Raw genomic sequence first — 144,179 nt, forward strand, 5'->3', positions numbered from 1 at the left:
GAACTCTATTCCATATCAAGTAACTGATGCAAGCAGTAAAATTACATTTAAAAACAGATTAAAAAAACACCTTATGAAGCAGCGGGGACTGTGAAGCAGCACAACCATTGGCACAGACACACACACACACACACACACACACACACACACACACACACACACACACACACACACACACACACACACACACACACACACACACACACACACACACACACACACACACACACACACACACGATAACATACGCATTGTACATACACATGGATTTAGTACTGTAGATATGTGGTAGTGGTGGAGTAGGGTACAGAGGGCACACAGTGTGTTGGGAAATCTATGAATGTATTGTAACATTTTAAAAATTGTATAAACTGCCTTAATTATGCTGGACCCCAGGAAGAGTAGCTGCTGCTTTGGCAATGTCTTACAAAGACACAGCGGTTCAAACCAAAATTCTCAAATTTGGACTCATCAGACCAAAGGACAGATTTCCATTGTCCGTGTTTCTTGGCCCAAGCAAGTCTCTTCTTCTTATTGATGTCCTTTAGTAGTGGTTTCTTTGCAGCAATTCAACCATGAAGGCTTGATTCACACAGTCTCCTCTGAACAGTTGATGTTGAAATGTGTCTGTTACTTGAACTCTGTGACGCATTTATTTGGCCTGCAATTTCTGAGGCTGGTAACTCTAATGAACCGATCCTCTGCAGCAAAGCTAACTCTGGGTATCCTTTCCTGTGGCGGTCCTCATGAGAGCCAGTTTCATCATAGCAATTGACATTTTTTTGCTACTGCACTTGAAGAAACGTTCAAAGTTCTTAAAATGTTCCAGATTAAATTACCTAAATTTCTTAAAGTAATGATGGACTGTCGTTTCTCTTTGCTTATTTGAGCTGTTCTTGCCATTATATGGACTTGGTCTTTTACCAAATAGGACTATATTCTGTATACCACCCCTACCATGTCAAAACACAACTGATTGTCTCAAACGCATAAAGAAGGAAAGAAATTCCACAAATTAACTTTTAAGAAGGCACACCTGGTAATTGAAATGCATTCCAGGTGAGCACCTCATGAAGCTGGTTGAGAGAATGCCAAGAGTGTGCAAAGCTGTCATCAAGGCAAAGGGTGGCTACTTTGAAGAACATCAAATATAAAATATATTTTGATTTGTTTAACACTTTTTGGTTACTATATGATTCCATGTGTTATTTCATAAATGTGATGTCTTCACTATTAATCTACACTACAGTTCAAAATGTTGGGGTCACTTAGAAATGTCCTTGTTTTTAAAAGAAATGCACATTTTTTGTCCATTAAAATAACATCAAATTGATCAGAAATACAGTGTAGACATTGTTAATGTTGTAAATTACTATTGTTGCTGGAAACGGCTGATTCCCATCTGGTCCCGCGGCCTTACGAGTGTTAATCTTTTAAAAAATCTCACGTCAGCCACAGAGAACGATATCACACAGTGATCGGGAACATCGAAAGCCCTCATGCATGGCTTGGTGTTGTTTACAAGCAAGCCTAACAAGCTCCTCTGGGAGGGAGACATCATTGGGCAACTCATGACATACTGTATATCGTGCCTTCGGAAAGTATTCAGACCCCTTGACTTTTTCCACATTTTGTTATGTTACAGTCTTATTCCAAAATGTATTAAATAGGTTTTCTTCCACATCATCAACACACAATACCCCATAATGACAAAGCAAAAAACGTTTTTTAGACATTTTTGCAAAAAACTGAAATATCATATTTACATAAATGTTCAGATAATTGACTCATTACTTTGTTGAAGAACATTTGGCAGCGATTATAACAATGAGTGTTCTTGGGTATGACGCTACACGCTTGTCACACCTGTATTTGGGGAGTTGCTCCCATTATTCTCTGAAGATTATCTCAGTCTCTGTCAGGTTGGATGGGAAGTGTTGCTGCACAGCTATTTTCAGGTCTCTCCAGAGATGTTTGATCAGCTTCAAGTCCGGACTCTGGCTGGGCCATTCAAGGACATTCAAAGACTTGTCCCGATTTCACTCCTGCGTTGTCTTGGCTGTGTGCTTAGGGTTGTTGCCCTGTTGGAAGGTGAACCTTCGCCCCAGTCTGAGGTCCTGAGCTCTCTGGAGCAGGTTTTCATCAAGGATCTTTCTTTACTTTGCTCCATTAATCTTTCTCTCAATCCTGACTAGTCTCCCAGTCCCTGCTGCTAAAAAACATCCCCACAGCATGATGCTGCCACCACCATGCTTCACCATAGGGATAATGCCAGATTTCCTCCAAACGTGACACTTTTTATTAAGGCCAAAGAATTCAATCTTGGTTTCATCAGACCACAGAATATTGTTGGTCTGAGAGTCTTTAGGTGCCTTTTGGCAAACTCCAAGTGGGCTGTCATGTGCCTTTTACTGAGGAGTGGCTTCCGTCTGGCCACTCTACCATAAAGGCCTGATTGGTGGACTGCTACAGAGATGGTTGTCCTTCTGAAAGGTTCTTCCATCTCCACAGAGGAACTCATGAGCTCTGTCAGAGTGACCATTGGGTTCTTGGTCAACTCCCTGACCAAGGACCTTCTCCCCCGATCGCTGAGTTTGGCCAGGCAGCCAGCTCTAGGAAGAGTCTTGGTGGTTCCAAACTTCTTCCATTTAGAATGATGAAGGCCACTGTGTTCTTGGGGATCTTCAATGCTGCAGACATTTTTTGCTACCCTTCTCCAGATCTGTGCCTCGACACAATCCTGTCTCAGACCTCTACGGACAATTCCTTCGACCTCATAGCTTGGTTTTTGCTCTGACACGCACTGTCAACTTTGGGACCTTATGTGTGCCTTTCCAAATCATGTCCAATTAATTGAATTTACCACAGGTGGACTCCAATCAAGTTGTAGAAACATCTCAAGAATGATCTTGGTTTTAGTTCTGACATGCACTGTAGACTGTGAGACCTTTCCAAATCATGTCTAATCAATTTAATGTACCACAGGTGGACTCCAATCAAGTTGTAGAAACATCTCAAAGATGATCAATGGAAACAGGATTCACCTGAGCTCAATTTTGAGTCTCATAGCAAAGGGCCTGAATACTTACAGTGGGGAGAACAAGTATTTGAAACACTGCCGATTTTGCAGGTTTTCCTACTTACAAAGCATGTAGAGGTCTGTCATTTTTATCATAGGTACACTTCAACTGTGAGAGACGGAATCTAAAAAAAATCCTGAAAATCACATTATATGAATTTTAAGTAATTAATTTGCATTTTATTGCATGACATAAGTATTTGATCACCTACCAACCAGTAAGAATTCCGGCTCTCACAGACCTGTTAGTTTTTCTTTAAGAAGCCCTCCTGTTCTCCACTCATTATCTGTATTAACTGCACCTATTTGAACTCCTTACCTGTATAAAAGACACCTGTCCACACACTCAACCAAACAGACTCCAACCTCTCCACAATGGCCAAGACCAGAGAGCTGTGTAAGGACATCAGGGATAACATTTTAGACCTGCAGAAGTCTGGAATGGGCTACAGGACAATAGGCAAGCAGCTTGGTGAGAAGGCAACAACTGTTGGCACAATTCTAAAAAAAATGGAAGAAGTTCAAGATGACGGTCAATCACCCTCGGGTCTGGGGCTCAATGCAAGATCTCACCTCGTGGGGCATCAATGATCATGAGGAAGGTGAGGGATCAGCCCAGAACTACATGGCGGGACCTGGTCAATGACCTGAAGAGAGCTGGGACCACAGTCTCAAAGAAAACCATTAGAAACACACTACGCCGTCATGGATTAAAACCCTGCAGCGCAAGCAAGGTCCCCCTGCTCAAGCCAGCGCATGTCCAGGCCCGTCTGAAGATTGCCAATGACCATCTGGATGATCCAGAGGAGGAATGAGAGAAGGTCATGTGGTCTGATGAGACAAAAATAGAGCTTTTTGGTCTAAACTCCACTCGCTGTGTTTGGAAGAAGAAGAAGGATGAGTACAACCCCAAGAACACCATCCCAACGGTGAAGCATGGAGGTGGAAACATCATTCTTTGTGGATACTTTTCTGTAAAGGGGACAGGACAACTGCACCATATTGAGGGGAGGATGGATGGGGCCATGTATCGCGAGATCTTGGCCAACAACCTCCTTCCCTCAGTAAGTGCATTGAAGATGGGCCGTGGCTGGGTCTTCCAGCATGACAACGACCCCAAACACACAGCCAGGGCAACTAAGGAGTCGCTCCGTAAGAAGCATCTCAAGGTCCTGGAGTGGCCTAGCCAGTCTCCAGACCTGAACCCAATAGAAAATCTTTTGGAGGGAGCTGAAAGTCCGTATTGCCCAGCGACAGCTAGGAACAAAAATATTGAATCCATTTCATCAGTAGAACATAACAGAATTTGGAAAAAATGAAGGGGTCTGAATACTTTCCAAATGCACTGTATACTACTCCCACACTTGATTGTATTGGATATTTGAAATATTTACCTGAATTCCTTCCACCCCACTAAATGTGTCACTACTGGAATATGGTGAAAAAGTTACAATAAAGGAAGAACCATGCACAGTGATCATTTTGAGCCCTTTCCTGCAGTCAAATGACCTAGTGGCCTCATGGGTGGAATGTTATTAATCTTTTCATAATTTCATCATTAATAAACATTATTTTAAAAAGGGAGCTGAAAATCTGGTGTTTCTATGTCAACCGGTTTTGTTATATTTCAGTCTTCTGTGATGTATATAAAGTGTATGTCACATCTGCACCCGCTCTCCCCATCCCCCGGCGCTTGAGGGAGCCAGGTTGCCCTGCATCACGAACTCCGATCATCCATTACGCACACCTGCCTTCCCTCGTCACATGAATCAGCGATATTGGACTCACCTGGACTCACTAATCACCTGTTATTACCTCCCCTATATTTGTCAGTTCCCCAGCTCTGCATTAGTTGTCTTTTGTTTGTATTACTACTTTGCTGACGCTGGTCCTGTCTCGTTCTATGTCCGTTCTTTATTAAGTGTTTGACTCCCCGTACGTGCTTCGTCTCTCCAGCGTCATCTCATGTGACAGTGTATATCTGACATTCTACAGGTGTCTTCTTTTTTTAAGCGCACTGTGAGACAGTGCTTAATTTGTAAATCGGGAAGTGCCTGAGCAAAATGTAAGTGGGAGAGGGTGGTGACTTGGGAGCTCTGAGGTACCTGAACGTGTGAGAAACAAAATCACCTCTACAGTAAAGCATTCCATGTATATCATTACATTTGCGTAGTGGCATTGAGCAGTAGACTGCCCTACAAAGCAAAAGAGCAGTAAATGCACATTTGGTCAAACATTTGTTAATTACATTTTTGATACATTAGATACATGCTTTGTCATGTGGACAAATATCTTGCCTCCATTGCGTTGTGTTATGGATCAAATGTGAAGTCATGTTTTCAGTAACTGCAAAAAGTTACAGTGAAACCAAGGAGCAGTCACTGCCGTCACTCACGTCAGTTACTGCCTTTTACGTTGGTTTCACAAAGATTTGGACTGCAGTGTCTATGGGTTACCTTAGTATTATTGACTGTTCTTTGCTGATACAAGCCTCAAATATGAAACTGACAGCCACGTACAAAAATATTTATGATCATAAGTTTGTGTAAAAGAAAATCATCATGGAAACATTTTCCAGTGGGTGTACCAAGCAAGAAGGCAGGAAATTAAAGTTCTAAAAATGCTTTCCAGTTTCACTGACTCACCCAATGATGCGCCGCTTACTCGCTGGTGATGGCCGATGCGCTCGTGCCAAAAGCCTCTCTCTCTTTTGTTTTACATTGTAAAACAATTAGCCTACTTGGAAGTTGATCAAATCTTTTAGTAGCCTACAGCAGAAAGATTAGAGTCTTCTCTTTTCAGCAGGACCTACAGTGGGCTCCAAAATTATTGGCACCCCTGACTGGCAATGCACAAACAATACTTACAAAAAAATAGAAACAATATAATTATAGAGATGAACTCAAAATACCAACATGTGAAAAATAGCGTACTTTATTAATGTTTCAATGGAACCCACCAAAATCATTTATTGATTTAATTAAAAATCAATGTCCTCCAAGTCAAGGTTTCACAATGAATGGTAACCTTAAATATTATTGTAAATAACATCTACCTAAATTAAACCAGGAATTATATTCCACTTATTTAAGTATATCTAAGTGTTAAGGAACTATATTGAGCCATTACATCACTAGGGTATAAAAATGAGGTAACATGCATGCAACATCCCTTTGTCATCCAACACCATGAAGAAAAGAAAAGAACTGGCAGTTCAAAAGAAACAGATGGTCGTAGACCTTCATAAATCTGCTAATGGCTAAAAGAAGATCCACAAACGATTGAATATATGACTGAGCACTGTCATCGCAATTATTTAAAAATTCAAAAGATATGGAACAGTTGAAATCCTCACGAGTAGAGGACGCAAATGCATGTTGCCCCCCAGGATAGGGAGGAGGATCGTGAGAGAAGCAACAAAATTCCCAAGAATCACTGTGAAAGAATTGCAGGACTTGGTGGAGTCTTGGGGTCACCAGGTTTAAAAAGCACCATCAGACGCCACCTCCACAACCACAGACTCTTTGGAAGGGTTGCCAGAAGAAAGACCTTAATGACCCCAAGACACAGACGCAAGCGCTTGGAGTTTGCCAAACGTCATTTAAATTAGGATTGGAAGACGGTACTCTGGTCAGATGAGACCAAAATTGAACGTTTTGGTCAGAAACAGCAGATGCATACAAGGAAAGGCACCTCATACCCATGGTGATATATGGTGGTGGGTCAGTGATGTTTTGGGGCTGTTTTAATTCCAGAGTTCCAGAGGCACCGGTTAAGTATCAGGCAATTTTGGCTGACAATCTGGTGGCCTCTGCCAGACGGTTGGGACTTGGCCGTATGTGGACTTTCCAACAAGACAATGACCCAAAACAGACCTCAAGATCCGCACAGAAATGGTTCTGTGACAACAAAATCAATGTTCTGCCGTGGCCATCTCAGTCGCCGGTCCTCAATCCAATTGAAAACCTGTGGGCTGAGTTGAAGAGGGCAGTTGATAAGCACAAACCCAAGAATGTGAAGGACCTTGAAAGGATCTGGAGGAATGGTCCAAAATCCCTCCAAATGTGTTCCTTAACCTTGTCAAACATTACAGGAAAAGACCATGCTGTCACATCCTGACCTTAGTGCCTTTTTTATGTCTCTATTTTAGTTTGGTCAGGGTGTGAGTTGGGGTGGGCATTCTATGTGTTGTTCTATGTTTTTGTATTTCTGTGTGTGGTCTGGTATGGTTCCCAATCAGAGGCAGCTGTTTATCATTGTATCTGATTGAGAACCATACTTCGGCAGCCTGTTTTCCCACTATGGGTTGTGGGTAGTTGTTTCCTGTTTTGTATTGCTGCACCTTACAGGACTGTTTTGTTTTCGTTTCACTCTCTTTGTTATTTTGTTTAGTGTTTCTGTTCCAAATAAATATAACATGAACACTTACCACGCTGCGCATTGGTCCGATCCTTCATACTCCTCGTCAGAAGAGGAGGAAAACCGTTACAGAACTATCCACCACCAACAGACCAAGCAGCGTGGTAACAAGGAGCAGAGGGTTCTGGACTCCTGGACTTGGAAGGAGATACTAGACGGTAAGGGACCCTGGGCACAGGCTGGGGAATATCGCCGCCCTAAGGAAGAACTGGAGGCAGTGAAAGCTGAGCGGCGGCGATATGAGGTAAGGCAGAGCAACAGGCACGAGAGGCAGCCCCCCCCCCCCAAAAAAAAATGTTTTGGGGGCACATGGGGAGATTGGCGGAGTCAGGCGATAGACTTAAGCCAACTCCCCGTGCTTACCGGGAGAGGTGTAGTACTGGTCAGGCACCATATTATGCGGTAAAGTGCACGGTGTCGCCAGTGCGCGGTCATAGCCCGGAGCGCTATAGGCCAGCCCCCTGCAAGTGCCATGCGAGAGTGGGCATCCAGCCATGGCGTGTTGTGCCAGCTCAGCGTGTTTGGTCTCCGGTACGCCGTTTCGGCCCAGGGTATCCTGTGCCAGCGCTGCGTGCTGTGTCTCCAGGGCGCTGGGAGGGTGCAGTTCGCCCTATGCATGCACTCCGCCCGTGCCGGGCGAATGTGGGCATTGAGCCTAAGGGAGAGGTGGGAGTGGTATGCACCAGATCTCCAGTGCTCCCCCACAGCCCGGTTCAACCTGTGCCTGCACTCTGGAGGGTCCGGGCTAAAGTGGTCATCCAGCCTGGAGGAGTGGTGCCAAGGCTGCGCACCAGAGCTCCAGTGCTCCCCCACAGCCCGGTCCATCCGGTGCCTCCTCCATGCACCAGGCCTCTTGTAGGTCTCCCCAGCCTGGTGGGTCCTGTGGCAGCCCCACGCACCAGGCTGTCTCTCCGTCTCCTCCCTCCTGGTTCTCTCGCCTGCCCGGCGCTTCCAGAGTCTTCCTCCTGTCCGGAGCCGCCAGAGTCTCTATCCTGTCCGGAGCCACCCTTCAGGCAGGAGCCGCCAGAGCCGCCCGTCAGTCAGGAGCAGCCAGAACCGCCCATCAGTCAGGAGTTGCCAGAGCCGCCAATCAGTCAGGAGCTGCCAGAGCCACCCGTTACTCCGGCGCTGCCAGAGCCGCCCTTCACTCCGACTCTGCCGGAGTCCCCCGCCTGTCCGGCGCTGCCGGAGTCTCCCCTCTATTCGGGCCCGCTGCAAGGGTCCCCAGTCCGGGGTCGGCGGCGAGGGTCGCCTCTCCTAAGGCACCACCTAAGTGGGCCAAGACTAAGGTGTAGTGAGGTCCACGTCCCGCGCCAGAGCCGCCACCGCGGACAGATGCCCACCCAGACCCTCCCCTATGGGTTTAGGTTTTGCGGCCGGAGTCCGCACCTTTGTGGTCCTGACCTTAGTTCTTTTTTTATGTCTCTATTTTAGTTTGGTCAGGGCATGAGTTGGGGTGGGCATTCTATGTGTTGTTCTATGTTTTTGTGTTTCTGTGTGTGGCCTGGTATGGTTCCCAATCAGAGGCAGCTGTTTATCGTTGTCTCTGATTGAGAACCATACTTAGGCAGCCTGTTTTCCCACTATGGGTTGTGGATAGTTGTTTCCTGTTTTGTATTGCTGCACCTTACAGGACTGTTTTGTTTTCGTTTCACTCTCTTTGTTATTTTGTTTAGTGTTTCTGTTCCAAATAAATATAACATGAACACTTACCACGCTGCGCATTGGTCCGATCCTTCATACTCCTCGTCAGAAGAGGAGGAAAACCGTTACACATGCTGTTATCCCTGCCAGAGGTGGTGGCACTAAGTACTAAATGAGGAGTGCCAATAATTATGAAACCTTGATTTTGGTGAAATGTATTTTGTATTAAATAGTTGTATGATTTTGGTGAGTTCCATTGAAACATTAATAAAGTACAGTATTTCTCACATGTTGGTATTTTGAGTTTCTCTATAATTATATGGTTTCAATTTTTTAAAAGTATTGTTTGTGCATTGCCAATCAGGGGTGCCAGTAATTTTGGAGCCCACCGTATTTGCTTTTCAACCTGTTTTCCAGCTATTTATTTTGAAGCATTGTGAAAGGGCCTGTTTTGTCTGCATGCTGTTTGTTCACTGATAGATTTGTAACGTGTTCCTGACTGTAGGCTATGCCTTGTTACTGGACTACACTCCTAGACAGCTAGGCATTTTTTTTAAAGAAGCTTTTGATCCTCTGTAACTAATTGTATGCTTTTTCATGGTGTACTAGACTATTCTGAATTATTTCATTTCTTTCTGAATAGACAGCAGTAACTCTATAACTTTGGCAAATGTATTTCAATTTATCAGGGGGGCTGCAGCTCCTCCAGGATAAGAGGCAAGACCAATATTTATACCAGGATATTGGTCCCAAGATCCAGACCCAGTGAGTTGAGATCATGACAAGTTAAAACTTGAATTAATGTGGTGATCTCAAGACCAAGACCGCTAGATCAACAGTCCATGGGCCCTTTCTTGAATTGTAAGAAACACAAGTAAACGTGAGTACAGTACAGTACAGTAGAGCACAGTAAAGTAGAATACAGTAGATTACTGTAGAGTAGGGTAAAGTACAGTATAGTACAGTAGAGCACAGTACAGTAGAGTAGGGTACAGTACAGTAGAGTACAGTACAGTAGAGCACAGTACAGTAGAGTACAGTACAATACATTACGGTACAGTACAGTACATTATAGCACATTATAGATGTCTATGTTTTGGCCAAGTAGATGTCAATGTTTGTGTTCTTGGAGGTTTGGAGCCTCCCTGCTGGCTATGCATCTCAATACTCTTTTTCGTGAAGTGTGCTCTTGTCCGCTACCCACATGGTGGTTCTCGGTAGCTCAGTTGGTAGAGCATGTGGAATGCAACTTTAAAATGGAGATAGCCTCAATGGCACTGCCCGTGCTGTCACAGATGCCACAATGGCACAGATTCAAAGATGAGATCTCTGTATATCTCTATGGTGTCAATTGTTTCGGTTGTGACCGTTTCGGTTTGGACAATTTTATAATTATTTTGGACACGTACACAGGCAAAGAATCCCCATAGCTAACATATGGCTGGCTATTTTTCATTTGGACATACAGTATGTACATCCCAGCAAACATTTCCAGTGGGTCAGAAGATTACGTACACTCAATTAGTATTTGGTAGCATTGCTTTTAAATTGTTGAACCTTTTTGGGATAGGGGGCAGCATTTTCACTTTTGGATGAATAGTGTGCCCAGACTGAACTGCCTCCTACTCTGTCCCAGATGCTGATATGTGCATATTAGTATTATTATTGGATAGAAAACACTCTGACATTTCTTAAACTGTTTGAATCATGCCTGTGAGTATAACAGAACTCATATGGCAGGCAAAAACCTTAGAAGAAATCCAAACAGGAAGTGAGAAATCGATATTCAAAAGAGTGCCTATTGAAATCCCAGTGAGATATGAATGAGGATGCACTTCCTAGGGTTTCCACTAGATGTCACCGTCTTTAGAAACTGGTTTGAGGATTCTACTATAAAGGAGGGGCTCATAATAGGTCTTTGAGTGAGTGGTCTGGCAGAGAGCCTCGGTCTCATGACGCACGCTCCCGACAGAGTTTGCTCGTTCCAATGCTTTTCTTCAGACAATGAAATTCTCCGGTTGGAACCTTATTGATGATTTATGTTAAAAACATCCTAAAGATTGATTGCATACATCATTTGACTTGTTTCTACGGACTGTAACGGAACTTTTCGAGTTTTTGTCTGGAGGAAGTGTTCACGCCTCATGAAGATGGATTACTGGGCTGAACACGCTAACAACAAGTGGCTAAATGATGGGCTTTATGGAACTTTATGGAACAAATCAGTCATTTATTGTCGAACTAGGATTCCTGGGAGTGCCTTCTGATGAAGATCATCAAAGGTAAGTGAATATTTAGTGTTTTTTTCTAGCTTCTGTTGACACCAAAATGGCGGATATTCCTCTGGCTGTTTTGGGTTCTGAGCGCCGTTCTCAGATTTGGCTTTTTCTGTAAAGTTTTTTTGAAATCTGACACGTCGGTTGAATAGAGGATAAGTCTATCTTTAATTCTGTGAATAACACTTACATCTTTTATCAATGTTTATTATGAGTATTTCTGAAAAATCACAGGATGTTTTGGAATCAAAACATTACTGCACATGACGCGCCAATGTAAACTGAGATTTTTGGACATAAATATGCACATTATCGAACAAAACATATATGTATTGTGTAACATGATGTCCTATGAGTGTCATCTCATGTTTATCCTTCATTTGCTGTATTGGACTTGTTAATGTGTGAAAGTTACATATTTCTAAAGAATATTTTTGAATTTCGCACACTGCCTTTTCCGCTAGCGGAACCCCAGCCCTAGAAAGGTTAACTTGGGTCAAAGGTAGCCTTCCACAAGCTTCCCATAGTAAATTGGGTGAATTTTGGCCCATTTCTCCTGACAATGCTGGTGTAACTGAGTCAGGTTTGTAGGATCCTTGCTCGCACACGCTTTTTCAGTTCTGCCCACACATTTTCTATAGGATTGAGGTCATGGCTTTGTGATGGCCACTCCAATACCTTGACTTTGTTGTCCTTAAGCCATGTTGCCACAACTTTGGAAGTATGCTTGGGGTCATTGTCCATTTGGAAGACCCATTTGCGACCAAAGCTTTACTTCCTGACTGATGTCTTGAGATTTTGCTTCAATATATCCACATAATTTTCTTTCCTCATGGTGCCAACTATTTTGTGAACTGCACCAGTCCCTCCTGCAGCAAAGCACCCCCACAACATGATGCTGCCACCCCTGTGCTTCACGGTTGGGATGTTGTTCTTCGGCTTGCAAGTGTCATGACGTTGCCCTCTTTGGACACCGTGAGCACCATCTCTCTCTGTCTCCTACAACCAGGCTGCTGTGGTCAGAGAGGTCAGAAATTCCTGGAGGAGATTATCTCCTCATGGCCACAGTATATAGAGAGAGTGAGTTTCATAGAACAAAGACATTTCTTCCACCTCACATAACTGGAGAACCGAACGACATTTATGTTCTGGGGAAGGTATAAAAGATCGGTGAAGAATCCAGCTACGAACTGGTCCGTTTGGTACAATTTTGTGAAACTAATGGGAGACAATACGGCCACATTACCATAACGCTGTTTATACAATAGCCTCAGTTATGAGGTTTACATCTAATTGTTGTATAAGATGAATGAGTGAGGATGATACTTTTTGTGAAATTGTGTAATGTGATTTTGGACTGTTTAATGAAGGAAACTCCAATTCCCTTTTGAGTTTAACCGCCCATGAGCACAGTTATGGTCTGGCGTCATGGGACAGGCCCTTTTCTGCTCTTCCGAATAAAACCCCCACCCGGGTTTTCTATCACCAGACCAGCTTACCTCGATAACGAGAGTGGAGACCGAGAGGAGACCGAGCTTACCTCAATTACGAGATGGCTAAAGGTTGCAGACCAGCTTACCACGAGAGGGCTAAGGTTTGAGAAGAGACCATAAACCTGAGTATAAGCTAAGGTTTGAGTAGAGGGTTGAATCTTTTAACCCTGTTCCGCTAGCGGAACCCCTCGCCAACAGCCAATGAAATTGCAGGGCGCCAAATACAAATCAACAGAAATTCTAACCACGACAGAGAGAGAGTGCGGACAAATTCCAACAGAAACAAACTTTTCAACAGAGATCCCGACGACACACTGAGCGTAAATATATATATTGATTGCAATTATTCCCGAATGAGTGAGCGTTCAAGAGCAAAGGATTAGCATTTCAATTGTTATAATTATCACTCTGTCTAACAAGCCGACATGCCGGTTTAGACCACTAGGGCACATCCCCCATCCCCCAACTGATTAATCAGTTTAATCACATAATAATAATTGCAGAGAGTTATTTGATAAATAAGTATTCTGTTTAATGATGCCAAAGAGACGATACAAGCCTCCCCCTTTTTCCTCCAAACATAATGATGGTCGTTATGACCAAACAGTTCTATTTTTGTTTCACATTTTTGTTTAAGCCTTTCAGGTTATGTCAATATAGGACACGTTTTACTGTGGATATAGATACTTTTGTGCCTGTTTCCTCCAGCATCTTCACAAGGTCCTTTGCTGTTGTTCTGGGATAGATTTTCACTTTTCGCACTAAAGTACGTTCATCTCTAGGAGACAGAATGCATCTCCTTCCTGAGCGGTATGACGGCGACGTGGTCCCATGGTGTTTATACTTGCGTGTTGAATGTGGTTCCTTCAGGCATTTGGAAATTGCTCCCAAGGATGAACCAGACTTGTGGAGGTCTACAATTTCTTTTCTGAGGTCTTGACCTTGAAATACATCCACAGGTACACCTCCAATTGACTCAAATGATGTAAATTAGCCTATCAGAAGCTTCTAAAGCCATGACATAATATTCTGGAATTTTCCAAGCTGTTTAAAGGCAGAGTCAACTTAGTGTATGTAAACCTCAGACCCAAAACTATGGTTTGTTAACAAGAATTTTGTGGAGTGGTTGAAAAACAAGTTTTAATGACACCTACCTAAGTGTATGCAAACTTCCGACTTCAACAGTAGGTGTATGAACAATTACTTTGTACAATATTAATTAAACAACATGTTTGCCTTGGATTGAATTAGAACATATCATGATGTAAATAAATGTTGTTTTGTGTGGGAGTTAAACTTCTGTAGAATCACCCATATAAGGAGAAAACGAACCAAACAGTACACATACATGCGTCTCAGGAGTGAGACTGATCTAAACAAACACATGCAGCTGGCCACCTCCCTGTTGTGTGTGTCGTGTGTGTTTGCTTGTGTGTGTAAATATTCACTGTGCCAGATGCACAGCTTGTTGGAGCCCAGCTGCACAGCTTGTTGGAGCCCAGCTGCACAGACATGATCAAAATGATCAAACACGCACAGGCACAGACACATGCACACATGCACACACGCACACACACACACACACACACACACACACACACACACACACACACACACACACACACACACACACACACACACCAAACGGATTTGTTGCGGATATAAATAATTGTTGCGGGTAAAAAAAATCAGTGTGTGATAACGTAATACACACAAAATGTACTTTTTTGCGTACGTTTTCATGTACCGAATAAAATTCTAAAGTTAAATGTGTTTCCAACGCATTTTCAACTCTACCGATAGTTTTGTGACAAAACCTGTTGAGTTAAATAGCAAATGTGCCTACTCTGGTCTTGGCGCATGTGCACTAGCCAACAGCTCACAGACACTGTGTGTGTAGGCTAGTCTACATGATGAGATTATTATGGATAAGAGAAAAATATTATTTGCCAAACGGCAGTCAAGCATCGATAATCAAGTCACCAGAATCAGACCCTTGACATGTATTAGAAAGGAGCATCAAGATCACTGTGCACTTATTGGAAAGGAGCATCGAGTTCACCCTGTGAAGTTAATCATAAATTATTTAATCTGTAGCCTAATAAACTGCATGATTTCCTGAGTCGTAGTGGGAGGACTTCACACCATATCATTGCATGATTCAGTTTACTTCGATATGATGGTTATTAAGGCATTTTCACTGCCATTTCTCGTATAATTCATTTTACCGACACAAAAAGATCCTACCATGTCTAATGAACAATGCAAATAGTCCGGGTAGCCATTTCATTAGCTGTTCAGGAGTCTCATGGCTTGGGGATAAAAGCTGATAAGAAGCCTTTTGGACCTAGTCTTGGCGGTTCGGTACCGCTTGCCGTGTGGTAGCAGAAAGAACAGTCTATGACTGTGGTGGCTGGAGTCTTCGGCAATTTTTAGGGCCTTCCCCTGACATAGAGGAAGGCCCTATAGAGGTCCTGGATGGCAGGAAGCTTGGCCCCAGTGATGTACTTGGCCATATGCACTACCCTCTGTAGTGCCTTGCGATCAGAGGCCGAGCAGTTGCCAAACCAGGCGGTGATGCAACCAGTCAGGATGCTCTCGATGGTGCAGCTGTAGGACTTTTTGAGGATCTGAGGACCCATGCCAAATCATTTCAGTGTCCTGAGGGGGAATAAGCGTTGTCTTGCCCTCTTCACGACTGTTTTGGTGTGTTTGGACCATGATAGTTCGTTGGTGATGTGGACACCAAGGAACTTGAAGCTCTCAACCTGCTCCACTGCAGCCCCATCTATGATAATCTCCTTTGTCTTGATCGCATTGAGGGAGAGGTTGATATCCTGGCACCACACTGCCAGGTCTCTGACCTCCTCCCTATAGGCTGTCTCATCGTTGTCGGTTATCAGGCCTACCACTGTTGTGAAGTCGGCAAACTTAATGATGGTGTTGGAGTCGTGCTTGGCCATCCAGTCATGGGTGAACAGGGAGTATAGGAGCGGACTGAGCACGCACCTCTGAGGGGCCCCTGTGTTGAGGATCAGCGTGGCAGATGTGTTGTTGCATACCCTTACCACCTCGTGGTGGCCCGTCAGGAAGTCCAGGATCCAGTTGCAGAGGGAGGTGTTTAGTCCCAGGTTTCTTAGCTTAGTGATGAGCTTGAGGGCACTGTGGTGTTGAACGCTGAGCTTGAGTCAATGAATAGCATTCTCACATAGGTGTTCCTTTTGTCCAGGTGTAAAAGGGCAGTGTTGAGTGCAATAGAGATTGCATCATCTGTGGATCTGTTGGGGCGACATGCAAAACGAAGTGGGTCTAAGGTTTCTGGGATAATGGTGTTGATGTGAGCCATGACCAGCCTTTCAAAGCACTTCATGGCTACAGACGTGAGTGCTACAGTTCGGTAGTCATTTAGGCAGGTTTACCTTCATGTTCTTGGGCCCAGGCACTATGGTGGTCTTCTTGAAAAATTTTGGTATTACAGACTCGGTCAGGGACAGGTTGAACATGTCAATGAAGATTCTTGCCAGTTGGTCAGCGCATGCTCGGAGTCCTGGCAATCCGTCTGGCCCTGCGGCCTTGTGAATGTTGAAATGTTTAAAACTGTGGATGGAAATGTGGTTAGTGTCTGATATAGATGCGTAAATCAAGTGCTTTTGTCCCCCCAATATTCACTTTGATTTTTGTTGTGTCTTCAAAGTAAGTAGGTGGAAGAATCCCAGCTGTCGAAGAATCCACTACATCTGCTCCTCTTCCTCACTGGTTTGTTTGAGTGACACTTCATAGTCAGTGAGGTGTTTGTCAGAATTCTCCTCAAAGAGCTGTGGGCCAACGTTCAGACTAGACACCATCAACACAACAACAGCTGTCCTACATGGATCCAGGTGGACCACAATGAATGTCTGCTAACATTGTGTTTCTGCAATCAGGCTCATGCAGCTCTGGAGTATCTGTGTCCTAGATTCAAAGCACTGCCATGCTCCCTCCCTCCCTCCTCCTCCTCCCCCTCTTCCTCTCCTCCCTCGCTTCCCTCACCTCTGACCATCTTTCAGTCCCTCCCCTTGTCTCTTCACACCCTCATCCCTTTTCCTTTAGTCTGGTTGGTTAAATATTCCATACCTCTCTCCTTCTCCCTCCTCCCAGTTACTCTATCCCACCTTTCTGTTGTCCTCTCCTTCTCTCCTCCCTCATTGTCTCACTCTCTCCGATTGGCTTGGACACTGACACTGATTCACCACATCCTCCTCCCCACTGCACAATGGAGCCTGAATCAGCACTATCGCTGCGTGTGTGTGTGAGAGAGAGAGACAGAGACAGAGGATAATTAAGAAGGAGGCTGAGAAAGACAGTGAGGGAGAGAGAGTAAGGGAGAGAGAGAGGGAGAGAGAGGGCAGTTGTTGGCTGCCAACAGTATCATAAGTCAGAGATTTATGGCAGAAACAGATTACAAATTCCGCACTTTGAGTCCACCAGCCTGTCTGTCTCCTGCTGCCAGAGTCGCCTCACCCCCACACATACAGTGCATTTGGAAATTATTCAGGCCCCTTAACTTTTTCCACATTTTGTTATGTTACAGCCTTATTCTGAAATTGATTAAATAAAACATTTTCCTAATCAATCTACACACAATACCCCATAAAAAAGTGAACATTTTAGAAATGTTTGCAAATGTATTAAAAATAAAAAACAGAAATACCTTACTTACATAAGTATTCAGACCCTTCGCTATGAGACTCGAAATCGAGCTCAGGTTCATACTGTTTCCAATGATTATCCTTGAGATTTTTCTACAACATGATTGGAGTCCACCTGTGGTAAATTCAATCGATTGGACATGATTTGGAAAGGCACACACCTGTCTATATAAGATCCCAAAGTTGACAGTGCATGTCAGAGCAAAAACCAAGACATGAGGTCGAAGGAATTGTCCGTAGAGTTCTTAGACAGGGTTGTGTCGAGGCACAGATCTGGGGAAGGTTAGCAAAAAAAAATCTGCAGCATTGAAGATCCCCAAGAACACAGTGGCCTCCATCATTCTAAATGGAAGAAGTTTGGAACCACCAAGACTCTTCCTAGAGCTGGCTGCCCGGTCAAACTCAGCGATCGGGGGATAAGGGCCTTGGTCAGGGAGTTGACCAAGTAGCCAATGGTCACTCTGACAGAACTCTAGTATTCCTCTGTGCAGATGGGAGAACCTTCCAGAAGGACAACAATCTCTGCAGCACTCCACCAATCAGGCCTTTATGGTAGAGTGGCCAAACTTCAGCCACTCTCTGTAAAATGCACTTGACAGCTTGCTTGGAGTTTGCCAAAAGGCACCTAAAGACTCTCAGACCATGAGAAACAAGATTTTCTGGTCTGATGAAACCAAGATTGACCTCTTTAGCCTGAATGCCAAGTGTCACGTCTGGAGGAAACATGGCACCATCCCTACGGTGAAGCATGGTGGTGACAGCATCATGCTGTGAGGATGTTTTTCAGCGGCAGGGACTGGGAGGCTTGAGGCAAAGATGAACGGAGCAAAGTACAGAGAGATCAGACCGAGGCGAAGGTTCACCTTCCAACAGGAGAACAACCCTAAGGACACAGCCAAAACAACACAGGAGTGGCTTTGGGACAATGTCCTTCAGTGGCCCAGCCAGAGCCCGGACTTGAACCCGATCGAACATCTCTGGAGAGACCTGAAAATAGCTGTGCATCAATGCTCCCCATCCAACCTGACAGAGCTTGAGATCTGCAGAGAAGAATGGGAAAAACTCCCCAAATACAGGTTTGACAAGCTTGTAGCGTCATACCCAAGAAGACTCAATGCTGTACTCGCTACCAAAGGTGCTTCAACAAAGTACTGAGTAAAGGGTCTGCATGCTTATGTAAATGTTATATTTCTTATTTTTTTAAATAAATTAGCAAACATTTCTAAAAACCTGTTTTTGTTTTGTCATTATAGGGTATTGTGTGTAGATTGATGAGGGAAAAAAAACTATTTAATAAATTTTAGAATAAGACTGTAATGCAACAAAATGTGGAAAAAGTCAAGGAGTCTGAATACTTTCCGAAGGCACTGTATACATGCAAACACACACAGACTCAGAGGAGAGGAGGCACTCTAAATCAAAAACCCTTTCCACCATCTACCCTCTCCTTCATTCACACCACCTCTTTCTCACCCTCTCCTTTAATCTGTCTGCCCTCACTGGCCCCTTTCCTCACTTTCTATCTCTTCTACTCTGTTCTTCAGCAGATGTTTCTTCCTCTCCCACTCTCTGTCCTTCATCATTATCCACCTGCTTTAGCTCATACTCTCCCTGTCTGGCCTCGTCTCTTTATCCTTCCTGCTCAGCTCTCCCACCAGCAGCGTTAGTGTCACCATCACAACTCTGGATACTGTGATAGTTCAATGGCATCTCCTGTAGCGCTGCAATTCTTGTATAAAATCCATAGGAGACAGATTCTGCCTTGCCAGATGGGGACAGAGGAGGGTCTTACTCAATAAATCACGCAGGCACGCATGCATGCAAACACACATACACATGCGCACAAACAGAATTTACAAAATTGATGCTCCAGCCCTGCTAATCTTTGGCTATTTATCTGCGAGTCTAGGATTACATGTGTTATTAAATACAGAATTCCAAATGAGCCTTGTTAAATAAGAAAGTACTCCCCTTTTAATGAAGCTAATTTATATGGAAATTACACATACGCACAATTCAGAAAAAGATTGATCCTCATTGGATGATAGGGAGGAATTAGAGGAAAAGAGCATGAGAGTGATTACTCCTGTGTTTTTAGGGCTGTAATGTTCAGGCAGAAAATGTTTTGAGGTATACACAGGCATAAAGGCACGCAGACAGACACAGACAAACACTCACACACACACCAGGTTTGGGGGCCATGCTAAGAGCTGTTATACTTCAGCCTGGCGTGTTTGATGGAGAGTGTATGTGTGAACTGGTGTCCTCCTGACGACCCTGCAGAGCTCCAGTCTGATTGTCTGGTTCCCACTGATCCATCATGCTGTCTGATCACTGAGAAAATCCCCTTCACTCTGAAACAAAGCACCATACTGAGACGATTTAAAACTGAGGTAGAGGTGTGTTTCTGCTCTCTCTCCTTCCCACTCCTTTCTCCACTCTCTTTTCCCCTCCCTCTTTCCATTTCTGCCCTGCACAGATGTGTAGTGTTGGTTTAACTCTACTCAGATAGCCTCTATGTCTGTCTGAGAGTGTGTGTGCTTCTGTGTGTGTGTGTGTGCTTCTGCGTTTCTGTGGTTGACTGTGCGTGAGTGCGTATGCTACTGTGTGTATGTGGTTGACTCTGTATATGTCTCTCTCTCTTTGAGTGGTGATTTATTAATGCAGGTCTAGCTGCCTGCAGATATCCCCTCATAGACTGCTTCGGCCTCTCAGGTGAGAAACTCATCATTGCCCTCTGGTGGGCTAAAGGGTGTAGAAGACATCCAGTCAATGGTAGAAGAAGATGCTTATTGCAGTCCTGTTTTTTCACATTGTCTTGAGGATTGTACCATTCCTCTTTTTTACTTTAAGACAGAAAGACTTTAAATATCTGAGGGAAATGAGGGAGGATTCTAGGAGAGGAAACAAGGATCTGAGGAAGCACACGCTTGTTTCACAAGTGCATCATCACACACCAACCTGTTGCGCCATTATACACACACTCACAAGCGTACACACACTGAAGACTTCATATGGATTCACAATGAAAAATTGTTAAGCGCAAAGGACCCAAGCTAGTTAGCTTGAATAAATAAAACCAAATGTATTAATTGAAATACAGGCCATAATTCCTTAGTTGTGCTTAATTTTGAATGTGTCTCTCGTGTTCTGTGTTTGTGTGTGTGGCATCCACTCATACATATCCTGGCCCCAAATCCTCCAAATCAAAAGTTTAATCTGAGTTTAGTCAACAGCTTTATTTGTAAGTACACATTCCAGAACAGAGCAACAACAGATATGATAAAGGCTGGTGTTTCTTTAACTCTCAACTCAGTTGTTACAAATAGAGAGCTATAAGTCATGTACGCACATAAATGATTCCTGCAGCTGCCTACTGTACATCCTCCCCACCCCAGAGCTATAGCTCCTTCTCCGCTAACTGCTGCAGTTCCTAACACGGCCACTAATTTCACTGCGGCTTGTTATGACCTGCGGGCATTTGTGGTGGTCTGCATCAGGCCCCATCACCAACCCTGCAATCCCTTCTTACAGCCCCTCCTACTACTACACCACACAGCTTTACATGTGAATGCCCCCACAACTATAGGCCCAGCAACAGCTCCTACTGCTGCCCATACAAATAATGGCACCACCCACTTATTCATTTCTGCCAGGACCTCAAGGCAGTTGATGGCCATCATTCAGAGGTGGGAGACTTCAATGTTTGCTTAATTATGATCACCTTCCTGATGATAAGCTCCTTTGCCTTTCTCAACATTTTATTGGTATAGCACCCTCCTCCGTTCCCCTCCACCATCCTCTCTACCTTTTCTAGCAGCCCTTTCACCTGTTCTCGGTTGGCGAGGTCTTGGTGAGGTCCTTGTTGTTGAAGACATGGTATCTGTTCTGGCACCTCTTCAGCAGAGCCTTGAGTGCCTTTGGGGACTCTATTGTATTCTTCTATCTGCATGCCATCCAGAATCTCCTTGTGGTGAAAAGAACCAACCCGTAGTTCTGCTCCGCTTTCTCCCTAAAAATCGTAGTAATTTGCCCCACAACCATCTCATCTTCTTCAGTGAAGCGGCTGTGCGGGATGACTACAAGGAAGGCATGGGGGCCAGGGACACACATCTGGCAATCTCAGTGTGGAGGTAATCTGGAGCAACAAAAAAAATACACATGTCAAATGGTAATATTGGAAGCAACACCTGACACAAACCAGAAGGTAGGGCTAGTTTAATAGGTTTTCTTCAATGGTTGAGTTATGACAATTTTTCCCCAATGGAATTATGGATTCAGTCAAAGTCCTGTGACAATATTGAAACAAAGGAAATATATGTAGTTATACCTACTTGAAATGACATATTTGTCTGATTTAAATGTCCTTAACTATTAGCTATTGGTTAACCATTCTCTGCTTTTGCAAACTATTTTGTGGCTTTTTGTTCCATCAATGATGCAATGAGTAGAGCCTGTAAAGGATTGTTACAATAACTAACAGTTACAATACACACATTTAACACTATTTTCAAGATACAGAAACATTTAGGCCAAAGTAGCTTTGAATCTTGATTGAACCTTTAAAAGCAGTAATGCAATATAGTTTCACTGTTTAAAGTGAAGCCCGTCCAGATGGTCAGCTTTAGACTTCATAGATCGTTTTTAAGTCATTCACATAACGAAAACAAATGGCTTATATTCATATATATTTTTCTAGTGTTCTCTGCTCACCATTTACAAATCATCAGTTATTTGCCCTCAATTAAGGTTGTTACATTAGAGCTACCTATTCTTTAAGAACATACATGTAAAACATGAACAACGTGAACCATTGCCAAAATAATGTTGCATTTGGTTGCATAGGACAATATATTACAAAGTGCAGACAGGCATGCATACTTACTTTATCCAAATTATGATAAGCAGAAGTATTTAAAAAAATATGGACCTAAGGAAATCCTTAGGTTCGAAATTTCCTTAGGTTCGAAGACCTCCTCGAAACTTGAACCTCGTCTGCAATTCTCATAAATAAACAGAAAAATAAGTTAGGGATTCATGAAGTAGAATGTGATGGTAGGCCTACTTTCATCTGAAATTGAACATAAGAAATCAGTGGGAAGGCAGTCATAGCCATATCAACATCAGTTAAATGTTTTGCATAAACCCCTGCTGTATGACTGACTATACATTTCCTCTGATATCTTTCGTGTGGGATCATCATTCTAACACTGTCAAGACTGGAATTACACAGTTCTCTCTCACATTATCTTCAGTTTCAACAGAAATAGAAACAATTCAACTCCTCGACCTTTAAGCAACAAATCACACTGAAGGTGACAGCATCACTCAGGATAGTCAACAAAGGCTTTATTCAAACATTAAATAAAAAAAATGCTAACAAATAAACAAAAATCACAAGGTTTCGGATAAATACATACGGTCCAGAGCATATCGGAGACGACACATTTAAAAAAGGATTATACAACATTTAGACGCAAGCAGCAAAATAACCCAACAAAACAATCTGAAATAATGTAGTGTTCTCTGTTCCTGGCTGTTATGAAGCATGTATGCAGCTCATCTCAAATGCATTAATGGTAGTTGCCACTCAAAAGGTTAATATGAAACTAATAAACTATTAGCATGGGTCTTTGCATTGTGTGGATAAATTGCCACCTTACCAGAGATCAAATGGTCATTGCAGTCAAGAGCTAGGTTATAGACATCAGTGCTACAACCCAAAATGCTGACAGTACAGACCGTGGCATCCATTGGTGTCATGCTTCACTATGCTGAATATTTCAATAGTGTGCGTGGTGGTACGAGTGAGAAGACAACTCAGAGGGGAATATCATGTCTCCTAACCTGGATGAAGGAGGCTCATGTTACTCAGCCCTTGCATCATGACGAACTATGATATCAAATCAATCAGTAAAGGAATGGATGAAGGGCAAATGCTCAAGTTAAATACTAGGGCCGGGACGATACCAATACCGCAATACTCGTTAGTATCGTGGCAAGGAAACAAAGCAGGTTTAACTTCTTTAAGAAAACAGCCCTAATGTTAGAAACAAACCTCATTATGTTGTCACATTTATTTTCCAAGCTATAGCACACAATATGTGTCATACAGCAGGTTTTTAAAAGAGCAAAGACTTGATCAGCTTCGTGTTTTCATTATTGCCATGGAAAAAAAAACATTGAGATACTGGTATCATTCCGGCCCAATTAAATACCCCTGCAGGACACACCTTAGAACAATAAAACACAAAGAAACATAACAGGATCCTTGCTGATCAAACATTGCTATCTAATTACATGGATAGCAGATCGTTTTATAGTATTCTACTGTAATTACTGCAGAAGACACAATTTCAGTATAGTGCTTTCAGAGCATTGTCCTATGGCAGAGTGGTTCTTATTTACTCTAATTCAATACAGGGCCAAATCTATGAAATAGAGTATAAGATGGTGAAACTATGAAATAGGACTAGTTCTCTCACACTGAAATGTGCACCCTGACTTAAAGGGGAGCAAGCTTTGTCTTTTGATGTATAAAAACAACTCATACCAATAAGGATGCAAAATGCTATTCATATATATTTCTGTGTGTGTGGTGAATATTAGTGAACTTTAACAGTTTTTTCAACTATAAAAATAGCTAAAAAAATCTGACAGGTATTTAGTACAGAGTAGCGTTAAATTCATATAGATTATTTTAAATATCAGATACATTAAAGTAAAAGGCTGGTATAAAAGTAATCTGCTCCTCCTTTCCTCCTAAGACATTGCCATGTAACAGACTCAAAACAGAACACCTGTCCTCCACACTTTCAACTTCCGCTTTAGATAGAGCAGCATGACTAAACTCAAGTCATCTATTTCCTGCCGAAGCAATACTACTACTCAACCTACCAAACAAGCAGCCTGGTCCCAGATCAGTATATGCTTCAGCCAAATATAATGCTAGTCAGAGAAGTTGGCGAATCACAAACAGATCTGAGCTCAGGCTAGGAATGGTAACTCGTCCCATTTGTGACAACAGCATTGGGTCTCTACAGGACATAACATAAGTGTCCAATTGCAATGTCCAAATCACTGGACTGGTGGAGCAAGAAGGCCCCTTCAGCCCAAATGTGGCAAACAGAAGTCACAGAATCTATTTCACACAGGACAGGGGTTAAGGAAGGGTCAGGGGTTGTAAGCAAACATCCAATAAGACTTTATATCAAATATAACTCAGTTACCACTCATTGTCTTCATTACAAAAGCCTTTTTTTGTAAATGAACAAAAAGGTGAAATGAAAACAAGGTAAAGGATTTAAAAGGAAACAAGGGGAGTTAAACTGTCTGTCAAGCTCCATGAAGCCACAAGGGCAACAACTTTTTTTAAAGTGAAAATGCAAAGACACTAAAAGCATGAATCATGCAGAGCCTTCACTTCCTCACGGGCACACACAGTAGACATAACCACAGGTAGAACTAGACACGGGCATGCACGCACACACACACACACACGTCCCATCTGAGAATTAGTCTCTTATAGCCAGACCTTGGGCAACGGCACATTCAAAGATTGCGGAAGTAAGCCGTCTGGCAAGAGACTATCTGAGAATGGGATGTACAGTATAATAAGTGGGTGTCTATGGAGGCAGCTGCCTGCCAACATACACCACAGGCGGCCGGTGACACCTTAATTGGGGAGGACGGGCTCATAGTAATGGCTGGAACGGATTGATGGAATGGTATTGAACACACCAAATACATATTTTCCATGCGTTTGATACCATTCCATTCTAGCCATTATTATGAGCCGTCCTCCCCTCAGCCTCCTGTGCCATACACCCAGATATAAAAAAGGCAAAAAAAGAAAAGGAAACCCGAGGAGAACTCCATGGCTCACGCCACTGACATTTTAAGGACACTTAAAAGGAGGATTGTATCGTTTGGGTTGAGACTGAAAGCGTTTCGCTTTGTACCTCGTCTATGTTGGTTAGAGTTGCCAAAGCATGATAAAAAATAAAAAAGATACGACTGAAATAAATAACTCAACTCTTCCAGTGGATGTGAAAAAAAGGCCACTGAATGCTTCTGAGATGCAAACTCAACGGCTTGTCAAAACCTAACCATGACCCTTTAGGCTTAACTCTATAACTTGAGGCATTAATTATTGGCATTGTTCAGTAATGAATATAATCTTATCGGAGGTTGAAATCCTGAACCGAAACACAAAAAACCTCACCTGAACTCCTGCACAAATCCTCCACATACAGTATCAGTCAAAAAATTTGGACACCTACTCATTCAAGGGTTTTTCTTTATGTGTACCATTTTCTACATTGTACAATAATAGTGAAGAATAGTGAAAACTATGAAATAACATAAATGGAATCATGTAGTAACCAAAGAAATATATAAATATATTTTATATTTAAGATTCTTCAAAGTGGCCACCCTTTGCCTTGACAGGTTTGCACACTCTTGGCATTCTCTCAACCACCTTCACCTGGAATGCTTTTCCATGTCTTGAAGGAGTTACCACATACTCATTGGCTGCTTCTCCTTCACTCCGTGGTCCAACTCATCCCAAACCATCTCATTTGGGTTGAGGTCGGATGATTGTGGAGGCCAGGTCATCTGATGCAGCACTCCATCACTCTCCTTCTTGGTCAAATAGCCTTTACGCAGCCTGGAGGTGTGTTGGGTCATTGTCCTGTTGAAAAACAAATGATAGTCCCACTAAGCGCAAACTAGATGGGATGGCGTCTCGCTGCACAATGCTGTGGTAGCCATGCTGGTTAAGTGTGACTTGAATTCTAAATAAATCAAAGACAGTGTGACCAGCAAAGCACTCCCACATGATCACACCTCCTCCTCCATGCTTCACACACCTACTCTGCATCTCACAAAGACACAGCGGTTGGAACCAAAAATCTCAAATTTAGACTCATCAGACCAAAGAACAGATTTTCACCGGTCAAATGTCCATTGCTCGTGTTTCTTGGCCCAAGCAAGTCTCTTCTTCTTATTGCCTTCCTTGAGTAGTGGTTTCTTTGCAGCAATAAGACCACGAAGGCCTGATTCACACAGTCTCCTCTGAACAGTTGGTGTTGAGATGTGTCTGTTACTTGAACTCTGAAGCATTTATTTGGTCTGCAATTTCTGAAGCTGGTAACTCTAATGAACATCCTCTGCAGCAGAGGTAACTCTGGGTCTTCCATTCCTGTGGTGGTCCTCAAGAGAGACAGTTATCATAGTGCTTAATGGTTTCTGAAACTGCACTTGAATAAACTTTAAAAGTTCTTGACATTTTCCAGATTGATTGACCTTCACATCTTAAAGTAATGACGGACTGTCGTTTCTCTTTACTTATTTGAGCTGTTCTTGCCATTATATGGACTTCGTCTTTTACCAAATAGGGCTATCTTCTGTATACCACCACTACCATGTCAAAACACAACTGACTGGCTCAAACGTATTAAGGAAAGAAATTCCACAAATTAACAAGGCACATCTGTTAATTGAAATGCATTCCAGGTGACTACCTCTTGAAGATGGTTGAGAGAATGCCAAGAGTGAGCAAAACTGTCATCAAGGCAAAGGGTGGCTACTTTGAAGAATCTAAAATATATTTGGATTTGTTTCAACACTTTTTTGGTTACTACATGATTCCATGTGTGTTATTTCATGGTTTTGATGTCTTCACTATTATTCTACAATGCAGAAAATAGTACAAATAAAGAAAACCATGAAATGAGTAGGTGTCCAAACTTTTGACTGGGACTGTACATCAACGCATCATTTTCTCAAGAGATCTAGTTCTGTCTGCATGGACAAAGAAAGTATCTCCAGTAATGGAGTTTTGGATAAAGGCCAGTTGAGTCAGAATAGGGCTGATAGAGAGTTGGTCAATCTGTGAGATGGGGCTACTCAATGACTAACTACTAACAGTGCCTCAATTCCATAATAGCACAGATTTCATATGGCAAAAGCAAGTAACAATACAGGCATCAAATGGACACCGTTAGGCATTAATGGTGAGGTCCCTATACAAAACCAATATTAAGGTAAAATGAAGTTTTAGTCCAACGTTTCACACACTTCTTGTTTTACATGTTATGTTGAGAACATGAATCGTGACATGCACTCTTGCTGTAAAAATTGAACAGTGCATGTTTGACTTCCTCAGAAATCCAGTTGGAAAGTTTGATTGACTAGGGCCCTGAAGCTGGATGCAATCGCTACAGATAATTCCTCTCCAAAAATGACTTTTTGACCAATTATCTATCCAGTTACTTCCCACTTCCTCTCTCTCAAGCAACATCATTTGAGTGAGAGAGATTTAGCACAGACACCCCTTGCCCAAAAGGCTAGCCCAGAGTGGCTTAGGGCCAAACCCCATGTTTTCGTTCAAAGGAACACACAGCACAAGCAGTGGGGCAGCTGGTGGGGCACACACGGGTAGCGGATTCATACTTTAAAACATTTAACCAGTTGACCCTGCCCTGCTTACATCCCATCCACAGAAATAACAACTCAACACAAACATATGAGGTCATCAAAACAAACAAAAACATAACTATTAAAACATAGGTTCTAACACAAAAGAGACAGTTATGGTTCTTTTGGGGAATAGATTTTAAAAAATGTAAGTGATGAAAAGACAAAATGTCACATTGAGAATAGCCCCCTCACTTCTCCTTAGCTCCATCCCTCCATTCTCTCCCTCCAACTCTAGGAGGCTTTGGCTTTTCTCGCACGGGGTGAGGCCTTGTCATCGGACTTCACCACACCGTTGGCAGAACCTACTAACAAAACAAACAAGAACAACATGTCAGAAACATATCTGCATCACAGAGTTGTAATGGCTGGAGGTGGGTGATCCAAGGGGGCGGCAGCGGCGGCGGACTCACCCCGGGCCAGGTCCTTCTTGTGGGGCTTGCTCTTTGGGCTGAAAGCCTTCTTCTTGGAGGCCTGGCTCTGGCTGTGCTCCCTCCACTTCTTCAACTGGAAGTTGATGAACTTCCACATCATCCAGGCCTGGGTCAGGCAAATGGCAGCCAGGCACGTCATCCTGAGAGGCAAGGGGGGAAACATTATGAAGACCAGCCATGAGCAATGACAGGCATTTTACTTTCTTTGATAGATGAAAAGTTCAAACTTGCTCTCAAGGGCCAAATCAGAGGGGGTAACAGGGCAAATTAAGCAATCTTAAGAAACATGACTTGCCTAATGGTAAGCACATTGAAGTTGCCTTTTGCCAGTGAGAAACCCTGGTTCTCTGCGCGGGGCAGTCCGAAGCCAAAAGTCAGTACGGAGAGGGTGAGGGTAAGGAGGCGAGCGATGACGAAAAGTAGCGCCCACAGAGTGAAACTGGAAAAGAAAAGAGAATCTGAGTAGGTCACCATGGCAACAACAGTGACATCTTCCATGGGCTGACGTAAGACACTATCGGTTATTCAAATCAATCAGTTTAGTCTGATAAGGGAGGAAAAGCTCCCATTGTATCACACAAGTGACTTACTGAAGGTGACAATAATAACCAAATTAAATTCCAAACCTACTTCTCCCCTCCTTGTATTGACTGGTATGAAAATGGAGGTGGTGTCCAGCATACAACTCATACATACCCCTTCTGCTTGTTCTCGTCACTGAAGTAGAAGAGGCGTGAGGCGTGGAACAGGAGCTCCACCAGGTAGTGAGGTACCAGCAGCACCAGGCCCAGCCGGTGGAGGCTGAAGACAGGAAGTCCGCAAACACCAGGGGAAACAGATAACTACTTCCAATATTGTTGTTTAGTATGTTTGGGCAAAATGGTTCTGTTACAGTCTAATGCTATGTAAATGCTTGAATTGAATAGTACTATATGTACTGTATCAACTGGTAATTTTCCATAGCTGTCCAGTACCCTCTTCACACACTGCACAAAGGAGAGATTTGCTGCTGACTCCTTATCGATCGGGCACTAGAGGCCCAGCTCAAGGCCAAATTCGTCTTCTAACCGAAAAGAACTCATCACTCCCCTCAGTCATGTAGGCTGTGAGAACTGGTTAGAATATGTTCTTGTTTGTACAATGAGTTAAGGAAGTGGAGCCAAGTCCCCCTAATCTCTCATGTAAGCTTGCTTTCCCCTAGGAGAGGCAATCATCTCTTTGAGTAGAATAAGTATATAATGACTGTGTGATTCTGTAACTTGAGTTCTTCTCCAGTTCATCCTGAGTGATCTCTCTTGCAATTGATTGAATAAACTCCTATTGCTGATTAGTTCTGCCTGATTCCTGAATGAGTTTTCCCTCAACAAGTAGGTGTCCTCCCATCGATTAGAAATATTAAGGTTGTTTTTTTGGGGTAAGACCACCACCACGAGGGCTATTCGAGAGAGGATACGGAAAGGACACAAGGAAAAGGGATTCAGCCCACAACATCAGCAGGGAAAAAGGATACATCATAACACTGAAGCCATTTGCAAAAAAACTTGAATGACCTCCTTTCTTCCCTATCCTGTCAGTCATGCCCAGTGATCAGAAAGAGGTATGTGGAGCACTAGGATGAAATTAAAGCACTGCGCTGCCTTTACCCATCTTCCAGACCAGTGGTCTTGAAGGAGAGGAGCTGAGTAACAGAAGGCCATTTGAAATAGTATTGGGTCAAGGAGGTTCAGATGCCAGCTAAAACAGTTAGAGGTACTTCTGCTGATTATACTACTTTGATAAGATTATCACTACTACCGTGATAACTGCTGAACTTTTCCAGTCACTTTCACACAACAAATTAGTTTGTCAGACTTGACCTGTATGTTGGAAGATTAAAAAGGTTGCCTGTATGGGAGGTATTTTGAGGACAAAGCAAATACATTCATACAGGTTTACAACTAACCCCACCCATCACCTCAGACACCAAACTCTCTCCGGGGAAACAGTGCATTCGGAAAGTAGTCAGACCCCTTCACCTTTTGTTAAGTTAGACTTACTCTAAAATGAATTAAATAAATTTTTTCATCATTCATCTACACACAATACCCCATAAGGACAAGGTGAAAACAGGTTTAGAAATTTCTGCAAATTTATAAAAAAAGAAATACCTTATTTACATAAGTATTCAGAGCCTTTGCTATGAGACTCGAAATTGAGCTCAGGCACACCCTGTTTCCATTGATCTTCCTTGAGTTGTTTCTACAACTTGATTGGAGTCCACCTGTGGTAAATTCAATTGATTGGAGATTATTTGGAAAGGCACACCTGTCAATAGTTGACAGTGCATGTCAGAGCAAAAACCAAGTCAGGAGGTTGAAGGAATTGTCCTTAGAGCTCCGAGACTGGATTGTGTCGATGCACAGCTCTAAGGAAGGGTACCAAAAAATGTCTGCAGCATTGAAGGTCTCCAAGAACAAAGTAGCATACATCACTCTTAAATGGAAGAAGTTTGGAACTACCAAGACTCTTCCTAGAGCTCGCCGCCCGGCCAAACGGAACAATCGGGGAAGAAGGGCCTTGGTCAGGGAGGTGACCAAGAACCCAATGGTCACTCTGACCGAACTCCAGAGTTCCTCTGTGGAGATGTGAGAAACTTCCAGAAGTACAACCATCTCTGCAGCACTCCACCAATCAGGCCTTTATGGTAGAGTGGCCAGACGGATACCACTCCTCAGTAAAAGGCACATGACAGCCCACTTGGAGTTTGCCAAAAGGCACCAAAATAACTCAGACCATGAGAAACAAGATTCTCCGGACTCATGAAACCAAGACGGAACTCTTTGCCCTGAATGCCAAGCATCATGTCTGGAGGAAACCTGGCACCATCCCTATGGTGAAGCATGGTGGTGGCAGCATCATGTTGTGGGGGTGTTTTTCAGCGACAGGGACACTAGTCAGGATCGAGGGAAAGATGAACGGAGCAAAGTACAGAGAGATCCTTGATGAAAACCTACTGGGGCGAAAGACAATGACCCTAAGCACACAGCCAAGACAACATAGGAGTGGAGTTTGGACAAGTCTCTGAATGTTCTTGAGTGGCACAGCCAGAGTCCGGACTTAAATCCGATCAAACATCTCTGGAGAGACCTGAAAATAGCTGTGCAGCGACACTCCCCCTCCAACCTGACAGAGACTGAGATAATCTTGAGAGAATAATGAACGGAACTCCCCAAATACAGGTGTAGCCAAGCTTGTAGCATCATACCCAAGAAGACTCAAGGCTGTAATTTCTGCCAAAGGTGTTTCAACAAAGTACTGAGTAAAGGGTCTGAATACTTATGTAAATGTAATACCTGTTTTTTATTTTTAGCAAAAATGTCTAAACCGGTTTTTGCTTCATCAATAGTCATCGCCAGTTTACCTGCTGTTGTTGTGTAAGCTGATTAGCTGTTGTTGTCTCACCTGTTATTTTAGCTAGCTCTCCCAATCAACACCTGCGATTACTTTATGCCTTGCTGTATGTCTCTCTCAAATGTCAATATGCCTTGTATACTGTTGTTCAGGTTAGTTATCATTGTTTTAGTTTACAATGGAGCCCCTAGTTCCACTCTTCATACCTCTGATACCTCCTTTGTCCCACCTCCCACACATGCAGTGACATCACCCATTATAACCAGCATGTTGTATCCAGAGATACAACCTCTCTTATCGTCATCCAGTGCCTGGGCTTACCTCCGCTGTACCCGCACCCCACCATACCCCTGTCTGCACATTATGCCCTGAATATATTCTACCACGCCCAGAAATCTGCTCCTTTTATTTTTTGGCCCCAACGCTCTAGGCGACCAGTTTTGATAGCCTTTAGCCGCAGCCTCATCCTACTCCTCCTCTGTTCCTCGGGTGATGTGGAGGTAAACCCAGGCCCTGCATGTCCCCAGGCACCCTCATTTGTTGACTTCTGTGATCGAAAAAGCCTTGGTTTCATGCATGTCAACATCAGAAGCCTCCTCCCTAAGTTTGTTTTACTCACTGCTTTAGCACACTCTGCTAACCCTGATGTCCTTGCCGTGTCTGAATCCTGGCTTAGGAAGGCCACCAAAAATTCTGGGATTTCCATACCCAATTATAACATTTTTCATCAAGATAGAACTGCCTAAGTGGGAGGAGTTGCATTCTACTGCAGAGAGAGCCTGTAAAGTAATGTCATACTTTCCAGTTCCATACCCAAACAGTTTGAAATTCTAATTTAAAAAAATTAATCTCTCCAGAAATAAGTCTCTCACTGTTGCCGTCTGCTATCGACCCCCCTCCGCTCCCAGCTGTGCCCTGGACACCATTTGTGAATTGATCGCCCCCCCATCTAGCTTCAAAGTTCCTTCTGTTAGGTGACCTAAACTGGGATATGCTTAACACACCGGCAGTCCTACAATCTAAGCTAGATGCCCTCAATCTCACACAAATCATCAAGGAACCCACCAGGAACAACCCTAAATCCGTAAACATGGGCACCCTGATAGACATTATCCTGACCAACTTGCCCTCCAAATACACCTCTGCTGTCTTCAATCAGCATCTCAGCGATCACTGCCTCATTGCCTGTATCCGCTACGGGTCCACAGTCAAACGACCACCCCTCATCATTGTCAAATGCTCCAAAAAAACACTTCTGCGAGCAGGCCTTTCTAATCGACCTGGCCCGGGTATACTGGAAGGATATTGACCTCATCCCGTCAGTTGAGGATGCCTGGTCATTCTTTAAAAGTAACTTCCTCACCATCTTAGATAAGCATGCTCCGCTTAAAAAAACTAACAGATATAGCCCTTGGTTCACTCCAGACCTGACTGCCCTCGACCAGCACAAAAACATTCTGTGGCAGACTGCAATAGCATCGAATAGTCCCAGCGATATGCAACTGTTCAGGGAAGTCAGGAACCAATACACGCAGGCAGTCAGGAAAGCAAAGGCCAGCTTTTTCAAGCAGAAATTTGCATCCTGTAGCTCTAACTCCAAAAAGTTCTGGGACACAGTAAAGTCCATGGAGAACAAGAGCACCTCCTCCCAGCTGCCCACTGCACTGAGGCTAGGTAACACGGTCACCACCGATAAATCTGTGATAATCGAAAACTTCCACAAACACTTTTCAACAGCTGGCCATGCCTTCCTCCTGGCTATACATTGAGAGAGGAAGGCCATACATTGAGAGAGGAATCTGGGGATAAAAGCCACCCTAGATGGTTCCGACCTAGAATATGTGGACATCAATAAGTACCTAGGTGTCTGGCTAGACTGTGAACTCTCCTTCCAGACTCATATCAAACATCTCCAATCCAAAATCAAATCTAGAGTCGGCTTTCTATTTCGCAACAAAGCCTCCTTCACTCACGCTGCCAAACTTACCCTAATGAAACTGACTATCCTACCGATCGTCGACTTCGGCGATGTCATCTACAAAATAGCTTCCAATACTCTAGTCAGCAAACTAGATTTTATTTTACCTTTATTTAACCAGGCAAGTCAGTGAAGAACAAATTCTTATTTTCAATGACGGCCTAGGAACTGTGGGTTAACTGCCTGTTCAGGGGCAGAACGACAGATTTGTACCTTGTCAGCTCGGGGGTTTGAACTTGCAACCTTCTGGTCACTAGTCCAACGCTCTAACCACTAGGCTACCCTGCAGTCTATCCCAGTGCCATCCGTTTTGTTACTAAACCACCTTATACCACCCACCACTGCGACCTGTATGCTCTAGTCGGCTGGTCCTCGCTACATATTCGTCGCCAGACCCACTGGCTCCAGGTCATCTACAAGTCCATGCTAGGTAAAGCTCCGCCTTATCTCAGTTCTCTGGTCACGATGGCAACACCCACCCGTAGCACACGCTCCAGCAGGTGTATCTCACTGATCATCCCTAAAGCCAACACCTCATTTGGCCGCCTTTCCTTCCACTTCTCTGCTGCCTGTGACTGGAACGAATTGTAAAAATAGCTGAAGTTTGAGACTTTTATTTCCCGCACCAACTTCAAACATCTGCTATCTGAGCAGCTAACCGATCGCTGCAGCTGTACATAGTCCATCTGTAAATAGCCCACCCAAATTTACCTACCTCATCCCCATACTGTTTTTATTTATTTACTTTTCTGCTCTTTTGCACACCCGTATCTCTACTTGCACATGAACATCTGATCATTTATCACTCCAGTGTTAATCTGCTAAATTGTAATTATTTGCTCCTATGGCCTATTTATTGCCTACCTCCTCATGCCTTTTGCACACAATGTATATAGACTTTTTTTCGTACTGTGTTATTGACTTGTTTATTGTTTACTCCATGTGTAACTGTGTTGTCTGTTCACACTGCTATGCTTTATCTTGGCCAGGTCAGCAGTTGTAAATGAGAACTTGTTCTCAACTAGCCTACCTGGTTAAATAAAGGTGAAATAAAATTAAATTAAAAATAAATCATTATGGGGTATTGTGTGCAGATTGAGAAAACACACACATTTAATCTATTTTAGAATAAGGCTGTAACCAAATAAAATGTGGAAAATTTCAATTGGAAGGAATACTTTTCAAATGTACTGTATTTTCAGTACCAGTCAAAAGTTTGGACACACCTACTCATTCAAGGGTTCTTCTTTATTTTTTACTATGTTCTACATTGTATAATAATAGTGAAGACATCAAAACTATGACATAACACATGGAATCATGACGTAACCAAAAAGTGTTGAACAAATCAAAATAGTCAAAGTAGCCACCCTTTCCCTTAATGACAGCTTTACACACTCTGCATTTTCTCAACTAGCTTCATGAGGTAGTCACCTAGAATGCATTTCAATTAACAGGTGTGCCTTGTTAAAAGTCAGTGTGGAATTTCTTTCCTTCTTTATGCGTTTGAGCCAATCAGTTTTGTTGTGACATGGTAAGGGTGGTATACAGAAGATAATATGGATTTGGTCTTACCAAATAGGGCTATGGCAAGAACGGCTCAAATAAGCAAAGAGAAACGACATGAAGGTCAGTCAATCTGAAAAATGTCAAGAACTGTGAAAGTTTCTTCAAGTGCAGTCACAAAAACTATTAAGCACTATGATGAATCTGGCTCTCATGAGGACCGCCACAGGAAAGGAAGACCCAGTTACCTCTTCAGCAGAGGATAAGTTCATTAGAGTTAACTGCACCTCAGAAATTGCAGCCTAAATAAAATGTTTCACAGATTTCAAGTAACCGACACATCAACATCAACTGTTCAGAGGAGACTGTGAATAAGGCCTTCATGGTCAAATTGCTGCAAAGAAACCACTATTAAAGGACACCAATAAGAAGAAGAGACTTGCTTGGGGCAAGAAACACGAGCAATGGATATTTGACTGGTGGAAATCTGTCTTTGGTCCGAGGAGCCTAAATTTGAGGTTTTTGGCTCCAACCAACGTGTCTTTGTGAGACAGAGTAGGTGAACGGATGATCTCCACATGAGTTTCCCACCGTGAAGCATGGAGCTGGTGTGATGGTGAGAGTGCTTTGCTGGTGACACTGTCTGTGATTTATTTAGAATTCAAGGCACACTTATGGCACACAGCATGGCTAACACAGCATTCTGCAGTGACACGGCATCCCATCTGGTTTGCACTTAGTGGGACTATCATTTGTTTTTTAACAAGACAATGACCCAACCCACCTCCAGGCTGCGTAAGGGCTATTTGACCAAGAAGGAGAGTGATGGAGTGCTGCATCAGATGACCTGGCCTCCACAATCACTCGACCTCAACCCAAATGAGAAGGTATGGGATGAGTTGGACCGCAGAGTGAAGGAAAAGCAGCCAACAAGTGCTCAGCATATGTGGGAACTCCTTCAAGACTGTTGGAAAAGCATTCCAGGTGAATCTGGTTGAGAGAATGCAAAGAGTGTACAAAGCTGTCATCAAGGCAAAGGGTGGATTTTTTGGTTACTACATGATTCCATGTGTGTTATTTAATAGTTTTGATGTCTTCACTATTATTCTACAATGTAGAAAATAGTCAAACTAAAGAAAAACCCTTGAATGAGTAGGTGTTCTAAAACTTTTGACTGTGTATGTTTATGTTAGCTATGACATGCTGTGGCTGTGGTTTGAGTGTCTTAATGCCTATTGGTCCACATATTTCATTATAGTGATTGTGTTTCCCATACTCTATATATGTTTATAGATGTCTTGTGTATTTTATGTATTGATGCAGGGCTCATCCGTAAAAGTATTGATGCAGGGCTCAACCCCTGCTAAAATAAAAGTCACATAAAATAAGTAATAGTAAATTTGAGTTCTGATTTTTAAAATTTTTTAAATCCTCAATAGCGGAAGACGTGACCACTGGGGAGCCAACTCCAAAGAGACCACACTCAAGTCCTCTATCCCCCACTCACTCAAACGTAGGGACTGGTTCCTCCAGTCTGACCCCTGCTGCAGTCTCTGGCTCCACACCCACCCAGCCATATAGACGTGTGAAGAGGCCAGCTCAGAAATGGAGGAGGGCCAGTGCACTACGGGCAACTACCACTGAGGGAGAGGAGGTTGGCAAACTGTGCTAGAGGATGATGTGGAGTCACTTCCACCATCATGTCGGCCTAAAAGGCAGCCAGGACCTCAGCTGAACATGACTGGAAAGTACAGCCCCCTTCATCTTTGCGTGTAAACTTATTTTCTCTATATTTATCAACTTGAAAATGTATCAACTGAACAATTCGGCCACTTGGGTACATTTGGACAAACTCGTGAGGGACACCTGTGAGACTTCATACAACATATTATGTAGCTCTCTCCTTCTTGAATATATCAGTCTGTTGCCCTGTTGTGGACATCTAAATTATCCCCAGATTCCTCTCTCAATGTATGGCCTTTCTTTTGTAATAAAAATAGAAAACACATGTTTTTTTGTTTTGTTTTATCTTTTACCAGATCTATTGTGTTATATTCTCCTACATTAATTTCACATCTCCACATTCAAAGTGTTTCCTTTCAAATAGTACCAAGAATATGCATATCCTTGCTTCAGATCCTGAGCTACAGACAGTTAGATTTGGGTATGTAATTTTAGGTTCCTATCCCAGAGGTTTTAAAGTGCATAAGTAAGGAAGTGCTGTACGGTAGCTCCATTCATACAGTCTTTATCTTCTTATCTAACCACTTCCCTGAGATGACGCACACTCACTTTAAGATGTAGGCACCGGTGATGTGGAAGACGTAAAGACAAATGTAATAGAGCTGGCGGGGAATATCCTCCTGAAACACACAAGCAGGAAAGAGCCTTTATTCATGACTGCTGTATCAGTGTAGGTGTGTGCCACAGCAGTTTCAGTGCCACATGACTTTTACAGTCACAAATGGGTTTGTAAGAGGAGAATAAAGAATATGAACCATGTATTGCAACAATGGGGAATTACAGAATCACAAGATTTATCCTCCCATGTTTAAATGACAGATGTGTCATCTTTAGGACCTAACCCAAGGTGTGATCATGCACCCTTACCTTTCTCACTTTCTGGAAGTACAGCTCAGGAAGGGCATGGAGCCAGTATGCGATTTGGCAAATGTAGAAGAACTTCACCTGAAAGCTGCAGAGAGGGCAGGTTACAGGCAGGCAGAGATCCGGTCTATCTATGCAGGGAGCGAGTGGATATGATGGGACATGAACGCTTGATCATGATAACAGATTCTGTTACATGCATTTACAAACATAATTTTAAAAGATAGATGAAAGTCCATCAATAAGAAAAATGTATGTAACCTGGGAGAAAATATTCAGTTCACAATTTATGTATTTCTGTTTAATCTATTTCCCCTAATAAAATGGATTTAAATAACACCTCTACACAATGAGAAATGAGGAGAGGGATGGAAAAGACAGACATTTAGCACTGTGTGTCTAGCTTGGGTAAAACATCACATTTGGAATAAATATTTTAGGGGAACCTGATGTCTAAAATTGATTTGATGAGACAGCCGGACAGTGTACTCCCATGCGCAATACTAGGGCTGCAATCCACCCTGGGTCACTAAGGCCTTTCCACTGTGCCAACTCAAATCTGAGCTGTCACAGAACACTTGTGGGGAATTATTGTGTTCTAGAACGCAAAAAGTTGTGATGAAAACAGTACTAACCCTGTCCCTCTGACATGATGAAATAATAAATGAGTGACCAGAAGGCGTAAAATGTATGTATAAATCCTTACTTACACCATGTGGGTGTGTGGGTAGCCCTCCCATAAGAAAGTAGGATTTGTCGCAAATTCCTCCTAACAGATAAGAAGAGACGGCATGAGCCAAAGAACAAATTCCACGGGATGGACTGCTTGTCTTCACATAATATTTCAAGGCTCCTGGCAGCATTTCATTGGTCTTCTTACCGCCGTTAAGATGCTGCAGCCCCAGATGAAGGACAATAAGTAGAAGGCAGCAAGCTGTCCCGATTCATTGAACTTGCTATGTTTGGTTTTCGACAGGTGCAACCGCCTATTCATTTTCTGAAATCAGAGAAAATAGGACATGAGACATGCATACCGACGAAGAGAAACGTGTCTGTTATCATTTGTTGTGGGCTGTGTAAGAGAAGGAAGTGGCCGTGGAGGATAATATTTGACTACCTAAGAGGGTGAGAAGGATAAGACTGCTAAGCGAGACAAGGCCAGACCTTAAGTTATGATCACACTTGGGCTTGAAAAAAGGGGGAAAGACACGCACGAGCACACACAGTGACTATGTGTTCTGTAGATTAACTACCTATACAGATATCCTCCTTTCTTTCTCAGTCACACACACACAACAGGGGTCTGTGTGCAGAGACACTCACATCGAGAATGTATTCCTGTATTAAGGCGTGGAGTATGACAGCAATGAGCAGGTAGAAGAACACAGTGGCTATGTCTTTAGGACCGTACTGGTACAGGTTCACTTGCTCAGCCCTCTCATCTGATAACATACAGATGAACAAAAAAACAACTTGGTCAATGGCTTCAAATACAAGGTACTGGATACATGCACTAAATACTGTAAAATTATATTACGTTTTTGAAATAAATACAAAGAAATATTTCAGCAGCATACCACTGCTGGCTTGGCTCTGAAGCTAAGCAGGGTTGGTCCTGGTCAGTCCCAGGAGGGGAGACCAGATGCTGGGCCAGTAGGAGGCACTCTTTCCTCTAGTCTAAAAATATATATATATACATACCCCAATGTGCCAGGGCAGTGATTGGGGACATTACCCTGTGTAGGGTGCCATCAATCGGATGAAATGTTTAATGGGTGTCCTGACACTAAAGATCCCAGGGCACTTATTGTAAGAGCAGAGGTGTTAACCCTGGTGTCCTGGTTAATTCCATGGCCACCAAATCATCCCCAGCTTCCAATTGGCTCATTCATCCCCCTCTCCCTTGTAACTATTCCCCATGTCATTGCTGTAAATTAGAATGTGTCAACTTACTTGGTAAAATAACTAATAAAAATGATGTAGACTTACCAAGACTTTGAGTCACATTGTATTGAATGGTGATGAACATGATGGCAAACTTTGCTGTGACCTGCAATAAACGAAAGATATCAAATAGAAGCAATGTTGTAGCAAAAAGTATTGTCATGGTACCTTGTAACAAGAGTAGTTCTTCCTGATAATGCAGATGCATAGGAGTCAATCACAATAAAATGTTTTCGATTATTGTGGATAGCCAGATTAATATAATGGTTCGATTAAAACCGATACATGCGTTGCAAGAAGAACGATTTCCCTAATAATCCTATTTACATGAATACATCTGAAACCAGGCTACCTGATGGCACTCTGATAACTGCTGAAAATCGCCAATCAAAATAAACGTTCTACCACAGCGAATATGTTATTTTTGGGAAACAAATGTTCTGATTTCAAACATATGACGTGTGTATGTGAAAACTACTTCTAACACGCATACAGTTGTTCCTAACATACTTCACTAGTGCTAGAGGGAGGCTCGCTCGGCTGGTGCTAGCACATGCGCAGACCAAATACACCGCTGGAACGCCATTAGGGTGTTTACATGTTTTAATAATTCGAAAGACAAGGTGTTTTAATTGGCGTATGTTTACTTCGATTTTGACATTCATAAGATTAAGATCAACAGAGTACGGCGTTTACATGACTATTGCATAATCTGCCTACTGCCATAATCAGTTTAATATCGGATTATTAGTGTGTATGATTGTAAACGTACTCAATGAGACTGACAAATTGGATGGGGAATTGGCTAGATAGCCAACATGCGATCGTGTTTCATTTTCAGAACAAGTTGCCTAGCAGGCTAACTTAGATACAAGTTCAGTTATCAGCAACAAGCACTCAATTAATTACGTTTTTGCAGACTTGAATGGGAGTTGAGTAATGTAAACAATCCCCATCGTTTACGGTCACATGCATGGATGTGATAGCAAACTGGCTAGCGCTATCTATCCATTTGGTAATATTAGATAGCTAGCTAGTTGGTGTGACATGCTAGTTGACCAGCAACTATTTAGCACAGTGTGCCTCCTGTCTTCCTTGGCAATCCGTGTGACATATGAGAAGGGATACGCTTGCGCCCAGTCCCCTTTGAGTCTTGCTGACGTTGTCGTCACAGTTCAGACGAGGCGTTTTCTTATATACTGTGCAGCATACATTCCAGGGTTTAACACCGTACCTCGAACATCAGGCCGAGGAGAATTATCATAGCCACACATGAAACCATATCCGCGTGATTCTGGATCACGAACTCGTGGCTCAGCACCGGCGGGCTCTTGTTCTTCTTTCGGAAACCCATGGCTGACCGATACAGCTCTCCCTACCTGCCGCAATTCAGTCACTCGCAGCCCCCGCTTGCATTCAGATGCAAACTGTCCTATTTTGTTCCCGCCACTACTACCAGTTCACGGTGTAAATTGCCGTTCATGTGTTAACTAGCTTAGAAACGATACAAATGTACACAACACCACGCACTTCTTTACTGGTCAGTCAAACGTCCCCTCCCAGTTCGGTTCCTAACACTCAAAAACCGCCCATTGACGTAGATAGGAAAAACCCGCCTCATTTAACTCATGGTTGACACTATGCTGAACAAATCACGTGCAAGGGAATTGGTGGAGGAGGTGTCGGTTTCATATCAAGTCAATTAGGGGATTCGATTAATCTGGCACAGGGTGAAAGTTGATTCCATTCGTTTTGGACCCGGGCTGCCTCCCGGGCGTGAGCCAGGTGCCCCGTTCAAAGCCCACGGCGAAGTCTGCTCCACACAAAAGTGACGCAGTTAAGCACGAGGAGTAAAGAGTAGGATTCTGTATTTTCGCATGCAAAATGTATTGCTTTTGATAAAAACGCTTTATCTGCCTTCCTAATGAAAACTAGTTTGAAAATATATGTTATGGAAAAGATGTTTATGTTTCTGCAGGATGGATGTCACGGACCATGCACCGGTGCCCCGAAGTTCAGCGTAATCGAATCCGCCCAATCAATGTTGAGGGAAAGAAGGGATACCTCCAAGCCATCTTTCATTCCGTCCAGTCAGATTCTATTTTACATACTTATCTTCATTATCGGGTACGTATTGATTGTTTTACGTGAAATACCATTTATTCCGTTAGTTTTAGCTAAATAAATCGTGTAAAATAGGAAATATTTCTCAATGTGAATCAGGAAACGGTTGTTATTATTAACGTCAGCAGCTAGTTAGCTAGCTAACGTTAGCTAGTTACTGTAGCCAACAAAGCCCACTACGCAAAGGAAGTAGCTAGTGGTGATGGTGAACCCGTTTGATATAGCTACGTAGTTACACATTACAAGTCTGTTAAGTATATGGAATTGTACAGCCAAAAGGAACCAACCTTGGTAACTAGGTACACATTAGTGTAATCCTACTGTCAATGATGGTTTCATCTTTCACCATGGCTTGTCACTCATTCAGCCACTCCTGACCCCAGCCTTCACTTTCAATATTAACACAATTATATGTATTTTAGTATAGGCTGTCAAACCATATTGATATGAGCTGTTATGGTATAATTTGTCTCTGCCATATCATTTGTACAAATGCCAGGATTTATAGATATGTCCATTTCTGTATCAATATGTCATTTTTGTAAGTGGAGTACCGAGTAGCTACAGTCATGGATTACATTTTCTGTACTTAACTTTTTAAACCTAGCTAACTGTTAATTGTTCCGGAAACGTTACACAATGGTCAAGGTACCAGGAGTACGAGCTGATTGAAAACCAATCAATATAGACCTAGTCCTTTCGACAACATTTGTCATACAAATTTGTCAAACAGAGCAAGCGGTAAAAAGGCACAGCGTGAATAACCAATAACCCTCTGGCCAAACAGTTGTCCTTTTAGGCAAGACACCGCACAAATAGTTCAGAGGAGCGTATGTCCATCTATCTAGGCTAGACAGTTGTCACATTAGCATAATTGGGTCCGACAAATATGTCAGATAAGTATTCATATAGAGGCAGGCGTTAAGAGTCACCAGTGGAAATGGTGAACCTGTGAGGGCCAGGGGCGTCTGAACCTGTCTGACGTTATTCTCATTTTATTCACTAGAGGACAGCATTGCACGTGCTTGGATTGTTTTATGAAACCAATGACTTCTGTGTTCTTTCGGCCCCAATTCTCCACTAAGCACACATGTCCTGTGCTCACAACAACATATCCTTTCAAAAGGGAAAGGGGGATACCTAGTCAGTTGTACAACTGAATGCCTTCAACTGAAATGTGTCTTCCACATTTAACTCAACTCCTCTGAATCAGAGAGGTGTGGGGGGCTGCCTTAATCGACTTCCAGGTCATCGGTGCCCGGGGAACAGTAACTGACTTGCTCAGGGGCAGAACGACAGATTTTTACCTTGTCAGCTCGAGGATTCCATCCTTTCGGTTACTGGCCCAACGCTCTAACCACTAGGCTACCTTTCGGAAAGGCTATAATGATATAGCCTAATGGCTTTGCTATTCACATATCTGCACCAGTGGTAAGGAATAGTGGCAGATGGTGAAGGCACAGTGAAGAGTAGTAGAAGTTACAAGCACAGAGTGTTAGGGCTCAGACACACCAATAGCGTTTGCTGGCCGAGAATATTTACCACCTCTGAACGAAATTTGAGAACCGAGTGCGCACCGATTTTACATTTGGAATTGTGTGAAAAATGTTGACAGACGAAACAGAAGAATGGTAGATCCACATTCAATGTGTGCGAGCCTTAGTTACCATTGCTTGTAACCTCTGTGTTGGGAGTGTGGCCTGGCGAGCTATTTAAAACATACTCCAATTGACAAACTGGCCTGTCTGAGAGTTAACAATAACAGACAGGTGCTGTTACCCAGGTACAGTGAATTATTGATGATTTTCACGGAGCACATGATGCAAGCGGTAGGTTCCTTGGAACACACGTACATGCACATACTGCCATTTGTTCTGGTCTGCATTGTCTGGCATTACAAAATGTCTCCCCTTTTCCTAACTTTTCTTTAGTGTAATAAGTGCTACTTCCAACCTCAATTGTAAGACCAGAAATTAGCCTATATGTTATGGATTAGGCCTTATAAATACTCCAGAACATTAACCATCCACAGAGTAGAATGTTAAACAGCCCTACAACAAACATAACACTGTACCCCAAAATTTGCGATTACAGGTAGTGTTTAGAAAGGGTAGTAACCTAGATTCAGCCGATAGCTGAATTTTGTCGGAGTGGATGGTCTGGGGCCGGAACATAATTATAGTAATTTGTACACTTCAAACTGACCACAAGTCAGCCAAAAAATAGATTGTTATTTTCAAATACAATCATTTCATGCCTTGATTACATTGAGACACAATCACGCCTAATTTTATAAATAAATTGGAATACTTGGGAACAGATTTCCTAAATGACCTTTTTTGGGGGGCTGGTGATTTTAGTATTTTTAAAAAACTGAAAACAACCCCCAAACTACTCTGGGGAGCCCCCAAAAAATCACTAATGAGCCTGTTGATGACCCCTGGTATATAACAATATGTAACCTATTGTATGTATTTATTTTTCAAATCTTTTTTTGCAAAGTATTGGCTGTTTTTTTTGTGTTTTTTTTGTGTGTGTATTTTTAGTTGTATGTTTCTCTTTTAGAGAAACTGTACTTTCAAGTAATGCTGTTTGGCCTGATGATTTATTCATTATAAAATTATTATTTTTGTAAAAATGTTTTAATGTAACTCTTAGTAGATAAAATGAGTCCCATCTTGTTGTAGTATACATAATAGCTATTTCTATTTTGGAACAAGCCCATAAATAGCCTTTCTTTTGAATTTATTCATATTTATTTCAGAATAATTGTAACTTGGTTCCTTTTATGTTAATCCTACTTTTTTTAATATGATCTGGATTTACCATTCAGTTTTTCTTTTAATTCCACTTATATTATAGGGAAACATTCCCTGGTCTATATTTTAAATTGTGTGCAATTTCTCCAGGCCTTGGTTGTAGTTTTGGTGAAGAACGAGCCTATGTGCCCTCTCTCCTCTGAAGACGGTTGAGAAGAAGGGAGGGGTTTAGACAAAGGCCTTCTCTACAAAAATGGAGGTTACAACAGAGCAGCCCTGCTGTCTGTTTTTCATTTAGTAGATGCTGCCATTTCTACTATATAATCTGTGAAAATAACATAACTTGCACCAGATGCAACCTTAGGAAACAGTATTACATTGTGTGTGTGTTATTTTGTGATTTGGGCCTAGCTCTCTCTCTTTTTTATCTCCATGTCTCTCCTGCACTCAGAGCTGCTCCTGCTTGCGCTGAACAAAGATAATTACTCAGGAAACCCTTCGGCCAATCGGATGCGGTCTTACATCCCGCCTGTGACAAAGGGGCCAGTCAGGGCCTGGCTACCATCAGACAGGCCTGATCGCCTTGCCTGAAGAACGGAGCCTTCCCCGGCTGAGAGTGTCCTCCATGTTTTATAAGTGTTGCCATAACAGTGTGTCAGGCAGCCATGCATCCACAGAGGTAAGCCCTGTCTATTTATCTAAACTCTAATTACAACATTCCTTCCTCCTCCTCCTCTGTTGTGTGAATGTTGCTGTGCAAATCTGGATATGAATACCTGAAAATCACAGATTGCTTTCCCAAAGGAGTGGGGTGGGGGGGGGCTTTGGGGGCAGGAGAGTCCTTGCAAGGCCCCTGTACCACAGAGAGCTTAGGTGGGGGTTGGGTTAGGACTCTCCCCTCTGTGCTCTCTGTCTATCTCTCTCTGTGTGTTTGTGTGTGGCAGGCAGGCTCACATGTGTTCCCCAGACATCCAGGCTGCCATGCAGTGGACTGCAGAGTGGACCATGGCAAATCCTTGGTTTCCTTGTCTTTTTTTATAATGCAAAAGAGAGTAAGCTACAAATGAGAAATCTCTTATCTATCTCCCCTCTGCTGTGCCAGCCTTGTGTGTCATGGCACACAGGGCTGGGGATGGGTGGCTGAGGAGGACTAGTGGGGTGGTGGGATTGGGGGGGGTGTTATGTATCTTTTGTTGTTGTGATTTAGTGTGTCATGCCAGGCCAGGGAGAATGGTCGTGGGGGAAACACATGTGCCTGTTAGACTGACCGGGGCGGGGGGTCTCCAGACACTGATAGCTAACTCAACACTGGTTTCTTACAGTAAGTAGTGTTTTGGGGGACAAAATTAATACTTTCATAATTAATGTCTGCAGATTTTCCCGAGTGGCGCAGTGATCTAAGGCACTGCATCTCAGTGCTAGAGGCGTCACTACAGACCCTGGTTTTATTCCAGGCTATATCACAACTGGCCGTGATTGGATGGCGCACAATTGGCCCAGCGTCGTCCGGGTTAGGGTTTGGCCGGGGTAGGTCGTCATTGTAAATAAGAATTTGTTCTTAACTGACTTGTCTAGTTAAATAAACAAATGTAATACGAAAATATGAAATAATTCTTCACCAATTGACACTAAATTAATTTAGTGTCTCACCCTCATCAGAACTGAGTCCTCAGAGTTCATTCAGTGTTCCGAAACCAAAAATGGAGTGTCTGAGGGAAATTGGTACATTTCATTCTTCCTCCACACATTAGTAGCCCTGTGTAGTCTAGTTGTTTTGAAGCTCATGGAATATGGGGTCTCAATTTACGGCCAAAGTCCTCCAGTTTACAGGCCAGTGCTACGTTGACTCTGTAGCACTCATCCTTGTAAAGCTGCTTCTTCTGCTCTGTGCCTCAAACAGTGGCCATTTTGTGTTAGAAACTGATTGTCCCTCTGGGTAATGCTCTACTCATGTCATTACAAATCAAACTGCCACCCAGAGAAACACTATATTTTTAGTGATTGATGATTGTGTGTATCTTCTTTGTGTGATGGTTTGTTTGACTTCAGCCCAACTCATACTTGTCTGCATTTGTGTGCTTGTGTTCTCCCCCCTTGCACCGCTCGGGCCTCTCACCTATTTATAGCTGTAGAGACAAAAACACCATTGATCTGCTGCTTCATTTAAATGCCTGGTTTGACGTTTCTGAAATACTTGTGTTAAGATAATCATATCCCCTATTGTAAAGTAGGTTATAGAAACTGCATATCTGGCTCTCAATTCACAATAATCCTTTTTGGTAGCAATTTATAGTACTGTTTCCACTGGTGTTTAATAGGACATTACTTTATGGTTCTTAATTCAAATAAGGAATCACAATTAATAACTAGCCCCTTCCCTACCTGTTTCCAAATAGTGCCTAAAAGTAAATGTTTGCATGAATCAGAAAGTCATTCATAGGTTCTAATTATGTAATCAGTTACCATGGCACGGCAGATCTTAAAATCCACATTTGACTTTGATATGCCTACAATACTAGAAAAATTAATGTATTTCCATTCACAATTATGAGCTAACTTTGGTGTCAAATCTATATTAGAATTTCTACATCCTTACTATCAACCACCTTGGTTTGGCTCTATACAAAGCATGTTCTAATTACAGTATGTGAATGGCACATCAACCACCATTACGTTAGCTTCCTCTTTTACTGTGGTTCATGAAAGGATGGGGGATGGGTGGCGCAGCGGTCTTAAGGCACTGCATCTCAGTGCAAGAGGCGTCACTACAGTCCCTGGTTTGAATCCAGGCTGTATCACATCCGGCCCTGATTGGGAGTCCCATAGGGCGGTGCACAATTGGCCCAGCGTTGGCCAAGGTAGGCCATCATTGTAAATAAGAATTGCTCTTAACTGACTTGCCAAGTTAAATAATAAAAAAAGGTAAAACATTTCAGTACACTCATGGACAAAGCCAAAAGTGATCCAACACCCCCGGAAAAAAAAGAAATGGACAATTTTGAACAATCATTAGGTGAGCTTGGAGATGTGTATAAATTCACGTTGAGCTCCATTAGCGTTATGTTAGTGGTAGGCCTAATGTTAGTAATCTGGTGACAGGTTATCTTTAGGCAGTCCTCTGGGGTTGCTGGGGTTAGCTGAGGCAGCATTGCTCGTAAATTGGACACCAGGCTTTTATATGGTCTGCTTGTGATTTACTGCCTCCTAACCACAAAGAACAACTCAAAAACCCTCTTCTAAAACCTCTACCCATTCGCTCGGTTGCAATCAAAACAGACTGACAACCTTTTAAACCGAGGTGAAATTACACCGTTTTAATGCATAGGGAATCTCTGCATTGCAGCAGAAAATGTGTTTTAAGGAAGAAAGAAGCCTGCGCACAGCGAGTCGTGTAGCATACCACAGCCGACCAATCCGGTCCCGCCCCGCAGACCCTCCAGCCAATTACAGCAGCAGTTGAGGTTAAAGATTGACAATCGCAGTGAGAGCGGCAGCACAGAGCGAGCAGGGGCCTTCTGGAAAATTCTACAGCCATCTTTGTTTCATCTCCTCCAGCCCAGTGTAAAAATCAGGCTGAAGGATTTTTCTTACATATACTGTGGTATAAGACAAGGTATGCTACTAAGTGTGAATTATCTCTGATGATGAACATGTTTTTTGGTTTTAAAAAATGTACAAAAATCGTGTATAATGAATCTAATCTTTTTGCAGTGATTATAGTATGAAATGCTGGCAAAAGCATAGACCCTATTTCTGCAAGACTGTGCCTAAAACTAGTGGTTTCATATGGTCTTGAGTGAATGGTAAATTTAATCTTGACGATGTTGTTTGTGCGTTATGTCCCTCAGAGTCAGTCTTCTCTCTGGAGGTCAGGGGCTGCAGGGTGGCAATGGCGCCAGGTTGTTTCTCCATCAACAATACTGATCCTCAGTGGATTCAAGGACACCAACACAAAGCATTCAATGAAACAACCCTGCTTTCATGGCACCAATTACAGAGCAGGAATCCAGACCCTCTCTCTGTACTAGACACAACTGTGTTGCATGAGACGGAGAAACAGTGTATTCTCCCCAGGGATAGGTCCTAAGTTTGCCAGCTGTCTTTATTCTTATAGTCAAACAATTTATCTTTCTCTCAGTCTCTTTCATATTATTATGCCTAATTATTATTCGACAGCAGTGGGCACAGTAAAAGTTAAACTGAATATGGGGGTTACATTGGATAACTGATTTCCAATTAGCTGGATTTCTTCTCTCTCTCTCGCCTGTCTTGTCAGTTTCCCTCCTGTTGTACTCGGCAGTGACGGTGGTTTGGCTTAACTGTGTTTTGGTGTTTGGATGTTGAGCTGTAATCTCCACGGATCTCCTGTTCCTCGTGTGTGTGCCTGTGACTGGAGCCTCAGTCGGCATGGGGGAGAGGAGTCTGCTGTGGCCTCCATTTTCTGTGACGAGAGAACCCTGCTCTGCCTCTGCTTGCCTGTCTCTGAGGAGCCAGTGGAATCTCAAGGCACAGATTCAATGTGTGTGTCTTTTTTTCTGCTTCTATCAGCCATTAATCTTTTGTGGTGTTTGCTAATGTTATCCTGAATTTTGGTCTTCTGGAATATTCATAGATACGGAAGATTTTTTTGCTATCTGTTCTCCTGTGATTCTGCCAGGTTTCAGGAATTCTGCTCCTGGTCTGAAATGCCCTCTGGAAGAACAGGACGACTAAATGATCTGCTTAGCTAGACGCTACAGGATCAGGTGGTTCTTGTGTCACTCTGGCTGCTCGGTGGGCCTATTTTTGAGTGAATAACGAGTGTGAACCTTGGCTTACTGCTGGGTTGCATGATTAAAGTGCTCAGTCTTCTCACAGTGCTCTCGCTGGTAGGACACGTAGCACAGAGAGTTGGCTAACATTTGCTCTCTTTCATATGGGCCTCGTTCGTTTTTTTGTTCTGTGCCTGGAACAGGAAGGCCCTGAAGGGCAGCATGTCTAAACAAGACGAGACTCATATGCTGGATACTTTTAGAGTTTTTTTCCATTTGTATCTTCTTGATCTTCTCTCGTTATCCAGATTGCATTATGGGTGATTTCATGCCTCAGTCTTTTTGATAATGGCGATTATGCCTAGTGATTTATTGATTGAGACTTCTCATGTGAATGTGGTGACAGGGTTGTTAAGCATTACCTTAGGTTTATGAATGCTCAGTGTCATGGACTTGGTTTGATGAGCAGGACGTCAAGGTTTACAGTGCATGTTAATGAGGGTGGCTTTATTGGCTTAGTAGATTTAGTTAATGGCCTCTCACAGTGGTAGTCATGCTTGGATGCATCAATGGCTGCCCTCAGCTCTGGCTCTGGAGCATTGTGCCTCTCCTTTTTCTACTCTGTCCTTTTTGTCTTCCAGATCAATGACCATGATGGATGTGGGTTCTGAAGAATATATCAACTCTAATCTTATCCAAATCTTTCTCTCAAATGTTCCTCTGAGAACATCTGTAACATTCCCACTTGTCCACTTCTTGAAAACAAAAATTATTCTAGATCTAGTGCTGAATATTAGCCTGTTAGGCTACCTGTACCTAGACGTTCTCCTATCAGGAGCCACCAGGGTATTGGGTCTGGTTCAGAGTGGGACCTGTGTTGGATCCTGAGGATTATTTTCGGACAATGAATACGACTACATCCTTGGAACGAGGCCCTCAGTGGCCCTGACAAAGGAGGGGCTGAACTCTCAAAGAACCCCATTCATCACCAAGGACCCCCTCCCCTTTCTTCTCCTCATTTTTCTTCCTGAGAGGGAATTAGAGGAGAGCAAAGCCAAATACACAAAAAGCTCCAGGCTTTGATTTGTCCGTTTCTGTAAATGGAAGAGGCTATAGTTTACATTTTTGCACAATATTCTTTGTTATTGATATGATTTGCTGTGGAAATCTTATTTCGGCTGTTAAGAACAGGCTAGTTAACAGACCTATGTAACAGGTAAAAACCTGTAGCTAGCTAGTCAGACCAAGGTGACTCCGTAGAGCTTACTGAAGTGATCTGGTGTAGTGGGTTTCTATACTGAACAAAAATATAGACTCAACATGTAAAGTGTTGGTTCAATGTTTCATGAGCTGAAATAAAAGATCCCAGAACTTTAAAAGGCCACTCTAAAATATGCAGTTTTGTCACACAACACAATGCCACAGATGTCTCAAGTTTTGAGGGAGCGTGCAATTGGCATGCTGACTGCAGGAATGTCCACCAGAACTGTTGCCAGAGAATTTCATGTTATTTTCTATACCATTAGCCGTCTCTGTCATTTTTGAGAATTTGGCAGTACGTCCAACCGACTTCACAATCACAGACCACGTGTAACCACGCCAGCCCAGGACATCCACATCCGGCTTCTTTGCCTGCGGGATCGTCTGAGACCAGCCACCCGGACAGCTGATGAAACTGAGTATTTCTGTATGTCATAAAGCCCTTTTGTGGGGAAAAACTAATTCTGATTGGCTGGGCTTGGCTCCCCAGTTGGTGGGCCTGGCTCCCAAGTGAGTGGGCCTATGCCCTCCCAGTCCCACGCAAAGGGCCAGTCGTCAAATCCATAGATTAGGGCCTAAAGAATGTATTAAATTGACTGAGTTCCTTATATCAACTGTAACTCGGTAAAATCGTTGAAATTGTGGCATTTATTTTTGTTCAGTATAGGAATAGCCAGTTGTGAGAGCTGGGGTTTGGGTGGCTACCAAAAATCACCATATTTTTACACTCTCATCCATGACTGTCTGAGGCAATCTTCTGTGAGTCACCATCCATTTTGAAGGTGAAAACCCTTTTGTGACGTAGCCTACGCATTTGTTGAAGTGTTTTGTAATCATTGAAAACCCCAAAATGTGTTTAAGGCGTTGCTCTTTTGAATGAGCTTGCATTGTACAGAAAGATCTTCTTTGGTGTAGGTAGGTGGGCAAATGGGGACGCAAACAAACTCGTCAATGCATGGCCCTCATCAGGACTGAAGCCCTTGTCTCTCCATTGTGTCCTGGAGGACAGGAGCACACAGCCTACTCGGTTGGATGGCCTTGTTTGTTGTGCTGAAGCACAAGTGTTGCATTTTATTGCAACTCTTGTGCAAGCTGAATAAGGAGGACCTGTTGCCATGGAGATTCTCTCCAGTGGCACCCCATGGAACACAAACTCCCAACTTCTAAAGTTTATCTGACTGTGATTACCAATGATTATAGACATGCATAGGAAGACATGATTACCCTGAAAAAACATGTGGTTGTCATTTAGCAGACTTATCAAGAGCGACTTACAATTCGTGATCATGAATGATCTTAAAGGCCATGGATCTGAGGTCGAAGTCAATTCTGTGCCACATCAGTTGCGCCTTAGATTTGGTAACAATAGTAACCTATTGATGTTTCTCAATAAAGCTGATGAGGTAACCACAATGGAAACCTGCTGAAACTCTGGTGACTTTGTCCCCTGGGACCCTGCCCTAGGTGGTGTTCCACTTGTTTACTGTGTGACATGATTTGTTTTGTGAACACTGTTTGTGACTGACTCTCTCTCCTCCTTTCATTCTGTGCTGTGCAGTCTGGCTGAGGACGAGGTACAGACTGAGTCGGATGTGGTAGAGGGGATGGATGTGGCACTGCGATCCAAAGGTAAGAACAAGGCCCTGCATGCTAAGACCAATGTTGTATTTCGAGAAGACCGCATATTCTAGTATTCTTCTGCTAGTGTTTATCTTACCGTTAAACATACTTGTTGTTTGATGTGGATCTCATAGAGCTACACAGAGCAACCATTGTGCCATTCAGTTAAAATCATATCTCCACTACCTCTGAGGTTGTTGCACGGGTTCAGCCTCACCATCACGTGCTGTGGATGTTAGCCTAAGTCACCATTTAGGAGGCATCCTTCACACGTGATCACTATCACAGGGCCCGACAACACTGACTTAACATATGAAATTTGTTGCCAGATTGGGAAACCAAGCAGTAGGGTTTGGTGACCAAAATCCCTTATCTGGTTGGATTCAGTATTCCTGGGCAAACCACCATATTAAGTCGCTCAATGAAGGGGTTCTGCTAACAAAAAGAATGCTTGAGGATTTACTCTGCCTTTGACCTTCAATAACCCCCCATCTGAGTGTCATTGTGTAGAGTGGCCTGGGACTGGGAGTGCCTCTGTAGCTCTAGCCTTTCATGCCAGGGATCTTGTCTCTGTCCTTCTAAGATTCCTATAAGCTGCTACTCTCTGTGTTGTATGTATGGTTACCTGGTGTCCCCTCTGCTCCTGCCACTAGTGTCTGACCCCGGGTCAGCAGAGCGGGTGCTGGCGACTCAGAAGAGGAAGGTGTCCAGCCCAACCCACTCCTCCAACGGCCACTACCCCTCAGACACCTCCCCCAGCCCCTTGAAGAAGAAGAAGAAACCTGGAGCCGTCCACAGCAACAACAAAGACCAGGTGGGGTGGAGGTGTAGTTTGTGACTGTGTGTGTGTGTGTGCACCTGTGCATGACCGATTGTGCACCTGTGCATGACTGATTGTGCTTCCAGGTTTAAATGAAAGACACTGCTTCATGTTCTGTGGTCAGATGCATTTGTTCATATCCCAAAAATGTCTACCATGTATTGATGATTGACTATTAAGATTATTTATCTGTCTGCTGATTAATCATGATAACTGTTTATAGAGTAGAATACTTTAAAATTACTTTTCTAAACTGCCTTTTTTGGAAAGAGTGGATATGCCTGCCAAATATTTTTGTTTGTGTTGTGAATGCTTTGTTTTACATGTATGACATGATTCAACCCCAAGCCAAAACTTTTGAATTCAGTTCCACTGACAATGAACATGTCACACATTCTGAACAGTCACATACAGTGGGGCAAAAAAGTATTTAGTCAGCCACCAATTGTGCAAGTTCTCCCACTTAAAAATACGAGAGAGGCCTGCAATTTTCATCATAGGTACACTTCAACTATGACAGACAAAATGAGAAAATAAAATCCAGAAAATCACATTGTAGGATTTTGAATGAATTTATTTGCAAATTATGGTGGAAAATAAGTATTCGGTCACCTACAAACAAGCAAGATTTCTGGCTCTCACAGACCTGTAACTTCTTCTTTAAGAGGCTCCTCTGTCCTCCACTCGTTACCTGTATTAATGGCACCTGTTTGAACTTGTTATCAGTATAAAAGACACCTGTCCACAACCTCAAACAGTCACACTCCAAACTCCACTATGGCCAAGACCAAAGAGCTGTCAAAGGACACCAGAAACAAAATTGTAGACCTGCACCAGGCTGGGAAGACTGAATCTGCAATAGGTAAGCAGCTTGGTTTGAAGAAATCAACTGTGGGAGCAATTATTATGAAATGGAAGACATACAAGACCACTGATAATCTCCCTCGATCTGGGGCTCCACGCAAGATCTCACCCCGTGGGGTCAAAATGATCACAAGAACGGTGAGCAAAAATCCCAGAAACACACGGGGGGACCTAGTGAATGACCTGCAGAGAGCTGGGACCAAAGTAACAAAGCCTACCATCAGTAACAGTGCCAGACGTGTCCCCTTGCTTAAGCCAGTACATGTCCAGGCCCGTCTGAAGTTTGCTAGAGAGCATTTGGATGATCCAGAAGAAGATTGGGAGCATGTCATATGGTCAGATGAAACCAAAATAGAACTTTTTGGTAAAAACTCAACTCGTCGTGTTTGGAGGACAAAGAATGCTGAGTTGCATCCAAAGAACACCATACCTACTGTGAAGCATGGGGGTGGAAACATCATGCTCTGGGGCTGTTTTTCTGCAAAGGGACCAGGACTACTGATCCGTGTAAAGGAAAGAATGAATGGGGCCATGTATTGTGAGATTTTGAGTAAAAACCTCCTTCCATCAGCAAGGGCATTGAAGATGAAACGTGGCTGGGTCTTTCAGCATGACAATGATCCCAAACACAGCGCCCGGGCAACGAAGGAGTGGCTTCGTAAGAAGCATTTCAAGGTCCTGGAGTGGCCTAGCCAGTCTCCAGATCTCAACCCCATAGAAAGTCTTTGGAGGGAGTTGAAAGTCCGTGTTGCCCAGCAACAGCCCCAAAACATCACTGCTCTAGAGGAGATCTGCATGGAGGAATGGGCCAAAATACCAGCAACAGTGTGTGAAAACCTTGTGAAGACTTACAGAAAACGTTTGACCTCTGTCATTGCCAACAAAGGGTATATAACAAAGTATTGATATAAACTTTTGTTATTGACTAAATACTTATTTTCCACCATAATTTGCTAATAAATTCATTAAAAATCCTACAATGTGATTTTCTGGATTTTTTTTCTCATTTTGTCTGTCATAGTTGAAGTGTACCTATGATGAAAATTACAGGCCTCTCTCATCTTTTTAAGTGGGAGAACTTGCACAATTGGTGGCTGACAAAATACTTTTTTGCCCCACTGTAGATATGTGCTGACTAGTATTGTGTCTTGTTCACTGATTGGCTGGTGTGGGTTGATGTAGTGTCACGCATGATACCCAACACAAAACTGGTTATTGGTCCACCAGGGAAAGTCATCAATGAAATTGCACATTGCAAGTCTGACAACTTAAAAAGATGACAATAACACAAACTTCCGGTTTAGATCAAGAACAATGACATTACTATCGTATAGGCCTACATTGATATTGACTAGACCAACTAAACTGTCTTGTGTTTGGTGCCTGCCTTATTTTGCCTTACATGTTGCTTATTACCCTGCCTTACTTGCCACTTTGTGATTATCTGTGTGTTTCTGTTGCACTGCACCTTTTGTGTTTTGTTTTCTGCGTGTGTTTTGAAACCCGCCCCCTGTTTCTCTTGCCTGCATTTCAGTCAGAACTAAGACATGGTCCCTTTTACTATGTGAAGCAGTCATCACTCACCACAGACCCTGTTGATGTTGTCCCGCAGGACAGCAGGAATGACTTCTACTGCTGGCTGTGCCACCGCGAGGGCCAGGTGCTCTGCTGTGAGCTCTGCCCGAGGGTGTACCACGCCAAGTGCCTCAAACTGCCAGCAGAGCCCGAGGGTGACTGGTTCTGTCCAGAGTGTGAGGTACTCACTCACGTGTGTGCCGTGCGTGTGGGTGTGTAGGTGTATATACGTGTGAAAGCGGTATGGGAGTGTTCCAGGCACATTCTCGCTTAACCACTAGCTTAATGTCCGCTTGCTCTTTGGGGTGTCCGGTGATGGGGTTGGAGGCATGCTTGGGGTCAATTCCAATTGGACTCTGCATTCTAGTAAAAAAATAAAATAAACATATTATCCTATAATAATGGTACTACACGTGGTACTTCCTAATTATTGAATTTAAATGGAATGGACCCCAGGCCTGTTTAGATGGGGCTAACATAAAGTGGGCAGGATCTTTATCGTCCCTCTCTAGATGGATGTTGCCTCCTATGAGGACTAGTACCACAGTCTCCTATAGATTATGACATACTGTAGATGCATAGTTAATAGCCAGCCCAGCGACCTACTGTGAGTGGTTGTGTTTACCCAGCTACTATTTGTCAATGGTACATTGTCCTGACTTCGTCATTTTTCTAGAAAATCACAGTAGCAGAGTGCATAGAGACACAGAGCAAGGCCATGACTATGCTAACGATAGACCAGCTGTCCTACCTGCTGAAGTTTGCCCTCCAGAAGATGAAACAGCCAGGGGTAAGTTAGTGAAAGTCTCTCTCATGCCCTCTAGGTACCCACTGTGGGCTAGAGATGGGTCTATCGCTTCTGTTGTTTATGAGAGTTGAACTAATACTTATTTCTTCTGTGGACAGACTGAGCCCTTCTGGAAGCCTGTGGCTCTGGAGCAGCACCCTGACTATGCTGAGTACATATACCACCCAATGGACCTCGCAACACTAGAGAAGGTACCATTACATTCACATTTCAGTAATTTAGCAGACGTTTATCAATTCCCTACTTGGAGCCCTATAATAGCAAGACAATGATGAGCTTTTTGAGTCTATACATCGTGGTCTACAGATAATACAGAGCCTTCAGAAAGTATTCACAAGCCTTCATTTTTTCCACATTTTGTTGTGTTGCCTGAATTTTAAATTGATTACGTTTAGATTTTGTCACTGGCCTACCCAAAATAACCCATAATGTCAAAGTGGAATTATGTTTTAAGAAATGTTTACTAATTAATAAAAAATGAAAAGCTAATATGTTTTGAGTAAGTTTTCCACCCATTTGTTATGGCAAGCCTAAATACACTGAACAAAAATATAAACGCAACCATTTCAGATCATATCAATCAATTGAAATAAATAAGTTAGGCCCAAATCTATGGGTTTCACATGACTGGGAATACAGATATGCATACGTTGGTCACAGATACCTAAAAAAAAGAATAGGTAGGAGCGTTGATCAGAAAACCAGTCCGTATCTGGTGTAACCACCATTTGCCTCATGCAGTGCATATAATTGATCTGGCTGTTGATTCTGGCCTGTGGAATGGCTGTGTGAAGTTGCTGGATATTGGCGGGAACTGGAACACGCTGTCGATCCAGAGCATCCCAAGCATGCTCAATGGATGACATGTCTGGTGAGTATGCAGGCCATGGGACATTTTCAGCTTCCAGGAATTAAGCTTCCAGATCCTTGTGACATGGGACGGTGGATGAATAGCATGACAGTGGGCCTCAGGATCTCGTCACAGCATCTCGGTACATTCAAATTGCCATCTATAAAATGCAATTATGTTCATTGTCCGTAGCTTATGCTTGCCCATACCATAACACCACCAGCACCATGGGGCACTCGCTGTCTGCCATCTGCCCGGTACAGTTGAAACCTGGATTCTTCCATGAAGAGCACACTTTTTCAACGTGCCAGTGGCCATCGAAGGTGAGCTTTTGCTCACTGAAGTTGGTTACTACGTCAAACTGCAGTCAGGTTAAGACCCTGGTGAGGACGACAAGCAGATGAGCTTCCCTGAGACGGTTTCTGACAGTTTGTGTAGAAATTCTTTGGTTGTGCAAACCTACAGTTTCATCAGCTGTCCAGGTGGCTTGTATCAGACCATCCCGTAGGTGAATAAGCCTGATGTGGCGTTCCTGGGTCTGGTTACACGTGGTTTGCGGTTGTGAGGCCGGTTGGACGTACTGCCAAATTCTCTAAAACAACGTTGGAGGTGGCTTATGGTAGAGAAATTAACAGAATTATCTGCCAACCGCCCTGGTGGACATTCCTGCAGTCAGCATGCCAATTGCACACTCCCTCAAAACCTGAGAAATCTGTGGCATTGTGTTTGACAAGACTGCATATTTTAGAGTGGACTTTTATTAACCCCAGCACAGGGTGCACCTGTGTAATGATCATGCTGTTTAATCATCTTTTTTTATATGCCACACCTGTCAGGTGGATGGATTAGTTTGACAAAGGAGAAATGCTCACTAACGGGGACGTAAACAAATTTGTGCACAAAATTTTAGAGAAATAAGCTATTTGTGCATATTGAAAAGTTCTGGGATCTTTTATTTCAGCTCATGAAACATGGGACCAACACTTTACATGTTGCATTTATGTTTTTGTTCAGGATATGTTCAGGAGTAAAAATTGTGAACAAGTTGCATGGACTTACTCTGTGTGCAATAATAGTTTTTAACAAGATATTTTAATGACTATCTCATCTCTGTACCCCACACATACAATTATCTGTAAGGTCCCTCGGTCAAGCGGTGTATTTCACAACATAGATTCAACCACAAAGACCAGGGAGGTTTTCCAATGCCTTGCAAGGAAGGGCACCACCGATTTGGTAGATGGGTAAAAATAAAGCAAATCGAATATCTCTTTGAGCATGGTGAAGTTATTAATTACACTTTGGATGGCATATCAATACACCCAGTCACTACAAAGATACCAGAGTCCTTACTAACTAACTCAGTTGCTGGAGAGGAAGGAAACTGCTCAGAGATTTCACCATGAGACCAATGGTGATTTTAAAACGGTTACAGTATGGCTGGGCGATATGGCCTGAAAAAAAAAAAAACTATATCTACATTTAAAAAAATATTTTCTCTAAATAAGCTTTGTTGTACAATTAAAGGTCAAATACATTGCATTTAAAAGAGTCAAAAATAAGCTAATGAATTCAGAGCTTGTGAAATTATACCTAGACTGAATATATGCCTTCCACAACTATAAATCAAATAAAATTGTATTGGTCACATACACGTTTTAGCAGATTGTTATTGCAGATGTACCGAAATGCTTGTGTTTTTAGCTCCGACAGTGCAGTAATATCTAACAAGTAATGTCTAACAATTTCACAACAAAAATTGTTGTGAAAGATGCACTAATAGTTTAATTACTTTATCAAAATAGTTGTACCTACTGTTTTTCTTATGATCACTGATCTGGCTTTCAGGTGTGTCTATAAAATGTACTTTTTGTTACATTTAACCAGAACCATGCATAATGCACATTCACTAACAATGTAGCAGGTATTATAGTCAATTAACACCAATCTCATAAATAATCTCTCAAGCACAAGCCCAAGTGAGAAGTCAGCTTATATTTATATTTTAAGTTTAGCCAACTTGGATCAAAGATATAATTTCACAAGCTCTGAATTCAACTAACAAGGCAAAATAGTTGAATTGTTATGAACACACCCTTCTGTCCATCTCCAACTGTTTGAACAGCATGCTAGTCTGTCCACTTTGTTCAGATGTTGAAATCAAGTGGCTTACCTTATTTCTCAGAATGAGTTGCCAATTCCTTATATAATTGTTTTATGCTTATTGCAGATTTATAAAACAGTCATCCAAATAGCTAGTATAACGATATTTGACAAAAATGCTGCTAGCGATACGTGGTACCATAATGCGGGCAGGACAAACTGAGCATACTTTTTCTAGAATGAATGTTCATTGGTACATCTGTTTTAGTAGTGTTGGCTCTTGCTTGAAATGTGAGGAGTTGAAACAAACAAGGTATGGTTCAAAAGATTAACTTCTCTATTACAGTAAAATAATGTCTCAATATGTTTCAGTGTCCATATGACCGATTCTGTTGGATCGAAACTCAAATGGCGAGTTAAAACCGTTTTGTCAGAGAGGTAGAAGTGATCTCTCATCTTTGTTGTTATGGTAGGGGGAATGGCTTGGGAGAAGGAGACGAACCGAGAGGTTTCACTCTTGCCAAAATCTGTCAAAATAAACCCAAAGTGTTTCTAACACAAGGCCAAATATACACAAATATGCTTAGAAAGACGACATTGAATGTTCCTGATTGGCCTAGTTAGTTTTTAATTTTTAATTTATTTCACCTTTATTTAACCAGGTAGGCTAGTTGAGAACAAGTTCGCATTTTTACAACTGCGACCTGGCCAAGATAAAGCATAGCAGTGTGAACAGACAACAACACAGAGTTACACATGGAGTAAACAATAAACAAGTCAATAACACAGAAAAAAAAGAGTCTATATACATTGTGTGCAAAAGGCATGAGGAGGTAGGCGAATAACTACAATTTTGCAGATTAACACTGGAGTGATAAATGATCAGATGGTCATGTGCAGGTAGCGATACTGGTGTGCAAAAGAGCAGAAAAGTAAATAAATAAAAACAGTATGGGGATGAGGTAGGTAAATTGGGTGGGCTATTTACCGATGGACTATGTACAGCTGCAGCGATCGGTTAGCTGCTCAGATAGCATATTTTTTTACTTAAATCGTCTTGAAAATCTATGGCAAGACTTAAATTGTTGTTTAGAAATGATCAACAACCAACTTTGACAAGAGTTTGAAGAATCTTAAAAATGTCTAAAACCATGTTTTCACTTTGTCATTATGAGGTATTGTGTGTAGATGGGTGAGGAAAAAAGGCATTAAGAGTTGGGCCAAATTTTAGATTTTTTAAATTAACATAGCGTTTAAATATTCCCCATGTAATGTTAATGGGGCGCTAACATAGCTGCCATAGAATTTTGTCATGTAAATGAATCATTATGCAGAAACATTAAAGCGTCAATCAGCAGTTAAAACAATAAAGCGTACTCACCACCATTGTTTTGGTAAAAAGCAGGGGGATGGGGCTGGAGAAATGTAACCACATTCAAATTCAAAGACAGAGCTATGGCTACAAGGACTGAACATCCATGATATCAAAATTATAGTTTTAACCATGTTTTTTGGCTATATAGTGTTTGTTTACATTTACTTTGTTTACAAATATTGGTGTAAACAAGTTTATATTTTGGGTTCTGATGGGGAACGACAGTTGAACAGCTCATGATCCATTTATAAATGATGTTCTTCAAGAATCAATAGGTACATAATAGTATTAAGTCCAAAAATGGATGTAGCAATTGCTGATCGCCACTTTTAATGGCCCAACCATTGAGATCCTATTAAATTATTTTAAATCCTAGTTCAATGGGCCCAACTCTCTAAATACATGGCTCTGGTGTAATCAAATCATATTTTTCTCTGCTATATTGGTAGAATATGAAAAAGAAAATGTATGGCTGCACAGAATCCTTTTTGGCTGACATGAAATGGATCTTACACAACTGCATCATCTACAATGGAGGTAGGTCAAAAACACATGTTTAAGACAGTTTCCTCACTTGCAACATGCTTTGGAAATAAAACTTGGCTCTTACAAACATGTTTGTTCCAGGAAATCACAAACTAACAGCAACAGCAAAGGTTGTTGTGAAGATCTGTGAACATGAAGTGAGTATCATTTTTACATGATGACTGAAATGCCATTCAGTTGTGTGTTTTGTTTTCTCCTTTCTAAATGTATTTCAGTAATGTGGAAAATGCTGTTTTTTTCAGGTGAATGAAATTGAGGTCTGTCCGGAGTGCTACCTGTCCTCGTGCCAAAAGAGGGACAACTGGTTTTGCGAGCCATGTGTAAGACAAATGTTTCCTCATCTTCTTTTGCATTTTATGGATATAAATGTAAATGTTTGTCCTGTGACTTAAGGTCACAATTCGGTTTGTCCTGAAGACAAATGTAGATTAGCCTAAATGTAATGTTTCAAATCTCAAAAATACTCTTTACAACACAGGTAAAGTCTTTGTGAATCCTATTCCTCTGTTTGTGTTTGTTGTTTTATCTAACCGTGACCCTCGGTCTGCCACCCCTCTCAGGGTCACCCACACCCCCTGGTATGGGCAAAGTTGAAGGGCTTCCCCTTCTGGCCAGCCAAAGCACTACGGGAGAAGGATGGACAGGTGGACGCACGCTTCTTCGGACAGCATGACCGGTGAGCCTTGCTATTTAATGAAAGTGGCGGATGGAAGGGACTTTTCATAGTAATTACTGAAGTACTGTTTGCATTCGTATGGTATTGGACTCCTCTGAAGGTAATCATAGGTCTCTCTGCTTATCCTACTCCTAACTTGTCTCCCTGTGTTTTTTCTCTGCAGGGCGTGGGTTCCCATTAACAATTGCTACCTCATTTCCAAGGAGATTCCCTTCTCTGTGAAGAAGACCAAGAGCATCTTCAACAGTGCCATGCAGGAGATGGAGGTCTATGTGGAGAACATCCGCAAGAAGTTTGGGGTGTTCAACTACGCCCCCTTCCGCACCCCCTATACGCCCAACAACCAGCTTCAGATGCTGCTGGACCCAGCCAACCCCGAGGCAGGGACCGTGAAGACGGAGAAACCTGACAAGATGCGCTTCAACTTCGACATGACCGCATCTCCCAAGATGCTCTTGGGCAAGAGCTCTCTGTCGAGCGGGATGGGACGGAGGATCTCTCTCACGGACATGCCTCGCTCTCCCATGAGCACCAACTCGTCTGTACACACAGGATCTGACGTGGAGCAGGATGGGATGGAGAGAGGGCCTAGGAATCCCCCATTCCACTACAGCGCTGGGGAGGATTCTATGGACTATACCGGTAATTAACATGCTCCTGAATCATATAACTATATAGCGGATCATATAACTAACTAACACCGTATAGTCACATTCAAAACACAGGTTAGGATCAAGACTCAAACCATTTGTGGAGGTTAAAGTGTTATGCGTTATTGCCTCAGCATCCCCTGCCTCAGTGAAGATGGGCTATGCAGGCAGCATGACGGGCAGCCCCAAGCCCTTTTCCCCTGGTCTGGTGCCCAAACAGGAGAGGGCCCCAGGCACAGGCAGCATCCTCAATCTCAACCTGGGTGAGTCCCATCTAACTCCACCCCCTTATGTAGCACCTTGTCTTGTGCAGTCTGTTTGGTTAGGGCAGGGTTGGGTAAACTACGGTGGGAGGTTTGAGTATAGATTTTTTACATTTTATTTTGGGTTATAATTAGTAAAAATAAATAAATAATAAAAAACACACTCCGCACCTGAACGTCTAAAACTATATAGTATGTACAAATTATTATATATTTTCAAATTACTGCCCATTTTCTGGCCCGCAAATTGATTTTGACATTTTTTTTAAAATCCCGATGTGGCCCTTGAGCCAAAATGTTTTCCCACCCCTGGGTTAGGGGTTATGTTTTGGTTTTGGTTGAGTTTTAGTGTCAGGGTTCATAAGGTCATGAAAAGTCATGGAATTTTTAAATTATGTTTTCCAGGCCTGGAATGTTTTAGGAAAATGATCAAATCCAAAATGTTTTTGAAAAGTCATGGAAATTAATTAAATCATTTCTGTTAATGTAAATAATTTAGGCACAGTTTTTTAAATATTTTACATAAAATAAACATATCAGACAGGATCGGAATATTACACTTCAGTGCATATGTGTGTGTGCGCAAGCGTCACCTGCATGTGCGTGAGTGTGCCTTGCTCAAGGAGAGAGACAGTCGGACATTACATTCCCTCTATGATTGCAGCAGTAGGTAGGCCTAGCCTATAAAATATGATAGAGAACAGACTAATTGGGTAGCCAATTCAAAACATATATTGTTGCCTGGCCAGTTAACTAGAGAGAGAACTGTTTAGTTGTTATTAGTCATGTCCCAGAAAAAGTGTCATACAGATTATTCATTTAAATTATTATTTTTGACGAAACTAACAATTAACTTTGTCATTGTATTAGTTGGGATTCTTTTTAATCTCGATGAATCGAGTCATGTTAATCAAAATAATAATGTGTAAATTGTGATCAGTAGTTTTATGAACTGGTTTTGTAGATACTTCCAGTTGATTTGGGCATCCGATGTATGAGACATTGCAAGTCAATAGATACCAATCAGCCTGCAACGTAAACACTTCTAAGGTAGCTAAGAGAAACATGACTAAACTAGAAAAGGTGAATTTCCTGAAGAAAATTTGTGGGCTTGTTTCAGCTGAATAAAAATATTAGTAACCGACCATACAGTTAGCTATTTGATCTTTGGTATATTGAATGAGCACATTATTGTATAAAGGTATAAAACATATTTGGTTGCAATGTTTTACATCAAGGGTGGTCAACCATCCTCCAGGAGAACTACTGGGTGTGCAGGCTTTTGTTCCAGTCCCCCTCTAACAAAACACATTTTAGAAATTAGCTGCTCAACCGGGCCTTGATAAATGAACATTTATGTGTATGATCCAGTACCTCTCCAGACTGAGGGAAAGGGGGATACCTAGTCAGTTGCACAACTTAATGCATTCAACCGAAAATCTGTCTTCCGCATTTAACCCAACACCTTGGATTGACCCCATGTGTATTATTCAGTTGCCTAATAGGTATTCTACTTGGTGGGGGGGGGTTAAGTGCCTTGCACAACAACATGGGTACATGGGATCAGAGAGCAGCTTCCCAGTGTCGGTACTACATTTATGTACATAGAGACGCCACAAATTGTTGGTCATGGAAATTTGGTTAAAAGTAATGGAGAAGTCATGAATTTCGATCTGTCAAAATGTTTATGAAACCTATAATGTTGTTTGTCACAGATCGTGTGAAGGCTGAGATGGACCTGAAGGAGCTCAGTGAGACAGTACAGCATCAACAACAACAACAGGGGTCATCACTCCTCCTCACCACCCCCAAGAGACCCATGAGGAGCCTGGACAAGACCATCGAGAGCTGCAAGGCCCAACTAGGTACACACATACACTCACACACTTTCACACACCATTCATGAATTGTGTCTAGAGCAGGGATTGGCAACTCTAGTCCACGGGGCCGGAGTGGTGTCACCCTTTTCCCCATCCCTAGCAAACACAGCTGATTTAAACTAATTGCATTCTAAGCTGAAGATCTTCATTATTGGAGTCAGATGTGTTAGCTGGGGCAAAAGTGTGACACCAATCAGGTCCCAGAGGACTGAAGTTGCACATCCCTAGTCTAGAGGAACAAATTTGAAGACCTATAAATGATACGCTCATGTTCATCATGTATTAATTATATGATTTATATGTTGTTTCTTTATCCCTGTGCAGGCATTGATGAGATCTCTGAGGACGTATATAAGGGCGTGGAACACAGTGACTCTGAGGATTCTGAAAAGTCAGACTCCAGCAACAGCGAGTACCTTAGCGATGAGGATCACAGACCGAAGAGCGCCGCCCATGACAACAAGGACAAAGCAGAGAGGGAGTCTAGAAAGAGGCCCAAGGCAAGCACACCGGTAGAGGACAAGGGGGCAGTCACAGGGACCAGGGATAAAAAAAACTCTGAAGCCCTGCTGAAAGACAGACATGGCAGCAATGGTCCAGAGAGAGATTCCCGGGAGAAGCCCATGACTCCCCAGACTCAGCCCCCCACAGACAGGCCCAAGGCCCTAGAGGTGGGTAGGGCAGGCGCACCCCGGGCCCTTGCTGGCCCAGACCAGGACTCCGACTCAGAGAGGGAGCTGGTAATTGACCTGGGGGATGAGCAGGGGGGCAGAGACCGTAAGAGAGCCAGGAGGGAGCCAGGGGCTGTAGCCCCTAAGCCCACGAAGGAGCCCCCTGGCACCAAGCTGGAAGGTGAGGGCTCATTTCAAGTCTTGTTTATTTTGTTTTGTGTACTCTAGTTGCTTCGTATGATAATTTTTTGAGAGACTGAGGCCTAAAGGCTCATCAGATGGGAGGAAAATACAGTTTGTCTGTCTTTATTTAATCAATGTTTTTTTTTCTCTCTGACCAGGTAAATTCCCCACCGTAGTGACCCCCCCTCTAGCCTCCGCCACCTTGTCCAACCCCAAAGACCCCAGTCAGCCCCTCATCAACCCCACACTCAACCTGTCCTCTAGCCAGCCCAACACGGCCTTCACCACCCCCCCTGCAGCTCCCACCCTAGCCACCACCCTCTCCTCCACAGCTGCCTCAGCCCAGTCGGCAGCGAAGAAACAGCGTCCCCTGCTGCCCAAAGAGACAGCTCGGGCAGTGGTGTGGAACCCCGCCAACAAGTTCCAGACGTCCTCCCAGAAGTGGCCCATGCAGCAGGAGGAGCAGCCGGCTGGGCCAAACCAGACACAGGTTCCTGTTCCTGTCCAGGCTCCGACGCAGGCACAGACACGCAGCCCACAGCAGGTCCAGTCACAGCAGCAGTTGCAAGCATCCTCCAGTACACGTTATCAGACCAGACAGGCAGCAAAAGGTACATAGAAACCCAGTCCACTAAACACAACTCCCCAACATCTGTAAACGCATACACAATTATCTCATATTAGTTCATATGAGCTGAATTGTAGTTTTCTTTCATTCCTCTTTTCTTCTGTGGTTTGCAGCCGTGCAGCCTAAAGATGGTCCCCAGACCTCAACCTCATCAGTTACCTTGGTCACCTCTGGTGCCTCCTCCACCTCTTCCTCCTCTTACCTGGCAGGAGACTTCCAGATCCCCACAGCTTCAGCAGATGTGGCAGCTGACATCGCAAAGTACACCAGCAAAGTGAGTTAGCCTGATGCTATATGTCTAAACAGAATAAATAGATGGAAACTTTACAGGGGAAAGTTTCTTGATTCACAGATTATATTTGTGTTATATTGATATGGAAAGTTACCTGACTGTGATCAATCTGTGAATTGTTATAATCTCACCTGATCTCTTCAGATGATGGACACGATTAAAGGGACGATGACAGAAATCTACAACGACCTTTCCAAAAGCACTTCAGGAAACACAATCGCAGAGGTGAGTGCTGCTGAAGAGACTTTTGGTTGAGTCTGTAACATAAGTAAACTTCTCTCCTGTCTCACTGCATTGTGATAACTGTTGAATATTTTTGCCCAGATCCGGCGGCTGAGGATAGAGATAGAGAAGCTTCAGTGGCTACATCAGCAAGAGCTGTCGGAGATGAAACACAATCTTGGTTTGTTATACTTGCCCTTTCCTTAAAAATATAATCATCTTTTAGGTTGGTATCAATGTGAGTGTACAAAATAATAAGAACACCTTCCTACTATTGAGTTGCACCCCCCCTTTGCCACCAGAACAGCCTCAATTCGTCAGGGCTTGGACTCTACAAGGTGTCTAAAGCGTTCCACAAAGATGCTGGCACATGTTGACGCCATTGCAAGTTAGCTGATGGCCTTTGTGTGGTGGACCATTCTTTATACATACAGGAAACTGTTGAACGTGAAAGACCCAGCAGCGTTGCAGTTCTTTACACAAACCGGTGCGCCTGGCACCTACCACCATACCCCATTCAAAGGCACTTAAATATTTTGTCTTGCCCATTCACCCTCTGAATGGCACACATAGACAATCCATGTCTCAATTATCTCAATGCTTAAAAATCCTCCCCTTCATCTATACTGATTTGAAGTGGATTTAATAAGTGACATCAATAAGGGATCATAGCTTTCACCTAGATTCATCTGGTCAGTCTATGTCATGGAAAGAGGGATCTCTAGTCAGTTGTCCAACTGAAATGAGTCTTCTGCATTTAACCCAACACCTCTGAATCATAGAGGTGCGGGGGGGCTGCCATAATCGACATCCACGTCTTTGGCGCCCGGGGAACAGTGGGTTAAATGCCTTTCTCAGGGGCAGATTTTACCTTGTCAGCTTGGGGATTCGATCTAGGAACCTTCCGCTTACTGGCCCAAGGCACTAACCACCTGCCATTCCTAATGTTTTGTACATGTATGTTTGTCTTTGTCAGCCAATTCATGTGTGTATGAGATTGACTAATGTGTTATCTTATCTGTGTTTCTAACATTTTAATAATGCAAGTGTGTGCATTATAGCTGTGTTTCTAATATACTCATTCAATGCATGTGTTGAAGGAAGTTTATAAAACACATGCATAGTACACATTTTTATCCATGTGTTACATTCATATTCCTTCATTATATTTGATATCAAGTGAATTCTATTCATAGATTTTCTAAATGTGTCCTGTCATGTCCTGTAGAGCTGACTATGGCAGAGATGAGGCAGAGTCTGGAGCAGGAGAGGGAGCGTCTGGTGGCGGAGGTGAAGAAGCAGATGGAGGTGGAGAAACTGCAGGCAGTGGATGAGACCAAGAAGAAGCAGTGGTGTGCGAACTGCAGGAAGGAGGCCATCTTCTACTGCTGCTGGAACACCAGCTACTGTGACTACCCCTGCCAGCAAGCCCACTGGCCAGAACACATGAAGTCCTGCACACAGTCAGGTAAAATAATAATTGAGTTATTACACACACAAAAGATGTAATTTGCACCAAAAATGTCCTATGCTCCAACATTTCTGAAAAACCCCACTTCAGGGGTTTCTTCTTCTTGATTATAAAGGGGCTTAGTTGATCGGCGTTTACAAATCTCTCCAAAGAGCTGAGATTTCTTTTTGCAGTTTTAAAGCTAATTTCCTGCAGTTCTACATATGCTGGCATGGAGCTGAGAAGAAATTGTGCAGTTTTCAAGCTAGTTTCCTGCAATTCTATGCATTTTTACATGGATAATGCAGTGTTATTTTGCTCAAACATGATAACTAAATGAATACTAAACTCAGCAAAAAAAGAAACGTCCTCTCACTGTCAACTGCGTTTATTTTCAGCAAACTTAACATACAGTGGGGCAAAAAAGTATTTAGTCAGCCACCAATTGTGCAAGTTCTCCCACTTAAAAAGATGAGAGGCCTGTAATTTTCATCATAGGTACACTTCAACTATGACAGACAAAATGAGAAAAAAAAATCCCGAAAATCACATTGTAGGATTTTTAATGAATTTATTAGCAAATTATGGTGGAAAATAAGTATTTAGTCAATAACAAAAGTTTATATCAATACTTTGTTATATACCCTTTGTTGGCAATGACAGAGGTCAAACGTTTTCTGTAAGTCTTCACAAGGTTTTCACACACTGTTGCTGGTATTTTGGCCCATTCCTCCATGCAGATCTCCTCTAGAGCAGTGATGTTTTGGGGCTGTTGCTGGGCAACACGGACTTTCAACTCCCTCCAAAGACTTTCTATGGGGTTGAGATCTGGAGACTGGCTAGGCCACTCCAGGACCTTGAAATGCTTCTTACGAAGCCACTCCTTCGTTGCCCGGGCGGTGTGTTTGGGATCATTGTCATGCTGAAAGACCCAGCCACGTTTCATCTTCAATGCCCTTGCTGATGGAAGGAGGTTTTTACTCAAAATCTCACAATACATGGCCCCATTCATTCTTTCCTTTACACGGATCAGTAGTCCTGGTCCCTTTGCAGAAAAACAGCCCCAAAGCATGATGTTTCCACCCCCATGCTTCACAGTAGGTATGGTGTTCTTTGGATGCAACTCAGCATTCTTTGTCCTCCAAACACGACGAGTTGAGTTTTTACCAAAAAGTTCTATTTGGTTTCATCTGACCATATGACATGCTCCCAATCTTCTTCTGGATCATCCAAATGCTCTCTAGCAAACTTCAGACGGGCCTGGACATGTACTGGCTTAAGCAGGGGGACACGTCTGGCACTGCAGGATTTGAGTCCCTGGCGGCGTAGTGTGTTACCGATGGTAGGCTTTGTTACTTTGGTCCCAGCTCTCTGCAGGTCATTCACTAGGTCCCCCCGTGTGATTCTGGGATTTTTGCTCACCGTTCTTGTGATCATTTTGACCCCACGGGGTGAGATCTTGCGTGGAGTCCCAGATCGAGGGAGATTATCAGTGGTCTTGTATGTCTTCCATTTCCTAATAATTGCTCCCACAGTTGATTTCTTCAAATCAAGCTGCTTACCTATTGCAGATTCAGTCTTCCCAGCCTGGTGCAGGTCTACAATTTTGTTTCTGGTGTCCTTTGACAGCTCTTTGGTCTTGGCCATAGTGGAGTTTGGAGTGTGACTGTTTCAGGTTGTGGCCAGGTGTCTTTTATACTGATAACAAGTTCAAACAGGTGTCATTAATACAGGTAACGAGTGGAGGACAGAGGAGCCTCTTAAGTACTGTAGTGCATCTCCTCCTCATATTTGCCAGTTCTTGCTGTGAGATGTTACCCCACTCTTCCACCAAGGTACCTGCAAGTTCCCAGACATTTCTGGGGGGAATGGCCCTAGCCCTCAACCTTCGATCCAACAGGTCCTAGACGTGCTCAATGGGATTGAGATCCGGACTCTTCGCTGGCCGTGGCAGAACACTGACATTCCTGTCTTGCAGGAAATCACACACAGAACGAGCAGTATGACTGGTGGCATTGTCATGCTGGAGAGTCATGTCAGGATGAGCCTGCAGGAAGGGTACCATATGAGAGAGAAGGATGTCTTCCCTGTAACACACAGCGTTGAGATTGCCTGCAATGACAACAAGCTCAGTCCGATGATGCTGTGACAAACCGCCCCAGACCATGACGGACCCTCCACCTCCAAATCGATCCCGCTCCAGAGTACAGGCCTCTGTGTAATGCTCATTCCTTCGACGATAAACGCGAATCCGACCACCACACCTGGTGATGCCAGTCCTGTCTGGTCCAGCGACGGTGGGTTTGTGCCCATAGGCGACGTTGTTGCTGGTGATGACCTGCCTTACCATAGGCCTACAAGCCCTCAGTCCAGCCTCTCTCAGCCTATTGTTGACAGCACTGATGGAGGGATTGTGCGTTCCTGGTGTAACTCGGTCAGTTGTTGTTGCCATCCTGTACCTGTCCTGCAGGTGTGATGTTCAGATGTAACGATCCCTGTAGCGCTGTTTTAGGCGTCTCATAGTACGGACATTGCAATTTATTGCCCAAGCCACATCTGCAGTCCTCGTGCCTCCTTGCAGCATGCCTCAGGCACATTCACGCAGATGAGCAGGGACCCTGGACATCTTTCTTTTGGTGTTTTTCAGAGACAGTAGAACGGCCTCTTTAGTGTCCTAAGTTTTCATAACTGTGACCTTAAGACACTAACAGCTTACAGACGGTAGGCTATTAACGACCGTTCCACAGGTGCATGTTCATTAATTGTTTATGGTTCATTGAACAAGCATGTGAAACAGTGTTTAAACCTTTTACAATGAAGATCTGTGAAGTTATTTGGATTTTTACAAATTGTCTTTGAAAGACAGGGTCCTGAAAAAGGGACGTTTCTTTTTTTGCTGAATTTATTAAATTCATTGTTTTGGGAATTTAATTCTGCCTGACTGTCTAGTTTTTATTTAGGTGATTGTCAGTAGAGAAAGATGCACGATATATCAGTTAACATATTGTAATTGGACGATATTAGCTAAAAAATAGCAACATAAGTATCGGCTGATGTTTAGTTTAACGCCCGATTTGCAAAACCGATGTCAAAGCTGACGTGCATACCTATATAATGAAGGTACATGATGTAATGATGCCACGTAAAAATGTTGCGCTATACGTGCAACACAGCATTCCTAAACAAGCTCACAATGTCTGCTGTGTGGATCGAGCAGTCAACAAGTCAAGCAGTCATTTGAAAGAGTAATAACATTTCAGCAATACAACTCAAAGGCGAAATCCATTAAAGCCAAGATAATGAAATTCATTGCCCTTGTCAATCAACTGTTTTCTGCCGTGGGTGATGTTGGTTTTTGCCTACTGGTTGAGCACCGGTTAACACTACCAAGTGTGCTATTTTTCAGATGTTGCCCTGCCGAAGTTACACAGTAATCGTGTCACTGCTATTAGCTTCACGACACCCAAACGGAGTTCCATAGTATGTATATTTGTGTGTCAAAAATATACAGTAGCACTGTCAAAGCTGTATAACAAAGTCAGCAAACACCGACCATGAACGATGTGTTTACAATACCGCGTTGGTAATAAAGCATCATTTGTTCGACCTCAACTTCTGGGGTAGCTAGCTTTAGCTTGGTACCTAGCTAGCACCAATACAACCAGCCTCAAAACAATGACCAGTAGAAACTGCAGTCATTTTCATTACTCTTAGCAATGATTTAGGAATCCTTGTGAGTAAGTATTTGCTAGGTTGTCACTTGTTGTTTGCCTATTGAAATTGAACTTCAGTTCATGAAAATAAATAGCTAGCCAGCTACTGAACCCTGTTGCCCAAAGCTAACGTTATAAGCAGCCAGCTAGCTTCATCTGGCTAGTGAGGCTCGACCGGACCGGGTGGTGTGTTGTGAAGCTAGCCACAATAAGGATTAGGCACAATAGTGGAATTTGCGGTTTGCCTTCAAAATAGAGGTATGACATTGACAGTGAAGCAAATAAATACAAATAGTAGAAATATGCCTTTTATTTTGAATCTAACTGCGAAGTCCTTATTGTGACTAGCTTCACATAGATGGGTCCGACCACCATTAATCAAATATGAACTGTCTTATAAATTAGGGTAATTTTAGATGATGACACCTAACTATAACTACTGAAACAGATTGTCGTTTTGCTATGTTTTTGGGGAAGAACATTTTTCGTATTCATTAGCTTTTTTTTAATGACCAACACTGTAGGTGCGCGTGACAACTTTACCAGCATCATAGCATACGTATTGATGAATCCTTGTGACATATGAAATATGAGTCAGTGTAATCAATGTGTAATAACTACGTAAAAAATGCATTAAATTATTATGTGACGTGCAGTCATATTCAGGTCCTGTTTGGTCAACAAACTTATTTGACACGTCAAATAGTGTTAAATAGTGTATTTGTTTTGACACGCAAAGACCCAAACGGTGTTTTCATAGAAATCCTGGTTGAGAATGAAACGACTGAACAAATTAACAACTTAACAACACAGCAAGTAAGTGAAAAAAATAGGTTTTGATGATGTTTTACTGGTAATGGGGACATACGTAAATGCCAACAAAATAACTTTTTGGTCAGTGTGTGTGTGCAACCTTTATTTAACTAGGTAAGTCAGTTAATTTAAGAACAAATTATTATTTACAATGGCGTCCTACCCCGGCCAAACCCGGATGACGCTGGGCCAATTGTGTGCCGCCCTATGGGACGGCCGGATGTGATACAGCCTGGATTCTAACCAGGGACTGTAGTGACGCCTCTTGCACTGAGATGCAGTGTAGATCGCTGCATCCATGTGTGTGTTTTTAAGTATTTAACTGTACTAGAATGCTTTAAAGGCCGCTAAAAAAATGTATCGCTATCGTTTTTTTTTGGCAAGGAAAATATTGGATATCGGTATCGGCCAAAAATGTTATATCGGTGCATCACTAATTGTTAGTTCTCAAAGATGATTATAGTCACAAATATATAGATTCATTTTTCCATCCCGGAAAATATATTTAAAAAAATATATACAATTTTGGACTTACGTGACCCGAATAAACTCAGGCGGCCCACCCAAGGATTACAATGGCAGAAAAGTCCCTGCTCTCGCACAAAAAAAAACATACACAACGTCTTTCTCTGTATTTTATTATCTAAACTTGTATCATGTCCTCCTCCCTCTGTTCTGACAGCAACAGCTTCTCAACAGGAACCAGAGGTGGAGTCAACCTCTGACCCCTCAGCCAAACCACCAGGTCCCTCTTCCAGCGACCAGCCCCCCTCTGGTACAGCATCTGCCCCCACAGACAAAGGCTCCTCTCCTACCTGCAGCGTGGACAAGTGCAAGGACAGGGCCTCTGTTACTGTGCCCTAACCACTACACTGCACTCACACATTTTTACTCTACAATCCTACATTCTGTTAAATGTATGTATCTGTCGGAAAGGGACTAGAGGATATGTACAATAGACCAAATCTCTCTGCGACCAACTAATCTGGGAATGTCGACCGAATCTCAGTATGACCACAGAGGCAATTAAACCACCAAACAACCTCTCCTAGTCAGGCTCAGGGCTTTTAAATGCCATGGACACTCTTTGCATGAAGGCCTGCTCCTCTGTGATTCAGCTGGCTTGTCCCGTCTCGATTTGTTCAATGTCTGCTTCGTGATCTGACATTTCAAGCCATCTTTCATCCTCCTCAAAGTCTGTGCCCTAGACTGAAGGAGTTACTTACTTTGTCCTTGTGACTGTATTTCATCTGGATGTAATACATTTTCATTACCTCTCTCCTCCTTTCATCCCCATTTGATGTCCCTCTTACCACCTACCTTAACGATATAGGTATCTACAGGAGAGCCCATCAAAAGATCAGACATCAAAGTTTTCTGTATTCTGACAGCACTCTTAAAGGAAAACTCCACCCAAAAACTATCTTTTGGTATTTGTTTCATTAGCCCATGGTTTATATAGTCCCAAAATGAATTGCATGTCAGCAATCAAGTTTAAGATATGTAAATGTTAAAATACAGAAATACAGCCAGTATGATGCTGCGTATTGCATCATTTGGGTGGAATTTTCCTTTAGACAATCTTAAACTGTGATGCTGCTCTTTAAAATATACCCCAAGTCTTCATAGTTATTTGCCAACGGAAGTGAAACGGCACATTATTGTGCCAGCCATTTTTGGGACACCCAACAGATTTAAAATATAAATTCTACATTGTCAATACAGTTTAAAATATTTCATAATTTAGTAAATTGTCATTAAGTTATCAATCTCTCCCCCTGTGTGTCTGCATTATTGGTTCATACTCATTATATAGTAACTCAGTGTTTACATAGAATTTAACCAACTGTGATGTATAAAAAAAAAAAACAATGGCTAAAACTGTACAATGTTTTTGTAAGAAGACACATGGACAATATTTATAGTGCTTACAACAAGCATATGAGGTTCTCTTTTTTATAGCACTGTTTGTGAATGTTCCAAATGTCTTGAAACAGCTCGACTCTGGAAAACAGTTGTATTTGAAAATGCATTATAAGACTTCCTATGAATGTCACTAGGACCCTCTGTTCGGACTCTGTCAGATCTATTTCTCGCATCTACCTTCGTTGTTGTGGTTACTTCGCACTATGATAAAGCGTGTTGGAGGGTAAAAGAAACTACAAAAGTTATTATTATACTGAGCATGTTTATTTGTCCCCTTTTTTGTCTCACGTGCTCTTGTTTACATATTGTACATACAGTAAATGGATTGTTAATGTCTTAAAGAAAACAATTAAAACAGGTCTGACCAACCTGTCTTGTGAAAGTGCTTTCATGGAATAAGTGGGCTTTATTGCCACCTGCTGTCCTACTGGTAACAATGTTTAATGGTTTAGCTAAGTAGCATTTGTTGGTGTGCTCAAATTCAAAACTAGGCTATACAGCGTTTGTTTTCAATTTTATTGTTTACAAACATTGGAGTAAAACAAGCTTATATTTTGGGTTCTGATGGTGGTACGACAATTGAATTTAGCTCATGAGGCATTTATAAGTTATTTTGATGTGTGTGTGTGTGTGTGTGTGTGTGTGTGTACAGTGGGGCAAAAAAGTATTTAGTCAGCCACCAATTGTGCAAGTTCTCCCACTTAAAAAGATGAGAGGCCTGTAATTTTCATCATAGGTACACTTCAACTATGACAGACCAAATAAGAAAAGAAAATCCAGAAAATCACATTGTAGGATTTTTAATTAATTAATTTGCAAAATATGGTGGAAAATAAGTATTTGGTCACCTACAAACAAGCAAGATTTCTGGCTCTCACAGACCTGTAACTTCTTCTTTAAGAGGCTCCTCTGTCCACTTGTTACGTGTATTAATGGCACCTGTTTGAACTTGTTATCAGTATAAAAGCACCTGTCCACAACCTCAAACAGTCACACTCCAAACTCCACTATGGCCAAGACCAAAGAGCTGTCAAAGGACATCAGAAACAAAATTGTAGACCTGCACCAGGCTGGGAAGACTGAATCTGCAATAGGTAAGCAGCTTGATTTAAAGAAATCAACTGTGGGAGCAATTATTAGGAAATGGAAGACATACAAGACCACTGATAATCTCCCTCGATCTGGGGCTCCACGCAAGATCTCACCCCCGTCGGGTCAAAATGATCACAAGAACAGTGAGCAAAAATCCCAGAACCACACGGGGGGACCTAGTGAATGACCTGCAGAGAGCTGGGACCAAAGTAACAAAGCCTACCATCAGTAACACACTACTCCGCCAGGGACTTAAATCCTGCAGTGCCAGACATGTCCCCCTGCTTAAGCCAGTACATGTCCTGGCCCGTCTGAAGTTTGCTAGAGAGCATTTGGATGATCCAGAAGAAGATTGGGAGAATGTCATATGGTCAGATGAAACCAAAATAGAACTTTTTGGTAAAAACTCAACTCGTCGTGTTTGGAGGACAAAGAATGCTGAGTTGCATCCAAAGAACACCATACCTACTGTGGAGCATGGGGGTGGAAACATCATGCTTTGGGGCTGTTTTTCTGCAAAGGGACCAGGACGACTGATCCGTGTAAAGGAAAGAATGAATGGGGCCATGTATCGTGAGATTTTGAGTGAAAACCTCCTTCCATCAGCAAGGGCATTGAAGATGAAACGTGGCTGGGTCTTTCAGCATGACAATGATCCCAAACACACCGCCCGGGCAACGAAGGAGTGGCTTCATAAGAAGCATTTCAAGGTCCTGGAGTGGCCTAGCCAGTCTCTAGATCTCAACCCCATAGAACATATTTGGAGGGAGTTGAAAGTCTGTGTTGCCCAGCAACAGCCCCAAAACATCATTGCTCTAAAGGAGATCTGCATGGAGGAATGGGCCAAAATACCAGCAACAGTGTGTGAAAACCTTGTGAAGACTTACAGAAAACGTTTGACCTCTGTCATTGCCAACAAAGGGTATATAACAAAGTATTGAGAAACTTTTGTTACTGACCAAATACTTATTTTCCACCATATTTTGCAAATAAATTCATTAAAAATCCTACAATGTGATTTTCTGGGATTTTCTTTTTCTTATTTTGCCTGTCATAGTTGAAGTGTACCTATGATGAAATTACAGGCCTCATCTTTTTAAGTGGGAGAACTTGCACAATTGGTGGCTGACTAAATACTTTTTTGCCCCACTATGTATGTATATATATATGCATATGTGTGTGTATATATAAATGATTAAGTCCACAAAGGTTAGGAAGGAGGACTACTTATTGGTAGGCTATTGTTTGAGCACAGAAGGCAGCTTTTGTGGTTACTTGAATTTTTGTAGCTATACTTCCAAAAGGCTTTATGTAGAAGCACCTTTCACCATAAAGACGACTCATCATGCATATAACCCGTTTGGCATGGACATTGCCACTGAGGGCTTTCATCATTTGAAAGTAGTCAACTGGGTGGAGATTCCTTTGAATTGGGAGCAAATCAGCCAATGAAGAAGAAAATGTACTACTTTAAAATGGAGATCACCTCAGAGTGGTGAGGAGGAATCTTCCATGTCAGGAAGCAACTTTACCATTTTTGGTATTCAGGTTTCACTCAAACGTTGTAAGCTTTGTTTTACTATTGACAGTTATAGCTGTGTTCGGGGATGGTTTTTAAAATTTCTCCACTTAAATATAAGTAATCGGATTTATTTGTTTCAGTCTCTGAATTATTGGTGTAGTGTTAGCTGGTCTTGGACTGACTGGTCTTGGAACTGTGACAACGGGCAGCCTCACCCCGCTTGGCTCTGTGGGATATGTAGTGATTTTGCCAACACTGCTAGTACACAGCAGTGGTGGTCGGTCGGTAACGTTTAAGATGAGGGAGGACAATTTTTTATTTATGAGCATGGCCTTATTTCTATTACAGCACATTGGATGACTGTTGGATGGCTGTCATTCATATTCCATTCACCCAGCTCAATGTAACATTGTTAGGTTTAGGCTACTACATGATATTCAAATTTTCCCTATACCCATCATGAGGTTGCTACAACCTAGCCTATGATGTGGGTGCACAGGTCGAAATATATTTTTGAGTAATCAAGGTGACAAACAGTGACACATTCAAAACCGCCTTGCACACTCTTGCCTGCATCTAGCTGATCTGGGGTGTAATCATTAGTCCAACAGTTGCAAACGAGAGTTTCTATTGGACAAATTCTGGTATGTTTATCCCCATTTTGTTCTGTTTGCTTCCATTTTTAGAAGGAAAAAAAACAGAATCGGCAGAATGAATACACCCCTGATCACATGCAAACACAGTTCACTTTCATAGCAGCCACATATAAACAGCATGATCAGTTTGCTCGTTGTATAATTCCTTCTCACATCTATACGCTCTCCTCTCACCTTTTCCCTTCGCTTGTGGACTTCAGTACACAACACATCAGCTGTATGTGACCAGGCAAAAAAAACTTTCCAAGCCAAACCTTTATATCATAACGCTAACTGCTACACAAAGCCTACATCGTTGTCACCATATTACCTAACATTATAGTCAACATAGCTACTAGAATCAATGCATTAGTAAACTCGCCACAATCATGCAGTCAGTTTAGCAGTTACACCGGCAGGCCCCGGTAGCAATACATTTATAAAAGCTTACCTTGACTTGAAATAATTCCAGTGTTGGATAGCCATAGCCAGCTAGCTAACATAGCATTCCTCTGTTTGAGCCAGGTGTTTGAGTAGGCTAAACTAGCTAGCTGCATTTTAAAATAAAATAATTGGTTAAAAACTGTTAAACTATTGTCTCTCTCTTTGTCAACTACTCACCACATTGTATGCACTGCAGTGCTAGCTAGCTCTAGCTTCTGCTTTCAGTACTATTCATTCTCTGATCCTTTGATTGCATGAACAATATGTCAGTTCATGCTGCAAGAGCTCTGATTGGTTGGAGGACATCCTCTGGAAGTTGTCATAATTACTGTTTAAGTCTATGGAAGGGTGTGAGAACCATGTGCGTTGTAGGTTTTGTATTGAAGTCAATGTACCCAGAGGAGGACGGAAACTAGATGTCCCCTGGCTACACCATGGCCACTACCCTACAGATTGCTGTTGAGGCTACTCTAGACTATATTTTTTCAACGGACTGTCTTATCTGTTGATTAAATTAAACTTGATTAATATAATGAGTAATCCAGGAATGTCACGAGTTAATTGACACATGAAAACTTTTGAAAATAGCAACTCTACAGAGCACAATGACTACAATGAATGGCTAAATTACTTCCGGACACGCAGAGCTCCTCCTCCTCCTCACTGCTCTATGGCGCTGACCATGGTATCACAGACCCTATAATGGCAGATACAAAGATGAGTCCTAGCTCTATGCCACAAATAGAACAATAAGACCGATATTTCACTGGATGTATAAATATGAAGCGTTTTTTCCGCTCACCAAGCGAATACTTTTTGTATGGAGGTCAATGAGACAGTGTCGAATTTGGTTAACAAAAAATGTAATGGCTTATTTGCTACGTGTGGATTATTTGATCGAGTAGAAGTTTCGTAATGATTAGGTTGTTACGAGTGTACTGATATAAGTAGGACACATGACATACCGGTAACTTTGAGAAAAAACACTTAATATCGGTGTTGTGCGATATAAGTAGGACACATGATATACCGGCAACTTTGAGAAAAAACGTGCCTGGTCGTCACTAGTTCCCACAGCCACAAAGTCATAAACCCTGTAGAAGTCTACAACGTATCTTCTTAAAATGTGATTTTAAACCTAACCAAACCGTAACCACAATGCTAACCTTATTCCTAACCCACACCTTAAATTAAACCAAAAGGCACATTTTTGTTATGATGAAGGTTGATTATTTTTTACTTTGTGGCTGTGGTAACTAGTGGAAACCATTATGCATGTGTTCTCTCATTGGCTAGAATGGTCTGACAGACTTGCCTCTTCCGGTCTACCTTGTATTTTTGAATAAATGTATTTTCATTGATAATAACAACTCGTTCATAACCAAGTGGGAAGGTGGTATTTACCACATATGACAGGAAACAATTCAGTTGAACGGCCCTTCAACTGGTAAATTACTCGTTTTTTGTGAGAAAATAAAATGATGCATTGCTCGAACATTGTACAAAACAATATACAAATATCAAACATAACAAAATACCCCCCAAAATACAATAAATCCAGAGAGACACAAAAAAATTACATTTTGATACATTTGGACATTTTCAGATATAGTAAGTTTCTAATTTTGTCAGAAAGACGTTTTCATTTAAAGTTAAAGCATACTGTTCGCTAGCTAGCTAACGTTAGCTGGCTGTCTCGCTAGTTAACGTTACGTGTATGATCTGTGTAGTAATATTATTTGTATCTCAGAGCCATTTGCATTGCTAGTTATAGCCTAATGTTAGCTAGCTTGCTAACGTTGAACCTGGTTGGCTAGCTAACCTGAAGATTCATGCAGGGTAGTAACATTATGAGTTGGGATTAAATAAAATCACATTTTATTTGTCACATACACGTGTTTAGCAGATGATATTGCGGGTGTAGCGAAATGCTTGTGTGAAGTTCCTTGAGGGCCGTCATAGTATCGGCTTGAGGGGGGATATACACAGCTGTGACAATAACCGAAGAGAATTCTCTTGGGAGATAATACGGTCGGCATTAGATTGTGAGGTATTCTAGTTCGGGTTGAGTTGAGGAGTTGAGTTTCTGTATGTTATTACAATTACACCATGAGTCGTTAATCATGAAACATACACCCCCCATTCTTCTTCCTGGAGAGATTTTTATTCCTGTCGACACAAAAGACTGAGAATCCAGATGGCTGGTCCGACTCCGACAGTATATGCCGGGAGAGCCATGTTTCCATGAAACAGTGTATGTTTACAATCCCTGATGTCTCTCTGGTAATACTGGTGAGTTACCGCCGTTCTGATACCCAAAAGTTCTTCCCGGCTGTATGTAATAACACATAACATTTTGTGGGCTAACAATGTGGTTCAAATTAGGTTATAACGTTAGGCCAACGAGACAGTGTCCAGGTTCTAAAATTCTCTGGTAGAATGCCTTGCTTTTATTTTGTCACACCTTTCACAACCGTAAGCTATTTTCTGTAATTGGCTCGCCCTTAACTTGTAAATAATGATCTTGTTGTGAGTTTATTTTTCCGTAATAATGATGACAAATGAGCTAAAGTGAAGACGTTGTCAGCTATATAATATTGTCATTATTTGAACTGGCTAGCCAGCTAACTTAACATTAGCTAGCTGGCTAACAAGCTAGAAGCGAACTGAAACATTGTTTAGAAAGTTGCTTTTAGTTACCTGGTTTGCTAGATTGACATAAACTAAAATAATTTTTAAATGGGTGGGTTTATTGGTGTTGAAATACACTAGTTATGCTATTTTGGAACACCAGTGCTGCCGATGTCATGCAGGCAATAGTTTTTGTGATTATACTTTTTCATAACGACAACGACAACTTTGATGTCTGACGACAATAGAATGTTTATGATGTCACTGCGACAACTGTCAATAGACGTAGTATAAACCAGCCTTTAGACTTGAAAGCTTTGGTTGTTTAGTACATGGGCTCACATGTGAATCCTTAAAGAAATGGGTGGGGATAAGGCTTAAGAGGGTGTAAAAGATGCTGAATGGGTGTAGACAAAGAATAGCTCTTCAGTAGGTTTACCAAAACATTTAAGTGCCATTTTCTCAAAAGTTATTAAACTTTCAAAGCAGAATTACTTTCCCATTGTTGTGGTGTATGATATACCATTTTCTAGCTCTGTTGCGTCTCTAATTTTATCCAATGTAAAAAACACTGTTTCAAATGTTGCTGCATAAGACCAAATCGAGCCGGTCGGTCACAAATACTGTAGACACTTCTTTGATAATTAGCTTTTTCTTTATTTTAGAGATGTTATGTAATATTGTATTGAAACATTTTTCCCCCCCCATGAAATTAATTTTATGGATGAACATTTTTCCCAATAAAATAAACAAATTCACCATTTATTGGCAGCCACTACCAAAGATGTTAATGCTTATAGGTTTACCCATCTTATCACTAATATATATTTTCCTAACAGTCCAAAATATTTCACTATGCAAACAATCACAAAAGCTGCATTAATTTTCAACATTAATTACATATTTAGAAATAAGACTATTACAAGGATAACATCTGTGAAGGATCTTGAAAGAGACTTTTCCTACTTTATTAGTTAACAAATATTTATGTTAATTAGTCCACCCATGCCGTCATTTCACATAAAATGATGATGCCCATTGGAAACTTGCAGCAGGGGTAAACTTCCTGTTTGTAATGTCTCTGACTAAATTGTTCTTAAATGTCTAATATATTGATGCCATTCATTTCTACACAACTTAGTGCATATAATGAAAAGCTTGATCGATCCTTCAGTAAAGTAAAGATTCCATTGGGAATAGCTTTCTTTAAAATGTCATATTCCTTACACAACATAACAAAGCTATATTTGGCTAATAATTCATTGTACATATTAAGATTACCATTATCATTTATAAGTTGACTAACCAAAGATGTTATTGGAAAACTAAAAATGGAAAAAAAGGTTTTATTTCTATATCTAATATCACCGTTATTCCAAGTAAAATATTTATATGGAGAGAAGTTGTGCTCAAGGACCAGCACATTAGAGCTTGTTTTTGAAAATGTTGCAAATTTAACAGGAATTTTAACCACAGCATAAGGGCATTGGAGTAAAAAAATAAGCCCCACAATTTTCTGGAAAATAAACAGTAGTTTTTTTTAGATACTTCTTCATCAAGTTCACTTTTGTAGTCTGATTAAACAGTGTAAAATCTAAAACATTTACACCACCATCACAAATCTTGTTGGTAATAACATTCTTTCTGATCTTTTGTGGCTTATTTTTCCAAATTAAATGGAATAATAATTTGTCGAGAGTGGTACACGTAAACTTGGGAATCTCTAAAGATATAACAAGATAAGAAGTTTGAATAAACCCTCTGCCTTTAACAGGAGAACTCTACCCTGAAGAGATACATCTCTTGCCAACCATGAATAAAATGTATTTTCTATAGATTTAATTAAGGGATTGACATTAATATCTTTAATTTCATTAGTATTTCGGGTAGTTTTGAGTAGGTTACAACATCGTTGACAGAAATGTCAGGACTCACTGTGTCTTTAAGTGCTAAAAGTGCTTTAAGTGGTAAAATTTCACATTTTGAAATATTCAAAACCAAACATGACACTTGAGAGAATTGCTCTAGTGTATGTAGGGTTACTGGAACCTGATTTTCATTTCTCAAAAACAGGGTTGTATCGTCAGCTAACTGGGAAATCTTCACCTCCTTATCACATATAATTGAAGTCAGAAGTTTACATACACCTTAGCCAAATACTTTTAAACTCAGTTTTTCACAATTCCTGACATTTAATCCAAGTAAATATTCCCTGTCTATGGGCAATTAAGGATCACTACTTTATTTTAAGAATGTGAAATGTCAGAATAATAGTAAAGAGAAGGATTTATTTCAGCTTTTATTTCTTTCATCACATTCCCACTGGGTCAGAAGTTTACATACACTCCATTAGTATTTGGTAGCATTGCCTTTAAATTCTTTAACTTTGGTCAAACGTTTTGGGTAGCCTTCCACAAGCTTCCCACAATAAGTTGGGTGAATTTTGGCCCATTCCAGGTCAGGTTTGTAGACCTCCTTGCTTGCACACACTTTTTCAGTTCTGCCCACACATTTTCTATAGGATTGAGGTCAGGGCATTGTGCTGGCCACTACAATACCTTGACTTTGTTGTCTTTAAGCCATTTTGCCACAACTTTGGAAGTATGCTTGGGGTCATTGTTCATTTGGAAGATCCATTTGCGACCAAGTTTTAACTTCCTGACTGATGTCTTGAGATGTTGCTTCAATATATCCACATAATTTTCCTGCCTCATGATGCCTTTTATTTTGTGAAGTTCACCAGTCCTTCTTTCAGCAAAGCACCCCCACAACATGATGCTGCCACCCCCGTGCTTCACGGTTTGGATGGTGTTCTTCGGCTTACAAGCCTCCCCATTTTTCCTCCAAATGTAACGATGGTCATTATGGCCAAACAGTTCTAGTTTTGTTTCATCAGACCAGAGGACATTTCTCCGAAACGTATGATCTTTGTCCCCATATGCAGCAAACCGTAGTCTGGCTTTTTTTAATGACGGTTTTGGAGCAGTGGCTTCAGCATCAGCAGTCCTCCAGCATCTTCACAAGGTCCTATGCTGTTGTTCTGGGATTGATTTGCACTTTTCACCCCCACCTACATGTATAAATTACTTCAACTAACCTGTACCCCCGCACACTGACTCGGTACCGGTGCCCCTTGTATATAGCCTCGTTATTATTGTTATTCTTATTGTGCTACTTAAAAAAAAAAAAACTTTTTTTTAGTCTACTTGGTAAATATGTTCTTATCTATTTGTGAACTACACTGTTGTTTTAAGGACTCGTAAGTAAACATTTCATGGTAAAGTCTACACTTGTTGTATTCGGGACATGTGACAATTAAAGTTTAATTTGATTTGATTTGAATTCACCCCCCTGAGACAATACATGCTAGAAACACCTTTGGCAGCTATAAAAGCTTTGTCTTTTGGGGTAAGTCCAAGAGCTTTGCACATCTGGATTGTACAATATTTGACCATTATTATTTTTTAAATTGTTCAAGCTCTGTCATGTTGTTTGTTGATCATTGCTAGAAAGCAATTTTCAAGTCTTGCTATAGATTTTCAAGCCGTGTCAAAACTGCAACTAGGCCACTAAAGAACATTCAAAGTCATCTTGGTAGGCAACTCCAGTGTAGATTTGGCCTTGTGATGTAGGTCATTGTCCTGCTGAAAGGTGAATTTGTCTCCCAGTGTCTGTTGGAAAGAAGATTAAACCAGTTTTTCCTGTAGTATTTTGTCTGTGCTGTCTCCTTCTTTTCATCCTAAAAAACTCCCTAGTCCTTGCCGATGAGAAGCATACCCATAACATGATGCAGCCACTACCATGCCTGAAAATATGAAGAGTGGTACTCAGTGATGTTGTCACACCTGCTTCCACTCCCCCTTTCTGGCGTTCGAGGCTGTCAGGCTGCCCTTCATTACGCATTTTTGTCACCATCATTACACGCATCAGCGCTCATTGGACTCCCCTGGACTCCTTGTTGTTGATTGTCCCCTCTATACCTGTCTGATCCTCAGTTTTGTTCCTTGAGTCAGCATTATTGTTGTAATGTTGTTTAGTTCCCCCTGTCCAGACGCTGTTCTTGTTTAGTTTGATGTCCGTTCTCCATTAAATGTTCACTCCCTGTACTTCAAATTTAATTTGTCACATGCACCAAATACAACAGGTGTATTACAGTGAAATGCTCACTTACAAGCCCTTAAGCAACAATACAGTTTTAAGAAAAATACCAAAAAAAGTAAGAAATAAAAGTAACAAATACTTGCTTCTCGTCTCCAGCATTGGTCCTCACAGAATGCTGACACCACTATTTGAAGCATCAGAGATTTCTTGTTTTTTGTTGTTGGTGGTGACGTTGGGTCCGGGTGCCACCACCGATGGAACCAGGGGTGCCTCAGCTGGCTCGTAGGGCTTCCACGCCTTAGCTGGCTCGAGAGGTTTCCTTGCTTCGGTTGGCTCGGCAGGCTCCCATCCCATGTCATGCCTCAGCTGGCTCGTTGGGCTCCCACGCCTCAGCCGACCCGTAGGGCTCCCACTCCTCAGCCGGCCCGTCGGGCTCTCACTCCTCAGCCGGCCCGTCGGGCTCCCACGCCTCAGCCGGCTCGTCGGGCTTATATACCTCAGCCGGCTTGTCCAGCGCCCATGCCTTGGCCGGCCCGTCAGGCTCGCCCAGGTGGGACGCCGGGTGGCGCCCCTAGATGGTGAGGTACTGTCACGCCTGCTCCCACTCCCCCTATCTGGTGCTTGAGGGCCCTTCATTACGCACACATATCACCATAATTACACGCATCAGCACTCATTGGACTCACCTGGACTCCTTTACGTTGTTGACCGCCCCCTCCATATCTGTCATGCCTCGGCCGGCCCGTCAGGCTTGCTCCGATGGGATGCCGGGTGGCGCCCCTAGATGGTGAGGTACTGTCACGCCTGCTCCCGCTCCCCCTATCTGGCGCTTGAGGGCCCTTCATTACGCACTCATGTCACCATAATTACACGCATCAGCGATCATTGGACTCACCTGGACTCCTTTACGTTGTTGACCGCCTTCTCTATATCTGTCTGTTCCTCAGTTTTGTTCCCCGTGTCAGCATTATTGTCGTAAGGTAATTTTGTTCCCCCTGTCCAGACGCTGTTCTTGTTTTGTTTGATGTCCGTTTTCCATTAAATGTTCACTCCCTGTACTTGCTTCTCGTCTCCAGCATCGGTCCTCACAGATGTGTTGTGTTGGATTTACCCCCAACATAGTGCTTTGTATTCAGGACAAAAAGTTAATTTCTTTGCCACATTTTTTACAGTATTACTTAAGTGCCTTGTTACAAACAGGTTGCATGTTTTGGAGTATTTATATTATGTACAGGTGTCATCTTTTCAAATTGTGATTAAGGTTAATATTGTAAGGTATCTACAATGTTGTTGATCCATTCTCAGTTTTCTCATATCACAACCATTCAACTCTGTAACTGTTTTAAAATCACCTTTGGCCTCATGGTGAAATCCCTGAGCAATTTCCTTCCTCTCCGGCTAGTGAGTTAGGAAGGACGCCTGTATCTTTGTAGTGACTGGCTGTATTGTTTCACCATCCAAAGTCTAATTAATAACTTCACCATGCTCAAAGGGATATTAAGGTTTATTTTTTTATATATATTTTTTACACCTACCTTCTTTACGAGGCCTTGAAAAACCTCTCTTTGTGGTTGAATCTGTGCTTGAAATTCCCTCCTCAATTAATGGGTCTTACAGATAATTGTGTGTGGTCTACAGAGATGTGGTCATTGTTAAAAAATCATGTTAACTACTATTATTGAACACAGAATGGACTCAAGACATTTCAACAACAACACAAATTCACTTTGACCATGATGGGGTATTGTATGTAGATCAGTGACACAAAATCAAAATTGTATACATTTTAAATTCAGGCTGTAACAACAAAATGTGGAAAAAGTAAAGGGTTGTGAATACTTTCTTAACATAAATCTTCAATAATGTTCCAGCTGGAGAATTCCTTTATCTGTAGAAATGCAATGGAACAGAGCTCGCTCTCACGTGAACGAGCATGGTCAGCTCATGGCACTCTGCCAGAGCCCTGACTCATTCCCCTCTCATTCGGCCCCACTTCACAGTAGAAGCATCAAAAAAGGTTCTAAAGACTGTTGACATCTAGTGGAAGCCATAGGAAGTGCAATATGACCAATATCCCACTGTGTATTCGATAGGACAAGAGTTGAAAAACTACAAACCTCAGATTTCCCACTTCCTGGTTGGATTTGTTCTCAGGTTTTTGCCTGCCATATGAGTTCTGTTATACTCACAGACATCATTCAAACAGTTTTAGAAACTTTAGAGTGTTTTCTATCCAAATATACTAATAATATGCATATCTTAGCTTCTGAGACTGAGTAGAAGGCAATTTACTCTGGGCACCTTATTCATCCAAGCTACTCAATACTGCCCCCAGCCATAAGATGTTAAGGCACTGCATGGACACCTTATCATCAGCCCATTTTATAGGTAAACTGCAGGGTAATGTAAAAGTTGTATATTTTAAAGATACAATACGTAATATGGTGCACGCCATAATTGGGTTTTAATCCAGAGGCCAGACAAGTTCTTGCGTCAACTCACCATCAGTACGACCAAGAATATGTTTTTTTGCGACGCGGATCCTGTGTTCTGCCTTACAAACAGGACAACGGAGTGGATTCCATGCAGCGACCCAAAAAAACGACTCCGAAAAAGAGGGAAACGAGGCGGTCTTCTGGTCAGACTCCGGAGACGGGCACACCGTGCACCACTCCCTAGCATTCTTCTTGCCAATGTCCAGTCTCTTGACAACAAGGTTGATGAAATCCGAGCAAGGGTAGCATTCCAGAGGGACATCAGAGACTGTAACGTTCTTTGCTTCACGGAAACATGGCTCACTGGAGAGACGCTATCCGAGGCTGTGCAGCCAGCGGGTTTCTCCACGCATCGCGCCGACAGAAACAAACATCTTTCTGGTAAGAAGAGGGGCGGGGGCGTATGCCTTATGACTAACGTGACATGGTGTGATGAAAGAAACATACAGGAACTCAAATCCTTCTGTTCACCTGATTTAGAATTCCTCACAATCAAATGTAGACCGCATTATCTACCAAGAGAATTCTCTTCGATTATAATCACAGCCGTATATATCCCCCCAAGCAGACACATCGATGGCTCTGAATGAACTTTATTTAACTCTCTGCAAACTGGAAACGATTTATCCGGAGGCTGCATTCATTGGAGCTGGGGATTTTAACAAGGCTAATCTGAAAACAAGACTCCCTAAATTTTATCAGCATATCGATTGCGCAACCAGGGGTGGAAAGACCTTGGATCATTGTTACTCTAACTTCCGCGACGCATATAAGGCCCTGCCCCGCCCCCCTTTCGGAAAAGCTGACCACGACTCCATTTTGTTGATCCCTGCCTACAGACAGAAACTAAAACAAGAGGCTCCCACGCTGAGGTCTGTTCAACGCTGGTCTGACCAAGCTGACTCCACACTCCAAGACTGCTTCCATCACGTGGACTGGGAGATGTTTCGTATTGCGTCAGATAACAACATTGACGAATACGCTGATTCGGTGTGCGAGTTCATTAGAACGTGCATTGAAGATGTCGTTCCCATAGCAACGATTAAAACATTCCCTAACCAGAAACCGTGGATTGATGGCAGCATTCGTGTGAAACTGAAAGCGCGAACCACTGCTTTTAATCAGGGCAAGGTGTCTGGTAACATGACTGAATACAAACAGTGCAGCTATTCCCTCCGCAAGGCTATTAAACAAGCTAAGCATCAGTACAGAGACAAAGTAGAATCTCAATTCAACGGCTCAGACACAAGAGGCATGTGGCAGGGTCTACAGTCAATCACGGACTACAGGAAGAAATCCAGCCCAGTCACGGACCAGGATGTCTTGCTCCCAGGCAGACTAAATATTTTTTTTGCCCGCTTTGAGGACAATACAGTGCCACTGACACGGCCTGCAATGAAAACATGCGGTCTCTCCTTCACTGCAGCCGAGGTGAGTAAGACATTTAAACGTGTTAACCCTCGCAAGGTTGCAGGCCCAGACGGCATCCCCAGCCGCGCCCTCAGAGCATGCGCAGACCAGCTGGCCGGTGTGTTTACGGACATATTCAATCAATCCCTATACCAGTCTGCTGTTTCCACATGCTTCAAGAGGGCCACCATTGTTCCTGTTCCCAAGAAAGCTAAGGTAACTGAGCTAAACGACTACCGCCCCGTAGCACTCACATCCGTCATCATGAAGTGCTTTGAGAGACTAGTCAAGGACCATATCACCTCCACCCTACCTGACACCCTAGACCCACTCCAATTTGCTTACCGCCCAAATAGGTCCACAGACGATGCAATCTCAACCACACTGCACACTGCCCTAACCCATCTGGACAAGAGGAATACCTATGTGAGAATGCTGTTCATCGACTACAGCTCGGCATTCAACACCATAGTACCCTCCAAGCTCGTCATCAAGCTCGAGACCCTGGGTCTCGACCCCGCCCTGTGCAACTGGGTACTGGACTTCCTGACGGGCCGCCCCCAGGTGGTGAGGGTAGGCAACAACATCTCCTCCCCGCTGATCCTCAACACTGGGGCCCCACAAGGGTGCGTTCTGAGCCCTCTCCTGTACTCCCTGTTCACCCACGACTGCGTGGCCATGCACGCCTCCAACTCAATCATCAAGTTTGCAGACGACACATCAGTGGTAGGCTTGATTATCAACAACGACGAGACGGCCTACAGGGAGGAGGTGAGGGCCCTCGGAGTGTGGTGTCATGAAAATAACCTCACACTCAACGTCACCAAAACTAAGGAGATGATTGTGGACTTCAGGAAACAGCAGAGGGAACACCACCCTATCCACATCGATGGAACAGTAGTGGAGAGGGTAGCAAGTTTTAAGTTCCTCGGCATACACATCACAGACAAACTGAATTGGTCCACTCACACAGACAGCATCGTGAAGAAGGCGCAGCAGCGCCTCTTCAACCTCAGGAGGTTGAAGAAATTCAGCTTGTCACCAAAAGCGCTCACAAACTTCTACAGATGCACAATCGAGAGCATCCTGGCGGGCTGTATCACCGCCTGGTACGGCAACTGCTCCGCCCACAACCGTAAGGCTCTCCAGAGGGTAGTGAGGTCTGCACAACGTATCACCGGGGGCAAACTACCTGCCCTCCAGGACACCTACACCACCCGATGTTACAGGAAGGCCATAAAGATCATCAAGGACATCAACCACCCGAGCCACTGCCTGTTCACCCCGCTATCATCCAGAAGGCGAGGTCAGTACAGGTGCATCAAAGCTGGGACCGAGAGACTGAAAAACAGCTTCTATCTCAAGACCATCAGACTGTTAAACAGCCACCACTAACATTGAGTGGCTGCTGCCAACACACTGACACTGACACTGACTCAACTCTAGCCACTTTAATAATGGGAATTGATGGGAAATGATGTAAATATATCACTAGCCACTTTAAACAATGCTACCTTATATAATGTTTACATACCCTACATTATTAATCTCATATGCATACGTATATACTGTACTCTATATCATCGACTGCATCCTTATGTAATACATGTATCACTAGCCACTTTAACTATGCCACTTTGTTTACATACTCATCTCATATGTATATACTGTACTCGATATCATCTACTGTATCTTGCCTATGCTGCTCTGTACCATCACTCATTCATATATCCTTATGTACATATTCTTTATCCCCTTACACTGTGTATAAGACAGTAGTTTTGGAATTGTTAGTTAGATTACTTGTTGGTTATTACTGCATTGTCGGAACTAGAAGCACAAGCATTTCGCTACACTCGCATTAACATCTGCTAACCATGTGTATGTGACAAATACAATTTGATTTGATTTGATTTGATTTTTAGGAACAGTGAAATCAGACCTTCTTGCTGAGTACCTGACAGACTAGTTAAAGCAACCTAAAAATTGAGCTTTGAGTACATCAAAAAAATAGTTGATATACTGTACCTTTACCGGTATACCATGAAGCCTTGGAGTTTTTCCAGACTGAAAGGATTTAATAGCCTCAAAGTTATTTCTCTGTAATTTGGCCTTCGCACTGATCTTTTTAGGGATTTGTTAACTCATTCATTTATTTATTAGGAAATAAAATCCTTACTGTAATCATCATTCAGTGGGAGAGACTGAAAAGAAAACATCTGCTTAAAATATTTAGCTTCCTCTTTTTTTAAAATAAGTTGGAGAGTCCTAAATGACTGTCTTTAGTAGTGAGTTTCTACCCATTATTTTTGGTGGCTTTCCTGTGTTGAAGATTATTAAGGAAAAATGTGATGCATTTTTCGACATACTCCATCTAGTTTGCTTTATTTTTGTAATTTATTACATTAGATTGTTCTTGAATATGGTCGGTCCTCCAGTTCTTTTTGCTTTTCCTCTAGCTTGTTTTGTGCCTCTATCGTACCGTTTTTATTGCAATCTACCTGTACTGTGGACAGCTTGGAAAGACTGCAACCGGGGCAGGGAGGGTTGGCAAACAAAACCACTTCCTCCGTGCGGAGGAGACGCAAACTAAGCTACAGATCGACACATGGAAACATATCCCCATGGGAGCCTGAGAGGAGGGAGAATGAGTTCCCCAATCTGACGAACCGAAGGCTAATGATGCATTGAAACGGACAACTGAATACGACCATGGAATATGTGTGTTTGGAAAGGTCTGCAAGAATGCCAGAGGCCTTACAATTAATAAATTTTAGATTAAATGTCTAGAGGAGGTAGTAGCGACACAACACACAGGTAGCGAACCTGGTGAGACGCAGGAGGAGCCAGGCCCAGAGTCACACCAAAGAGCCCGGAGCCTCCATGTGTCGCAACAAGACCCTCCTGGAAGACCATCGGAGAAGGTTTGAATCAAATGGCCGCAAACCTGCAAGACAACAGTGTGGCAACAGTTTGACGAGGATGCAGACAAGGTGCTGGAAGCAACAGAAAAGGAAGGTGCAGACAGGAGGCTACAAAGTATGATGACAATCTTAGTCAGCCTATCAGAGGAAAGGTTTGGCACAGTGGAGCAGAGGCCTGTTAGAACACTGTACACCATGAACCAGAGAGCTGCGAAAATCCACAAGATCAGGCAGGAACTGAATATCCTCAAGAAACAGCACAAGGAGGCCAGTGATGAGCAACGGCCACCCTTGGCAGAGCTACGGAGCATCTTGAGAAAGAAGATATTGACTATGCGTAGGGCTGAATGGCATAGAAGACGGTGGAAAGAAAGAGCCAAGATGTGAACTGCCTTTATAGCCAATCCCTTTGGTTTCACAAAGCAGCTACTAGGACAGTAGCGCAGTGGGAACTTGGTTTGTTCCAAAGAGGAGATTGACTAGCACATCCAGAGCACATACAGTGACCCCGACAAGGAGCAGGAGATGGGGCAGTGCAATATCTTGATACACCCACTAGTACCAGTCACAGAGTTCGACAACAGGGAGCTATTTCTGAAAGAGGTACAGGACGTTGTGAAGAGGGCAAGGTCTAGCTCAGCTCCTGGACCAAGCGGAGTCCCGTACAAGGTCTACAAGTACTGTCCTCTGTTACTCGGGAAGATCCTTAAGGTCCTCTGGAGGAGAGGCAAGGTTGCACAGCAGTTGAGATTCTCCGAAAGAGTTTGGATCCCGAAGCAAGAAGATTCAGAGAGAATCAACCAATTCAGGATCATCTCCTTGCTAAGTGTCGAAGGGAAGATTTTCTTCAGCATTGTAGCCAGGTGGCTGGCAGACTTCCTCTCTAAGAATGACTACATCGATACATCTGTCCAAAAGGGAGACATTGCAAAAGTACCAGGTGTGTTGACCCAGCTCATCAAAGAAGCACGATAGAACAAGGGTGACTTGGCAGTGTTCTGGCTTGACCTTGCCAATGCCTACGGATCGATCCCTCACAAGCTGGCAATGATAAAACACCATGTCCCAGACCAAGTGGCAGATCTCATCCTGGACTACTATGACAGGTTCAGCATGAGAGTCTCATCACGGTCAGCAACATCAGAGTGGCACAGACTGGAAGTGGGAATCATCACAGGCTGCACCATCTCTGTGATCCTGTTTGCCCTGGCGATGAACATGATTATGAAGTCTGCTGAAGCTGAAGCCTCTGAACCAAATCTGGGGTGCAACAACCACCAATCAGAGCTTTTATGGACGACCTGGCAGTCACCACAAAGTCAGTGCCAGGAAGCAGGTGGATTCAGCAAGGGTTGAAAAAGCTGATTGGATGGGCGAGAATGAGCTTCAAGCCAACAAATTCGAGGTGAATGGTGTTGAAGAAGGCCAAGGACATAGATAGATTCTGCTTCATTATAGCAGGAACACTGATCCCCACCATCCTGGAAAAGCCAGTGAAGAGCCTTGGCAAGGTGTTCAACAGTAGCCTGAAAGACACAACATCAATCCAGGCCACCTGTCAAGAGTTGGAGAGCATGCTGACCGGTCAGGACTTCCAGACAAGTTCAAGGCGTGCATGCATCAGCATGGCTTTATCTAGGGCAGGGGTGGGCAATTCCAGTCCTCGAGGGCCTGATTGGTTTCACAGTTTAGAATGCAATTTGATTAATCAGCTGTGTTTGCTAGGGATGGAGAAAAAGTGAGACACCAATCAGGCCCTTGAGGACTGGAGTTGCCCACCCCTGCTCTAGGGGATACTCTGGCCTCTGCTCATCTACGAAGTCCCCATCTGAGGCTGCCCCTGAAGTCCCTGGAAGAGGAGTTCAAGGACTCTCAGGCGAGGGAAGTGAGGCAATACAGGGAGTTGAGTGACCCAAAAGTGGCCCAAGCGGGGGTAGTTGTTAAGACAGGGAAGAAATTGAAAGCAGAGGAAGCCGTGCTGCAAGCTGAGTCTCAGTTGTGCCACAGTGTCCTTGTGGTAGCAGTGACCCTGGGAAGAGCTGGTCTGGGAACCATCTCAACCTCCCGGTACGACACTACCAACTGGCGCCATGACCAGGTTCTCAAGACAATAGCAGAAACAATCTGCACAGGATTTGACAAGAGTAAGCAAGCTTGGCCCACCTGTCAGAAGACCACTTTCGTTCGAGCTGGAGAGCAGCCAGGCTCAAAATCTGAACCACCAGCAGGCTTCTCCTCAGAACTGGCAGCTGACAACAGACCTGGAGAAGCTGCTCATGTTCCTGCAGCACATTGTCAAGGCAACCCTGAGACCAGACATAACCCTGGTCTCAGAGTCCAGGAAGACCATCATTATTCTGGAGCTAAAAGTCCCTCTGGAAGATCGTCTTGAAGGAGGCATACGAGAGGAGAAGGGCCAAGTATGGGGGACTGGTCATCGACTGTCGTAAGCAGGGTTGAAAGGTTAGTTGCTTGCCTATCGTGGTAGGCTGCAGGGGTTTTGCTAGTCAATCCCTCTGTAGAGCCTACAGCACACTCTGCGTCAATAGAGCGGAGAGGAGGAGCGCCATCAGTAACACCATCGAGGCAGCTGAAAAAGCTTTAAGATGGCTCTGGATCAAGAGAGGAGATCCATAGGAAGCAGCGTAATGCCACCTGGACACCAGTTGGGGTATGGTCAAACTCGGCTGAGTCGCCTGGGTGAGGGTATCTGATGTTGTAAGACCCGAAACACCCTATGACTCCAGGTTACATCACTGATGATGTGTCCAGGAGCATCAAGAGATGTATTCATAAAAAAATATACTGTTAGTTCCTGTATTTCCCTTTTTAGTCTCTTTAGACCAAAACTGCTTTTTCTTTACTGATGCATATTGAATTGAATGACCTCTGAATGTACATTTAAAGATACAACAATAATGGGATTTGCTGAACCTATATTGTGCTGGGGAAAAAATCAGTTCTAGATTATTTTGACAACTTCCGGTGAAATTTGAGGGCACGTAATTCAAATAAATAATCATAAATATTATGGATTTTGAACATTTAGGTACATACAGTGCCTTGCGAAAGTATTCGGCCCCCTTGAACTTTGCGACCTTTTGCCACATTTCAGGCTTCAAACATAAAGATATACAACTGTATTTTTTTGTGAAGAATCAACAACAAGTGGGACACAATCACGAAGTGGAACGACATTTATTGGATATTTCAAACTTTTTTAACAAATCAAAAACTGAAAAATTGGGCGTGCAAAATTATTCAGCCCCTTTACTTTCAGTGCAGCAAACTCTCTCCAGAAGTTCAGTGAGGATCTCTGAATGATCCAATGTTGACCTAAATGACTAATGATGATAAATACAATCCACCTGTGTGTAATCAAGTCTCCGTATAAATTCACCTGCACTGTGATAGTCTCAGAGGTCCGTTAAATGCGCAGAGAGCATCATGAAGAACAAGGAACACACCAGGCAGGTCCGAGATACTGTTGTGAAGAAGTTTAAAGCCGGATTTGGATACAAAAAGATTTCCCAAGCTTTAAACATCCCAAGGAGCACTGTGCAAGCGATAATATTGAAATGGAAGGAGTATCAGACCACTGCAAATCTACCAAGACCTGGCCGTCCCTCTAAACTTTCAGCTCGTACAAGGAGAAGACTGATCAGAGATGCAGCCAAGAGGCCCATGATCACTCTGGATGAACTGCAGAGATCTACAGCTGAGGCGGGAGACTCTGTCCATAGGACAACAATCAGTCGTATATTGCACAAATCTGGCCTTTATGGAAGAGTGGCAAGAAGAAAGCCATTTCTTAAAGATATCCATAAAAAGTGTTGTTTAAAGTTTGCCACAAGCCACCTGGGAGACACACCAAACATGTGGAAGAAGGTGCTCTGGTCAGATGAAACCAAAATTGAACTTTTTGGCAACAATGCAAAACGTTATGTTTGGCGTAAAAGCAACACAGCTCATCACCCTGAACACACCATCCCCACTGTCAAACATGGTGGTGGCAGCATCATGGTTTGGGCCTGCTTTTCTTCAGCAGGGACAGGGAAGATGGTTAAAATTGATGGGAAGATGGATGGAGCCAAATACAGGACCATTCTGGAAGAAAACCTGATGGAGTCTGCAAAAGACCTGAGACTGGGACGGAGATTTGTCTTCCAACAAGACAATGATCCAAAACATAAAGCAAAATCTACAATGGAATGGTTCAAAAATAAACATATCCAGGTGTTAGAATGGCCAAGTCAAAGTCCAGACCTGAATCCAATCGAGAATCTGTGGAAAGAACTGAAAACTGCTGTTCACAAATGCTCTCCATCCAACCTCACTGAGCTCGAGCTGTTTTGCAAGGAGGAATGGGAATAAATTTCAGTCTCTCAATGTGCAAAACTGATAGAGACATACCCCAAGCGACTTACAGCTGTAATCGCAGCAAAAGGTGGCGCTACAAAGTATTAACTTAAGGGGGCTGAATAATTTTGCACGCCCAATTTTTCAGTTTTTGATTTGTTAAAAAAGTTTGAAATATCCAATAAATGTCGTTCCACTTCATGATTGTGTCCCACTTGTTGTTGATTCTTCACAAAAAAATACAGTTTTATATCTTTATGTTTGAAGCCTGAAATGTGGCAAAAGGTCGCAAAGTTCATGGGGGCCGAATACTTTCGCAAGGCACTGTATAAGTGTCTTATACTGGCTGAAAGCTTAAATTCTTGTTAATCTAACTGCACTGTCCGATTTACAGTAGCTATTACAGCGAAAACATGCCATGCAATTGTTTGAGGACAGCGCCCCACATCAAAATATTTTTCCAGCGTTTCAGTTTTCATACATTCACATATAAAGATGAAATATTCACTTACTTTTTGAAAATCTTCCTCTGATTTGTCATCCAAAGGGTCCCAGCTATAACATGTAGTGTCGTTTTGTTAGATAAAATCCTTCTTTATATCCCAAAAAGTCAAGTTTAGTTGGTGCCATTGATTTGAGTAATCCACTCGTTCAACTTGCAGAGAAAGGAATCCGAAAATCTACCCCTAAACTTTGGTTCAACAAGTGAAAATACATTTCTATTTACTCCTCAGATATCCTAAAATGTAATCAAACTATAATATTTATTTCTGAAAGAATATGTATGTTCAATAGGAACCCGATTTTAGCAAGTGCGTATTGTCTTCATGCCGCGCGCAAACACGGATTTCCAAAACGGTTATTTCTTATTCGTTTTTGACGTTACAAGCCTGAAAACCTTGAACATAGACTGCTGACACCCTGTTGAACCATAGGAATTACATCCAGGGAGCTAATTTACAATATGACCTTTGTCTTGCATTTCTAAGAGGATGGTCTCTCTCCCCAAAAGAATTCTGGTTGGTTTTCCTTTGGATTTTCTCCCACCATATCTATTGTGTTATATTCTCCTACATTTTTAAAACACTTCTACAAACTTCAAAGTGTTTTCTTTCCAATGGTACCAATTATATGCATATCCTGGCTTCAGGGCCTGAGCTACAGGCAGTTTACTTTGGGCACGTCATTCAGACAGAAATTGAGAAAAAAGGGGCCTAGCCCTAATTAAGAAACAATTGTCCTCCAGTAGACTTTAATCAAAATGTCCAATATCCCCGGCCAAGTGGAAATTGTGTAAGAGTTATGTGAGGACCAATTAGATGATGGTCCGATCACATTCTGTCTCCTATTAATACTTTCTTTAACCTTTGGTGCCAGAGAGAAAGAGACAAGAATGTCATTTGTTTTGTCTCCACATGTATGCTATCCGCTAGTTCTAATGTGTCCATGATATTTGTAAACTCCTTAAGGGCACGAGGATGATAGTTTGTAGTGTGATTTCCTTCACGGTTCATTGAGGTACTTAACACTGTTATAGCCTCCCACCATAATGATTTGATCGTTTGTTGCCTGTAAGTTCAATAGATTGGTATGAATATTTTGGAAGAAGTTTGGATCATCCTGATTTGGACCATATAGATTAATGAGCCAAATCTTCTTCTTCTTCTTCTTCTTCTTCTTCTTCTATGATATCATGGCGGTCCGCAAACAATCATTTAAGTGCATGCTGCCACTTACTGTGCTGGATTGTACGATCAATCATGATCTGGCCAATTCTGTACTGCCATGAAAATATAATAAAAACCAAATAAATCCCTACTAACTTCTACCCCCCCATCCCAAAACCCCTCCCCACTCCCTTACTCCATCTATATATTGCTGAAACACTCCACCCTTAGGATTGCTCAGCATATCAACAACCATTTCAACAGTAATATCTGTTACGCCCAATATCTCTTTTGCCATCTCCACAATAACCTTCACCCTGGCATTTCTACTTTTATTCATGATCAAAGTGTCCTTTAACACTGCACATTCATGAGCGCAATATTTTCTACTGGTCAACCTTTTGGCTTCAATCACTCTTCCTCTCTTCACATTTTCTTCAATGTTATCTATGGACATAGATATGGGAAATCCAGTGATGACTCCCCGCAATCTAGCATAAGCACCAGGGACAAGGCTTTTAATCTTCTTCCCATTAAGCTTTTCCATTTTCAGAATCTTCTCATGATGAGCCTGGCTACAAAGCAAACAATATTAACAATCTACCATTTCCAATGAACCAAGCTAATTTGACTTCATCTACCTCTTTCTCTGCGGCATTAGTTGGTCAGATTTGGTGTAAATGAGGCCCTGTTGTCTCATCAAACACTATCACCACTTTCCACTGCAACACATTATTACTTTTGCTTCATTGGCCCTCTTTATGCTTTCTCTACTAGATGCTCTACGGCTTTCTGTATAATGATCTCTCTTCTTTCTATGTCTTTCCACTATCATTCCGGTCCTTGACCCTCATCTTCCCGCTCCATACCATCAGAACTGACACCCATATTGTTGGCATTCCAGCACAACTGTTGCTTCACCAACTTTTTCACAATTTCCTCCACTTCGTCCGTACTACTCTCCCCCATTTCCGAAACATTAAATGTCTTCAATATGCAAAAATAGCACAAAAAAATCCTCAATCTCTTTTCCTCCAGGCCTTTCAGCCATAAGCCAAATCATCTTCCTTGCGGATCTTTCCTGACAGTTTACACATTCAGATCAAAATCATTGTTAATTAGTATCATTACCTTTTTTGAGTTCCTTTGTCCATGATAGAAAATTATTTCACCACCCCAGTCTTTTTTTCACGCAACTTCATCTTTAGATGTAGAGTGAGTTTCCTGTAACAGTAGATGTTACATTCCTTCTCCACTTTAAACTGATTGCCTTTTCTTATAATCTGCTAAGACATTACACTTATAACTGGCTATACTTATTTCACCCCTAGCTGTACTTTTAGTTTATGGTTGACACAGCGTATTTGCCATTAGCCAATCATGTTTCTCATGGATTTCAAAGCATGTGAATGCATTCAACTTGTATTTACAACTTCACAACTGGTTATTATCACCTTCCCACTTGGTTATGAACGCAGCATAAATTTCGATTTGGATGACCATTCAAAAAAAAATTACAAATCGTTGCTCGTTTTTTCCGCGGTCCCAGTTGTCTTGAACGCACTGAGGTCGTAGACCGGAGATTTCGTAGTTCCAAGTTGTCGTGAACACAACAACACAGTGGAGGAGAAGACAAAATGGAAGGCTGTGTAGACGTTTTCCTACGACAGAACACAACTGGATAACCAGTAAGGTAGCTAGCTATTGTTTAAAAAAAATATCGTAAGATTTATTAATACAATTATATTTTACAACAACAGTTAGTTAGCCGCAAGCTAGCCAAATTAAATTACATTAAAACATTGTCACGCGGTAAGGCTCCTTGACCCTGTGAATAGCATAGGCCAGTTAACTAGCTAACGCCAGGTAGGCTTGCTAGCTTGTATGTTATTTTAATTAAATTTTGTATCAATAATGTTTGGTAGTTATACTGCTAGATATAATACCACTACACACGCCGCTTGGCTAGCAAGCTAGGTTGCTAACGTTAGTGCAAAAATTCCACGAACTGAAGTTAACTAACGTTAGCTTGTTAGCTAGCTTGCTAGGTGGGGGGAGGGTGTCTAGTTTTTAAAACGGCATACTTTTGTTTTAGTCACTAGATAAAGCGTTAGCTAGCTACATGCCTACAATGGTTTCATTCAGTGGCAGTAATGTAATATTTCAGTGGTAGACCTCATTAATCTTCATTTTTGCGGTGTCAGTGTTACAACTCAACTTCTAAAATTAACTGTATGTATAATTTACAAGCCTCTGTAGTAAACAGCAAGTCCTGCTTGAAATTCACATTTTCTACGGGATGAATGAGGGAGGAATACTTGATCAGAAATGGTCTTTGTTTGATGTTATGGACATGGGGGGATGCACGGTTTTTGAACACCCAAGTGATGTCTCTTTCTAGTCATGACATAATGCTCATAGTCTTGTCTACGAGCTAGATACATCTTTTTTTTAATGCTTGTCTGATTCTGAATTCAAACTTGGCTTGTGTATAACTCTGGTACAGGGCGTTAGTGCGGCCCAGCCAGTGAACCAGAATGATTAATTATATTTCTATGGGCTCAGGTAGGCCCAGTGTTAGCAAGAGTCATGTAGTGAGCTACTGTCAGTTATTTACATCAGGTGATGTGATTTCACAGGCAGTTATTTAAAGATGGCAGCTATTTAAAAAAATAAATAATTATGGACCCCTTTAGATATTCAGTACCAGTCAAAAGTTTGGACACAGCTACTCAAGGGTTTTCCTTAATGGTTTACTGTTTCCTACATTGGTGAATAATAGTGAACACATCAAAACTATGAAATGACACAAAAATGCAATGATGTAGTAATGAAAAAAGTAGCCACCCTTTGCCTTGATGCCAGCTTTGCGCAGTCTTGGCATTCTCTCAACCAGCTTCACCTGGAATGTGTTTCCAACAGTCTTGAATGAGTTCCCATATATGCTGAGCACTTGTTGACTGCTTTTCTTTCACTCTGGTCCAACTCATCCCAAACCATCTCAATTGGTTTGAGGTCGGGTGGTTGAGGAGGCCAGGTCAGCTCCATCACTCTCCTTGGTCAAATAGCCATTAAACAGCCTGGAGGTGTGTTGGGTCATTGTCCTGTTGAAAAACAAATGACAGTCCCACTAAGTGCAAACCAGATGGGATGGTGTATCGCTGCAGAATGCTGTGGTAGCCATGCTGGTTAAGTGTGCCATGAATTCTAAATAAATCACTGAGTGTCACCAGCAAAGCACCATCACACACCCCCTCCATGCTTCACAGTGGAAACGACACAAGCAGAGATCCTCCGTTCACCTATTCTGCATCCACCTATTCTGGAACCAAAAATCTCAAATTTGAACTCATAAGACCAAAGGACAGATTTCCACTTGGGGTGCACAATATATCGGTGAACATATCAGAATCAGACGATATTAGCTAAAAATGTCAACATCATCGGTATTGGCCGATGTGCAAAATCGATGTCAAGCTGACGTGCATACCTATATAATGAAGGTACATGACGTAATGACGCCAAGTAAAATTTTGCACTATAGGTGCAACACAGCATTCCTAAACTAGCCCACAATGTCTGCTGTGTGGATCGAGTAGTCAACAAGTCAAGCAGTCATTTGAGTAACAAGAGTAACAACATTTCAGCGAGACAACTCAAAGGCGAAATCCATTAAAGCCAAGATAATGGAATTCATTGCCCTTGAAAATCAACCGTTTTCTGTTGTGGGTGATGTTGGCTTTCACAGACTGGTCGAGCACCGGTTAACACTACCAAGTGCGCTATTTTTCAGATGTTGCCCTACCGGAGTTACACAGTAATAGCGTCACTGCTATTAGCTTCATGACATACATACTATGGAACTCTGTATGTGTCTTTGCGTGTCAAAAAATATACAGTAGCACTGTTAAAAGCTGTACAACAAGGCATCATTTGTTCGACCGCAACTTCTGAGGTAGCTTGCTACCTAGCTAGCACCAATACAACCAGCCTGAAAACAATGACCAGTAGAAACTGCAGTCATTTTCATTATTCTTAGCAATGATTAAGGAATCCTTGTAAGTATTAGCTAGGTTGCCACTTGTTTGCCTATTGAAATTGAACTTCAGTTCATAAAAATAAATAGCTAGCTGTTTACAGCTTACAGACGGTAGGCAATTAAGGTCACAGTTATGAAAACTTAGGACACTAAAGAGGCCTTTCTACTGACTCTGAAAAACACCAAAAGAAAGATGCCCAAGGTCCCTGTTCAACTGCGTGAACGTGCCTGAGGCATGAGAACTGCAGATGTGGCCAGGGCAATAAATTGCAATGTCCGTACTGTGAGACGCCTTAGATAGGGAAACAGGACAGACAGCTGATCGCCCTCGCAGTGGCAGACCACGTGTAACAACACCTGCAGAGGATCGGTACATCCGAATATCACACTTGCGGGACAGGTACAGGATGGCACCAACAACTGCCCGAGTTACACCAGGAACACACAATCCCTCTATTAGTGCTTAGACTGTCCGCAATAGGCCTAGAGAGGCTGGACTGAGGGCTTGTAGGCCTGTGGTAAGGCAGGTCCTCACCAGACATCACCAGCAACAATGTCGCCTATGGGCACAAACCCACCGTCGCTGGACCAGACAGGACTGGCAAAAAGTGCTCTTCATTGATGGGTAGCAGTTTTCTCTCACCCGGGGTGATGGTCGGATTCGTGTTTATCGTCGAAAGAATGAGCGTTACACCGAGGCCTGTACTCTGGAGCGGGATCGTTTTGGAGGTGGAGGGTCCGTCATGGTCTGGGGTGGTGTGTCACAGCATCATCGGACTGAGCTTGTAGTCATTGCAGGTAATCTCAACGCTGTGCGTTACAGGGAAGACCACCACCTCCCTCATGTGGTACCCTTCCTGCAGGCTCATCCTGACATGACCCTCCAGCATGACAATGCCATCAGCCATACTGCTCGTTCTGTGCGTCATTTCCTGCAAGACAGGAATGCCAGTGTTCTGCCATGGCCAGCGAAGAGTCCGGATCTCAATCCCATTGAGCACGTCTTTGACCTGTTGGATCGGAGGGTGAGGGCTAGGGCCATTCACCCATGAAATGTCCGGGAGCTTGCAGGTACCTTGGCGAAGAGTGGGGTAACATCTCACAGCAAGAACTGGTAAATCTGGTGCAGTCCATGAGGAGGAGATGCACTATAGTACTTAATGCAGCTGGTGGCCACACCAGATATTGGCTTTGTTCAGGGACACATTATTCCATTTTTGTTAGTCACATGTCTGTGGAACTTGTTCAGTTTATGTCTCAGATGTTTAATCTTATTTTCATACAAATATTTACACTTTATTTTTGCTGAAAATAAACACAGTTGACAGTGAGAGGACAATTTTTGGGGGGCTGAGATTAGTAATCTAGCGAACTCTAGCTACTGAAACAGATTGTTGTTTTGCTATGTTTTTGGGGAAGAACATTGATTGTGTCCATGAGCTAGCAATTTTTTCCATGACCAGCACTGTAGTTTCGCGAGACAACTTTACCAGCATCATAGAACACGTATCGATGAATCATTGTGATTCATTGATTCTTGACACGTCAAGTAAGGTTTTTTGACATGTCAAATAGTATATATTTTGACACGCAAAGAGCCAAACGGCGGTCCATAGAAATACTGGTTGAGAATTAAACAACTGAACAAATGAACAGCAAACCAGCATAGCAAGTAAGTGAATGATGGCCGATTAATTATGGCCGATTTCAAGTTTTCTTAACAATCAGTAATCGGCCATTTTGGATGACGGTAATGGCCGATTACAAAACAATCCACAAGGAGATTGCATGGCAGGCTGACCACCTGTTACACGTGTGCAGCATCAGAAGGACCTTGTGGCTGCAAGGAGCCAAGGTAAGTTGCTAGCTAGCATTAAACTTAACTTATTGAAAACAATCAATCTTCACAGAATCACGAGTTAACTACACATGGTTGATGTATTACTAGGTTAACTAGCTTGTCCTGCGTTGCATATAATCAAAGCAGTGCCTGTTAATTTACCATCGAATCACAGCCTACTTCAACTTCGCCAAACTGGTGATGATTTAACAAAAGCACATTCGCGAAAAAAGCACAATTGTTGCACAAATGTACCTAACCATGAACACCAATGCCCTTCTTAAAATCAATACACAGAAGTGTATATTTTTAAGCCTGCATATTTAGTTAAAATAAATCCATGTTAGCAGGCAGTATTATCTAGGAAATTTGTCACTTCTCTTGCGTTCAGTGCATGCAGAGTCAGGGTATATGCAGCAGTTTGGGCCGCCTGGCTCTTTGCAAACTGTGAAGACCATTTCTTCCTAACAAAGACCGTAATTAATTTGCCAGAATTTAACATAATTATGACATAACATTGAAGGTTGTGTAATGTAAAAGCAATATCTAGACTTAGGGTTGCTACCCGTTCGATAAAATACGAAACAGTTCCGTATTTTACTGAAAGAATAAACATTATTTTTTAAATTATAGTTTCCGGATTTGACCATATTAATGACCAAAGGCTCGAATTTCTGTGTTTATTTATTATATTATAATTAAGTCTATGATTTGATATTTGATAAAGCACTGAGCGGTGGTAGGGAGCAGCAGGCTCGTAAGCATTCAAACTGCACTTTACCGCTTGCCAGCAGCTCTTAGCAATGCTTGAAGCACAGCACTGTTTATGACTTCAAGCCTATCAACTCCTGAGATTAGGCTGGCAATACTAAAGTGCCTAAAACAACATCCAATAGTCAAAGGTATATGAAATAGAAATGGTTTAGAGAGAAATAGTCGACACATCCTATATTAACTACAGCCTAAAACTTCTTACTGGGAATATTGAAGATTCATGTTAAATTGAACCACCAGCTTTAATATATTCTCGTGTTCTGAGCAAGAAACTTAAACGTTAGCTTTTTACATGGCACATATTGCACTTTTACTTTCTTCTCAACACTGTTTTTGCATTATTTAAACCAAATTGAACATGTTTCATTATTTATTTGAGAGAATTGATTTTAGTTATGTATTATGTTAAGTTAAAATAAGTATTCATTCAGTATTGTTGTAATTGTTATTATTACAAATATATTTTTAAAAAAGAAAAGAGGAGCACTTTTTTTGTCCTTCAATTATCGGAATCGGTGTTTAAAAATCATAATCGGTCGACCTCTAACTAGAATGCTTAACGGTTTTAAAATCGGTTATCGGTATCGGTTTTTTTTTTGTGAAGGGAAATATCAGGTATCGGACAAAATTGTCATATCGGTGCATCACTAATTTCCACCGGTCTAATGTACATTGCTTGTGTTTCTTGGCCCAAGCAAGTCTCTTTATTATTGGTGTCCTTTTAATAGTGGTTTCTTTGCAGCAATGGACCATGAAGTCCTGATTCACGCAGTCTCCTATGAACAGTTGATGTTGAAATGTGTCTGTTACTCGAACTCTGTGAAGCATTTATTTGGGCTGCAATTTCTGAGGCTGGTAACTAATGACCTTGTCCTCTGCAGCAGAGGTAACTCTGGGTCATCCTTTCCTGTGGCGGTCTTCATGAGAGACAGTTTCATCATAGCTTGCTTATTTGAGCTGTTCTTGCCATAATATGGACTTGGTCTTTGACCAAATAGGGCTGTCTTCTGTGTACCACCCCTACCTTGTAAAAACACAACTGATTGTCTCAAATGCATTAAGATGTAAAGAAATTCCACAAAGACATTTTCAACAAGGCACACCTGTTAATTGAAATGCATTCCAAGTGACTACCTCATGAAGCTGGTTGAGAGAATGCCAAGAGTGTTCAAAGCTGGAATCAAGGCAAAGGGTGGCTACTTTGAAGAGTCTAAAATCAAAAATATATTTTTGATTTGTTTAACACATTTTTGGTTACTACATGATTCCATATGTGTTATTTCATAGTTTTGATGTCTTCACTATTATTCTACAATGTACAAAATAGTAAAAAATAAAGAGAACATGAGTAGGTGTGTCAACTTTTGACTGGGACTGTGTATATTTTTTATTATTTGATAAAATATTGAGTTTAGACTCCCGGGTGGCGCAGTGGTTAAGGGCTCTGTACTGCAGCGCCAGCTGTGCCACCAGAGACTCTGAGTTCGCACCCAGGCTCTGTCGTAACCGGCCGCGACCGGGAGGTCCGTGGGGCGACGCACAATTGGCCTAGCGTCGTCCGGGTTAGGGAGAGTTTGGCCGGTAGGGATATACCTGTCTCATCGCGCACAAGTGACTCCTGTGGCGGGCCGGGCGCAGTGTGCGCTAACCAAGGTTGCCAGGTGCACGGTGTTTCCTCCGACACATTGGTGCGGCTGTCTTCCGGGTTGGATGCGTGCTGTGTTAAGAAGCAGTGCGGCTTGGTTGGGTTGTGTATCGGAGGACGCATGACTTTCAACCGTCGTCTCTCCCGAGCCCGTACGGGAGTTGTAGCGGTGAGACAAGATAGTAGCTACTAAAACAATTGGATACCACGAAATTGGGGAGGAAAAAAAGGGCTAAAATTCAACAACAAAAATAAATAATAATAATATTGAGTTTGGCCTTTACTAATATATCCCATAGAAAAGCCTTGAATAACACATTCAGAAATGGCAAAACAGGCAGTCCTAAAAATAAATCGTAAGGCATTTGTGGTTTCCTTGCAGCAATTTGACCATGAAGGCCTGATTCACGCAGTCTCCTATGAACAGTTTATGTTGAGATGTGTCTGTTACTTTGCCACGGGTGGCTACTTCGGGGCTCCCGAGTGGAGAAGTGGTCTAAGGCACTGCATCTCAGTCCAAGAGGCGTCACTACAGTCCCTTGTTCGAATCCAGGCTGTATCACATCCGGCCATGATTGGGAGTCCCATATGGCGGCACACAATTGGCCAAGTGTTGTCCAGGTTTTGCCAGGACAGGCCATCATTATAAATAAGAATTTGTTAACTGGCTTCCCTAGTTAAATAAAAGTACAACACATTTTTTACATTTACATTTTTTTTTCTTTCTTACAGTTGAAGTCAGAGGTTTACATACACCTTAGCCAAATACATTTACATTTTGACACCTAAGTAGTAGGTTACAACATCGTTTACAGAAATTCCAGGACTCACTGTGTTTTTAAGTGCTAAATATTGGTAAAATTTCACATTTTGCAATATTCAAAACCAAACATGACACTTGAGAGAATTGCTCTACAGTATGTAGGGTTACTGGAACCTGATTTTCATTTCTCAAAAACAGGGTTGTATCGTCAGCTAACTGGGAAATCTTCACCACCTTATCACATACAATTGAAGTCGGAAGTTTACATACACCTTAGCCAAATACATTTAAACTCAGTTTTTCACAATTCCTGACATTTAATCCTTGTAAATATTCCCTGTCTTAGGTCAGTTAGGATCACCACTTTATTTTAAGAATGTGAAATGTCAAAATAATAGTAGAGTGATTTATTTCAGCTTTTATTTATTTCATCACATTCCCAGTGGGTCAGAAGTTTTCATACACTCAATTAGTATTTGGTAGCATTGCCTTTAAATTGTTTAACTTGGGTCAAATGTTGCAGGTAGCCTTCCACAGGCTTCCTACAATAAGTTGGGTGAATTTTGGCCCATTCTTCTGAGTCAGGTTTGTAGGCTTCCTTGCTCGCACACGCTTTTTCAGTTCTGCCCCCACAAATGTTCTATAGGATTGAGGTCAGGGCTTTGTGATGGCCACTCCAATACCTTGACTTTGTTGTCCTTAAGCCATTTTGCCACAACTTTGGAAGTATGCTTGGGGTAATTGTTCATTTGGAAGACCCATTTGCGACCAAGCTTTAACTTCCTGACTTATGTCTTGAGATGTTGCTTCAATATATCCACATAATTTTCCTGCCTCATGAAGCCATCTATTTTGTGAAGTGCACCAGTCGCTCCTGGATCAAAGCACCCCCACAACATGATGCTGCCACCCCTGTGCTTCACGGTTGGGATGGTGTTCTTCGGCTTGCAAGCATCCCCCCTTTTCCTTCAAACATATGGCCAAACAGTTTTATTTTTGTTTCATCAGACCAGAAGACATTTCTCCAAAAAGTATGATCTTTGTCCCCATGTGTAGTTGCAAACTGTATTCTGGTGCTTTTGGCTTCTTCCTTGCTGAGTGGCCTTTCAGGTTATGTTGATATAGGACTCGTTTTACTGTGGGCATAGATACTTTTGTACCTGTTTCCTCCATCTTCACAAGGTCCTTTGCTGCTGTTCTGGGATTGATTTGCACTTTTCGCACCAAAGTTCGTTCATCTCTAGGAGACAGAACGCGTCTCCTTCCTGAGCGTTATGACGGCTGCGTGGTCCCATGGTGTTTATACTTGCATACTATTGTTTGTACAGATGAACGTGGTACCTTCAGGCGTTTGGAAATTGCTTATAAGCAGACTTGTGGAGGTCTACAATTCTTTTTTCTGAAGTCTTGGCTGATTTCTTTTGATTTTCCCATGATGTCGAGCAAAGAGGCACTGAGTTTGAAGGTAGGCCTTGAAATACATCTACAGGTACACCTCCAATTGACACAAATTATTTCAATTCGCCTATTAGAAGCTTCAAAAGCCATGACATAATTTTATGGATTTTTCCAAGCTGTTTAAAGGCACAGTCAACTTAGTGTATGTACATTTCTGACCCACTGAAATTGTGATAACAGTTAATTATTTGTGAACTAATCTGTAAGCAATTGTTGGAAAAATTCCTTGTCATGCACAAAGTAGATGTCCTAACCGACTTGCCAAAACTATAGTTTGTTAACAAAAAATATGTGGAGTGGTTGAAAATCGAGTTTTAATGACTCCAACCTAAGTGTATGTAAACTTCCGACTTCAACTGTATATCTAGGAGATATAAGAAAGCTAAGGAAAATATGTACTTTTTGTGGGTGGGGCACTCTAACTAACTACCTTTTCATAATTCCATTAATTGTTTTAAAACTGGTACTGGTTACAGTCAGACGAGTCCTGTGACACTTTTAGGTGTAAAGCAAAACAATGAACATCGTGCTCGTTGGAATCTCCGTTTTCCACAGTGGGATTCCATTAGTTTGTATCCTATACAGTACGGACGCTACAAACAGATGTTGGCACATCAATTACTAACTTCAGATGAGTCCCGTGATGTTTATAGAGCAAAACGGAGAACACCATCGTGAGAATCTATTTTCCATATTAATTTGTTGGCCAAACCGTTCTGACGCTACAGATGTTTTTTTGAGAATACCTATTTTCAGGATGTCTCATGGTCTGACAAACACCACTGTAGCTTGCCCACCTTCCACCGCAGATGCGGAAGGCCGACATCGGTGGATGTGTTGGATTGAGACGCAGCCCATGCAAGACTGATATGTCTAGCTTAAACTGACAGATTTTGATTGGGATGTTTTGTTACCTATGCTGACGCACCCATGTGTCAATGGACTTAACGATTAATGCAAAGTGATGGACTGCTCTTCAAGTCTCTCGAAGTGTAAATGTGCTTCATTTCAATCAACAGCATTTCTGGTAGATTGGATAACGTTTGTATTTTTCTATCTTAATTTGACAGGTCTACCATGGAGGGCTTTATGGATATCAATGAGATCCATGACATCACTGGCACTGATACAGGTATTACCTTAACTATTTTCCTTCCCCTTTTAGTCTTAATGTAATGGACTGTGCATTAGCTGTCCAAATGATGTGATTGGATGGAGATGATGATACATTTTCTGTCATTGTTTTTCTATCCTTGCTGTTCTCCTTGGTGTAGAGGAGCACAGAATAGATGCAGAGCAGGTGGAGGGGGCCGAGAGGAGTGCTAGGCCGACCATCAGCGAGTTCAAAAAGACCTGGGGCTTCAGGCGGACCACGGTTGCCAGAAGAGAGTTTGTGGGATTGGATGAGCTTGAAGATCCAGAATCTCCACCCCTACCCACACGTCGAGGCAGAGGCCGCCCAGCCAAGACCTATTCAAGACGTGGGCGAGGGGGGAGAAGAAGCATCCCAGCCGACCTGGAGTACTCTGGAACGGCCTCCCCAATTCCAATGGACACAGAGCCTTCCTCAGATCCCCAAGAGCCCTGCCCAGGTGGCAGCCTAGATCCCACCTCTTGGCAGGACTTTGGATCTGCATTTGGCACTGCTTTTTCTCTACTTGGGGAGAAGGAGGAGGACTACATGCCCATGACTGCTCCTGCCCAAACTATGGCTGCCCCTGCCCCTAGCTATGGGGCTAGTAGGGTCGTGGAAGTTGCCTCCAGTATTGAGGAGGACAGTGATGAGCTGACCCTGAAGCAGCTCCAGGAGCGGCTGAGCACTAGGGGAAGAGGGGAGTCCAGGGGGAGGGGGGTCAGAGGGAGGGGGAGGGGAAGAGGGAGAGGGAGAGGTAGAGGACGTGGTAGAGGTAGGGGGCGTGGGAGGGGTAGGGGTGTAGAGCCAGAGTCGAGCACTGCGGATGAAGAGGAGGTTATTTTTGTAAATGAGTTGGAACCGCAGCAGGTGCATCAGCCTCAGGAGGAAAGGGAGAGGAGTCCTGAGAAGGTTGTGGTAGAGTCTCAAAGCCCTTCTCCTTCTCAACAGTCGAGCTCAGACTCTATGCCTCCTCTTGAGTCTGATCCAGAAACAACAGAAGAAAAGGCTAGCCAAAATGATAATGTAACAGAGGCAAAGGACGAGGTGGAAGAGGAGAGGATCGAGGAAGAAAAGTCTGAGTATTCTAGCATATCGGACAGTGAGGGCTACAACCCCCATGCCCTTTACTGCATCTGTCGACAGAGGCACAACAAAAGGTATGTGTGTAGCATTGTCCTGGACGGTATTCATCTGTGAAAACAAACAAACAAGCCGTATGTTTTTGGTTTAGCAACTCTACGTCTCGGCTCTTTCCATCTGCCACTGTCTATTTCTAAATTGTCTGTGGTTGTTGATTTTAGTTGTTGTTCTTTAGCTGACATTTTCTTATTGCTCTTCTGATTCCTTATCCAGGTTCATGATCTCCTGCGACAATTGTCTGGAGTGGTTCCATGGCGACTGCGTTGGCGTCAGCGAGATTCAAGGCCGAAAGCTTGAGAGGAGTGGACGAGACTGGATCTGCGCCACCTGCACCAACAAGTGCCAGAGCCAGCCAGACCCCCAGCAGAGCTCCCCTGACTGCCTGACACTGCCCTACTCGGGGGAGGAGGAGTTTGTACATGAGGAGCAGGCCAGCGAGGTGAGAACAACAACAAAAAAACACTGATTCCTTTGCTAGCAAGCAAGGAAATAAATTGTAGTTTGTGGTGTTATATGGCTTTCCTTGCTTTGTACGGCACAAACTTGAATACATTTTAACCATGGTGTTTATTTGCATGTTTGAGATGTGTGCTGACGTGAGTCTGGTCCTAGGAGGCTGTGGTGCAGGAGGTGACAGAGATGGTTGCTGAGGCTGAGATGGAGTTGGACGGTTCCCTACCCCAGTGCATCGGCTCAGGGTGCAGTAAGCACGCCCTGCCCGACTCCGTTTACTGCGGCACAGACTGCATCCTGCGGCACGCGGCTGCCACTATGAAGACGCTCTCCAACTCCAAAGAGACTAAAACCAAGCAACGCCCACAGAGGAGAGCAGCAGCCAAACTTGGCCCTAAGGTAACCCGTGGTTCAAAATAGGTTGTTTTGGTTAAGAGACTGCCTAAGATTTTTTTTTTTTTTTCTGCATGTTGTCCTTGTTTTGTTTTGGTGAAGAATGTATGTTGAGATTGTTACCTTTTGAAATGGATAAAGCTGACACCTGACACAATCACTCACATAGTATGAGTACATTTAACCCAAATAAGCTGATGTCAACCTCTCTGAATATTTTGACCTCAGGGTCAGAGGTCAGCTAGGATGCCCCAGAGGTTGTTGGCAGAGCGGCCCGAAGAGGAGGGTGAGGAAGAGGAGGCTGAAGAAGTTGAGGACAAGGAAGCTGACACATCTACATCTGCCTTATCCTGTGACCCTAGTCTCACTGCAGTACAGGCCACATCCATAGAATCACCTATGTTTTACAAGTCGAGTATGTATCACTCACAGCACATGCATATCCAACACATACAGAATACTTTCACTCAGTTGGCATTCATCAGACACTAGCTATAATGTTACCTATACCATCCACAATCTGTAGGTGTAGGGAGACAAGGTTATTTGCAGGGGTCATCAGCAATGGGTAAGTGTACACATTTTGGCAACTTTATAAAATGTTTTCCTTCAACTAGTTGAACAGGAAACGTTGAAAAAGAATAGAAACCAAACCAATTAACAATCCAAATGAAATGTCCTCAGTTCCCAAATGGTAGAACGTTTATTATAGTCTGGTTGAGACGCTTCTACTTCAATACCATCATCTTTCTACAGTCAATATTTTAATAGTTGCCAATGTTTTGATTTGACAAATATTGAAACCGGTACGTTAGTTCACTGACAGCCTTACATGGCAACAACATAACTACAAGGTACAGGCTGAAATTAGGTGAGTCTGTCTTAAAAAAATGTTTTCTTTGTTAGGAAATACAGTGGAAGTATGTTTTTAAAAAGAAAATAGGGTACACAAGTTGTTCAGATAAAAATCACTGTTTGATGGAAAGCTGAATTTTTTTGGGGTTTAGTTCTCAGAAGAAAAAAAACATGAAACAAAATGAATGCTCGGTCACTATGGTCCAAAAACAAGGTCTCTCCGGTCATCCAGTAGTGCCTGGTATAGGAAATAGTTTAGTTCAACAATGGATGAAAAACCGGTGACATAGCAATAGCACATTTTCTCCCTCTCAAAGATGGCAACCGAATGCAAGCTAGAGACCAGTTGAGCTTTTGGAGGAACTGGTTTGAATTCTTTGCAATGGTGTTTGAACTGTGACTCGGGGTGGAAAACTGAAGAGAATCATCCAGTCTTAGAAGATTCATAGAGCAATGTTCACCAGTTAATAGCAAAGGCCAAGGTTTGCTTTGGGTAGTGTAAACCCTTGGCTAAAGTTCAAGCTTCCACTTCTCAACAATCACTGATTTTGGCTAGACACATCTGTACCATTGGCACATTGCAATGGTCTCTGTTTTTCCTACTCTCTTCTTCTGCGCTGTTCACAATATTGCTTTCACGTAACATGTGTTTTGATATCAGTGCTCATGGAGGAGGGGACGAGCGCCACGTTGCCAACTTGAAACTTTTTTTATAATGAAGAATTTGTATCTTAAACAAGGTGCAGTGTCATACCATACTTACACACACGGGACACCAAAACACACACATCCATATTGTACATTCAGACTCGGATCAGTGCTCATGGAGGAGAGGGGACTATTGAGATGCATCCCTTGTCCTTAGTCTTACTAGATTGCGCTCATCCTTTTGAGCTCCATTGCTTTAGCTATAAACCACTTCTACAGGGCTGTGCTGTTTTAAAGGCCCAATGCAGCTGTTTTTATATCAATATCAAATCATTTCTGGTTAACAATTAAGTACCTTACGGTAATGGGTTCCCATTTAAAATGGTCAAAAATATAAATGCAACATGCAACAATTTACAGTTCATATAAGGAAATCAGTCAATTGAAATACATTAATCGGGTACGAATCTGGATTTCACATGACTGGGAATATGCATATGTTGGTCAGAGATTACTTTAAAAAAGGTAGTGGCGTGCTTCAGAACTATTTGGTATCTGGTGTGACCCCCCCATTTGCCTCCTGCAGCACGACACATCTCTTTCGCACAGAGTTAATCGGGCTGTTGATTGTGTCCTTTGGAATGTTGTCCCACTTCTCTTCAATGGCTGTGTGAAGTTGCTGGATATTGGCAGGAACTGGAACACGCTGTCATACACGTCGATCCAGAGCATCCCAAGCATTATCAATGGGTGACATGTCTGGTGAGTATGCAGGCCATGGAAGAACTGGGACATTTTCAGCTTCCAGAAATTGTTTACAGAGCCTTAAGTTATGGGGCCATGCATTATCATGCTGAAACATAAAGGTGATGACAACAATGGGCCCTCAGGATCTCGTCACGGTATCTCTGTGCATTCAAATTGCCATAGATAAAACGCAATTGTGTTCGTTGTACGTAGTTTCTGCCTGCCGCCCATACCATAACCCCACCGCCACCTTGGGGGACTCTGTTCACAACATTGACATCAGCAAACCGCTCACCCACACGACGCAATACATGTAGTCTGCGGTTGTGAGGTCGGTTGGACGTACTGCCAAATTCTCTAAAACGACATTGGAGGCAGCTTATGGTAGACAAATGAATATTAAATTATCTTGCAACAGCTATGGTGGACGTTCCTGCAGTCCGCCTGCAAATTGCACACATGAAACCTCTTTGGTGTTGTGACTGCACATTTTAGAGTGGCCTTCTACTGTCCCCAGCAGGGTACACCTGTGTAATGATGTTTCATCAGCTTCTTGATATGCCACACCTGTCAGGTGGACGCACTATCTTGACAAAGGAGAAATGCTCACTAACAGGGATGTAAACAAGTTAGTGAACAAACTTTGAGAGAAATAAGCATTTTCTGTGTATGGAAAATTTGTAGGATATTTTATTTCAGTTCATAAAAAATGGGACCAACACTTTACATATTGTACTTACATTTTAGTTTAGTGTAGTTTTTTTGCACAACTTTCTCCAGCAATAATTTTACTAGGATGGTCTGGGAGTGGTCTGAGTGAGGAAGAGGAAAATAGAAAACGAGCTGTAGAGGTTTAGAACTCTTTATTGGTCTATTAACTAATTAACTGCATGGCGATGTCACTTTGGAAAGCCGAAACTCCCACCCATCCAAATCTGCTGATTTAGAAGGTCCTGTGTAGATTGTATTTAAAAAAAAATAACTATCACGAAATAAAGTATTAGTGACGTGTCATCAGCTGTTGTACAAAATAATACCAGACACAGGAAAACTGCATTTTGACTGCACTGGGCCTTTAAAACAATGCATCAGCTATTCATCAAAGGAAAGCAGGATCATATTCACCTGAGCCCCAGACACTGCACTATCTATCCAGACATGGGATTTGTTTTCAGAAGCATCTATTCATAAACGCTACATTTGTATCTTCGGATTTATGCATGTTTTTTAAAGAAAGCTACCATTAGTTGACAATATTTGCTACAAGTTGTCATGAAGTGCTTGACAGTAACCTGACCGAGACCCCAAAGTCTAAGCAGAACCCCAGTGGCAAGAAAAATAAGCCTTGAGATGAACCAGACTGAGGGGAGGCCCATCCTCCTCTGGCTGTACCAGGTAGAAGTTACATACAAATACAATGTATGTTCAAAGAATACGAGCAAAGACAGACCGTTTTCTGTATCTGCAAGGCACACAGTTGTCCATAAAATACTTACAATACTCTAAAGTTTTTGGATATAGACTTTGACACAGCATGATGGGACAGACCAATATGTGGAGGCACCAACAGGTAGGGTGAAGCAGAAAGGGAGGGAATGTGGCAGTAGGGCAGCATCTGGACATGTTGGTGGAAAGCTGTCTATAATGGTAGGAATTGAGTACAGCAAAGGCAGTCCCAGCCAGTACCTTTTCCCATACCAGACCATTCACAACTGTTCACTGCTGTTTAATGTGGACCTGTGATTTCACTTGGATAGGTATAACAGGGTCTAGATTGATTCATACTTGAGCAAAGTTTTTCCCTCAAAGTGAGTTTGAACTTTCCAGTCTGCTAAAGAAATGTAGATTTTGGACATAGGTTATTGTCACTTGTGTCCAGAGGCAGGACTGGGTCCTCTGCCTTGCCCTCTGGTAATGCTGCCCCTTTATCCAAGCCACTTGGTATTCAAGAGTACCGATGTTCAGCAGTTAGGGTGCTTGTGTCAATCAGTCCTATTCTCCACTATTTTTTGACTTACCAGAGACCTTGCAGCAACTGACATGATTGTACAGATTTTATTTAGCTAGTGCATTTAACGAGGGGGGAAAAAATGGTCATACTCTAATATTGCAATACATATAATTTGTTCATGAGGAAACACAAACTCAAATAATTCAAAATGGGATTTTTATTTTTGGGGGGTCCCGTGCGGTCTTTTTTAAAGGGGAACTGGAGCTCTGCACCCCTTTACATATAGCCCCCAATCTTTATTTCAGACAATTGGCAAGTAGATGGGTTACAGGTTGGTAGAGGGGAGAACAGGAGGAAAGTGGTGGTTGCAGTGGAATTTGATCCCATGCTGTTCTGGGGGACTGCTGTTCCACGCCACCAGCAGTTGGAACTTAAACTATTGTCAATTGCGGTGTCATACACACACACACACTCACTCACACACATAAGCAAATGATGCACTAGTCAATCTTTGGCTCACTTTTAGGCTTATGTCTGGCCACACAAATCCTTACTGGACTGATGCTGGCTATACACTACACCTCTGACATTTCTACAGCTCTCACACACAAACCCCAACATGCACACAGACACGGGATACCAACAAACACAGACATATTTTACACTCAGACCAGAGGGAGAGAGGATTCTATGCAAATAGGGACGGGGAGATTTGGAGAGCGGAGCAGTTTTTCAGCTGGAGCATGGAGCTGCTGAGAGGATGTTCAGATGCCATGCAGGATTTCTCCAAGGATCCTGACAAACAATGAATGCCAGATTCATAGATCCATTTCAATGAAGAAGACTGAAGTACACCACTGGCCAATGCCACTGACATAATCAATACTGCAATGCCTGGCAGATCAGCAGGAGTTGTGAAATTTATCCTTCCAATAATTTGGAACATGACCTGAATTATCCTATTAGGATATGAAATCACTCACAAAAGGATACACTTGCTCCTTTGCTCTACAGTTGGGTTACAGTTTTTGTATTTTGAGTTAATTCAATAACCTGCATCAGTGAACACCTGTTTGAATCCTGCACGTGAATGGGATTCCGTGAAATGCCATAGAAGTGTGCAAGGAGTACAGAGGTTTATTTAGTTATTGCACACATGGAACAATGACTAAGGCTGTGTTATGTTCTTCAAACAGCCTAATAATTCTTCTTTTTCTCTAATTGGTATTTTGGCCAATCAGATCAGCTCTGAAAAAATATCAGAGTAGTTACACATTTTAGTATCCTGGTCAAATATACAAGCATTATTCTGTACCATAGAAGAATCTTCCACAAAACAGACATGCATTTTATGTACATCCTATTATTATTTTTGTTTTCCTGTGGTTCTGTTTTTATTTTTGACAATTAAAAGTCCTGAACACATCTGACACTAGAGGATTGCAACCTCAACGCTAATACCTTTAGAGTGTGACCATGTGTCTTACATCAGTTCTCACCATTCACATGGAAACATTTGACGTAGATGACCAGCTGAATTTGTTTTATATTGATCTGATATGTTTCAGATTCACATACAAGTATTCACAACCTCTGGTATTTTGCAGAGGTGGACTGGGTCTATCGCACTACCTGAGATGAGTGACTATCACTACTATGGTCTGAGACACCTAGGCCAAATATTGTTTTTTAGTCACAACCAAGATTTAGGCGGCAGTCAAATGACCTCTACCTCCTCAGTTTTTACAGATTTGAATGAACTATAGCAAGGCTAGGTGGAGACATCATCATTGCTTATTTTGCCCGTGTTACTCTACTTTCATGGGGGACATCCAGGTGGTGCACCTTTTCATTCCAGCCCAGCACTAACATACCTGTGCAGCATCATGGTCCCCGTGATTAAGGAAAACTGTTATTCCTTTATTTTTGCAGATCTGAAGGAACTGGATAGGTGTAAGCAATATGTGTCTTCATCTCTGTTCAACAGTTATCTTCCGTTTTAGCTTTTCGTCTTGAGCCCCCAATTGTTAAACACAAGCACCCTCTACTGGCCAGATATTATAATAGTTTTTTTAAAAAGTGCAATTATTCAGTGTGACGTTCTCCTGAGAATGTATCATATTCCCGTACCCCCGAGAAAGTGTCGTAATAAATCCCCAATATTAATAGCACAGAGTGTCTAAACCCAGAATTGCAACATCGCGAGACTTCCGGGAACACTTGCGAAACAGACAGACCAGTCCGGGGATTTAAAGTCAATGAGAAACATTCTTCCTTTGTTGTTCATTTTCTTAATCTGAAGGCACAACCTAGATTAGAGCCAATGTCTTAAGTAGTTGAACATGTTATTACTCCAACCTCGTGAAAGTGACACGTTTTCGTCAAAAACAACTTTATATTAAGGAGTGCCATTGATTTGACATCCTGCACCTGTGCAGTTCAACGCGAGACGAACGTTTGGCCCATGACGTGTTTCTATGCATGAGCTGTGCTTGCCAACGTCGACATAACATCACCTACAAGTGTGATCGGGGATTTCTATTTGGAGAAGCAGTTTTAGCCTATCTTCATACTCTACTGTCTTTGATAATATTTTAACGATACATAATTTTACATTTGTTCATGTTTGGATAGCGTTCTATTGTAGAAACGACTATATCAAATACTGTAAGCATTCTGGGTAAGATGTTATACAGTTGTTCAATTACACACATTTAATGCCCTGATCATAATTTGTTTATTTGCTCATGATGTTCTTTATATCCAAGTCACTTGATTGCTGCAAGGGTGCCGTTCCATTTACTTGCTAATGTGAATTGTTAAGACTCAAGCATAGAGCTTCACCTGATTGTAAAAGCAACAATCTAAAACAGATGCCTTACAGAAGGATGTACTACTCCAAAGTGCACACTAGACACACTTAAATCTCAATCTCACAAATGATCATATGACAGCAGTCCGATAAAGTACATAAATAGTAATCTGTAGTTTCTCCAATAGATCAACTTTTTGTATATAGTGTTGGATGTGATCTTATAGTAGGATCAGAACAGGATCTGTGTAGAATAATTTAATCAAGCAAGTTTTGTAATATTGCTAGATGCAACCACTGAATGGAGATTCAGTAGGAAAGTGTGGATTTAACCATAAGTTCTGTGTTTATGGAGTGAGCCCATTAACACCTGTGCCATAACGTTCCAGGACCTTGTTTCCCAGAGCATTCGTAGCGTCAAGATCATATCTTTTAGTAGCCAAGGTCTGTCCCAGAGCCTTCGTTAGTATTGTTGCTCTTAAAAGCCTTTGCACATCTACGGAGTGATCCTGACCACTCATAGAGCAGCCAAAGTGCATCTTTAGGCTTCTTTTCTGCCTTACCTCACAAGATAATCCTTCTAAAATAATGTAAGTGTTTTTGTGTGAATGGGCATGATCGTACAATGTAAAAAAATATATATAATTTGGGTAATGTATAGGATATAATGTAATATTTGAAATGTGTATTTAACATTTTGTCAAGTTTGGTTTTATTTGATACAAAGCTGAATCTTATTGGTACAAATTGGAAACACCTGGAAGTCTATAAATGACAAGCCATTGTCAGGTCATTGGAACAACAATAATGCAGCATGGCTGCTATTCAGCGGATTGTTTATCCAACATAACCGGCGGCTCCGTCTGCGCAGTCGGTTGGTGTATATAAATCTGCATGTTTGTTGCAGCCCCATCATTGGGAGTCTATCAGGCTCCCACAAGAGGTACTCAGACTGCTCAACCTTGTGTATAAATCAGCTGACCAACCAGCTGAGGCATAGCAGGGGAAGTAGTAGGGATGCTAGTAGAGATGCGCCCCCCGGCGAAATAATAACAGCATCGCCACCCCCAAACGTCTTCCTGAGGTGCAGCTTCTAACAGCCTTGTGCTTTTACTCAGTGTGGTGTTTCCTCCAGGGCTTTGGGGATGGACACAGAATATATATTTTTATGAAAAAACTAAATGTGTGTAGTAGAGGGTTAGTCACTGTATATATTTGTGTGCTAAAAGGAAACGATCTGATACAGATATATTGTGGTGTGCAGTGTCCTAAAGCACTGTAGGAAAGAAGATGACCGTGGTTCAAATCTTTAAATTTATGAACATTACATGACAAATGGTTAGTTTATTTTCATACATAAAACCTAGTCTTCGAAATGTATAGGCCTAGCCTACTTTTCACATGAAATGTGGGCTATTAGTAGTGTTTGCTTATGATGCCAGCGCCATCGATTTCAGCTCCAGGGAACTGGACAGCTCCCCCAACGGGATCATGTGAAAAACTGAACCCGGCCCCAATGATTACAGGCTCTTACAGGTTCACACCCCCTGCTTATTTACGGAAACACTCTTGAAACGTTGGCTTGTAAATAACGATGCATTTAGTATGATCATGTAATGCTTAAGTTACAACGCAACTGGGAAACGAGGCCCAGACCTCTTAGCAGATGTCATTGTGCGCTCACATACAGGGAGGCTCTCTCCAGGAGTGTCCTGCACACACACACCCCAATGCAAACAGGGAAACACTTCTTCAAAGGCCCAGAGTAACAAAGAACAAATGTAATTTCAATGCTTCCATCAATAGTGCTGGAAGCTGGAACAGCTAACGCAACACTTGAACCAGCAGAGGACAATTCAATTGCGCTACTGCCTGTGCCATAAAGTTCCAGACCTCATGGCAAGAGCCATAGTATACTTTCTGAAGGCAGACTTCAATAAAAGGGATGATATAGGGGGCTACGGAGCTGAAGAAAAGAGAAATGAAAGTACCGTATGTTCCTCCATGACAGGGATCTACCATGCCAGTCCTTCGAGGGCTGAAGTTCTACTAGTTTTCATGTCTCCCTGGCACTTCACGGATCAGTCTGAATCATTGATTAGCCATTGATTAGCCATTGACCACCTGATAATCCAGGTTTTTGGCTTGTTATGAAAAAGCAAATACGAAAACCAGCGTATACAGCATCCATCAATTATTAGTGTTGTGTACCTCCACTATAAGGAACAAATCTTCCATGCCCAGTGTCGGGTCTAATAGACTGGACATAACATAGTAAACGTAAATCCGGGACACTCAAATTAGTTTGATATGTTACGTTTGGTATGGTTACATACAGTGCTCGACTTGGACAGAAATAAGTGCCTGTACTAATTTTGGGTGCCGGTACTGTTTATATTTAGGAGCAGGAGCTCCACAGTACTTTTGAGCTAATATTCTACAAGCGGTACAGGAGCTCAATCAGTAGAACGTTTGAGGTGCCGGTACTTGTCTCATGTGAGCTCCTGCCCAAGTCAAGCACTGGTTACATAAGAGAGGAGGTCACTTAAGGCAAAAACTAAAGGAGAATGTCTGGAACTCTTAGAGGGATGCAAAACCATTCTGGGTTGAGATCTGGTGACAAACACACACACCCTTTAAACCCCCTATGCTCTTTTGAGACCCCTCTTTCAAAGTCACTGAGATCTCTTCTAGCCATGGTATCCAAAATAATGGGCAACTGGGCATTTTTATACATGACCCAGGGTTTCATTAGCCGGCTTTTGGTCAATATATATATTTTTGAAAGCGAATAAATAAAATTTGCACCGGCCAATTGTCCAGAACAAGAGAAAATCCCATTGCGAAATAATTAATTGATAGAAATACCAGTCGATGTAAATACATTTGACTGGTCATGGTTATCGGTCAATACGTTAATTTCCATAGTTTAGTGGAATTAAATTGGTGCATGTACGTTTTATTAGTGATTTAGGCTCTTATTTATCACAGATACAGAGTCTTTGAGTATAAAATCTGTCAGATAGCGTGAGTTGCATCTCAAACAGCAAATTCATAGGCAATGGAAGGCTGGCTTCATCAGCGCATCACACACCACTTCGCAATGAGCTGGAGGCAGTATGCATTTTCAAAATAGATACTTCATTGTTTGAAATCTGAATGTTTTACTACATATTATGATGCGTGTCTTACATTGCTTCAAAGTAGGCCTTGCCAAAATCAGACCATATCTGTGGAGGCAATTATTTTATATCAACTTTCTTTCATTGTTCACTAGCCAAAGGCCCAATTCTAGTCATATTAACCCATGGTAATTGTTGCATATTAGATCTCCCCACTTTCAAAATTTCAAATGGATATTTTAATCTCTGTCACATGAAACCACTCACATCTGCGGTGAACTTTTGACAACAGTGTTTTCTCGCTAATTGCACTATGGAAAAGACATTCACACACAGCCTGCTGCATTGCTGCGCTCTAAACATTCTGATCTGTTACATCAGACTCATTGCTTTTGAATGTTTTGTTTATTTTACATAGCCTAGGCATACTGGTTGTATGAATTTGGAATCTGTCGCCCCACAACTGTCCCAGCGTCTGTTTGGAATAGGCTATTTCTTTCTCAACAAGCTGACCAATAGAATAGGTAAACGTTTCTACTATGGGGTATAGTAGATTGCCATAGGCTAGTGATTTTGCTGTTCGTTACCTGTCTTGCTGGCTGAGGAAAAGTAAATTTTGGACAGTTATTCTAACATCTTCAAAGTGTGCATCAGAATTTGGTAAGAAGAACCACACATCGTTGTATCCTCAACTTGAATGTTTTGTTAATATGAATGACCATAATCTAAATGTGATTACTGTTATTCTGAGCACCATGAGTAGACGCCCTAATCAGGTTACGCGCCCAATGCATATCCGTTAAATTTCCTAATGGAAACCCTTACATGACCCTAAGCATGATGGGATGTTAATTGCTTAACTAACTCAGGAACCACACCTGTAGAAGCACCTGGTTTCAATATACACTATATATTTAAAAAAGTATGTGGACACCTCTTCAAATTAGTGGATTTTGCTATTTCAGCCACACCGTTGCTGGCAGGTATATAAAATCGAGCACACAGCCATGCAATCTCCATAGACAAACATTGTCAGTAGAATGGCCTTACTGAAGAGCTTAGTGACTTTCAAACTGGCACCGTCATAGGATGCCACCTTTCCAATAAGTCAGTTCGTCCTGCTAGAGCTTCCCCGGTCAACTGTAAGTGCCATTATTGTGAAGTGGAAATGTCTAGGAGCAGCAACGGTTCAGCCGTGAAGTGGTAGGCCACACACGCTTACAGAACAGGAGTGCTGAAGCGCATAGCAAGTAAAAGATTGTCTGTCCTCCGTTGCAACACTACCTGCTGAGTTCCAAACTGTCTCTGGAAGCAACATCACCCCCACAACTGTTCGTTGGGAGCTTCTTGATATGGGTTTTCATGGCTGAGCAACAAGCCTAAGATCACCATGCGCAATGCCAAGCGTCGGCTGGAGTGGTGTAAAGCTCGCCGCTGTGGAAACACGTTCTCTGGAGTGATGGATCCATCTTCACCATATGGCAGTCTGAAGGACGAATCTGGGGTTGGCGGATGCCAGGAGAACGGTACCTGCCTGAATGCATAGTGCCAACTGTAAAGTTTGGTGGAGGAGGAATAATGGTCTGAGGCAGTTCGTCATGGTTTGGGCTAGGCCCCATAGTTCCAGTGAAGGTAAATCTTAATGCTAAAGCATACAATGACATTCTAGATGATTCTGTGCTTCCAACCTTGTGGCAACCGTTTGGGTAAGGCCCTTTCCTGTTTCAGCATGACATTGCCCCCGTGCACAAAGCGAGGTTCATGCAGAAGTGGTTTGTCAAGATCGGTGTGGAAGAACATGACTGGTCTGCACAGAGCCCTGACCTCAACCCCATCAAACACCTTTGGGATGAATGCTGACTGCGAGCCAGGTCTAATCGCCCAACATCAGTGCCCGACCTCACTAATGCTCTTGTGGCTGAATGGAACCAAGTCCCTGCAGCAATATTCTAACATCTAGTGGAAAGCCTTCTTCGAAGAGTAGAGGCTGTTATAGCAGCAAAGGGGGGACAAACTCCATATTAATGGCCATAATTTTGGAATGAGATGTTTGACGAGCAGGTGTCCACATACCTTTGGTCATGTAGTGTACTCTGTATCGTGTTTCCTTTATTTTGGCTTTATCCTTTATTTTATTTACTCAAGTGTAAACTTGAGTTTGGCCTACTTCAGCTTCACAACATTACAGAGCATTAGATGTAAATGTGGACAACACATCTGACACCTTTGCATATCAACATACTGAGACATGACACACTTTTTGTTATTATGCGTTAGCATATATTTATTATGGAGTGGAGACATTTTTTGTTTAGTTCAGAGCAGTGGAGCCTGGTGTCACTGGTTCATAATGTTAAGCACTTTAAAGCGCGACTGTCTTTAAAAAGCAGCAAGTTCCTTTGAAAACGGCCTATGTGGCATCGATTCGAGTCAAACATTTATTCTAGTGTCCAAATTGACTACAAAGTGTAAATTTGATCATTTTGGTCATAAAGTCAGTCTCGTCTAAAACAGAGTTTGGAACAGCCGTGCTTCTCAATGGGTAAATGAAGGTTTGGTTTTGATGTCCGTTTGCCCACTAACATGGGGTGAACTGCTGCTGTGATTGCTCTCTATCGGATAGCACAGACAGTGAGACAGACCTGCCCAACAGCTCAGACTTTGTTAACATAAGGCAAGTCATCACGCATATTTGAACTTGAGAAATACTGCACCAAGCACCATAGCGCAATTTTACATCTAACTATCTCAGATTCATTCTGGGGATTTTGAGGAAGTGAAATAAGCATCTGCATCTGCAGTGTCTCGTGGGGGACAAACATAATTTACCAAAAGCGGAATCTGTCAGGAAACACACTTCCAAGACTGAAATCTTGTTTTTTTCCTAATGAGTAACCAAAAAACACACATGCCAATCGGCGTGTTCATTGGCTCTTTAATGATGAACAAGCTTTTTCATAAGCCAGTAGTCATTTCATATTAGCAAGGGCATCATTTGGAGGATTTTACTTTGAGTGAAACATATTAACTTATAGGTATGGGGAGGGGCATTTTAAAGGTCCTGGACTGGTTTTCCCAAAAGCATCGTAGCACTAAAATGATCTTAATTCCATTTAAACTATACTGAACAAAAGTATAAACGCAATTTGTAAATTGTTGGTCCCATTTTTCATGAGTGGAAATAAAAAAATCCCAGAAATGTTCCATACGCACAAAAAGCTTATTTCTCAATTTTGTGCAGAAATATGTTTACATCCCTGTTAGTGATAATTTCTCCTTTGCCAAGATAATCCATCCGCCTGACAGGTGTGACGAATCAGCATGATCATTACACAGGTGCACCTTGTGCTGGGGACAATTAAAGGCCACTCTAAAATTTGCAGTTGTGTCACACAAAACAATGCCACAGCGGTCTTGTTTTGAGGGAGCGTGCAATTAGCATGATGACTGCAGGAATGTCCACCAGAGCTGTTGCCAGAGAATTTAATGATCATTTCTCTAGAATAAGTTGCCTCAAATTGTTTTAGAGAATTTGGCAGTGCATCCAACTGGCCTCACAACCGCAGACCACGTGTAACCACGCCAGCCCAGGACCTCCACATCCGGCTTCTTCACCTGCGGGTTCGTGCCATCCCAGGCCCACCCATGGCTGCGCCCCTGCCCAGTCATGTGAAATCCATAGATTGGGTCCTAATTTATTTATTTCAATTGACTGATTTCCTTCTATGAACTGTAACTCAGTAAAATCTTTGAAATTGTTGCATGTTGCGTTTGTTTGTTCAGTATAAATGGACAAAAGATGACAGTGCAACGATGCTTTTGGGAAACCCAGCCCTGGTTATGTTACCGTGTGGTTGGGTGTTTAAATGCTAAAATGAACATTTAACCTTCTTATGATGGTATAAAGGTCAGCCATTTTGATCAGGGAGTTGGTCATCCATGCTTTGCCAGTGCTGTGATTAGATATTGTGTAAAATAATGAATTTGAAGAATATATGTTTGTTAGCAAGCTAGCCGGCTAGTTTTAAAGGAATGATTCCATTATGATTCCATTCAAATTAGCTGCCAATATGCCAACATTCCATTCAAACAATGCAACTCGGACAAGTTATAAATGCAACAAGTACTGATTGTATCATATATCACTCAGCTTTCCAAGAACACAAAAATTGAGACATTTATGATCTGTTTACATATATTTTAGAGGCTATTTATATGGAAAAAAATGTGTATAAAACCTGTATAAACTGTAGGCCTATTTATAATTATATTATAGTATTTTAGGGTCAATTTTATTACACATTTTCTGATATCACATGCCTTACTTTAATTTTCCTGCATAAGTAAAATCAGGATTATGCCTCTACTGCCATTCATTTTATTTAGACTGGTTTAGAATTCTCCCTGACCATTTTGGAACTTTGAGGGTTAATTAATTTAATAGGATATCTATGGGTTTCCTACTCTTTTAAAAAAAAATGTGTATTTTTAGATAATTTGAGTCATAAATCACAGTACTACCCTGCTGTCATTGCACAGAAGAACAGAGGGGCCCTGGCTCCCCCAATATAGGTCTTCTTTACAACCTTTCTAGCGTGGAATGACATTGGTTCCATCTTGGGCCTCTTTTAGTCAGGTAGTTTTGACAGTTATTTTGATGTACTTCTATTACATTGCAGTACAAGTTAGATTTTCATTTATATGTTTAATGTTTTAGCACAGGAAATGTTAGTCCCACTACCAGTCAGTTTACATGACGGTTGATCAATCACTCAACTGCTTTAGGGTAAAAAATGGATACATGAATACAAGTGTATTATTGATATATCTTTATTGTCCATTAAACAACAAAGATGATTATATTTTGCTGTCACAATACCAGCACCCAACTGCCTGAGACACACACACAGACGAGAGGCTGAACCCGTCACAGGGTCAGCTGCAGAGCATTGCCTGTGGAGAGGGTGTGATGCCAGCAACCCCCTAGTTATTTGATGTAAATGTATTTGCATTGTAGTTGTTTCAAATCGTATTTCAGTGGGCTATGAACAGTCCGTTCTTACTTTTTTTTTAGCATAGATATTTTTGTTTTTTCGTGGGAATATATCCTGCCCTCTGCCGTTGCCTTACTGTTCTCAATCAAAAAACTTCAATTTAGCTGACAAGGAAGAAGAAAATTCACAATTTTCCTACCTGGGATTTTAGTAGCTGTAAAAGCAATGGCACAACATCACAAAGGGGGACACTTTTATAGTAATGAATTGAGGAACAATTAAAGCTACACTGTACATACCATCAATGAGTGGGCCCCCAACAAAAACATAAACAATAGTGCAAATACATCCCATCACATTTTCCAATGCAGATACAGTTTTGTAGTGGTCAAGGAATAACATTCCATGAGCTCAACATGGCCTTTTATAACATTATTTGAAGCTGTACATCATTTGGCTACAGAGTCAAAGGTAATTGTTTTTGGTAATTATTAGGTCGAACAAAGCTAATCTCATCACACTGTACATCTCAGCCTAAGAAAGACCATTTTGAAGCTGATTCATTGGTAGTGGTTAATCACGTGTGCACTGTTCATACTTAATTAACTGGCAATAACACATACATATGTTAACATATTGACCTCATGGCTTATTACACTGACTTCCAATAAGTTTTGTTGATTATATTCATAGCTACCAAATGCCATATTGATTTATCAGCACTGATTCAGTTCCCCTGTTATTCTATTTTTTAACAGCTGGAAAGGCCAGTGAGCAGGTAGAGGTTGAGATTGAGCCCATTTCTCCTCAGACACATTCTCCAGATAACTCTCCCTCAGACATCATCACTGAATCCTCCCCTCCTCTGGGAAGTGCTCCAGGTAAAACCAAGAGACCAGCAAACAGCTGCAGTGTCTCCAGGAAAGCCTCTGTCGATACATCCCCTGTCAAACAACCCAATCCCCCCAAATCCAGCCACTCCCCGACCCCTGAGGCCCCAAGCACCTCAGCCTCCAGACACCATGAAACAGGGGCCCTGAGGATTGGCAAGACGTTCTTCACCATCCCCAAGAAGCAGCCTCAACCCCTCGTGACTCCCACTCTACCCTCACCTCCACCCCCCACCCCAATGAATGAAACTAGGATCCTGCCTGTGTCCCCAGCCCCTATCGCCCCTTCCTCCAGACCCCCTCAGCCAGCCAACAACCAGGTCAGGCAGAGCATCCAACGCTCCCTCACCAACATCATGTTCAAGAGGTGAATATAAAGAAAGAGATGACAAAATATACATGGTGGTTAAAAAAGTACACTCACACACACACACACACACACATACACACACTGGATCACATTGATTGACAAAGAAATGATGGCTTAGTCTGAGAAGACACCCTATTCCCTATATAGTGCACTAGGTTTGACCAGAACCCATAGTTCTCATCAAAGGTAGTCCACTATATAGGGGTAGCGTGCTATTTCGGACACACGCATTGCTTGAGCTCTCTTTTGAATGTAGGGCAAAAATGTTATTAAAAGATGACTAATTGCATTTTGATTTTATAAGGGTGTGCGACTGTGACGATTTGGAGAGGTCTGAGAGTGAAGTGGCGAAGCTGGTCACCAGCATCGAGACGGAGATGTTTAACATATTTAACAATACAGATAGCAAGTACATGAACAAGTACCGAACCATCATGTTCAACCTTAAAGACCCCAAAAATAAGGTTGGTCTATAGACAGCAAAAAAAATCACATATGCCTTGTCATACAAAATAAATCCACATATATAATTCTCTGCTATACAGCATTTCATTCAAAAAGTTATGAAAACAAATATTCAATGTAACAAATGTGCCCCCGTCTGACAAACTAGACTTGTAGTTCACCATGTGGTAGTACGCTTCATTGATTGTCTCTTATTTGGGTGGGTCTCCAGGGTTTGTTCTACAGCGTCTTCCGTGGTGAGGTCAGTCCCTTCAGACTGGCCAGGATGAGCCAGCGGGACATGCAGGCTACAAAGGTCTCAGAGCCGAACAAAAAAGACACTCCAGAGGTACAGTATAAAATAGCCTATGCAGAAACTTAATCTAAGCCAAAAACCTATAATAATAATAATAATAATAAACTAAAGAAGACCATTCGAGTTTTAATGTCGTGCACGACACTAAAATACAAAAAATGACAAATAATAACATACAAAATTCACCATAATTCTTCACTGAGAACTATATTTATTATCCAAAACTTTACCAGTTGATTGAGATGTTGTCTGTGTGTCTTGCAGGTCCGGGAGTCTGGTCCCAAAGCCACATGTGTGCTGCCAAATCCAGCGCCTGAGCCAGTAAAGGTTGATCTACCTAGTCTTCCCTTTAGGCCAAGTAGACACATGGTATGTACAACATGTATTATATAACATGTATTGTCTACTCATACTAATGCAATAAAATATCTAGGAAATTATATCGCCCTCAATATGTGATCAGTTCATCTTCAAATGTAGCATACCTTTCAGATGAGCATGTCAGTGTGTCTGTATCTGAGTGTGCATTTGTGTGTAACGTTTTAATAAATGTGTGACATGATCCTCTTTTCTCAGGAACAGAAGAGCACTCTCCCTGCTGCCCCTAAGGCCAGACCTAACCAGTCGAGCCAGAACAGCTCAGTCCCAGACATCCTCAGCTGCATGCTGAAAGACACAACTGCAGAGCACAGAGCTCACCTGTTTGACCTCAAGTGCAAGATCTGCACAGGTAAATAAAAAAATATGAAGTAAAATGACAGTGTACACACTACAACAACATCCAACGAACACCATAATATCATGTTGGCCTTCTGCACTGTATCAAACTATTTTAGTGAAGGGCAACAGTGTTGATATAAACCACAATCACTCCCAACGTCAAATGAATGATTTACTGAACTTCTATGGTGTTGAGTGTACTGATGCTGCTAACCAGTGTTTTGTGTGGGTTGGTATCTGTTTCTGCCCTTCAGGTCAGATAACAGTTGAGGGTGAGGAAGAGCCTGTACCCAAGAAGTCTAAACTCTCTGGGTCATCGTCATCCTCCACAAATCCAGACGAATGGAAAGACAGGCCGTCTCGGCCACCCTGGATGTATGCCAGAACAGATCCCAGAACAGAGGAGAGAGGATGGAGAACTCCAGCAGGAGATGAATCACCCCTCCTTGCACCCCCCGACTCCCCCACCATGGGTTCCCCTGCCTCCCCCCTAATGGAGGATGACTCTGTCTTAACCATCATGGAATCCCCCGCTTCACCCACAATGGAATCTCCCGCTTCTCCACCAATGGAATCTCCTGCCTCCCCCATTTTGGAATCCCCTGCCTCCCCTGTCATGGATTCTCCCGCCTCCCCCATTCTGGAAACCCGCAAAGTCAAGACACCGTCCAGAATGTATACCCCAGTCATGATTCCGGCTGTTTCTACGGTAACCATTACAAGGCGTGATCCTCGCACTGCTGGCAACCGTTCTGCTGTTATGTCTGGTGACCCCCACACCGCTGGCAACCGCACTCCTGCCATGGCAACTGTCACCATGTCTAAAGTCCCACCTCCACAAGTCTCTTATGTCCCAGCAAAACAGAGTGTTACTCTGAGCAAGACATTCATGCCCTTGCCACCACCCCCATCCCTTCCACCAATGCCAGCATTACCCAAATCTATCCTGATGAAGCCATCCTCATCATCGTTCTATGGTTCTTCAGGATCCTCTTCATCCTCTTCAAGGTATCTCCTCTCAGCTTGCCACCATCACTACAAGTGATCCTTGATAAGAATGTGTTTTATGATAATTAGTTGTGGTGGTTAATTTCTTTACTATCAAATGAGGTGAGACAAACTTATCACACAAGTCAGAGTTATACTTAAACTAAATCTTTATTCACTTATTAATAAGGGAGCAGGTCAATACAACACACACATATAAAGTGAATTGGTTGAGTGCTCTGCGATAATGATGGCTGGTCGACGAATCACCCTCAGATGATTAATTGAGAGCCCCGACACAAAGGATACAAATAACTTTTATAGCAAAGATCCACCCCTTTTAGTCCACATGACAAACAACAGATGTGTGGAATGGGTCACAAGGTTAAGATTTGTATGAAAGATCTGCTGTAAAGACTGTTCTCATTGTGTAGAAACCATGGTCTGGCCCCGAGCCATCTTTCCCTGGTACCAACAGAAACATTAACCCATGCTATGGAATGTGGTCTTGTTAGGTTTATCACCCAAAGCATCGTAAATCTTCTGTCAGTATTAAGCCCCCCAGAGGCCCACTTTCAGTTCACACAGACGCAATAGTTATAAGAACCCTCTTCTGTTGCATAAAACAACCATTTGATGCAATGACAGTATTATAACATAATCTTGTAATTTCCCTCACATAGTGCATGTTCATTTCAGTCAGAATATAACTCTTGTTTCTTCCTCTGTGCATGAGTTATATTTGATTTACAGCTGAGGGAATGGGCAGTAATGGACTCTAATTGTGATGATGTGTTTGCAGGGCTGTGAACTCCCACTCCCCCCAAGATGGGGAGACAACCCAGTTCCTGGCCAAGCAGGAAGTAGTGTGGAAGGGCTTCCTCAACATGATCAGCGTGGCCAAGTTCGTCACCAAGGGCTATCTGGTCTCCGGGCCTTCTGAATATCTCAAAGAGGTAACTTTGCTACCATGACCGCAAGAAAAAAAATAGGAGAGCATTGTCAGATGTCTTTAGATTTGTTTATTTGTGAACATTTAAGTCAATACCTTTCATAAACAACTTTTGGTCTATATGGATATTAACAAAACATTTATTTTGTTTAGGATCTGCCTGATACCATACAGCTTGGTGGAAGAATCATGCCTCAAACTGTGTGGGATTACATCGGGAGAGTGAAGACCTCTGTTACAAAGGCAAGCCCTCCCTATGTCATGAAAGAAACTATACCATTTAGATAGAAACACATACACAGACCCTGTCTCAATGATAAGAGATTATTATTGGTCCACAGGAGCTGTGTGTGATCCGGTTCCACCCAGCGACAGAGGAGGAGGAAGTGGCCTATGTGTCTCTGTTCTCCTACTTCAGCAGCAGACGGCGCTTCGGGGTGGTGGCCAACAACAGCCGCAGCATTAAAGACATCTACCTCATCCCACTCAGTGCAAAGGAGTCCATTCCTTCCAAACTCCAACCCTTCGAAGGATCAGGTAAGAAAAGGCCAACATGTATGTAGAAGGCTACACAGATGCCACACTGACATTTGAATGCTGGTATATATTTTTTGATGCTATTTTTTTTTTATAATTCGAAACTAATCTCCCTACTCCCTGTATATTTAACAGGCTTTGAGAAGAATCGCCCCAATCTTCTTTTGGGACTGGTTATTTGCCAGAAACCCAAACGTGCGGGAAGCTTGCCACAAGAGGTTGAAGAGAAGAGAGCCAAGATCCACATATCCAAAGACTCCAGAGATACTGGCCTCCCGAGACCCCCTACGCTGTATGGGTCTGACCCTAGGACGGAGGAATTCCTGCCCTACGACCCAGCGATGCCCATCATGTCCACCCCTCCTGGTTCCCCTCCTTCCACTGGATCCCCATCAGACTCCTCCTCCTCTGGCTCACTGACTATTCCATCACTTCTGTCCTCCATCAGAGCTGCTCTCCCTGCTTCTGCCCCACCCCCCATCACTAGCACATCCACCACTCCCCTGCAGACCATCCTGAAGTCACTGTTTGGGAAGGACTCTCATGCAGTCCCAGCAGTTGCAGCTTTTCCCCTTCCAACCACTTTGCCCCCTCCCCCAATGGTAGATCCGATAGTACAGCAGTACGGGCAGAAATCCAAAGTCAAAGAGATTGAGGAGGAGGAAAATGAATATGATCGACCATATGACCCGGAGGAGGAGTATGATCCAGCAATGGGCTATGGAAGGGTTGCCCCAATTAATATAGATAAAATGTTTGAGGCGAATGCTGCCACTCAGGCCACGTGTGCAGATGACGACGACGTGGCTTACGACCCTGAGGATGAGACTATCTTTGAGGATATGCACAATGATGGGGTCAGTGTAGGGAAAGTCCCAGCTCCAACTTCAGCTCCAGCTCCTACCCCAGTCCCAGCTACAGTACAAGACCCATTCCCAGATCCCAGTCCAGCTCCAGCCCCTCTGAGCCGCCCCATTACTGGTGCTGTGATTGTGTCAGCCGCTACTCTGACTGAACAACAGCGAATGCTTGAGGATCTCAACAGGCAGATTGAGGAGCAGAAACGGCAGCTGAAGGAGCAGGAGGAGGCACTGCGTCAGCAGAGAGAGGCAGTGGGCATGTTCATGGCCCATTTCTCTGTTTCCGATGCCTTGATGTCTCCCCCTACTAAATCTGGGCTGTCTCACTTACAAACACAGCAGAGTGAAGGAGAGCAGTCTGAGGCAAATCCTTCAGTCAATCAAAGAGCTTTGAAAGGTATTTTGAAAACGGAGGAAACAGAAGTACCAATAAAACAGGAGATTAAGAGAGAGACCAAGACTGTACCTCTTTCAGTGTCAAGAAATGTGGAAATGCCCAATGCATCACCAAAGCGGGTTAAAGAGATTAAAAAGGAAAGTATTCAGGCAACAGACAATTCAGATCCTGAAGCTGGTGAGATCCAGGACTCTGATGTAGCTTACGACCCAGAGGATGACACTATCTTTGATGAGCTGAAAGACACAAATGGAGAAGAAAAGGCGAAAACCTCAACTCGATCAGATTCAGCAAGGCGTTCTGAGCGTTCTCGTGACTCCTCAGTGTCTAGCTCGTGTCGTGGTGCATCGTGCAATGACACTCCTGATAGGAGGCGTAAGCGTAGCAGCCAACCAGATACTCACTCACCGAAAAGACGGGACCGTAAAGTCAGGGACCGCCAAGAAAGCCCTCCTCGTAGATCTGGCCGCCGGTCCCCTGGACACTCTGATAGGCGAAGGGAAAGACACAGACGGGGTGAGAGGAGCCGACCATATCACAGAGGTCGTCACCACTCTGAGCGCCCAGGCCGCCATATCCCTCATAAAGAGCGTACTTCTCGACGCAGCTCTGGTAGCCATAGAAGATCCCCATCTTCACCAAGACAAAAACAAGATTCTGGCTCTAGGGGACTCTCAAAGGGTCAAAGGGAGACTTCTCCTCCAGTGTGGGATGACTCAAAGGGCCCAGAGGCTACTGAAGACATGGGTCCTACAAGTCCAACTCCAGCACTGGTCATGGAGGCTAATGACTCACCTCAGCCCCCTCTTGAAAGACAGGACATTGATGAACCACTGGGTGATCGTTGTGATTCTGGAGGTCCACCACAGGGAGAGATTGAGGACACAGGCCATCAAATGCCCCATGAGAATCCCACTCCCCAGAAGCCTGCGGATCAACAACCTTCTCAAAGCTTGCTGGGATCACCATCAAAAGGGCCCAACAACGAGCAAGGCCCCAACATCCAGCTTCAAGACAATAGGGATAGGCCCTCTCAACTGGAACTACTAGAGCAATGCAGTGTACAGAGCCCATCAGACATTATGAGAGAAAAACAGTTTTCCTCACAAGGTCCTCCCCACATGGCCTCTCCAAATAACCAGGGTGAGCGGTCCAGCAGTTTAGAGAGGAGAGATCCTGATATGAGGGAGGGAAGGAGAAACCAAGGGCCTGATATGATGGGACCCGGGCCAAACATGAGGGGTGAAAGGAGAGGGCCGCAAATGAGGCATCCAAGTCCAAATATCAGAGGTCCAGATCCAGAACCAGACATGAGGGGTGAAAGGAGCGGGCCACAAATGATGCATCCAAGTCCAAATATCAGAGGTCCAGAACCAGATATGAGAAGTCCAGATATGAGAGAGGACCACTTCTCACCAACAACTTACTTTGGAGGAAAGAGATCACCATCGCCCCATTTTAATAATCCAAGGATCCCCTCATCTGTTCCAAGAGGAAATTTTAAGGATCAACGGGGAGCACCTTGTCCTGGTTTCCGCCCCAGGGGTCCTCGTACCTCAAGGTGGATGCCACCACGGTCCCGGTTTGATGGTCCACATAATCCGCTAGTAGTAAGACCTCTAGAGCTGCTCGGAAAACAAAGAGGCACCAACCAGAATCATGACAATGGAGGTGAGCCTATTCAACCAGAAATAAAGGAGCAACACATTGCACAGAGCCCATCAGACATTATGAGAGAGAACCAGTTTTCCTCACAAGGTTGTCCCCACATGGCCTCTCCAAGCAACCACGGTGAGCGGTCCAGCAGTTTAGAGAGGAGAGATCCCGATATGAGGGAGGGACGAAGACACCAAGGCCCAGACATCAGAAGTCCAGATATGATAGAACCAGGGCCAGACATGAGGGGGTCAGTGCCAGACATGTGGGATGATAGAAGGGGTCCAGGGCCAGACATTAAAGGGCCAAGGCCAGACATGAGGGGTGATAGGAGAGGGCCAGACATGTGGGATGCTAGAAGGGGTCCAGGGCCAGACATGAGGGGTGATAGGAGAGGGCCAGACATGTGGGATGATAGAAGGGGTCCAGGGCCAGACATGCAAGGTTCAGGGCCAGAGATGGGGGTCCAGGGCCAATCATGCGAGATCCAGGGCCAGACATGAGGGGGATAGGAGAGGGCCAGAGCCCGATATGAGGGGTGATAGGAGAGGGCCAGAGCCAGACATGAGGGGTGATAGGAGATGGCCAGAGCCAGACATGCGGGGTGATAGGAGAGGGCCAGAGCCCGACATGAGGGGTGATAGGAGAGGGCCAGAGCCAGACATGAGGGGTGATAGGAGAGGGCCAGAGCCCGACATGAGGGGTGGGCCAGACATATGGGATGATGGAAGAGGTCCAGGACCAGACATGACAGCTCCTGAAATGCCAGCCCCAGATCCAGATATGAGAAGTCCAGACATGAGAATGGACCACTTCACACCAACAGCTAACTTTGGAGGACAGAGACCAACATCGACTCATTTCAGCAGTCCAAGGATGATCTCACCTGTTCAAAGAGGACATTTTGAGGATCAAAGGGGAGTACATCGTCCTGGTTTCCGCCCCAGGGGTCCTCGTCCCTCGAGGTTCAACCAGCCCAGAGGCTCATATCCAGGGCACTTCCCAGGGGGGCAACCACGGTTCCGTTTCGATGGTCGACAGGGAGTGGTAAGACCTGCTCATGCCTCGCTGGTAACACCAAGGGAGCACAGTATACAGAGCCCATCAGAAATTCTGATAGAAACCCAGATACCCTCACAAGGTCCTCCCCACATGGCCTCTCCAAACAACAAGGGGGAGCGGTCCAGCAGTTTAGAGAGGAGAGATCCTGATATTGGGGAGGAAAGGAGAAACCCAGGGTCAGACATCAGAGGTCCAGATATGATGGGACCAGGGCCTGACATGAGGGGTGATAGGAGAGGACCAGGGCCAGACATGAGAGGTGATAGGAGAGGACCAGGGCCAGACATGAGGGATGATAGGAGAGGGCCAGAAATCAGAGGTCCAGATATGATGGGACCAGGGCCAGACACGAGGGGTGATAGAAGGCCAGGGCCAGACATGAGGGGTGATAGGAGAGGGCAAGACATGAGAGATTCAGGGCCAAACATCAGAGGGCCAGGTCTAGTGCCAGACACAAGGGGTGATAGGAGAGGGCCAGGGACAGACCTGAGGGGTGAAAGGAGAGGTCCAAGGCCAGACATGAGGGGTGATGGGAGAGGTCCAGGGCCAGACATGAGGGGTGATGGGAGAGGTCCAGTGCCAGACATGAGGGGTGATGGGAGAGGGCCAGGGCCTGATATGAGGGGTGATGGGAGAGGGTCCGGGCCAGACATGAGGGGTGATGGGAGAGGTCCAAGGCCGGACATGAGGGGTGATGGGAGAGATCCAGGGCCAGACATGAGGGTTGATGGGAGAAGGCCAGGGCCAGACATGAGGGGTGATGGGATAGGGCCAGATATGAGGGGTCCAGGGCCAGACATGAGAGGTCCAGGGCCAGACATGAGAGGTCCAGGGCCAGACATGAGAGGTCCAGGGCCAGACATGAGGGTTCTAGGGTCAGACATGAGGGTTCTAGGGCCAGACATGAGAGATCCAGGGCCAGACATGAGAGATCCAGGGCCAGACACAAGGGGTGATAGGAGAGGTCCAGGGCCAGACATGAGGGTTCTAGGGCCAGACATGAGGGTTCTAGGGCCAGACATGAGAGATCCAGGGCCAGACATGAGAGATCCAGGGCCAAACATCAGGGGGCCAGACACAAGGGGTGAGAGGAGAGGTCCAGGGCTAGACATGAGGGGTCCAGGGCCAGACATGAGGGGTGATAGGGGAGGTCCAGGGCCAGACATGAGGGTTCTAGGGCCAGACATGAGGGGTCCAGGGCCAGACATGAGGGGTGGTCCAGGGCCAGACATGATGGGTGATAGGAGAGGGAAAGGGTCAAACATGAGGGGTGATAGGAGAGGGCCAGACATGAGAGATCCAGGGCCAGACACAAGGGGTGAAAGGAGAAGGCCAGACATGACAGATCAAGGGCCAGACATGAGAGGGCCAGGTCTAGGGCGAGACACAAGGGGTGACAGGAGATGGCCAGGGCAGGACTTGAGGGGTCCTGGGCCAGACACAAGGGGTGATAGGGGAGGGCCAGACATCAGAGGCCCAAGGACAGATATGAGGGGTGATAGAAGAGATCCAGGGCCAGACATGAGAGATCCAGGGCCAGACATGCAGGGTCCAGGGCTAGACATGCATGGTCCAGGGCCAGACACGAGAGATCCAGGGCCAGACATGCAGGGTCCAGGGCCAGACATGAGAGATCCAGGGCCAGACATGAGAGATCCAGGGCCAGACATGAGAGATCCAGGGCCAGACATGAGAGATCCAGGGCCAGACATGAGAGATCCAGGGCCAGACATGAGAACTCTAGAGCCAGACATGAGAACTCCAGAGCCAGACATGAGAGGGCCAGAAACAAGGGGTTATAGGAGAGGGCCAGGGCCAGACATGCGGGGTCCAGGGCCAGACATTTGGGGTGATAGGAGAGGGCCAGACATGAGGGTTGATAGGAGAGGACCAGGGTCAGGCATGAGGGGTCCAGAGCCAGATATCAAAGGACCAGGTCTAGGGCCAGACACAAGGGGTGACAGGAGAGGGCCAGGGCTAGACATGAGGGGTAATCGGAGAGGGCCAGGGCCAGACACAAGGGGTGATAGGAGAGGGCCAGGGTCAGAGATGAGGGGTCCAGGACCAGACATGAGAGATCAAGAGCCAGACATCAGAGAGCCAGGTCTAGGGCCAGACATAAGGGGTGATAGGAGAGGGACAGGTCCAGACATGAGAGGGACATGGCCCGAAACAAGGGGTGATAGGAGAGGGCCAGGGAAAGACTTGAGGGGTCTAGGGCCAGACATGAGAAGGTCAGGGCCAGACACAAGGAGTGATAGGAGAGGGCCAGGGCCAGACATGAGGGGTCCAGGACCAGACACAAGAGATCAAGAGCCAGACACAAGGGGTGATAGGAGAGGGACAGGTCCAGACATGAGGAGTCTAGAGCCAGACATGAGAGGGCCAGGGCCAGACACAAGGAGTGATAGGAGAGGGCCAGAGCCAGACATTTGGGGTCCAGGACCAGACACGAGTGATCAAGAGCCAGACATCAGAGGGCCAGACACAAGGGGTGATAGGAGAGGGACAGGTTCAGACATGAGAGATACAGGGCCAGACATGGGATGGCCAGGTCTATGGCCAGACACAAGGAGTGGTAGGAGAGGGCCAAACATGAGAGATCCATGGCCAGACAAGAGGGTGGTTAGGAGAGGGTCAGGGACAGAAATGGAAGTTCCAGGGCCTGAAACAAGGGGTGATAGGAGAGCGCCAGGGACAGACATGAGGGGTCCAGGACCAGACACGAGAGAGCAAGAGCCCAACATCAGAGGGCAGGGTCTAGGGCCAGACACAAGGGGTGATAGGAGAGGGCCAGATATGAGGGGTGATAGGAGAGGGCCAGACATGTGGGATGATAGGAGAGGGTCTTCACCAAACATGAGGGGTCCAGGGCCAGACATGAGCGGTGCAGGACCAGATATGTGGGATGAGAGTAGAGGGCCAGATATGAGAGGTCCAGACAAGAGGGGTGATAGGAGAGGGCCGGGGTCAGACATGAGAGGGCCAGGGCCAGATATGAGGGGTGATAGGAGATGGTCAGGGCCAGACATGAGCGGTGCAGGATCAGACATGTGGGATGAGAGTACAGGGCCAGACACAAGGGGTGATGGGAGATGGCCAGGGCCAGACTCAAGGGGTGATGGGAGATGGTCAGGGCCAGACATTAGGGGGAATAGGAGAGGGTCAGATATTAGTCTTGATAGGAGAGGCCCAGGGCCAGACATGTTGGGTGAAAGGAGAGGGCCAAACATGAGAGATCCAGGGCCTGACACGAGGGGTCCAGGGCTAGACATGGGTCAAGAAATGCGAGCCCCAGATCCAGACATGGGAAGTCCAGATATAAGAGGAGATCACTTCACAACAACAAATAATTTTGGAGGATCAAGGGGTGGACAAAGTCCTGGTTTCCATGGCCCCAGGGGTCTTCGTCCCTCGAGGTTCAACCAGCCCAGAGGCTCATCTCGAGGGTATTTCCCAGACAATGGGGGGCAGCCACGGTTTGACGGTCCACGGCTAGTGGTAAGACCGTTGAGGCCTAAAGGAGGTTTACTCCCCACTCCCCCGGAGGGTCTCATGAGTTTGCCGAACAACAGCCCGGATGCTTTTAGAGAAGACCAGTGGCGGAACAGTCACTCGCCTGATACAAGGAGAACAAGCCTACCCATAGAAGACTGTGAAATTAGAAACTATGGAGACAGAGAAAACAACTCTGAAGAACGTGGCCGTGGTGTTTACCCCCGAGATAGGGTTAACTTCCAGGGCACAGCACCCTGCTTGTCCCAGGGGAGGCAGTTGCCTGAGGACAATGGGAGAGAGCGGGGTGGCAGTCATGGAAGACAGGGGGACAGGGGGACAGGTAGGCTTGTGAGTAGGGAGAGAGAAAGGGTTAGAGGGAGTGAAGTAGACAGGCCCAGAGAGGAGGTAGATGAAAAGCAAAAGACACCCACAGAAAAGGACAGAGACATTGGCAGAGCCACAAGCAGAGAAGGAGAGGCAAACAGAGGTGTTAGTCTGCACAACCGTTCACTCTCAAAAGACCATGACCGAGACATTTTAAAGGATGGAAGTGGAAAGAAAGAAGAACAAATGGAGGGAAAGGGTAAAACTGTTGAATTAACAGAAACGCCCCAGGTAGACACGCCCCAGGTAGACACGCCCCAGGAAGACACGCCCCAGGAAGACACGCCCCAGGAAGACATGCCCCAGGACAGCAAAGGGCCTGTTTGACTGGAGACTACTGTTAACAGAAATGCATAGACTAAGTTTGAAGTTGGTTCAGTTCATAATGTACTATGTAGTCGTTTTCACTACATCATAAAGCACCCTTAACTTTTTGAATGTCATGACTGAACGTACCTTGTTTCATTCAATTTAGTTTTAAAATTGTACAAATTATGTGCTTTTCAGAATTTCCAGATTTAAACTCATGTCAAGTCAAACATAATAGATATGTACATTGTGTTTATGGATATTTTTTGGTCTTTTTTTTTTTTATAAGTCTAAACCTATTGAGCCATACTGCTGTCATCTATTCACTGATTAGAAAAAGCCTTCATGTTGGATCATCTCATGGTAATTATGTTTTAGAATAAACCTTTTTTTTTACTCTGTTTTAATTTGTTAAACCGAGGCCAATAAAAACAGTAAAGGAATGATCATACTTGCATTTAATTTGAACCACAATCAATTATCAGCTTTGTCTGATAGACATTTTGCCTAATAATTTAAGTATGCATATGTTTGAGTTTTGCTTGCAATGCAAATTGATTGAATATTAGAATTATTGTGTAGCCTATGCATAATCAAAAGGTCCTGCCATATTATCTTTGGTCAAGCCTTGGGGCATTATTAACCTAAACTCAGGCCCACAGTGAAAGCACTTTCTCAGTTATGAGTTTATCCACTCAGCTCTGTGCTGTAGTTTAATTCCAACTCTTGCTCCTGTGGTTGATGCTTTGGGGTCTTTGCGCCTCATTTAAAAATGACATGAAATTACACATACATGGACCCCAATAACTACGGTAAACTAAACAATCAATTACATCAGCCGATGTCACAAAGTGCTGTACGAAAACCTAGCCTAAAACCCCAAACAGCAAGAAATGCAGGTGTAGAAGCACGGTGGCTAGGAAAAACTCCCTAGAAAGGCCGGAACCTAGGAAGAAACATAGAGAGGAACCAGACTCTGAGGGGTGGCCAGTCCTCTTCTGTGCCCGGTGGAGATTATAACAGAACATGGCCAAGATGTTCAAACATTCATAGATGACAGGCAGGGTCAAATAATAATCAGAGTGGTCATCACAAAGGAGTCATCAAGCCAGGTAGTCTTGAGGCATGGTCCTAGGGCTCAGGTCCTGAGAGAGAAAGAAGGAGGAGAAAGAGAGAATTAGAGGGAGCATACTTAAATTCACTCAGGACACAGGATAAGACAGGAGAAATACTCCAGATAAAACAGACTTACCCTAGCCCCCTGACACAAACTATTGCAGCATAAATACTGGAGGCTGAGACAGGAGGGGTCGGGAGACACTGTGGCCCTGACCGACAATACCACCGGACAGGGCCAAACAGGCAGGATATAACCCCACCCACTTTGCCAAAGCACAGCCCCCACACCACGAGAGGGATATCTTCAACCACCAACCTACTACCCTGAGACAAGGCCGAGTATAGCCCACGACTACATGGCTATCATCTGCTGCTACATACAGTGCCTTCGGAAAGTATTCAGACCCCTTGACTTTTTCCACATTTTGTTACGTTACAGCCATATTGTGAAATGCATTTAAAAAAATAATCCTCAGCAATCTACACACAATACCCCATAATGACAAAGTGAAAAAAGTTTTTGCAGAAATGTTTGCTAATGTATTAAAAAGAAAACAGATACCTTATTTACATAAGTATTCAGACACTTTGCTATGAGACTTGAAATTGAGCTCAGGTTTATCCTGTTTCCATTGATCATCCTTGAGATGTTTCTACAACTTGATTAGAGTCCACCTGTGGTAAATTCAATTGATTGGACATGATTTGGAAAGGCACACACCTGTCTATATAAGGTCCCACAGTTGACAGTGCATGTCAGAAAAAACCAAGCCATGTTGCCGAAGGAATTGACCATAGAGTTCCAAGACAGGATTATGTCGAGGCACAGATCTGGGGAAGGGTACCAAAAAATTCTGCAGCATTGAACGTCCCCAAGAAAACAGTGGCCTCCATTATTAAATGGAAGAAGTTTGAAACCACCAAGACTCTTCCTAGAGCTGGCCGCCCGGCCAAACTGAGCAATTGAGAGTGAAGGGCCTTGGTCAGGGAGGTGATCAAGAACCTGATCACTCTGACAGAGCTCTAGTGTTTGTCTGTGGATATGGGACAACCATCTCTGCAGCACTCCACTAATCAGGTCTTTATGGTAGAGTGGCCAGATGGAAGCCACTCCTTAGTAAAAGGCACATGACAACCCGCTTGGAGTTCGCCAAAAATATACTTAAAGACTCAGACCATGAGAAACAATCTCTGGTCTGATGAAGCCAAGATTTAACTCTTTGGCCTAATGGCCAAGCGTTACGTCTGAAAGAAACCTGGCACCATCCCTAAGGTGAAGCATGGTGATGATGGCAGCATCATGCTATGGGGAAGTTTTTCAGCCACAGGGACTGGACGACTAGTCAGGATTGAGGCAAAGATGAACGAACAGAGATCATTGATGAAAACCTGCTCCAGAGTGCTCAGGACCTCACACTGGGGTGAAAGTTCACCTCCCAACAGGACAACAACCCTAAGCACACAGCCAAGACAACGAAGGAGGGTCTTTGGGACAAGTCTCAGAATGTCCTTGAGTGGCCCAGCCAGAGCCTGTACTTAGACCCGATCGAACATCTCTAGAGACCTGAAAATAGCTGTGCAGCAATGCTCCTCATCCAACATGACAGAGCTTGAGGATCTGCAGAGAAGATTGGGAGAAACTCCTCAAGTACAGATGTGCCAAGCTTGTAGCATCATACCCAAGAAGATGCAATGCTCTAATCACTGCCAAAGGTGCTTCAACACGGTACTGAGTAAAGGGTCTGAATACTTAAGTAAATGTGCTATTTCTGTTTTTAATTCATTAGCAAAAATGTCTTAACCTGTTTTTACTTTGTCATTATGGGTTATTGTGTGTGGATTTATCAGGAAGGAAAAACATATCAATTTTAGAATAAGGATATAACATAACAAACTGTGGAAAAGGTCAAGGGGTCTGAACTATTTTTGAAGGCACTGTACATGTATCACTCAGATCCATACAAGGTCCATGTATCTGCCCAAACAACAGGTGTACTACACGTGTTAAAAGTATACAGTCATAGAGCTCGCCAGCTTGTCGTCCTAAAACCTGAAATTAGTTACCTTTTGTTCGTTCAGCCATTCCTATGGGGGAAATTAATGGAGAAATATAATGGAGTTTTGGGATAAACGCTGAAAACAAGGTTCACACAGGCGTAGATCTTTTGCGTTTTGTTCTATGGGATAATATCAGTCAGTTAACATGACCTTTATGAATTATGAAGTCTATATACTTTTTTTGATTGCATAAATGATCCAAAATCCATTAGCTGATGAAGATTCTCATAGAAAAAAACATATAAGATCTCCTACGCCTGTGTGAATCATGTTTTCAGCGTTTATCCCAAAACTCTGTTCTATTGCTCAATTCATTTCCCTCATAGGAATGGCTGAATGAACCAGAAGTAACTAATTTACCACAGACCTTACTTTTGCCTTTTATCCAAAACCCCCCCCCCCAAATGTAATTTCACCATAGGCTTTGGCTAACAAGCAATGGTAGAGTTCAGTGCCTACAAAAATCTGTCATTACTATTGCTCTCTATTGGTTAAAAGCGTAGAGTGAAATAGTAATGCCGTCTTTTTGTCTGCACTAACTCTGCCATGGTTCCACCCTATTCTTTCCCTATTCATTTTCCCCATAGAGCAGTCAAACAGGGAAATGGTTCCAGTATATTTTTCACCATTCATTTTTCCCATAGGGAATTTCAGAAACACTTAAAATAAGGGCTGTGTTTTGTGTAGGCTTACACTGGCATGACATTTTGATAACCATGTAACTCTTTCTCGGACAAGGTGACTTCTCGGACAAAGTGACTTAGGGGAAAAAAACGAGCTCTGACTGGGGGGGGACGATTAAACGGTCA

General features: G+C 43.1%; 4 protein-coding genes and 1 pseudogene across 13 annotated transcripts; 3 read left to right on the forward strand and 2 right to left on the reverse strand.

The window, feature by feature from the left end:
- Positions 1 to 26,249: 26,249 nt before the first annotated feature.
- On the reverse strand, positions 26,250 to 41,556 carry zgc:113278 (Translocating chain-associated membrane protein 1-like 1-like). 8 transcript variants are annotated; one of them, XM_042303972.1, is made up of 12 exons: positions 41,175 to 41,543; positions 39,986 to 40,046; positions 39,320 to 39,438; positions 38,877 to 38,993; positions 38,707 to 38,765; positions 38,000 to 38,123; positions 37,682 to 37,752; positions 29,212 to 29,316; positions 28,811 to 28,954; positions 28,495 to 28,655; positions 28,277 to 28,389; positions 26,250 to 26,294 (listed from the first exon to the last, which is right to left on the reverse strand). In XM_042303972.1, the coding sequence occupies exons 1-11, from the start codon at positions 41,292 to 41,294 to the stop codon at positions 28,316 to 28,318; spliced, it is 1,155 nt and encodes a 384-aa protein (XP_042159906.1). In that variant the 5' UTR covers positions 41,295 to 41,543; the 3' UTR covers positions 26,250 to 26,294; positions 28,277 to 28,315. The 8 variants fall into 8 exon arrangements, with proteins under 8 accessions (XP_042159906.1, XP_042159910.1, XP_042159907.1 ...); XM_042303976.1 differs by lacking the exon at positions 26,250 to 26,294 and having other exon boundaries at positions 27,683 to 28,389; positions 41,471 to 41,556; XM_042303973.1 differs by lacking the exon at positions 26,250 to 26,294 and having other exon boundaries at positions 27,683 to 28,386.
- A 362-nt stretch (positions 41,557 to 41,918) lies between these two features.
- Positions 41,919 to 75,130, forward strand: LOC112222173 (protein kinase C-binding protein 1). Of its 3 annotated transcripts, none has more exons than XM_024384836.2 (21): positions 41,919 to 42,067; positions 45,275 to 45,502; positions 52,393 to 52,463; positions 53,108 to 53,268; positions 55,673 to 55,894; positions 56,390 to 56,503; positions 56,620 to 56,712; positions 61,299 to 61,386; positions 61,477 to 61,532; positions 61,638 to 61,715; positions 61,956 to 62,071; positions 62,235 to 62,713; positions 62,856 to 62,984; positions 64,700 to 64,849; positions 65,189 to 65,716; positions 65,877 to 66,329; positions 66,460 to 66,620; positions 66,783 to 66,863; positions 66,963 to 67,041; positions 68,089 to 68,328; positions 73,519 to 75,130. In XM_024384836.2, the coding sequence occupies exons 2-21, from the start codon at positions 45,489 to 45,491 to the stop codon at positions 73,698 to 73,700; spliced, it is 3,495 nt and encodes a 1,164-aa protein (XP_024240604.1). In that variant the 5' UTR covers positions 41,919 to 42,067; positions 45,275 to 45,488; the 3' UTR covers positions 73,701 to 75,130. The 3 variants fall into 3 exon arrangements, with proteins under 3 accessions (XP_024240604.1, XP_024240605.1, XP_024240606.1); XM_024384837.2 differs by having other exon boundaries at positions 55,751 to 55,894; XM_024384838.2 differs by lacking the exons at positions 41,919 to 42,067; positions 45,275 to 45,502 and adding an exon at positions 48,346 to 48,436.
- Positions 75,131 to 92,061: 16,931 nt separating this feature from the next.
- LOC112221563 lies at positions 92,062 to 94,466 on the forward strand (annotated as a pseudogene).
- A 5,160-nt stretch (positions 94,467 to 99,626) lies between these two features.
- On the forward strand, positions 99,627 to 135,610 carry si:ch73-181d5.4 (death-inducer obliterator 1). The gene is made up of 16 exons (XM_042303978.1): positions 99,627 to 99,735; positions 109,632 to 109,693; positions 109,836 to 110,853; positions 111,050 to 111,275; positions 111,449 to 111,688; positions 111,911 to 112,097; positions 127,570 to 128,068; positions 128,376 to 128,535; positions 128,748 to 128,864; positions 129,096 to 129,200; positions 129,408 to 129,561; positions 129,806 to 130,559; positions 131,341 to 131,494; positions 131,644 to 131,733; positions 131,832 to 132,027; positions 132,163 to 135,610. The coding sequence occupies exons 2-16, from the start codon at positions 109,639 to 109,641 to the stop codon at positions 135,441 to 135,443; spliced, it is 7,236 nt and encodes a 2,411-aa protein (XP_042159912.1). The 5' UTR covers positions 99,627 to 99,735; positions 109,632 to 109,638; the 3' UTR covers positions 135,444 to 135,610.
- A 252-nt stretch (positions 135,611 to 135,862) lies between these two features.
- Positions 135,863 to 137,224, reverse strand: LOC121840453 (tetra-peptide repeat homeobox protein 1-like). Its single transcript, XM_042303977.1, has one exon. The coding sequence runs from the start codon at positions 137,208 to 137,210 to the stop codon at positions 135,999 to 136,001; it is 1,212 nt and encodes a 403-aa protein (XP_042159911.1). The 5' UTR covers positions 137,211 to 137,224; the 3' UTR covers positions 135,863 to 135,998.
- Between the last annotated feature and the right edge of the window lie 6,955 nt (positions 137,225 to 144,179).

The sequence above is a fragment of the Oncorhynchus tshawytscha genome, linkage group LG22 (genome assembly GCF_018296145.1).
Source record: "Oncorhynchus tshawytscha isolate Ot180627B linkage group LG22, Otsh_v2.0, whole genome shotgun sequence".
In the NCBI taxonomy this organism is placed as follows: Eukaryota; Metazoa; Chordata; class Actinopteri; order Salmoniformes; family Salmonidae; genus Oncorhynchus; species Oncorhynchus tshawytscha.

What these genes read in the sequence shown, in the direction of transcription:
- zgc:113278 (XM_042303972.1), bottom strand. Translation starts at nt 41,294, where the DNA reads ATGGGTTTCCGAAAGAAGAACAAGAGCCCGCCGGTGCTGAGCCACGAG. An exon ending in TACAGGAATACATTCTCGAT is followed by an intron (nt 38,994 to 39,319) that starts GTGAGTGTCTCT and finishes CTCTGATTTCAG; the next exon opens with AAAATGAATAGGCGGTTGCA. An exon ending in GCTGCAGCATCTTAACGGCG is followed by an intron (nt 38,766 to 38,876) that starts GTAAGAAGACCA and finishes CTTATCTGTTAG; the next exon opens with GAGGAATTTGCGACAAATCC.
- LOC112222173 (XM_024384836.2), top strand. An exon ending in ACAGCAACAACAAAGACCAG is followed by an intron (nt 53,269 to 55,672) that starts GTGGGGTGGAGG and finishes CCTGCATTTCAG; the next exon opens with TCAGAACTAAGACATGGTCC. An exon ending in GAAGTCCTGCACACAGTCAG is followed by an intron (nt 68,329 to 73,518) that starts GTAAAATAATAA and finishes CTGTTCTGACAG; the next exon opens with CAACAGCTTCTCAACAGGAA.
- si:ch73-181d5.4 (XM_042303978.1), top strand. Translation starts at nt 109,639, where the DNA reads ATGGAGGGCTTTATGGATATCAATGAGATCCATGACATCACTGGCACT. An exon ending in CAGCCAAACTTGGCCCTAAG is followed by an intron (nt 111,689 to 111,910) that starts GTAACCCGTGGT and finishes TTTTGACCTCAG; the next exon opens with GGTCAGAGGTCAGCTAGGAT. An exon ending in CCAACCCTTCGAAGGATCAG is followed by an intron (nt 132,028 to 132,162) that starts GTAAGAAAAGGC and finishes TATATTTAACAG; the next exon opens with GCTTTGAGAAGAATCGCCCC.
- LOC121840453 (XM_042303977.1), bottom strand. Translation starts at nt 137,210, where the DNA reads ATGTCTGGCCCTGGACCCCTCATGTCTGGCCCTAGAACCCTCATGTCT.